The sequence below is a fragment of the Rhinichthys klamathensis genome, unplaced genomic scaffold (genome assembly GCF_029890125.1).
Source record: "Rhinichthys klamathensis goyatoka isolate OS25496 unplaced genomic scaffold, OSU_Roscu_1.1 h1tg000189l_1, whole genome shotgun sequence".
NCBI classification, from domain to species: Eukaryota; Metazoa; Chordata; class Actinopteri; order Cypriniformes; family Leuciscidae; genus Rhinichthys; species Rhinichthys klamathensis.
Genome location: NW_026606716.1, coordinates 27,855 through 172,033, shown reverse-complemented (window position 1 = coordinate 172,033; position 144,179 = coordinate 27,855). Strand labels below are relative to the sequence as shown.

Below are 144,179 nucleotides of genomic sequence, written 5' to 3'. Positions count from 1 at the left end.
GTACAGTAACTTCTAAATTGGGGTCAAAGGTCAAGTTTGAGATCAATATTTTTTTATGTAGATAATTTTCATTACTAAAACATTAAATTGCCAGATTTTCAGATTCCTACCTATAGTGCAAGTTACTTCCAAACTGTAATACATTATATATTACTTGTTACTGTTATTTAAAAGTAATTCATTACCTTACAATATTACTGTCTCAGAATTGTAATGCGTTACATTACTCCTGTATTACTTTTGAGTTACTTTCACCAAAATAACTATACAGAAGTAGAACTTAACATTCTAAATGACTAGGGCTGTAACGATATGCGATATGAAACCGAAATCGCGACACTCAGATCCACGAACCTGCAGAATCGCGACACACCTCTTCCAACTCCCGGAGTTATCCTTCCCGTCCAGATCCAATGCTACCACATCTTTAAATTACTATTAGTATTATTTGAAGTTAACTTAACATTATAAAATACGTAGACCTACACACCACAAAACTAGTTGAGGATAAATTATTTAAAATTTGGGAATTCCAGCGTTATGGACATGAGATTTGCAGTCAAAACTTGAAATATAAATTCTCAGAAAATGCATTAATACCAAAATATTGAAACGTCTGTTTATCCATAGGCTCCTCCCTGAAAGGAGTCCAGACATTAGAAAAATATCAGTCTACCCATGCGTTTTATATTTAATATTAGGGAAATAGACAGTCATGCGTGACAAAAAAAATCTTTAACTTTTAGGAGGCAACGATTTTTTGTTGTTGTAATTCTGTGAATTACACTGCGCAAATCGGATGAAGGGTTGGCTCTCCACAGAACATAAAATATTCATTTTATTTTATTTTCGTGTTCGCATTTATGAGGAAAAAACAATGTTACAGACGTGACACAGTTCTCCATTACGGACGCGACCGCTGAAGCGGCACTAAAAGACTGCTTTAAAACTTCCACAGAGACCTTACACAGAAGACACAAAAGCCTTTCTTTAAAGTGAATTTCGTTTTGTATTAATTGTATCTTAATTGTAATCAATGTTTCATCAACCAATTACTTGGATAAGTTGGCCTATCTATAATTGTCTGCTATATTTAGCCTACTTCTTATTTATCCATCACGACACGGAGGTGAACTGGAGCGCGTCTCATAAATGAACCGAAAATCAGCGTATAAGGTAGCCTATTCACGGACCTGAAAAATATATCTATATTGAAATGTCTAGATGAAGAAGACTATACATTCGCGAGATGGACGTTCATGCCATCTTCACCATTAACCGATTTTCCACTGGCCAGCGCAAGCACGGAGGCTGAAATCATACTTCACGGCACTCCTGTAAAAAATAAATCGCTATACAAATATATCAGACGCTGCCATTTAGTCTTACAGACTTGGACACCACACGCGGCTATTGACTGACCACGAACAGGTAATTTAGCCTACTTGCATTTTTCATTCGTTAATGTCTCGCGGTCTTTTTTTTTTTTTTTTTTTTTTACAATTAAAACTAAAAGTCTGTTGTAACGCAAGCCTTACTGAACATGTACCGAGTAAAATATTACTGAAAATTGATTAGTTATGCCTTACACTACTGCGTTACAGCAAAAAGTAATATGTTACTGTAATGCATTACTTTTGTAACGCGTTACTCCCAACACTGACCATAACAAATAATTGTGTCTGATTCGCCTCAATCGTTACACGTTGTAAACTACAGCACTCTTCAGAGACAGCAAACGATCGGCTCCGAAGCAAAAGGCAACTAGTGCGTGCATCCACTTCTTCATCCACCATTTATACCCGCGCCACGGGGGCGGAGTGTGTGATGCAATTCACGCACGCAAATACCATTGGCTCGTTTCAAAAGTACTCGAAGATGACTGGCTCCCTGGCGTGATCCCATTCAGTCGACGTCGACTACATCGAACGTGAACGACTGAAAAGGAACTTACCAGTTTTGGACATGTTGTTTTGAATTTATTGGACCAGTGTGTAAGACTACGTTGTAAGTGTGTGTGTTTGTGAGGGCTTGTGTTGGATGTCTGAGGGCAAAGTTTGGTTTTTCATCAAGAGTGAATGGTGAGTGTAGACAGTGGCGGATCTAGAAAATTTTACATGGGGGGGCAAAGGGGTGGCAAGAGGTCTTGGCAGGGTGGCAGGGGTAGACGGTGGGAATCCCTTACAAACACAAAAACACAGTAGTTAGTTTAATCATGCCCTTACACACTACAAAGGTTTTTAGGGTAACACTTTACTTGAAGGGGCGTGCATAAGACTAACATGACACTGTAAACCCCAACAAGTTCAGCTAACTCATTTCATTTGAGGAAACTGATTACCTAAAACAATTTAAGTTTAATTAAAACAATAGTTATGAGTGCTCTGAACTTATTTTCATTGAGTCACTAAAACAATAATAATTCTGAATACACAATTAAACTTTACACTGCATTTAAATACTAAATAAAGCTTAAACTTCACTTTATTGAGTAAAAACAGTGAAATGACAAACTTTAAATGAACTTAGAGCACCTGCAGTTACTGCTAGCTCACACCATCACACACAAAGTCAAATCCAATGAGTTAAGCTAACTCATTACATTTGAGGAAACCGATTACATCAATTCATTTAAGTTTATAAAAAAACAAAAGTTATGAGTACTCTGATTTTTTTCAGTTGAGTGATTAATTAGGTGATTAGTTAAGTGATTAGTTAAGTGATTAATTAAGTGATGGTTGAGTATTAGAGATGAACACCTGCTGTTAATCAGCCGAATCACTGAAGGAAAGATGAACACAAGAACTACAACTGACTTCCAACCACAATATTCGATGAAATCAACTGAAGATAATATGTTTAAACCTCTAAACATCTCAGCAGAGGAGAATTGAACAGCTCCACAAACAGCATTACCAGCTTCACTTATTACTAACCAGTTTGACTTTTATCATGCGTCTACAGAAGGTGTTATTGTGAATGTACAGAGGTCTAGATGAAGATGATTTATTGTGTTTTATTTAAAGACACCATGATAGTGGTCAGTGTTTGCTTTAGTTGGGCTCTTGACCCTTGTCTTTATAACACCAGTTGTTCCTCTGGCTGCTGTAACTGAGTGTTTATGACACGCATTTGTTATGGCACAAAAGCCAATGTGAGCATGTGGTTGTGTTTTGACAATGATTTATGAAATTATGAATCATCATTTAGTGTCTTGATTCTCTGATGTCTGTACTAATCTCTGATTAAAAAGGTGATGCATTACTTGTATAACTCTTAATAAGTTACAGTGATTCTGCTTTAAGGCCAAATGTTGTGACAATCAGATTTTAAAAACCTCTATGGTATCATGCTGACTTAGACATCAAGAATCAGTATATGAATCTCAACAGTGGTGACCTTTCAAAAACGATTCATGCTGCAATGAATGCTGGAAGCCGTGTATTCGTTGTGTATTATGGTAGTACCCAGCATGCATTGCAGCATGAATTGTTTTTTCAAATGGTCACCATTCTTGAGATTCATATCCTGATTCTTGATGTCTGTGTTATTCATTGCAATGCAATATATATATATATGGGCGATTCCACAGTTTAGGTCTAACTGCAAGGACAACAGCCTGCTAAATCAATCTTCATGGAGAAAGCCATTCTCCTCAGGTTAACATCCTGAGAAAACCTGGGGTACAGCTGTGTGAAAGGCAGGATAAATCTGGCAATGGTAAACTAGTAAACTTTGATCAAAGTTGAGTTGATGTCAAATTTAACGTATGTAACATGGACGGAAAAACAGTATAAGTTCAAGCAAAAAGTGTACTTAATCTAATTCAGTTTAATAAAATTCTGGTTGAATCCCAGTTCATGTTTTGCTTTGTTCCTAATTTTGTATAGTTATGAGTCATGCGTTGTGTATGGTTCACAAAACTGTTAATAGGACATCCATTGCGGCAGGGTGGCCATCTAATATTATCTGTTCTATAAACTTAAAGGTGCATTTTGAGTCTGGTATGTTCATTAACTGAAAGCCAGCAAAATGACTAACAAATACCACAGGTATATTTTTCAAATTTATTTGCCAAATGTTGAAGACAAAGGAACTCCTACAAGTGTGCTAAGTTATAACGTGTGTAACGTGGACGGAAAAAAATAAACAATCCTGCAAGATTGCCTCTGTAACACAAAATAATACCAGTATAGTAATATTTCAATATCATGAAAACTGGCAAAGAATAGAACAAGTTCATAACACATTAAAATAACCTGTTATCAAACTATCAAATTTAAAGATCCTACAGATTGTGTTAACGCACTATTAACGTGTTAACTTCGTCAGCCTAAGCTATATTCTTACGAACATTGGAGAGAAAAAAAAAATTATCAAAAAAAACAAAAACAGAAAAATGTCATTGACGATGTTGAATTTCATGAACAGCTTATTGAGTCAAAAATACGCCGAAAACAACGCTGGAAGTTGGACAGACTGAAAATTTCCATCTAATTTACGAACAAGATGTGCAGAATCTGTCAAAATGTATAAAACCACCATTCATGCATGCTCTTTCACGGAGAACGCCGCTTTCGGTCCGAAACCACTCGCAATCATCCGACTTGCACACTCTTTTATCCTTTCTCACCACAATGATCCTATTTAATGTTTACTTAACAAAAGTTTACCACGTTCGTAACATTTTAACGTTCGTAAACTTTTGGACAGAATCCACAAACTTACCCACATTCGTCGAAATCCGTGAAATCCTTTTAACTCTTCCTCCCACGCAGCGCGACCGTGACCTAGGCAATCTTATTTCTGACAGGAGAACCGTTGAAACATTAGGAGATGGAAATTCAGCGTCAGAATAAAATGTTCGAGCGTTATGATTTTTTGACAGAAAATCTCGGCCCCTGTTTCGTCCCGATTTATTAACAGTTTATCATGTAGCAGCGCATATGAGAATTTAACCCACACAAGATGTTTTTATCGTTATGCTAATGATAGAATTACATGGAAAATGTATATCTCCGCTTCCTTTAGAATCATATTTTAACGTGCGTAACTGCTTGGACAGAAAGTGTAACGAACGTTAGTAAATGTTTCCATTGCATCGTGGTGGATTAAGGGAATTATACTTTAAGTGTTAGTAGTAGGATTTTGTAGAAGACACACCAAAATAAATGTTATGCGCCAAAATTCAGGATTTTATTAAAGGAAATGAAAGAAATGACTTAGGAAAAATCCAGATGCACTGAATGTCCCACCCTGACATCCACAATTTCTGGGGACAGAAATAAAATAAAGTCTCATTACACGATAATGCCAAGGCTTAGTGGGATAAAAGTAACTTTATTATTTCTTACATCTATCTTTAACAAAATGGTGAACTAAAAATAAAAAATGACAACAACTGGGTATTATTCAATATATATTGTTCATCACACCCCTTGTGGACCGAAACTGTGGAATCGCCCATATATAAAAAAAAAAATTTGTGCACAAACCGTCTGTAAACTCTTCCAAATGATCTATAACATGGTATTCTCTTATGCTATAGCATCACAGTTTAGAATTAAACTAAGAATTTTACCCTTTTAATCAGAGCTTAGACTCTGATTGAGATCAGTCAGTCAAGTCACTAAATGATGATCATCATCATCCCTTAACCAACATCACCTTATCATGCTTTTCCTTGACTTCTCTGCCATAACACATGTGTTTTAAAAAAAATGAATTACAGCAGCCAAAGAAAGGCATATGTGCAAATTTCAAGCGTCAAGAGACCAACTAAAGCAAACGCTGATCTCCATCATGGTGACCTTAAACCTTGTTTCTCTTTCCTTCAGTGATTCTGCTTAATAACAGCAGGTGTTTATCACTAATGCTCAATCATCTCTTAATTAGTAACTTAACTATACAATTATCATTCTGGGATCATGAATGTTCCATAACTCATAACGTTTGAGTTCTGTTTCAGTCTTTGTGTCCACATCATGACATGGCACATGTTGAAGGAAGTTTTATGCATGTTTATAACAACTGTCATTAAGTGTCATTCGCTCAATTATGACATTTTTAATGCAAATATGACATTGTTTGAGATTTCTTTGTTATGACACCTTGACATAAACCTATACATCATAACCTGCACTGTAAAACCCAACAAGGTCAGCTAAAACAATTTAAGTTTTATAAAAACAATAGTTATGAGTGCTCTGAACTTATTTTCATTGAGTCACTAAAACAATAATAATTCTGAATACACAATTAAACTTTACACTGCATTTAAATACTAAATAAAGCTTAAACTTCACTTTGAGTAAAAACTGTGAAATGACAAACTTTAAATTAACTTAGAGCACCTGCAGTTACTGCTAGCTCACACCATCACACACAAAGTCAAATCCAATGAGTTAAGCTAACTCATTACATTTGATGTAACCGATTACATAAATTCATTTAAGTTTATAAAAAAACTAAAGTTATGAGTACTCTGATTTTTTTCAGTTGAGTGATTAATTAGGTGATTAGTTAAGTGATTAGTTAAGTGATTAATTAAGTGATGGTTGAGTATTAGAGATGAACACCTGCTGTTAATCAGCCGAATCACTGAAGGAAAGATGAACACAAGAACTACAACTGACTTGCAACCACAATATTCGATGAAATCAACTGAAGATAATATGTTTAAACCTCTAAACATCTCAGCAGAGGAGAATTGAACAGCTCCACAAACAGCATTACCAGCTTCACTTATTACTAACCAGTTTGACTTTTATCATGCGTCTACAGAAGGTGTTATTGTGAATGTACAGAGGTCTAGATGAAGATGATTTATTGAGTTTTATTTAAAGACACCATGATAGTGGTCAGTATTTGCTTTAGTTGGGCTCTTGACCCTTGTCTTTATAACACCAGTTGTTCCTCTGGCTGCTGTAACTGAGTGTTTATGACACGCATTTGTTATGGCCCAAAAGCCAATGTGAGCATGTGGTTGTGTTTTGACAATGATTTATGAAATTATTAATCATCATTTAGTGTCTTGATGTCTGTACTAATCTCTGATTAAAAAGGTGATGCATTACCTGTATTACTCTTAATTAATAAGTTACAGTGATTCTGCTGTAACCTGTAAGGCCAAATGTTGTGACAATCAGATTTTAAAAACCTCTATGGTATCATGCTGACTTAGACATCAAGAATCAGTATATGAATCCCAACAGTGGTGACCTTTCAAAAACTATTCATGCTGCAATGCATGCTGGAAGCCGTGTATGCGTTGTGTATTATGGTAGTACCCAGCATGCATTGCAGCATGAATTGTTTTTTCAAATGGTCACCATTCTTGAGATTCATATCCTGATTCTTGATGTCTTTGTTATTCATTGCAATGCAATATATATATATATATATATTATTTTTTTTGTGCACAAACCGTCTGTAAAATCCTCCAAATGATCTATAACATGGTTTTATCTTATGCAATAGCATCACAGTTTAGAATTAAACTAAGAATTTTACCCTTTTAATCAGAGCTTAGACTCTGATTGAGATCAGTCAGTCAAGTCACTAAATGATGATAATCATCATCATCATTCCTTAACCAATATCACCTTATCATGCTTTTCCTTGACCTCTCTGCCATAACACATGTTTTAAAAAAAAAAATGAATTAAAGCAGCCAAAGAAACGCATATGTGCAAATGTCAAGCGTCAAGAGACCAACTAAAGCAAAACGCTGATCTCCATCATGGTGACCTTAAACCTTGTTTCTCTTTCCTTCAGTGATTCTGCTTAATAACAGCAGGTGTTCATCACTAATGCTCAATCATCTCTTAATTAGTAACTTAACTATACAATTATCATTCAATTATCATTCTGGGATCAAGAATGTTCCATAACTCATAACGTTTGAGTTCTGTTTCAGTCTTTGTGTCCACATAGCTTTCGGTAATATTTGAGGGCAGTAAACTCAATTTAATTTAGTGCAAACAGCTGTTAGGTTTTACAGTGTGTCAGTGTCTTTGTCATGACAACTTGACATTACTAAGACAACACAACCTGTCATAAACAGGACATAGCAGATTAATTATCAAACTTAAGAAACCACTTTATGGGTTAACATTACATTAAACTGTCAGGTGGTTGGTTTTGACATTGGCTGTCATGAAGCCATTATAACTTTTTAATGACAAATTCAATTTGTACCACTGTAGTTGAGGTCACAAAAAATATTCATGACACAGTTATAATGGCCTCATGACAGCCAATGTCAAAACCAACATGACAGTTTAACTTAATTTAATGTCAAGTTGTCATGACAAAGACACTGACAGGTTATGATGTATGGGTTTATGTCAAGATGTCATTACAAAGACATCTTAAACAATGTCATATTTGCATTCAAAATGTGATAATTGAGCGAAAGACACTTAATGACAGTTGTTATAAACATGCATAAACCCTACTTCACATTCATGCCATGTGTCATGCAAGGCCGTAACCAGGGTTTGAAAATTAGTGAGGTCCGGGGTGTTGTGTAAAGAATTTTGCTATAATAATGGTTTGGCCATTGGAACCACATTTCCCAATGGACATTAAGCTGTGACCCTTTTTTTTTATGGAATTTGGCATATATATATATATATATATATATATATATATATATATATATATATATATATATATATACAGGGGTTAAATTTGGATTTAATTATGTGTGGGGTAGTCTCTCACTAGGGGGGTCCGAGGGTTTGCCCCCCCGGGATTTTTTTTGTGAAAAATAAACCAAAATGGCACTTTCTGGAGAGTTTTGTGCAAAGAAAAAGTAGGTCTAGCAAGTTCAACGCAATCTCACGACCAATTCGTCCGAATTTGACGAGTGATTAAAAGATGGCTAATTCGTACGAATTCGTACGACCTCATTCGTACGAATTTGTACGATTTGTCTAAACCCACGTGATGGGTAGGTTTAGGGGCGGGGTCAGGGTCATTCGTACGAATTCATACGAATTGGGCAACTCGTCAAATATGTACGTTTTAGCAAAAATCGTACTAATTCGTACGAGTGAGGTCGTACGAACTGTTACGAATTAGCCATCTTTTAATCACTCGTCAAATTCGGACGAAATTCACACAGATCAAACACAAATATGCTGACTGAATAGATTGCTAGTTGAGAAACACTGCTTTAATTAATGTTTTTATGATGGCTTTGTGAAAGGTTAACTAAACAGCATGAGCCGTCTTCCAGCTGGCCAGTAAGTTATTTGGCAAATTTCATTCTGTAGGCTAACATACAGATCTGTTTTATGCTATTGTTTTTGATAGTGTTATACATTTCTTACAGATAATCGATTGTCATTGCGTTTGTCTTACCGAATGTGGTAGCTTTATGCAATTACAGTTTGTCTATAAGCTTCTTTTTTTTTAAATGTATTAATGCCGACAGTTAAATGTTGCCAGATATTGCTACGAAAAACAAGCAAAACAAAATAATAATAATAATCCGAAATAAGTTCAAAGCTTGTGTTTTGGAAATAAGGTTAATATATCACTAAACCTTCCCACATTAATAACTTCCTAAAGTGTCACATTAAATCAGAAAAACAGGTGACTACTGCCACCTTTCTATTAGGTGGATCTGGCAACACGGAGGCTGCACCCGCGTTCACAACGCGCTCTCAAGCCCCGTTCAGTTCACTGCGCCAGCTTCTCGCAGCAACATGAATTGCAAACACTCATATGAGGTGGTTTAAACACTGCTAATTAATCATTCAGAGAGCTTGACATTTTATTTTTGAATGTAAAAAAAATGACCGAGGTCCGGACCTCGGTGACCTCATAGCTGGCTACGGCCATGGTGTCATGTCATGATTATGAAGGTGTCATGTCAGTCTTATGCACACCCCTTCAAGTAAAGTGTTACCAAGTATAAAAAGCAAAATGAAAATATAAAAAAGACCAATAATTGTCTCCAAGGACTTTTAATGGTTAGGCTCCAGCTACTTTCTTCAACTACTCTTGCCTGCAAAAGTCAATATGTGAAAACCTCTGGTTATCCTTGTATTACATTACACTGTAGGGCCATGTAGCTAATAAGTAGCCTATATAACAAATATAAAATCAGACAGATTTATCACATACACACAGACCAGTTATGTTTAGAGTACTTAATATAATAATCCTAATTGTATTTGTTATTTCTCCAGTTGTAAGACTGGTTTCATTGCTGTGATACCTGAGAGGAATTGGATTTGCTTAGCTAATCAAATGATCGATCTCCTAACTGGCACTGTATTGTGTGTTGTAACGTAACGTCGGCGTAACGGCGACCATCAGTAAACGTTATGGATACAAACAATTTATATTTTTTATTAAGCTGTTCTTGTCTTTACTAAAATCAAAATTAGGCTAATCAAAGGGAAGAGTGCTCTTACAAATCACGAGGAAGCGATTTGACCGCTGATTTTGGCTAACGTAACAGACTCGCTGTTTTTGCTGATACTGAATCGTCTTTAGCATACAATAAATTCATTACAAATGTAACTTTAAGTTAAACGTGTGTTTAACTACACCTGGGGGAAACTCACTTCACCTTCAGAGGCTCGGGGGCAGCTCAGTCTCTCCAGTCGGGTTGCAGGGCCAGCGCACCGCAACAGACTCGCTGTGTGTGTAAACCAGACTGAGCGCGAACGCCGCTCTGCACTTTTGAATCAGGGACGTACTATTTGAGGGGCATGGGGGAGGGGCTTTAATAAAAATTAAATTTTTCACTTTTGCTAAATGTATCGTTTAGTCACTGTTTTGAGAAGCTTGCGGGTTGTTTTTACAAGTAGCCTATAGTTTTACTAAAGTTAGGGGGGCAGCTGGGGGGGCAAGGCTCTAGAGTGGGGGGGCACCTGCCCCCCCTTGCCCCCCTGTAGATCCGCCCCTGAGTGTAGAGCTTCATTTTGGGGAATTGGGTGAGACGTTTTGAGAATACGAGGCATAGTTTCAAGAAATGTGTTTAAGCAATGGAGAAAAACTGTAACATAACTGTTTTAAAATGTGTGGTTTTGTTATGGGTGTGTGTAATTTACCATGTAGAACAACATGTCAAAGTATACAGAAGTTGTGTTTACCACAGGCTTTAATGTTACACATAAATCAGAAAACCCTTTTTGTAAAACCCCATAGGAAAATCTTGAAGGAACCAGCAGCGAATTAGACTTTACGGTCCGGTCATATCTAAACCACTCTATTCATACTCAAAGCCAGAGGGCGCCCTCGCACAGAAAGTACAAAGTAGACTCATAAAAGGTAGACTCATCATCAGGTATTTTCATAAGAATAAAGTATTTAGCTAATCCGAGCTATATTGCTAATCGAAATAGCTTTTATCACAGTAGAATACTACAAAATAATATATTGTTTGCCTTAATCTGTATAAGAAGCCTAATCAGATCATAAAAATGAAGAAAAAAAAAACTGCATGCTTAGATAATATAAGTAACTATTAGCATGCTTGTCTCCTCTAAACAAAATCACATGGCATGGTCTAAACATTTTTAGAGTTATCCTCAGATTTGAAATAAAACATGATCAGAACAACATTAAGCTATAGTTATTTTATTTTATCATATGCTCATGAATATTCTTGTTGGAACCCAAAACACAGAAAAGTGTGAAAACAGAACTACAAATTTGAACAGAAGCTTTTTTATATATATATTTTATTATGTGTGTTATTCTTAATGAAGAAAAAAAATTATTTGGAAATATTTAAGCTGTTATTGTTGTAGTTTCTTAATCTAAAAAAATGCTTGCACTTAGGACTTTAAAGAATAGCAGCAGCAAAGAAAATAAGGGAATTGTAAGAAAACCTTGTGCATGACTTGTGTTAAACTTGGCCCCTCTCTGTGAAGGCTGCCCGTTGTGTCCATGCTTTTAAAACATTCTAGATCTGCCACTGCAAGGAGTGAAGTGTAATATTGTATTTTTCTGATGAATCAAAGAGCGACACTAACATTTACAGTATAAGAAACAGATAAAACCACACATATTTCACTTACTCACAAAAAAGACTAAAGAAAGAACATGAATGAACAACGTACTCCTGAAAAGTCATTAGTTTAACAGGTGTCAGTTCGAGAACTGATTGTTTCTTAGTGAGTCTGTATTTGTGTCTTTGGTTCTGTACAGCACTCAGTGCTCCCACAGGGAAGAGGCGTCCACGCTTAACCCATCGCCCATCAGCGTGCCTCCCTGGTCTCCACGAAGGTACTTGCCATTCTGACCCTTGATGCCAACCCGTCCATACTCCACAAACTCAAAGAAGAAATCCTCAGGTTTGTCCCCATCTGTGCACACCAGATCACTGCCGGACACATACCAAAACTTTTCATTCCCACCTGTGGTAGAGAAGGAAAAAAAACATGCATCAGGAATTTTGTGAGAAAGTGCCCAACAGAGTCAGTGTTGCTCAGTGAAACTCTCGTCAGTCTCAGCTCACACAATATGACTCACTTTTTATATGGTATGCGCCATCGCTGAAAAGCAATGAGAAGATGTCATAAACAGAGCGACTGGCGTCCAGTGTATTGGAGTTCTTGTGGTGACACACAAAGCCGTTCTCCCCACGCAAGACCAGGATAGGACGATTAATCAGCTTTAGCACAAACTGCTCGTCCTCCCCTGCCGAACACATGAGAGGATTAATCTGACTCGTGTTGTATCCAGTAGTGGCAGTTTAGTGAAAGGTCAGAGAAGAATCGGTGTGCACTCACCCAAAGAATCACTCACAGCTGCAAGCTGTCCATTTTTCTTTGTGCAGACATATTTTCCATTGTTTGCCCTCAAAGCGACTCGTCGGCCCAACCACTCAATGTCGAACATGGTGTTTTCTTCTCTATCAGTTGCACACATATTCAAGATCATTGGTATGCAAATTATATATTTTATTTACATGTTAAAGCAATAGTTCCATAGTTATCTATGGAACACAAAAGTTGGCTTTTTTATGTTTTTGTTTTGTTTTTACATACAATTGAAGTAAATGGTTACCAACAATCTTAATATATATATATATATTATACACAGAAGCAAAAAAAAAAGTCATATTTACATTTATTCATTTAGCTGACGCTTTTATCCAAAGCGACTTACAATTGCTATATATGTCAGAGGTCGCACGCCTCTGGAGCAACTAGGGGTTAAGTGTCTTGCTCAGGGACACATTGGTGTCTCACAGTGGAGACGAACCCGGGTCTCTCACACCAAAGGCATGTGTCTTATCCACTGCGCCATCACCACCCATTCCATATAGGTTTGGAATGGGTGTGAGTAATGATGACATCTGATAACATTGATTTAACAGTTTTTGTTACACATTCATTTTTACACCTATGCAGTTTATAATTAATACTAATTTGAGAGTAAAAACACACTCTATAGCAGACATGCACAAAACGAGATGATCATATTTTCCGGCATGATTTGAGATTGTTCCAAAGAGAACTGTGCTTCAGTGAAAGTCACAACAATTTTTCTTATGTTTGATTATTTACAATTACATAGAAAAAATACAGAATCTTAATTATGTATTCTTCATTTTACATGATAACTTATATTTTATTTATTTTTATTTATATTATTTAAATATAATTTTTATTTCCAAGTTTAAATAGTTTATCATGTTTCTCAAGTTTTACCATACATGTTTTTGTTTGTTTGTTTGTTTGTTTGTTTTACAAACATGTATAGATACATGTATAAAACAACTCCTTACACTTCTGTGGCTGAAGGCAGAATCCCTCCGTGAGTTACGAGTGTCCAGTAATTTCCGCCGCTGGTTCTGAACATGCACTTCTTAGTCTCTTTGTCAATCTCCATCTGAAATGTCTCCATGTCTGTCTCATCATCCTGATTAGCTGAGATGCTAACACCTGGAAAAAAAGACACTTATCATGGCAAGCTTTCTCGATGACTGAGACTTGGTTCCTTTACAAAATTGCAAAGCAAACAAATAGTACAGCAGATATAAACACTCACCTAAAGGATTATTAGGAACACCATACTAATACTGTGTTTTACCCCCTTTTGCCTTCAGAACTGCCTTAATTCTACGTGGCTTGATTCAACAAGGTGCTGAAAGCATTCTTTAGAAATGTTGGCCCATATTGATAGGATAGCATCTTGCAGTTGATGGAGATTTGTGGGATGCACATCCAGGGCACGAAGCTCCCGTTCCACCACATCCCAAAGATGCTCTATTGGGTTGAGATCTGGTGACTGTGGGGGCCATTTTAGTACAGTGAACTCATTGTCATGTTCAAGAAACCAATTTGAAATGATTCGAGCTTTGTGACATGGTGCTTTATCCTGCTGGAAGTAGCCATCAGAGGATGGGTACATGGTGGCCATAAAGGGATGGACATGGTCAGAAACAATGCTCAGGTAGGCCGTGGCATTTAAACAATGCCCAATTGGCACTAAGGGGCCTAAAGTGTGCCAAGAAAACATCCCCCACACAATTACACCACCACCACCAGCCTGCACAGTGGTAACAAGGCATGATGGATCCATGTTCTCATTCTGTTTACGCCAAATTCTGACTCTACCATCTGAATGTCTCAACAGAAATCGAGACTCGTCAGACCAGGCAACATTTTTCCAGTCTTCAACTGTGCAATTTTGGTGAGCTCTTGCAAATTGTAGCCTCTTTTTCCTATTTGTAGTGGAGATGAGTGGTACCCGGTGGGGTCTTCTGCTGTTGTAGCCCATCCGCCTCAAGGTTGTGCGTGTTGTGGCTTTACAAATGCTTTGCTGCATACCTCGGTTGTAACGAGTGGTTATTTCAGTCAAAGTTGCTCTTCTATCAGCTTGAATCAGTCGGCCCATTCTCCTCTGACCTCTAGCATCAACAAGGCATTTTCGCCCACAGGACTGCCGCATATTGGATGTTTTTCCCTTTTCACACCATTCTTTGTAAACCCTAGAAATGGTTGTGCGTGAAAATCTCAGTAACTGAGCAGATTGTGAAATACTCAGACCGGCCCGTCTAGCACCAACAACCATGCCACGGTCAAAATTGCTTAAATCATCTTTCTTTCCCATTCTGACATTCAGTTTGTAGTTAAGGAGATTGTCTTGACCAGGACCACACCCCTAAATGCATTGAAGCAACTGCCATGTGATTGGTTGATTAGATAATGTCACATGCCTGTCCTGTCTTGTGATGCACATGGGTGTTTTGTTATTTTGGGCCATGTGCTCTTGTCATTGTCTGGTCCCTCCCCCTTGTTATCTGATTATTGGTTCATTTGTCCCACCTGCCCTGTTCATTAGCCTTCTGTGTTTGTTCCCTATTTAGTCTCTGTTGTGTTTGCAGTTCAGTGTTGGTTTGTTTGTCCAAGTCTAACTCCACAATTCAGTACTTCACAGTTCACAGTCTTTGTAATATGTTTTAGCAATACATTTCTAACATTTATAATGGGTTTAGAATTTTTTTTTAGAATTGCCTTTACAGGGACTTTAACAACACAGAATCATGATCTGAGGTGGCAGTGGGCTTAAATACACTGGGAATGATCATTAACAAAACAGGGAACCGGTGTCCAACAGAGGCAGGAAAGATGAGGTTCCGGAAGAGGACGAAGACTGGCAAAGGGAAACAGCACAGTGGAGATGATGAAAGAAGAAGCCAGGAGTCCGAATGACAGAAATTAAGTTGTGAAAATTGGAGACCCGGAGGAGCAAAGGAGACAAATAATCAAGGAGATGCTGAAGATCTGGAGGGCCAAAGTGGAGCAGCAGGCATGTGTGACCAAGGTGGAGATATGGGCTTGGGAGACCTGAACAGAGTTGGTAACTGAGGATGATGGTGAAACCAGAGGGAAGGAGGAGCCTGGCAGAGCCAGAGAGGTGGAGATCCAGAAGTCCAAAGCAAAGCCAGAGCGATGATTGACCAAGGTGGAGCCAGAGTGAAAGGGAGTTGGTGGAGCCTGAGGGATGACAGACCGTGGTGGAGAGCCAAGGGAGCATTGACCCAAAATTGAGCCGATGGGTCGGGGGGGGCTCTGAGGCTCGAGGTGAAGCTGAACGATCCTTAGACCATGGAGGAGCTGATGATCCGTAGGTGGAGGTACTGAAGGGAGACAGCAGAGGCGACGCCGAGGAACTGTATGGTTTTGGCAGGGGAGGAGGGAGAGGGATGCATGACTTGGCAGAGCCAATATAATGAAGGCGATTCAATGCTAGACGACGAAGGAGACTTGGTGCTGTGCGATACCAGCAGCGATGAAGAAGACTTGATGCTAAACTGAACCAGTGGTGACGAAGAGGATTTTGGACTGGGCTCATCCAGTGGCGACAAAGACAATTTGCGATTGGACTGAACCAGAGGTGAGGAAGATGTCTTGGGATTAAACTGAACCAGTGGTGAGGAAGACGACTTGGGATTGGACTGAACCAGTGGTGAGGAAGAGGACTTTGGACTGGGCTCATCCAGAGGCGACAAAGACGATTTGGGATTGGAGAGAACCAGTGGTGAGGAGGATGACTAGGGATTGGACTGAACCAGTGGTGAGGAAGACGACTTGGGATTGGACTGAACCAGTGGTGAGCAAGACGACTTGGGATTGGACTGAACCAGTGGTGAGGAAGACGACTTGGGATTGGACTGAACCAGTGGTGAGGAAGACGATTTGGGATTGGACTGAACCAGTGGTGAGGAAGACGACTTGGGATTGGACTGAACCAGTGGTGAGCAAGACAATTTGGGATTGGACTGAACTAGTGGTGAGCAAGACGACTTGGGATTGGACTGAACCAGTGGTGAGGAAGACGACTTGGGATTGGACTGAACCAGTGGTGAGGAAGACGACTTGGGATTGGACTGAACCAGTGTTGAGGAAGACGATTTGGGATTGGACTGAACCAGTGGTGAGGAAGACGACTTGGGATTGGACTGAAGCAGCGATTCTGCAAAGCTCCTTTGAAGACCTTCGACGGGCAGGGGTGCCTTCGACTGCTCATTAAAGGTTGTATCAGTGATTTCTGGCCCAAAAATAAATGTCTAATCTTTCCTAACGATCCGCTAGCTGCCCGCCCCATAAGCATGCCGTCCAAAAACCGCGTCTCTGTAGGCAGCGTAGGCTCTGAGATCTGCACACAAAAACAAATGGGTAGAACCACCACTCAAAACCAAAATAAACAGTGTTCCAACCAATCACTGACAGGGGCGGGTGTTGCTCCGATTTCGCGTCCAGCCGTGCACGAGCGCAAAACCTCACAACACCCGCCCCTGTCAGTGATTGGTTGGAACACTTTATTTTGGTTTTGAGTGGTGGTTGTACACATTTGTTTTTGTGTGCAGATCTCAGAGCCTAGGCTGCCTACAGAGACGCGGTTTTTGGACGGCATGCTTATGGGGCGGGCAGCTAGCGGATCGTTAGGAAAGATTAGACATTTATTTTTGGGCCTGAAATCACTGATACAACCTTTAAGGCAGGTGTTTTAAAAGACTCATTGAAAGCTGCCAGGATAGTGAGTGAGGCACACCAGATCTAAGAAGTCCCTTGTGTTATCCTTGAGGGAGCAATTCCCCTGCTTGAGGAGATCTGGAATTCTTCATTCAATTTCAATTCTACATCTTATTTTACTACCTAAATTCAGGAATTGTTTTTTAAAAACCATTCTAAATTAAATGATAAAATTAATAGTTTCAATCCTTGATTATGATTGGCTAGGCTGCGTTCACTAGCACCTGTGACTCAAAGGGTTTTTGCTAATCCACTGGTAACACCTCAGTACTTTGTGCTCCTGGCTGAGTCCCACTAAACCAGTAATCATGCTGTTTATCTCTGTCACTCTCTCTGAACCTGTGGTTTAAATAACATTACCAGCAAATGTCTATTCCAACTAGTCAAAGCGACCAGATTGTGTAGGTTGAGGTTCAAATTAGATGCTTCAGAAATATCCCTTGACTGTCCATTAGCCTTTTACTGGAGTAATCCTTTACTCTCACCCTAGCAGGGCCTAATAAGCAGTTGGTGCCTTGATCCATCCTATTTCAGTTTAATATGCAGAGACAGAAATGGAAAATTATTTGAAAATTATGCTTTGCAGTGTGTTTGTTCAACTATCGGAAACCGGTCAAAGAAAGCCATCTGTATGGAAGTCAGACTACAGAGATAATTCAGACTACCCAGCTAACAAAAATATGTTCTAAGAAAATTTGTCTGATGGTCCTATCAAGTTATAATAAAATTATTTCGCAATGTTTTTTCTGAATGTTATTTTATTACCATTAGTTCAAAAATTATGGGAACATTCCATTTCATAATTTTGCAAACATTATAGGAATGCTACTTTTGAATGTTTTATAATCAGACGTCTAACTCAAATGAACATTCAGCCGACAAGTTTCTAGGGAAGTTATCCCTGTTCATGGAACATAGCACGCAAGTCATATGCATGTCTCTCTGAAAGGCCTTGTGCAGAATTCTTCAACCCTCCTCCTGGGGACCCACTGTTCTGCTCCAGTTTAGCTCCAACCCTAATCAATCACACCTGAACCAGCTAATCAAGCTTTTAAGGTTTGCTTGAAAACGCAGGCAGGTGTTCTAAAGCAGGTTGGAAATAAACTTTGCAGGACAATGGGTCTCCAGGAGCAGGGTTGATGACTGGGGAGAAGAGGATGGTGACATTTGATACAGAGGGGCAAAGGGCAAGCTTTGAACACAACTGCACTTTTAGCTATGAGCCATTATGTTTAAAGCTGTTCATTGTCATAGTCAAATATTTGCAAACTCTTACCTCTATTATCATATAGTAGAATACATCAGTAAATAGATAAATGTCAGTGTATGTTTTTTTCACTGCTTGGTTATAGAACCAAGAAGATGTCCATGCAATTGGTCTACTACCTATGTAAGGTAAACAACATAATAGGATGTAGCAGGAACTGTTCAAGGCAAGATTGACACTTTTCTTAGTCACCAAAATAAATTTTGAATAATAATTTTGCAATGTTCAACTATCTCAACTATTCAATCAATTTACGGTGGAAAAAAATCAAGTCCTGCCCTAAATTTTTTTCTCGTTCGATAAGGCATTTCACTCGGATAAATGTCACAATAGGAATGACGTTAAAGGAGGGGTCTCAAACCCTGCTCCAGGTGAGCTAGTGTGCTTCTCACTTCTAAATTCTGCCAATTAAGAATTTCTTAAATGGCCAAACTTCAACAACATAAGGGCAGATCCCTTGAGCACAGCTGATGACACTGTGAAGTGACACTCAAATGATAAAGAATATTCCAATATACAAATAAGCTTTCCTTCGTCCTCATTTTCTTTCCCAAGGGGAGGGGTAGCTTTGACGCAAGGAAAGGAAACGGGGATGCACAAATTAGAAGTGAGAAGCACACTAGCTCACCTGGAGCAGGGTTTGAGACCCCTTCTTTAACGACTTTCCTATTGTGACATTTATCCGAGTTAAATGCCTTATCGAACGAGAAAAAAGAATGTAGGGCAGGACTTGATTTTTTTTTCACTGTAAATTGATTGGATAGTTGATTTACTGTTGTTTGCTAATTGCTGCAATCTCATGTTGTAAAGGAAGGACTATAGCCTGCCCACACGTCATCAGAGAAGAGATGTCATTGCGAGGGGCACATGAATTAAAAAAAAATTATGTGCATGGATAAATCATTTATAGTAAACATTGTAATATTCATTAAAAATTCCTTTGGGTGACAAAGAAAAGTGTCAATCTTGCCTTGAACAGTCCCTGCTACATCCTATTATGTTGTTTACCTTACATAGGTAATAGACCAATTGCATCTTCTTGATTCTATAACCAAGCAGTGGACAAAACATACGCTGACATTTATCTATTTATTGATGTATTTTGTTAGCTATTTAATGCATGTATTCTACTATATGATAATAGAGGTAAGAGTTTGCAAATATTTGACTATGACAATGAACAGCATTAAACATAATGGCTCATAGCTAAAAGTAAAGTTGTGTTCAAATTTTGCCCTTTGCCCCACTGTATCAAATGTCACCATCCTCTTCTCCCCACAAAGCCAGAAGTCATCAACCCTGCTCCTGGAGACCCATTGTCCTGCAAAAAAAATTTTCCAACCTGCTTCAGAACACCTGCCTGCGATTTTCAAGCAAACCTGAAAAGCTGGATTCGCTTTACGTTAAGAAATAACATTCAGAAAAAAAACGTTTCGAAATAATTTTATTATAACTTAATAGGAACATTAGAAATATTTTCTTTGAACATATTTTTGTTAGCTGGGTAGTCTGAATTATTTCCGTAGTCTTAGATTTTGTAATGCACATACATGCATCATCCACATTGCAGTCTATGTCTATGTCTAAAAGTCTGTGCATTATGTAGGTTTATGAAATGTCATGTCATTTGTCTGCAAATTTCTATGATTTATACTAGACTCATAATACGAGTTTTAAAAAAGACAATTGAGTTGGCATGTCCAGTGCGCGCGCACACACACGAAAAAATCGAACAACAACTTAGGTCATAGACCTAGTGCTACATCAGCAGAAAACCTTTTATCAGTTTTATGAGGAGCAACCTATATTAGAATATATATAAGCTGGTTCAAGAACCCACTTTTTATTGTTCAGCCATGTTACTGAATACCTACAGATTGTTTTAGACCAGGGGTCAATCCTATGCCTTGATATCTATAGCCTCATTCATAATGTCAGTCTAAATTCGGTGTTTGTGCATATCCGATTGAATTCTGATCAGATTCTGGCAAAAAAAAAATCTCATGAAAAGCGATCTTTAAAAATCCGTTTTGAGCTTCATTCGTATGTGTAATTCTGTAAACTCGTCAAACGTTGTTATAAGAAACATGCTGAAAGTCACTGCAGAATCAAGGTTGTGTTGTTGCAAAGTGCCGAACTAGAAAATTACAATCTAACGAAGAGATGTTTTGAAAAAACTAAATTCCAGAAAACGAAATAGCGGCATGAGACACACAAATCGGATCTAAACAGTTGTGATACACAATGTGGACAGTGAATAATTTTAGATCAGATTCCAACACGTATCCTACGTCCCTGCATAGTTCAGCTCCTACCCTAATCAAACACACCGGAACCAGCTAAATAAGATCTTCATGAGCAAGAATAACTGTGTTTTTGGTTATGGTTGGAACTGAACTCTGCAAGTAGGTATATATCCAGGAACTGGATTGGGCACCCTTGTTTTAAACCAATAATAATGACCATGATATATAAACACAAATGCACAAACATTGGTTACCTTGACGAATAGACACAAATCTCTTGTTGGCTGCCTGGAAAACAACTTGTGGGTGGCTCTCTTCCAGATCAAACAGCTCATCTTTCCCTGGCCTTGAACAGCGGCCAGACTTCAGGGAGCCGGTGGGGCCCGTTGGTGAGAGGTACTTGCCCCCACAGTCCTTAAACGCCAGCTTGCCAGACTTGAGCTCCAGGGTGAAACTGGTGTTAGGCCCGTTCTCCATTACCAGCTTGCCATCGTTGCTGAGAAAGCGGCTGTCACAGGTCTTCAGACTGTACTTCCCATCCAGGTAGACCAAGGTGATCAGGGAGTCCACACCCCAGGGGATGTTGCTGTCCACGGAGAGCTCGTCGTCTGCGATGGACAGGTGAGCGTAGCGCTTGCGGCCAACACTTAGCAGGTTGGCCTGTGGGTGAAGGGCGAGATGCATGGCCCACAGCTCAGAGTCGCCAATGGTCTGGGCAAAACAGGACAGATATTCTGCAGAGCCTCCAAAATAACGCAAGTATGGCTCAGACTGCAAGGCCCAGCGTCCATCTGACTGCATCAAAATCAAGAAGCGGCAGTCTGTATTTGGCACTTCCTCCTCACAGCTTACCTTGCCATCTTTATCTGAGGACAGATAACGTCCGAGGTGACTGCGCAAGAAAACCACCTGGCTGTCCTGGTCTTGCTCCAGGGTCCAGATCTGTTTCTTCTTCATGCTTGTTCCAGATGCATTTACCTTGAAACCAAATGCCTCTGCTGTGAGGTAACAATTTCCGTAATTAATGAGTCCAAACTGGAGCTTTAGAGCCATGCTTATTCCGTTCGTGGACATTCTAAACAAGAGCGATTCCCAAAGGATTGTATTAGATTAGTTTAAAAATGTTGAAAAGAAAACAATATGTCCTTGACAAACAAGAACCTCTCCTTGGATGCTATTAAAAGGTAATTTAAAGCTTCTTTGCTGCTCTGAACCTAGAGTTTCTTACCCGTTTCTTCTTTTTTTTTGTCAACTGTGACTCAACTACAGATCAATGCTGTTGTCTTTGTGAGTTTTCTTGTGTTGAATCCTTTATCGTTAGAGCAGCAGTGCCAGGCTTCACTAGGTTATCTTTAGCTACTTCTCTGCATTCACACAGGTGACTGCTTGCTTCTTCCTAATCAGCCTGGATTAAACTCAGCAGGGCGCAGCACCTCAATCCAACAAGCTGCTGACATCACACAGCAAGTCTCTGACTCCTCCCTCTCTCTCTCTCTCTCTCTCTCTCTCTCTCTATCTCTCTCTCTCTCTCTCTCTCTCTCTCTCTCTCTCTCTCTCTCTCTCTCTCTCTCTCTCTCTCTCTCTCTCTCTCTCTCTCTCTCTCTCTCTCTTTCCTTTTTTCAGCCCCGGTCTAACTTCTCTTGTTGTATCCCTTCTTGAATATTTTATTTTATGGTGACAGATAATACACTACATGTTTTGATATGTTGTGCAAGTTTGTTCTTTAATTCTTGATATGTTGTGCAAGTTTGTTCTTTAAGTCGTGCCTTTATATGGTAGTTTCTGAGGAGTTTTTCAAACTCTGCTTATTTTACCTTCCTTATTTTCCAGTCAAATATGTATTCTTTAGCCTGCAGCTCAGGTACAGATTATCATGACGAATAACCTCTCACACCTACTGATCTTTGTCCTTATAAGGGTATTAGTGACTGTACTACAAGCTTTTTAGAGCCATACAGTAGAAATGGGTGTACTATTACATTTTTTTTCAGCGAGCAATATCAGATATATAAAAAATTTAACAATTCCACAAAATTGGGACACCCAGGATGTAACTTAAAAAGAAAAGTGATCACATGATTTGAGGAAATTTAATAACAAAGCAACATTTAGAGTCAAACTAGCCATCTGTAGGCTAAAAAACAAAAGGTCCAGTCCACATTACTGCTTATTCTTTCCAAATATTGCCCACACAGACAGTAAGAGACTGTCTGGCCTGCATGAGATGTTTAATGGGAAATAAAAAGGTTTACCTGGAATAAAATAAAAAATATGGTAACTCTAGTTAAGGCCTGGTCCAAATCTCAGTATTAACTAGTTGCTTATCATCATGCATATTACTAGGATATTGGCTGTTTATTCGTACTTATAAAGCAAATATTAATGCCTTATTCTGCATGATCATATTCTACATCCCTCAATCCAACCCAATACCTACATTTTTACTAACTATTAATAAGCAGTAATCAGGAGTTTATTGAGGCAAAAGTCGTAGTTAATAGTGATGATTGGACCCTAATCTAAAGTGTGACCATATATATATATATATATATATATATATATATATTTATATTGAAATAATGGTATGGTGATCTATTGAATGAAAATACAGAAAATGTACAGAAAATACAAGGGAAAAAGGAAAAACAAATCGAAAACATGTGAATGTCGAGAGGCAAATGGATCTAATATTCAACCTTAATATACAAATCATACAAAAACACAATGAGCAAATAATCCAAAGAAGGCAAAACAAATGTAACAGTGTGTGCAATACACAACACCAGACAAACAACTGAACATAATCCAGACAAATCCTGTTATTATTACATCTTCACAAGTTCTTGTTATATCAGACTGGTACCTTGGAAACACAACTGATAAATGGACTGCTAAAAATGTGCAGCAGTGTGGTTTTATTTATAAATGACCAAAGTAATACACCTTTGTTAATCCAATTAAGATGCAATGAAAGTGTGCAAACTGCATTTGAAATCTAATTTGAATATAATACAAAGTAATATGTAATTATATGATGTAAATCCACAAAGATTTTGAAATTCTTATGACAGACCACACACACTGCCTCGAACTTAAAACGACTGTCTGCCGTCCAGCATGTTTGCATTTCATTTGCATAAAGCTTCTAAACAATTTGGCACTCATCACTTTCTCCTCTCCACCGTCCGCTCCCTAAGAGAAGGAACTGAAAACACCTGCTCTGCTCCTCTCGCTGCAAAAAACATGTTTCCAGTTTAGTAAATCGAAACATGCTTATCCACACATCATTAACACAAGATTTATACCTGAAGAGCAAAATTACACAGACTTGTTTTCAGAGAAATGTAACAAAATTATGGTTAAAAATACATTTGAACCCATTTTTTTTATTTAACCACCAGAAACTTTGATATTTCATTAATATGCGATGTATAATGTACAGTAAGCTGATCATTATCGCCAAATAAACCTAACCAATCTGATCATGAACCCATTACAATGTGCCTGTACATCATCTTAAATAAATAAATCAACATGCGGTATGTATTAATTTGCGTTTAAATTATTTGATTATGTGAGAAGTAAAGGAATGTGAAGTAAACCTAGAGACATAAATCTAGCACTGTATAGCAAAAATTGTGACTCGTATAAAATGTATATAGATCCTATAGATCCTCAATCCATGCTGGAGCCTATCCCAGCGTAGTAATAATTCATTCATATTTAGAGGAGAACAAACAATATTTTTGATGGTTAAGCTCCTGATTTTACTGAAACTTGGAGAAAGAGAAAACAAGGAATATGTAAATATATGTCATTAAGAGACCAAATCATGACTAATCCACAGGTTATGCAGTGCTACAAACCCACACATACACCATAAATGGGTGAGGACCATTTCTATTAAAAAGAGATTTTATATTAGACATTAGGTGAATATGTAAAAATAAAATAAAAATATTTTTTATTCAGGAGATTGCTTTTATATACATATATATCTCTGTTGACCTATGGAATATGGTTTTTTATTATTATAAGGATTTCTCTGTACAGATGACTCACTTTTCCATGAATGGGGTATACACAATAGTACACTCTTTACCACAATTGGCCACAATTCTGACCAATTAGTAACCTTGATCAATATCTGAAAAATGTATGGTCATTATTGTATTATTGTGTTACTAGGTCTCTAAGATGTTGCTCTCCAAAATTCATACAAAACCTTGAGGGTTTTTTTTTCTGAAATATGAAATCCTATGATAAGACTAGATTGGCACTCTTAGTGATGCAGATAAAAGAGGAATTTAGCTTGTGATATCTTAAAGATTTTGCATATAAATTTGGTTATTGTAGCTCCTCCTTGCGGCTGATTGTTAACCCTGCTTGTATGTTACATCATGATGATGATGATTGTCTCACTTTTTAAATTATTGGCAGCTGAATTTGATTGACGATTGGTGGCATTGTTGTTGTTTTGTCCAAGGGTCAAACAGTTGTCAAAATCAAACAATTTTGGAGTTTATGGTTTTTATTATTACTGAAATATGGCATGCAACCTCAAATTGTCCTTGTCAAGACAGCAAGTTTTGTTAAGGTGGAACTTTGCATTCAGAATATAAAGGTCTATTATTCACTTTAAGCCACACCCAGAAACTTAAAAATTGCAAATATGGAAATTTTTGCATTGTATTTCATTTGGCACCCATGTTATTCAAAGGCTCTGAGGGATTTAGAGGGTTTTCCCCCCAACTTATATGGTTTTGTTATTTTTAGAATGTTTGCTACTTGAACACATAATAAAACAACTGCAAACATGCAAGTTTTCACATCTGATTGTGTGTGTAAAAAAATTAGATGTGATGTTTAAAAGAATGGCATAAATGCTTTGTAGAAAATTACTTTTCTGCTATTGATACGATGTGCAACTTCCAAAAGTGCACATGCACAAAATGTCAAAAGTCTATTTTCATACATTCCCAACATTCAAGTTGTTATGGTTGTACTAATGCTATATTTGCATGGCTCGCAGCTCTACCATGACGTAGCTTTTCTGGTCAAACTTATGGAAATCCAGAAGTGGGTTGGAAATCAAGTGTTTTTGTGCTCTTTTTGAATTTCCCCCTCAGACTGAAACTGAAAAGATTAGGTCACCCTAAAATCTGTATATTACATAAAATATACACTCTTTTTTATTGTATACAAGCTAACAGTTAATAGAAACCATGTTGTAATTTCAATATCCACATTTGATCATGTTCCCAGGTAGCATATGACACACACACAAGAACCAATGACGCTCACCACCATACATGAACAGTGAGTAAACAGCAGCCTGTGTCCTGAATTCATCATCTGGATAATGTGGGAAAGGCAAATCAAAGCTCAAGACTCAAAGATCATTAGATGATTTAGGGAAAAGATAGAAAACCACATGTGGCATTGTGCCTAAAGTCTTCAGTTGGACATTTAAATTATTCCTTTCTAATTCCAAGGATTAGATTATGGAAAACAAATGACTGCAAATGACAATTGTATGTTTTTTTTAAGTCTCTCACCATGGCTGCCCAGTGTTTGCCACTTCTCATTTGCATAAACCCAAAAAAAATCCCCAACTTTTCGGAGCTCTAACAGCTTGCTCAGCATCCCACATGACCGTCACTCATTTTCCTCAGTGAACATCCGCTCATCCCAGCACTGTGAGAGTTTAATGGCTTTGTTTGTTCTAAGGAGGAGCCAGGAAGATGAAATCATTCATTTCTTCATTTACAGTATTTTACATTGTGCTGTGGCTTATTGCAGGTGTTTCACCTCCCAACTAGAGGTACCTGATGGTCAGTAACCCATCCTTGAGCTAAAATAAAACTCTAATTAAAATGTACATCCATTAAGCTAATCATTTAACATTAACCCCTAAAATATTAGGTTATATGTATTATTGTTAGTTATTATTTATAATAACATTATAAGTTATTGTAACATGTATGTTCTGTTCCTATTTTGCCTGTGTTCCCATTGCTAGTTTGTTTCCACGGTTATTCATTGAGTTTGCAATGAATAATCCATCTATTTAAGCCCTGGGTTTCCTCAGTTCCTCGGTCCAGTATTGTTTATATCTTACTAGATGTTTAAAAGTTTATCTCCTGTGTGTTCTTTTTAGATTAATTAAAGACTATTTTTGTTCTTACTCCTTTGTTATGTGTGCTTCTCCACAACACACAACCTGTGTCCCGGGATTCGGCAAAAGTTTATTTCATCAGCTGGCTCCGATGGTCGCTAAGAAGATGGGACGCAATGAAAACCCTGTGGTCGTTGTGGTTTCTCCTTTGGTGGCACTCATTGGAGGACCAAGTAAAAGAAGCAATACTCATTATTTTACTACTTCTTCCAGCGTGCGTGTAGTTGAGTACTGTTGACAATTTGCCTAGCTCAACATACGTCACTTACTGCGTTGCTATGATTGGTTGTAGGTCTATCCAATTGAGTGCAGAGTTTTTTTTTCTTCCTGGTTTGGTTAAGACACGCCTCATAATCAAAGCCCTATGAAGCAGTATCAGACTCACATTCTGACTAGAATATGAGTATGACGAAGTCAGGCTACTGAAACATGGCTGGTGCCCCAAACACCCGAAAGGAAGCGTAACATATTGGTGCAACCTGAACGGCGTTGAGAAGGCTGTTTTTTCTTTGGACAATTTTTAAACTTTGGACAAGTTAAGGGGATCTGCCAATATCCATTCATTTGGTCCAATGTCAAATAAAAGTGAGCCGTGCCTAGCCGATCTAGCAACTCGTCAATCTGAGGCATTGGATATGCGCCGAATTTAGACACAGCATTCACCTTGCGGCAGTCGACACAGAAACGCACCGAGCTTTCCGTTTTTGGCACTAAAACTATCGGGCTCGCCCAGTCACTATGTGACTCTTCTATTACTCCCAGGTCCAGCATTGCTTCCAATTCCGTCTGAACAACCTTTATTTGTGTTCAGGCAAACGGTATGGCCGGGTGCGTACTGTCACGGCCGGCTCCGTCTCAATATGGTGGTGAATCAAATTGGTTCGGCCAGGTAGGGCCGAAAACACGTCAGCAAACTCTGTTTGTAATTTTACTTGATCAGCGATCTACGAAGGCGATAGGTGATCTCCTCTCGGGGCCAGAGCAAGAGATTTTACTTTGTGGCTCGCCTCTGGTCCGAGATCTTCCTCTCCACTCACTTCCGTTGCTAGCATCACTGATTCCCCTTCGCTCCATTTTTAACCCTTGTGTTCTGTTCGATTTCTGTGTACTCCCCTTATGGACCGGGTCAAATTGACCCTAATTGGATTCAATACAATTCCTCAAAAATCACACTATGAAAAACAACAAAGATTTAGATACAAACTGTAAACTTTTAATATCAACATTTGTCAAACATTACAAAAACATTATATCTGAAAATATGATTTATGAAAATGTTTTTAAAACATTTTTTTTAAACAGTTTTGTTTTGACAAAATTGGAAAATAAACAGTATACTGATTTTTTTTTGCATATATTTTTTTTACTTTTTTTTTTTTTTACATTTTATGCTTTGAACATCGTAACTGAACAAAAAATGTGTTTCTGTATAATGAAATTTTTTCATTTTCCTAAATTAACTTTCCCTAGTTTCCTAAGACCTATTTTCCTAGTTTCATTATTCACTCACCGGGAAGTGAGAAACCAAACATAACAAAAACATACATCAAATAAATGTTTTTTATTTATTGTTTTGGCTCTGTGAAGCTGCCTTTGAAAATCCTACATAAAAGTTTTGGGTAAAAGCTAGGTATTTTAGATATTTTGAATATTGAAATGAGAGCTTATTTTACTATCTGTGTCTGACAAAGATTTTCATCTGTAATTTGCAAATAATTCTGAACACTGTAATTTTAGCTTTTTCAAGTGTGTTTGGTTAGGGTTAGAGCACTTTTAGATGCACTTGCACGTTAGAACTGGAGTTTAAGTGCCCTGACATACAGAATATAAATGTTTTTATTTTGTGTCTGTACAGTTGCTTTTGAATGGCTGTCTATGAGGGTCAAATTGACCCGCGAACATCACGAACGTAACAGTAATTTTGTTTGTATATGTCAAAACACATCAGCATGTTGAAACTTTGCATGCATGTTCATCATGATAAATGAGAAAAAGTCACAAAATATCAAGACAAAAAACAAAGGTTAACCAGTATTTCCAACAACTTGAAAATCGAAACGGGTCAAATTGACCCGCAACATAACACAAGGGTTAAGGAGGTTGAGGTGGTTTATCTGGCATGCCCCGCCAGTCTGTTCGAACCACTTCATAATTGAGATCTCCTATTCGCTGTGTGACCTCAAAAGGTCCTTGCCACTTCTCTAATAATTTCGAACTGGATGTTGGGAGCAATACAAGCACTTTCTCTCCCGGTGTAAATTCTCGTAGCTTGGTTCCCCTGTTGTACAGCTGGCTTTGTCTGTTCTGAGCCTGTAGCAAATTCTCCATAGAGAGCCGCCCCAGTGTATGGAGTTTTGCTCGCAGGTGTAGAACATACTAAATTTCGTTACTGCTATCCGAAGGTCCGTCCTCCCAAGTTTCTTTCAGGATGTCTAAAACCCCGTGGGGCTGACATCCGTAAAGAAGCTCGAAGGGGGAAAACCCCGTGGAGGCTTGCGGGACGTCGCGCACAGCGAACAAGAGGGATCAACCATCGATCCCAATTTTTAGCATGTTCGTGAACAAACTTACGAATCATTGTTTTCAACATGCCATTTAGCAGTCTGCCGGATCCAAGCCGTATCCAGATCTGGAAAAAAAAAAGAATAATTCTGTATTATGAATTTTGAAGGCCAGGCAGGAAGTTTGTTGAGGTCAATTTGTAGAGAAAGGCCGAGGTTGTGTCAAGTGGCCAGTGACTTCTGGGGACCAAGATCCTTGCTGATTTCATGAGCAGGAATGTCCCTATATATTTTTTCCACCTGCAGAGCCGATCCAGAGCTCTGTGAGGCCGAGTGTGTTGAAGAAGCGGATGGCTAGCAAGAAAGTAGCCAGACAGCTAGCTAACATTAGCTTGTTGTGACAGGTTGCTAGCTTGTTGTGAGGGACATAAAGCAGGATTTTTATTTTATTTTGCAATTCTCATATTAAGAACAAAACACTTTTAAAAAAAAGTACACCTGGTTACTTACACGAGTAAGGAAGTTGGTAGGAAAGGAAGAAGTTGGCTAAACATTGTTGTTGGTCATCTTCATCTTTCACCGTTCATTAGCACTAAACAGCTGCTCCACCACAGTCCATACAGTCAACTAGTTCTCTCAATATTTGCTCAATATTTCCCAAATCTATGCTGGAATTCTGACTCTCCCCCATATATGCCTGCCCTACATTCTCAATTAGAAAATTGGTGGGAATATTTAGAAAGTATGAATTATCAGGTAGTTGCTTTCTTGTAAATGCAAATGTGGGGTCTAAACATAAGCATTCCCGTGTGTTCGTCATGGTAAACAAATTAAATAGACATTACGTTTTCATCTGTAGCTTATTTGGTTCAAAAGTTATAGTGAAAACCCTTTTTCGGACAGTAGCCAGAACGGATTTGGGGACTTTGAGGGTCCACATATACCCAATCATAAATATAAATATTTTGTTGTGTTTCCCATAGCCAGAAAAGGTGAAATATGAACTTTACATTTGTATTCCATCTGGTTCAAAATATGCAGCCGAAGTGGGGGCCATATTGGATTTGGCAGCCATCTTGGTCTCAGGGAATCACTGGCTTGTGCGCCCTGGCTAAATCATTTCAGTATGCCGTCAGCTGCATCTGTGCCAAATTTGGTGTTGTAGTTAATTGGGGCAAACAATGGGGTGTAAGGCCCCATACTATAGTCAAAACTGCTTTTTTGGACAGAAGCCATATTTGAATTGGAGGATTAAGGGGTCCAGATATACTGGGTCATAAATATAAACATTCTTATGTGTTTCCCATGATCAATTAAGCTGAAAAAGACATCAAGTTGTATTTGTAGCTCATGTGGTTCAAAAGTTATAGACGGAATCCTTTCCGGGCAGCTGCCATATTGGATTTGGCCGCCATCTTGGTCCTAAGGTCCCTGGCTCCGGCTCCCTAGCTAAATAATTTCAGTGTGACCTGAGCTACATCTGTGCCAAATTTGGCGCTTTTAGATGAATTTGCACGAAATTACCTATGTATGTGCTTAAGGCCCCCAACTATACGGAGCTTACAAACGCGTACCACCAGCAAAGTCTCCTGTGTCCCTGCTGGCTCCATCCATCTCGGAATCTCCTTTGTCCCCACTAGTCCCGCCCAGCTCAAAGTCACCTGTGTCTACTGAGCTCCCACCCAGCCTCCCTCTCCCACCTTTTCTTTCAAATTCAGCCAGTCCACCAACCCTGTCTCCGCTGGTTCACTTCAGTCCCTCAGCTCCTCCTCTGACACCACTTCACTGTGTGGATTAGCCTCAAGTCTTCAGTTTTCCAGCGTCACCCAGGCAAGTGGATCCCCCGGCTCCGCCTCCAGCCACTGATGCCTTCACTCCCCCTCGGCCTGTCGAACTATTGGCTCCGCCATGGCCCCTACCTCCCTCCCTCAGCTCCGCCTGATACCATCATCCTTACGGCTCAACCGGGTTCCCTTGTTCACCAGGATCCACCTTGAACAGATGTCGCCCTGCCTGTGCCACGGACTTACAAGACTTACGAGTCTGCTCTGCTAAATCACTCCACCCATTTGCCTCCATCTGGTTCCACCTTCCCTCCAGCTCCCCCTCGGTCCTCAGTCCCACCGGATTCACCTTATTCCTCAGGCACTCTGGCCCCACCTCAGCTCCGCCTTGGCCTCCAGGACCATTGGTGTTGCCTGGTCCCATCTGCTCTCTGTCTGTGCGTTGGGCTCCACCTCCATTGGCCTCGTCTCCATCTGTTATCCCCCGGGTGTCGTCAGCCAAGTCTCCACCCTGGCTCCTCCCTCCATCAATTCTGCCATGGGCTATCGTCCTGGCTGCTATCTGGGTCCATGCCTGGCTTCTCCTGCTCCTGGCTCCTTCCACCATCATCCCACCCTGGTATCTCTTGCTGCCAACCCTTCTGCTTTCCTGTCCTTCGCATGCTCCTCATCCTCCTCCTGAGACCCCACCCACCGTCCCTCCTCAGTTCGACCTTTACAGGGACGTACTGTAACATGTATGTTCTGTTCCTGTTTTGTCTGTTCCCCTTTGCTAGTTTATTTCCATGGTTATTTATTGAGTTTGCACAAGTCAGTAATTCATTTTTAATTAAAGACTATTTTTGTTCTTACTTCGTCGTTGTGCGTGCTTCTCTACAACCTATCGTTAAACTTATTAGTAGAATGTCTGTTGAGGAGCATCAAAAAAAATGTAGAAGACAGTCTACTAATAGTCTAATAAGATTAAGTTGACATGTAGTTGCAGAGTTATCTATAGTTAGTAGAATTTCTAAAGTGGACCATCGAAATAAAGGTTTACCCAAATTTGTCTTCTTTTATAATTTTATAATTAGCAGTCTATCATTTTTACTGTTGCAGATTTTTTTTAATCTAAATAAACATCCTTTCAGCTATTGAAAATATATCAGTTTAACTCAAATGAGCAAAATTATTTGATTAAAGATTCATTGATCAAGTGCAGAACAAGATCATTCGAGAGACTCAGTAAAACGATTTGATCTTCCCCTCACTATTTGGCTCTAAACTGTCTGGGGGTTTCTAGTAATCCTAACAACCTTGATTAGTTGGTTCAGGTGTGTCTTATTAGGCTCTGAGCTAGTCTGCATCTGAAAGATTAGGTAGCACTCTTATCACGCAAAGACTGTGCAAGCAGCGTTTGCGCACGAAGGTACTTCACAAAACTGATTTGAGACAGACTACTGAGACAGCGACAGTTTAATTACCATCATGTATCCTGGCATCGCAGACCACATCTCTACCTGGCTCCACCAACAATGAAAATTTACCAACAAAGTTAGTAATAATAATAAACAGCAGACAACATTAGGGTGAGTTTTCATTTGGTGAGTACTGGCCCTTTAAGGATTTTTTGAGTCTTACATTTCCCTCTGTACCAGCAGGCCAAGTCAAATCCTGTGTTTACACTATGTATGATAAGCCAATCAGCTGATTTCTTAAGCTCCTGTTAGGTGGAAGTGGTTGACACATTTCTGTAAAACTAAGTCTGAAGGATTAAACTTCATGGCTGAGATTCAGCGCTGTGACCTCGCATCATAGACAATGTTACAAGTCCAGGTTATACTTTTTTCAATAGTGCACTTTAGACATTGCTAACTATAAGTAACTTTGCAACTACACATCAATTAACACTCATTAACTTTTATTAGAGTATTAGTAGACTATTAATTAAAGCCACAATATGTAATTTTTCTGCTTTAAAAATGGCAAAAATAACTGTATCTATGTTATATTTTTTTTTAGTTGTGTACTTATATTATCCCGACAGTTGCACCAACTTTCAAATCCGGAGAAATTTATAGTTTATTTATAGTTAATTTATAGTTTAGTTTCTTTATTTCCGTTTCTTCGCCCGTCTATGGCGTCATATAACCTTTGACTCCTCTAGTTTCTCTAACTTCCTGCGGAACCACCAAACACAAAGGGGAACACCCGGACGCCCGCCAATAGAAGCAAAGAAGACGGCGAAGAAGAAAAAGTAGTAGCTATAGCATCATTACGCCACTGCACCGAACTTGACTGAGACTATTATATTTAATATTTATATTTTTTATATTAGTCTGTATACCTCAATCAATAGTTATGGACCATGATTATCATGGGCGTCAGTTTGGTTTGAAATGTGCAGGGGACAGAGGCGCATTCGGAAGTGCATTTTCAAAAGTGCTGGGTACAATGACGCATTCTTTTTTTTTTTTCTCTCTCTTTCGCGCAGGTCATGGTTTGAAAGACAATGTCCTGTAGCTTACTGATGTAAATTAAAAAAAATGTATACAAAGATGTGATGATGTCTGACCAAAAATGTGATGTGTGTGTGTGTGTGTGTGTGTGTGTGTGTGTGTGTGTGTGTGTGTGTGTGTGTGTGTGTGTGTGTGTGTGTGTGTGTGTGTGTGTGTGTGTGTGTGTGTGTGTGTGTGTGTGTGTGTGTGTGTGTGTGTGTGTGTGTGTGTGTGTGTGTGTGTGTGTGTGTGTGTGTGTGTGTGTGTGAAACGATGATGTCATGTGTAAGACGCAGACTCTCATGTATAGTATAATGTAAATTCACATATGTTCTATATATAGCTGGAGAAAGTAGCTTCATATGCAGTTCACTATCTTGTTCGATATCATAGTATAAACGTAATTATAATTACGACAACAACTCCCATGAGCCCACGCTCTTTCCCGACGTCATCAAAGTACGTCTTTTGTTATTATTTTGATTGAGTGACCCCTGGTGGCCAAAAATTACATACTGTACGTTTAAGGTTAGGTGTTAGGTTCCGTGTTAGTAGAATATGTTATGTAGCCTATGTTATAGTTGCAAAGTTATATAGTCAGACAAATGTTTGTTGGGGAGTATCAAAATAAAGTGTTAGTAGATACTGACATGTCTGAAATGAACCCTCTATCGATCTTTTTTCTTAACGAGCCTATACTGCGCATTTGTGGTTTGTTCTCCCGATTTAAAAACGATATATCCCATTAATTATTCACTGGAATGCTCTTAGAATCGAATAGCACATAAAAAGAAAAGAAGCACAGTCTACACAACGATAATGACAGAGAGGAACGATATCGCTGGAATCACAATCAGAATCAATCCTGCTTTAAAGAGCTCAAGCATTTAAAGTGGCAGACGACAAACTGGCAACTTATTAAAAACAACATATCGTCCGCTGGTGTGGACGCTAGTTAACTTTATAGTTATTGCGCTTGGTGTGGATTGGGCTTAAATGTGTCTGTCCTCCGAAACAGCAAATTAAGTTTGAATTCTTGGAAAGTCAAATGTTATGGCTTAAAATGGCACATTGTTTTTTTTTGTTTTTTTCTCAAGGATACACTATTTCAACAATGCAGGTCGTTTTTTTCGTGTGTGTTTGATTGTTTGTTTGATTTTTTGTGTGAAAAATAACATGAAAGAAAATGAAACTGTATGACATATGTAGGCTACACACACAAGTTTACTATCTACATTGGGATATTGCATAGATTTATATTGCTTTTATGTACATTTAGTTATATATACTGTAGCTTAACCCTAACCCACATCACTGGAGAGTGACTAAACTGTGAATGCCCAGTAGAGGGCAGTGTTGTGGTATTTTTGAGTATTTTGGTATTTTAATGATCAGACAGGGGGCAGTGCAGCCTGAACAACCTTCAACATCAGGATCATTCTGTCATCATTTCCTCTCATTCAGCAATGCACTGGATAATTGAGAACAAATGCCATACAAATACACAGAACTCAAATTGTAATTTAAAAAAAAAACGGTAACAAAACCTTCCAGCCTGATTTATTATTGATGATGGGAGATTTAGACCAGGGAGTCTTAAAACAAATTTTTTAACTTTGGTGTACAGCATTTGACAAGGATCACATGGTTCAGTGCAAAATGAAACCGTCCACCCAAAACAATCATTCTTCTGTTCGGTTTTTGATTACATCAAGGAAACAGGACGTCGTCCACTCTTATTCCATTACGACCTCTTCTGCTCTTTATGAACGACTCTTAATCTACAGTCACACAAACAGACTCCTGTGACGGGACACTTGCTTTGAGTTATGCGGTGTTACAGGCCCTTTCTGTAGCAATGCTAGTAAATGTCACTGGAAGATTAAATTACATCAAATGACACTTTTATTTGTTTACTCAGGTGCTAAAAGTCACAACAAACATGTGAGGAATACATTTTATATCTGTTTGCCATTACATTGATATACAGTATGATTGATATAGGCCAACATATGTTCAAGCTTTTCCTTAAAATCTGCTCTTTTACAGTTATGATTGATCTTTAGAGTAACTTCCATAAAAAAAAACATCAATAATTTAGTTTATTTATAACAGTTGAGAGTGTTTTATCATTTGCAACACACACTTTAGCAGGATCGGGACTCTCATACTGATATTTAGACTGTGAGCATTAATACACTGTTCACATATAGGAATTCTGAATGGCATAATTATGCAAATAAATAATTACGTAAGAATCTGATGATATATCAGAATCTCAACAGAATGTGCAGTTTGGTCTAATTCTAGTGTTTCCTTATAGACACCCTATTAGAAGCCATATAGACACGCTCACACACATTTCTATAAACCGAGACAGACACTGAGTGTGTGAGAGAGACTGGAGAGATTTGATCAAGTAGGTTCTCTAAGGTTCTCCCTCTGACCAGGACACAGATAAATGTGTATAACGCAGCCGCTTCATCTAGATCTGTCCTGGACCTTTCAGATAAGGCCATTTTTCAGGCTGCCGTCCATTAGCACCACACACTTGCATCCATCAGGCTGCCAAACTCACAGCAAGCCTCATTTAAAGGGCCAGTGTACACCTTACCTCTGCTAGAGATCAAACTCAGACACACTGTTACATTCATGTTTATGTTTATTCCACATTATTTTATTTATAACAATATATATATTATAAGTGAAAAGGGGAAGATTTGCATTGAACAACTGGATAGCATGAGTCGTATATATTACTATTATAATATTTAAGGTGTGTTTTTGATAGACGTGTTCACAATGAATGCTGGAACATTCTTTAAATTATCCTTTTGCATTTAGAATGACTTCAGGCTGTGTAAATATTGACAGAAATTTTATTTTGGGGTTATTATGGGCAAATGGGGTAATAATAATAAAGCAGATGTGTACTTCAGTTATTGCTACTACAGTAAAATCATAAATAAATAATATATAGGATCTCCTTTAACTTCTCAGTGTGAGAAGTTGTCACTTTAAAAAAAATTTTTATAGATAATACATAAGTTTTACCACAGTTTTATTATACATAATAAAGTGCTGCAGGGATGACGTATACTTTTTAGTCCAAAACCTGGAAATGATTTCCGACACTTATGATTCCATCTTCCTGAAATCAGTGTGTTTTTTTAATGTGTTTTTTTGATTAAATGCTTGAAATAAGGTGTGTGGTGAACACAAGCTCAAGATATTTTTCATTTTTATTCAATGACATAAAATACTTCAGTGTTTTTTAAAGGCTTTTACTTGTCTAGAAGTATCTAAATGGGAAAGAGATTGTCGAGGACAAAGTTGTTTATTTATTGAAGATTATCATGACGAACAAAACGTGTAAGAGTCATAAACTTTTGAGAACTTATATTTGTTACGGTTATGTTCTGATATATTGTCTTTTATTTTGACATCCCTGCTCCGTTTAGTTTCTGTTTCCTTGGTTTCTGATTATATCCTCATTTGTTTCTATAGGCACTCATGATTATCACCTGTGTCTCGTTTAGTTCCTTGTTTGCGCTTATATATACACTGTATAGCCCTGAGTTGTTGACACATAGCATGGTTTCTGGTCCTTGTTTCTAGGTTTTGATTGTAATAAAAGCTGTTTATCGAAGACTCCTTGTCTCTTTTGTGCATGTCTAACGACACTACAGTTTTCTGCAATAATAGAAAAGGCACTGGAAAAACTTATTGGGTTTTAGTCGAGGAAACTTTGGTGGCCTAAATTTAAGGCCTTTAAAATAATGAGTTGAATAATGTATAACTTTTAAAAAAAGTTGAAAATGTCTCAACTTATTTTGATGACTTAAAGCAATGTGTTGTCATAACTTATTGATCATATTTTTTTATTACAGTGTGATGCTCTACAAAAAAACAGTGCTTTATAATAATGATACTCCGCAAGTTGCCATGTCGTCATCGACATTAACATTTGTTATCGCTTTACGTATTTTAGTGATTTTGAGCAAGCCAGTCCTCCACCGATATCAGCTCAAATATAGCCTGGGAAAACCCAAACAACTTCCGGCAAATTTAGATTTGCTCTGAAAGTTAGTCTGGCAAAGAGCTCATTCAAGCCCATTTCCAATCCGTCGAAATCGAGGCACCAATCAGAAGCGTTGGGGCGGGCTTTACACGATGACGACAGCGCTGGGATTTTGAAGCAGATTTTGTAGCCTACATTACAAAGATGGATGCCGCCGTCGAACATCACTCGTTCCAATCAGCTATCGCGTCTGTTTTAAGTGATTTGAACGTTTCCTTTTTGTTAAAAACCGAGCAAAGAACAACACTCGGAGATGTTTCTCCGCCGCTCTGCATACGTCATCTCCTTCATCGCTCTGATTGGGTTTAGGTCTCTCCGCGACGTCCGTTGGTGACGCCCCTCTGGAAATGATTTGTCTATGACGCTTTGCCAGACCATAACTCAGTTACAACTGAGAATGCTCTGGTTTTAACCAGGCTAGCTCATATAGGGAGTAGCTTTTCAAATCAAGCCTTGATTCACATGTGTGAAGCTCCAGCTGTGAGAAGCACAGATCACACAGCTCACAGATGCACTAGAGACTAACACACACATCTATAGTGCAGAGAGACACAGTGTGTATGGACTGAGGCGGATCGCTGTGTCTCTTTCAGACTGGACTGAACCCCTCACATTACTCAGCATGCATAGTGTGCCACCACCATCATAAAGCTGCAGACATCCATGTACTGTATGAGTGTGCTGTGTATCCACACACACACACACACACACACACTGCTAACGTCTGGCTGTTCTGTGTCACACTTCAATTGTTCTAATAGGCGCTTCTGGCAAACAAAGTAATGGCAGTCATTGGAACAAGCCAGTGTAAATGTCACCTGTTCAAAGCTATATAATAATGCCGCCCACAGTCCGCTCCAGTTTCCCTTTTCCTGTTTGTATAAAACAAACTGTTTGGGGTTTGCCAGCTATCGGCGCTTTCGTCCATGTTGACTGGTGAAATTCTTCAATGCTTCCAAAGCAGTTTACAATATGACAAACATAACAAAATATAACAAAGAGTTTCAATAAAAATAAACACTTGAGACAAAACAATTGCCTAAAATAAATGTCAAAGTTGAGTGAGTTGCATGATGGAGAAAAGGAGGAAAGAGAAGGGGAGGCAAAGATACTTTCTTCCCGTCACCCTTCTCAAGGTCTCCGCTGGAGTCGGGTGTCCAAGATCCTTCCCACAATCCAACGGGGCACTATAAATTCCAGTCGACCGCACCGGATCTGTGACGACTTTTACTGCGTTCCCACACACACTGAGGTGGTAAAAAAAGCGATTGATTTACACACTTGATGATAAATATGGCAGGCAAGTCACACTGTGGGCAGTTTTATCCACCATGGCCAGACCGGGATCAGATCTCTGACGGGCATCCCGAAGGAAATTGCAGACAAACGCATGGCCAGTGTTCCTGAACAAGTGCAATGAAGTAAAATTTATGTGCGTGAGTAAAGTGGGGTGAATAGGGAAAGATAAATGTTAAAAAGGTGTTACACACCAGTAAACATCCTGGTTCTGTGTATTGTGTTTGATACTGTTGCATGTCTAGACGTGTCTTAAAGGGATATTTCACCAAAAAAAAATTTAATTCTGCCATAATTTACCCTTTGATATTCCAAGTTGTACTTATTGTGTCCAGTAAACACAGATTGAGATGCGTTGCTGAATGTTTACAATACTCTTTTCCATATTGTGACGAGACAAGCACCAAAAGGTTTAAAAAAAAAAACCCACAAAAGCACCATAAAGTACATAGCTGGTGCACTGTAAGGTGTTAAAGTGGTCACATGATGATTTTCAACATTTTCCATTTCCTTTAATGTGTAATGTATCTGTTTGTGCATAAATAAGATCTGCAAAGTTACAAAGCTCATAGATTTATTCTATCTAACAGAGAACACTGTCCCAGACTTACCTAAATCACCTCGATCCAAGACGAGATATCATTTCCTCAAAGGTCCACATCACAATGTGAAATATTAACATAATGCCAACCAAAGGACCAGCCGTTAATGACCCGACTAAGCCTCTTTATGTTCACTAATGTTTAGTCAACTATTAAGGGGCAGCCCTAGCTTGTTTGATTATTTGTTGACTGTTTAAATGTGCATTTATGGTAAGGGGTGTTGTATTTCCAACACACGCTTGAGGTGTTGGGCCAATCACAACGCACTGGGTCAGCTGGCCAATCAGAGCACTCTGAGCTTTACAGAAGGAGGGGCTTCGTAGAAATCAGCTCGTTTCAGACAGACTGGGAAAAGAGGTGCTGCAGTAATGTACAATAATGTGTTTATTATTAAAAGCCTGTTAGCCTACTCTATTACACCCAATAAACAAAATAATGACCTTTTTAAAATGGCATTTATATGACCCCTTTAAACGAATAATCTATTTAAAAGATTTGCTCATCAAAAATTAAAATTCTCTCATTATTTACTTCGGTGACATGCTTCATGCTGCAATGCATGCTGGGAACCATCATATAATAAAACTCACCAATGGCTCCCAGAATGCATTGCAGCATGAAGGATGTGACCATTGTTGAGATTCATATGCTGATTCTTGACGTTGGTGTTACTGTATGTGCACATACAAATTATTGCCACAATATTGCTGGCTCTCTTGCCACAGTATCACAGTTTTTAAAAGCAGAATTTAAAGTATTTAATGATCTTACACCCATTTGATCTGTAATAATGTGATTTTTAAATTAAGATGCATGATGATGTCATATCTGGTAAATAAGTCACCCCCAACATTCTTCTTGGCTTTCTTTCCAATAGCAAATGTGCCTTTCAATCACACAATAATAGCAGCCAAAGAAAAATAACATACAAATTCAAGTGTCAAGAGAACAACAAAAGCAAACACTGATCACCATAATGGTGACTTCAAACAAAATAGTCTATCATTGTCCCAACACTCCCACTCTCCCACTCAAACGCTCACTCAGTATAATTTTATCAGTATCATAGTTTAACAGCTTAAAAGCTACATGACATTTCTTACTAGTGAGGTAACGGCACTGTTCTGGAAGCAGATAAACTTACAGTTTCGCTATTAGTAGAGACGCTGCTGCTGAACACTGTTGAGAGATGCACAGATTCAGGTAATTCACAAATGCTTAATCTCTTTCTCTCTCTCTCTCTCTCTCTCTCTCTCTCTCTCTCTCTCTCTCTCTCTCTCTCTCTCTCTCTCTAATAAATGCATTAATAACTGCATTATTAGTCTGCTATCAATGGCTGAAGTTTGCTCTAAAATTACATGTGGAATTAGCAATGAAGGCTTGGGATGAGATGCATAAGAAATTAGTCCTACACACAAAAGCGTTTTAAAGGACAAAAACCTGACAAATGTCTTGAAATACATCATCTGAACAATGACTTGAGGTGTGGTAATCATAGTATAAGTGGAATAATTGACTCCCGAGGTTTGTGTTTTTACATATTTATTCCTTAAATATATTTTTCTCAATATATTTAAGCTATATTGATCATAAATATATGGAAATATCTTTTCATTCCGTAAGGGTGAGAATACATAATGACAGATTTTTAATATTTGAGTGATTCCTTTAAATACTGTTAATTACTTTTTAATGCATGTATATAATTTAGACATATGAGGATGATGTATATCCCTGGTATTAAGGTGAATTTATGGCTCCGTTCAGTTAGAGATGGACAGAAACGTTAGCAAAGCGTTTTGTCAATACCGTGCACAGTTGTGGCCATGTCTGATTCGGCTCTCATGTCTCTCTTTAGGGCTGTCGGTCTCTTGGAGGTTTACAAACGTGTTTGGCAGGCTTTCCTTCTGGCAGCTGGGCACAATGGTTTGGCATGTGTCTCAACCAGAATATGCTTCATTCTCCCACAGCCAGTGTAATTCTAATTCATGAGCTCCAGGGATCCATCATCTTTCCAATAAAAGCCGTTTAGCAGATGATTCCAGCTGTCTCTGATTGCATTCAAGTTGGGTCCGAGTCAGGGGACAACATCCATAAAGGTTTCGGTTCAGTACAAGTCAAGTTCCATCATCTGTCATAAAGCATCTGTGACGGCTGCCACCAGTTGCCATCGGAAATAAGATTGACTTGCCCTTTAGTTTAATATGTGTCAACATTCAACGTTAAGGACTTAAATGATAAACTGTGTGTGTTGGGTCACCACTTGAAGTCCAACGTACAATCCAGAAAACCAGTTGAGAACCAGTGTGTTAAAGATTCATTCGGCTAATGGTTGCAGTTTTCCATTTCACATCAACATTGTGTAGCTGAGCATCTGTGAGCTGAGATTAGAAATGACCGATGAAAGGTCAAAGGTTAACAAGGGCACGCTTAATCCCTGAGCTGATTGTTTGTGCAGCTGTGCACAGAGAGAGGAGAGCGACAGTTTGAGGGAATGAAGGACAGAGACAGCGAGAGGATATGAGCGTCGTGAAGGTGCGAACAGAAAGTGTGACCTCTGACCCCTGAGAAAGAGTAACATGCTCCGCTCAGCAAGACATCACGTTTCCTTTGCATTGAGCTTCTGGAGCGGCGACAAGAGCTTCGCCATTCAGCTGTGTGCTTTTGCAATAGATTTTAATAAAATAAACAAACATTTTAAATCATCTTCTTATCTTTGAAATTTCACAGCAATCGTCATTGATCTTTAGAGATAAAAGAGCTTCATGTACAGTGTATTTTCTACCGTAAATATATAAAACATGTGTTTTTGTGAGTGAATGCAGCACAATCGCGAACATGCACAACTTTAAAGAAGATCTTCTCAATGTTTCGATTCTTTTGCACCCTCAGATTCCAGATTTTCAAATAGTTGTATATCATATACATTCAAATATTGTCCTATCATAACAAACCATACATCAATGGAAAGCTTATTTATTCAGCTTTCAGATGCAAAATCTCAAAAAATGTACCTATGTGACTGGTTTTGTGGTCCAAGGTCACATATAATATGTAAACACAAACGTTTATTTTGGATTCCATTAATTGTGATTAATCATTGCCCAGCACTAATATATATATATACACTCACCGGCCACTTTATTAGGTACACCTGTCCAACTGCTCGTTAACACTTAATTTCTAAGCAGCCAATCACATGGCGGCAACTCAGTGCATTTAGGCATGTAGACATGGTCAAGACAATCTCCTGCAGTTCAAACCGAGCATCAGTATGGGGAAGAAAGGTGATTTGAGTGACTTTGAACGTGGCATGATTGTTGGTGCCAGAAGGGCTGGTCTGAGTATTTCAGAAACTGCTAATCTACTGGGATTTTCACGCACAACCATCTCTAGGGTTTACAGAGAATGGTCCGAAAAAGAAAAAACATCCAGTGAGCGGCAGTTCTGTGGGCGGAAATGCCTTGTTGATGCCAGAGGTCAGAGGAGAATGGCCAGACTGGTTCGAGCTGATAGAAGGGCAACAGTGACTGAAATAACCACTCGTTACAACCGAGGTATGCAGCAAAGCATTTGTGAAGCCACAACACACACAACCTTGAGGCGGATGGGCTACAACAGCAGAAGACTCCACCGGGTACCACTCATCTCCACTACAAATAGGAAAAAGAGGCTACAATTTGCAAGAGCTCACCAAAATTGAACAGTTGAAGACTGGAAAAATGTTGCCTGGTCTGATGAGTCTCGATTTCTGTTGAGACATTCAGATGTTAGAGTCAGAATTTGGCGTAAACAGAATGAGAACATGGAACCATCATGCCTTGTTACCACTGTGCAGGCTGGTGGTGGTGGTGTAATGGTGTGGGGGATGTTTTCCTGGCACACTTTAGGCCCCTTAGTGCCAATTGGGCATCGTTTAAATGCCACGGCCTACCTGAGCATTGTTTCTGACCATGTCCATCCCTTTATGGCCACCATGTACCCATCCTCTGATGGCTACTTCCACCATGTCACAAAGCTCTAATCATTTCAAATTGGTTTCTTGAACATGACAATGAGTTCACTGTACTAAAATGGCCTCCACAGTCACCAGATCTCAACCCAATAGAGCATCTTTGGGATGTGGTGGAACGGGAGATTCGCATCATGGATGTGCAGCCGACAAATCTGCGGCAACTGTGTGATGCCATCATGTCAATATGGACCAAACTCCCTGAGGAATGCTTCCAGCACCTTGTTGAATCTATGCCACGAAGAATTGAGGCAGTTCTGAAGGCAAAAGGGGGTCCAACCCGTTACTAGCATGGGGTACCTAATAAAGTGGCCGGTGAGTGTATATATATATATATATATATATATATATATTATTGTATTAATACACAAGTTGGCCCACAAGGCTGGGACAGTTGGAACATAAATATCATCACCCAAAACCAAAACCCAATATTACTTGTGGATATAATATTAATATATACAGTGCCGTTCAAAAGATTGGTGTCGTTACGATTATTCAACAATGCGTTAAATTGATCAAAAAGTGACAGCATCAGATCCTCATATTAGAGTGATTCCTGAAGGATCATGTGACACTGAAGACTAGAGTAATGATGAGGAAAATTCAGCTTTGATCACAGGAATAAATTACATTTTAACATTCATATAGAAAATATGTTATTTTAGATTGTAATATGTCACAATATTACTGTTTTACTGTATATTTGATCAAATAATCGCAGCCTTGGTGAGCAGAAGAGACTTTTAAAAAAAAATAAAAAATCAAAGATATTTAGAAAAAGCATACAATGAATTCAAAATGGTTTGAACCATAATAGACTTTCTAGAGTTCTTCAGAAGAAAGAAATGCATACAGGTTTGGAAGGACATGAGGATGAGTAAACATTACAGTGTGTGTGTGTGTGCATTACAGATGTACATTGTTGCTGAGTTCTTCCATGGTGTGCAGTCAGAGCAGTGGTCAGAGGGGGGCAGTGTGGACGAGAGAGAGGTGAGAGGACCTTCAACGGGCCGACAGTGTACAGGTGGTGCGAGTCAGGCCTCGGTTTAACACATGTGCGTGTGTGTGAGAGCTGGGGAGGGTGTATCACATTACATTATCCTCAGAGTCTCAAAGGGTTAAGAGCTGTCAGCCACTGTAGTCATTAAGTCCTTCAGAAGAACACAGTAAATCAGAGAGGAGACCTCAGCTGCTCTAATCACCCACTCAAACGTGTGTGTGTGTGTGTGTGTGTGTGTGTGTGTGTGTGTGTGTGTGTGTGTGTGTGTGTGTGTGTGTGTGTGTGTGTGTGTGTGTGTGTGTGTGTGTGTGTGTGTGTGATGGGTAGGTTTAGGGGTCGGGTTAGTGTGTGTGTGTGTGTGTGTGATGGGTAGGTTTAGGGGTCGGGTTAGTGTGTGTGTGTGTGTGTGTGTGTGTGTGTGTGTGTGTGTGTGTGTGTGTGTGTGTGTGTGTGTGTGTGTGTGTGTGTGTGTGTGTGTGTGTGTGTGTGTGTGTGTGTGTGTGTGTGTGTGTGTGTGTGTGTGTGTGTGTGTGTGTGTGATGGGTAGGTTTAGGGGTCGGGTTAGTGTGTGTGTGTGTGTGTGTGTGTGTGTGATGGGTAGGTTTAGGGGTCGGGTTAGTGTGTGTGTGTGTGTGTGTGTGTGTGTGTGTGTGTGTGTGTGTGTGTGTGTGTGTGTGTGTGTGTGTGTGTGTGTGTGTGTGTGTGTGTGTGTGTGATGGGTAGGTTTAGGGGTCGGGTTATTGTGTGTGATGGGTAGGTTTAGGGGTCGGGTTAGTGTGTGTGTGTGTGTGTGTGATGGGGATAGGTTTAGGGATCGGGTTAGTGTGTGTGTGTGTATGTGTGTGATGGGTATGTTTAGGTGTCGGGTAAGTGTGTGTGTGTGTGTGATGGGTAGGTTTAGGGGTCGGGTTAGTGTGTGTGTGTGTGTGTGTGTGTGTGTGTGTGATGGGTAGGTTTAGGGGTCGGGTTAGTGTGTGTGTGTGTGTGTGTGTGTGATGGGTAGGTTTAGGGGTCGGGTTAGTGTGTGTGTGTATGTGTGTGTGTATGTGATGGGTAGGTTTAGGGGTCGGGTTAGTGTGTGTGTGTGTGTGTGTGATGGGTAGGTTTAGGGGTCGGGTTAGTGTGTGTGTGTGTGTGTGTGTGTGTGTGTGTGTGTGTGTGTGTGTGTGTGTGTGTGTGTGTGTGTGTGTGTGTGTGATGGGGGTAGGTTTAGGGATCGGGTTAGTGTGTGTGTGTGTGTGTGTGTGTGTGATGGGTAGGTTTAGGGGTCGGGTTAGTGTGTGTGTGTGTGTGTGTGATGGGGGTAGGTTTAGGGATCGGGTTAGTGTGTGTGTGTGTGTGTGTGTGTGATGGGTATGTTTAGGTGTCGGGTTGTGTGTGTGTGTGTGTGTGTGTGTGTGTGTGTGTGTGTGTGTGTGTGTGTGTGTGTGTGTGTGTGTGTGTGTGTGTGTGTGTGTGTGTGTGTGTGTGTGTGTGTGTGTGTGATGGGTAGGTTTAGGGGTCGGGTTAGTGTGTGTGTGTGTGTGTGTGTGTGTGTGATGGGTAGGTTTAGGGGTCGGGTTAGTGTGTGTTTGTGTGTGTGTGTGATGGGTAGGTTTAGGTGTCGGGTGTGTGTGTGTGTGTGTGTGTGATGGGTAGGTTTAGGTGTCGGGTGTGTGTGTGTGTGTGTGTGTGTGTGTGTGTGTGTGTGTGTGTGTGTGTGTGTGTGTGTGTGTGTGTGTGTGTGTGTGTGTGTGTGTGTGTGTGTGTGTGTGTGTGTGTGTGTGTGTGTGTGTGTGTGTGTGTGTGATGGGTACACTGTAAAAAAAATCTGTAGAAATTACAGTTTTACTGGCAGCTGGTTGCCAGTAACTTACTGTAGATTTAAATTGATGTATATTTACTGGCAACAGTTTGTTCAAAGTTAAATGAACATTAAACATTAACAAGTCTTTATCTTTACAGAATAAAACTAAAATAACAGCCTCATGCAAAGCATTCTGGGAACCAAAATCTGAAGGAAAAAAACAGAAAAAGGTTGATGAAGATTTCTGGTTCCCAGAATGCTTTGCATTAGATTGTTATTTTATAATTTTATTCTGTAAAGACAAAGACTTGTTAATGTTTAATGTTCATTTAACTTTGAACAAACTGTTGCCAGTAAATATACATCAATTTAAATCTACAGTAAGTTACTGGCAAACAGCTGCATAACTACAGCAATTTTTTTACAGTGTAGGTTTAGGTATCGGGTGTGTGTGTGTGTGTGTGATGGGTAGGTTTAGGTGTCGGGTTAGTGTGTGTGTGTGTGTGTGTGTGTGTGATGGGTAGGTTTAGGTGTCGGGTTAGTGTGTGTGTGTGTGTGTGTGTGATGGGTAGGTTTAGGTGTCGGGTTAGTGTAAGGGGAGTGAATACACTGTTTGTACAGTATAAAAAATCTGTCTAAAAATGTCTATTGAATGTCCTGATAAAACATGAAAACACAAAATTTTGCTCAGTTTGTGCCTCTGAATAAAAATGTGGCGTTGTTTTCCTCTTTATTCTCATATATCATACTATATGAGCCATAAAAGCCTGATGCATCAAATATGATACTCAACAACAAAACACATATGCAAACTTCTTTGTCTAAAGGTTCAATAAACTGATCCATTTAAAACAAGTCAATTTTTCTGACTATATAGTCAGATTTTACAAGTTTGTATCAAAACTACAAGGTTGTTCTCCAAATAATTTTAATTTCCCAGACAGCAACATAGTGTCGGCCCAGATCCGGCCCACATCTGGTACACATGGATTTCATGGATCTGGGCCGAAACTATGTTGCTGTCTGGGTTGTAACCCCTTCTCTACATTTTATTACTAAAAAATAATTAAAACAAACAAAATCTTTGAATCTTTATTGATCCAAGCTAGTCTGCAATATGGATGCATCCTCAACAGCTCTGTCTGAGTGAGGTCGTGAGTGTTCCTCTGGATCTGCAGAAGACAAACGGTTTGGACGTGTTTGGTGATTTTGGCAGGCGGCGCTCGAGGTTTGGCAACAGCTGACTCTGTGTTACACTACACACTGAGCAGCAGTTTTATAGAAACACAGCGCTCTCCTCTTCACCCCTCCAAACCCAACACACACCGCAGGGACATCGCTCACACTGTGGCTCGTGTGTGAGGGTGAAGCTGCTGCTGCACGGTGTGTGTGTGTGTGTGTGTGTGTGTGTCTTCACCAGCTCTCTCACTCATTACAGCCCAGAATGAGCCAGCTGTGTGTGTGTGTGTGTGTGTGTCCAGCTGTGTGTGTGAGTTGGGCAATAGCCCCATCTGCCACCTCACTAATCTACGACGAATAGGAGAGAGAATATGATAGTGACAGATCATTCATCACAGACAGAGGAGAGCGATATGTGTCCAAAAACTTTTTCATTAAGAGCCAATATTTGCAGCATGGAGTTTTTTTTGTTTTGTTTTTCTTTTATCATCAAAAAAGATGTTTCTTCAACTACAGGCATTTCCACGTGTAAGAGGTTGTTCTTAGTGGCTTTTGTAATTGAATCACAGAAGGCTATATGTATATTTTGATCCTGGAGAAACTTCCATTCTCATCCTTCTTGACCATAGTTTTATACTTCCCAACATTGAAAGAGTTTTTGGTGTGTCAGAGACAGGTTTAAACTGGTTAAATCCTGTTTAGGAACAGTTTTAAACTGGTTGAATCCTGATTAGGAACAGTTTTAAACTGGTTGAATCCTGATTAGGAACAGTTTTAAACTGGTTAAATCCTGTTTTACTGACCATTCCCAGTTTATTTCTATAATTACAGGTCTGACATTGGCTCTGTACTCACTGGTGTTCCTCAGGGCTCGGTTTTAAGCCCTTTTACTTTTCGATATTTATTTATCACCACTTGGGCATCCTCCAGTATCACGTTTATGCTAACGATACCCAAATCTATATACTCTCAAAATCTGCTGCAAATCTTGATGTTAGTTTTCTTTCTTGCTGTATTTCTGAGATAAAAAACATGAATAATCGCTTCCCCTGCCTGAATAGAGGTAAACCCGAAGTTATGCTTATACAAGACAGATCAAATCCTCAAAGCTGGTTAACTGACTCTGTCTGTTTTGGAGACTCAAAGTAAATTGTGCTATGTACTTTTTTTTGTGTGTGTGTACAGCGCTTTGAGAAGCTGCTTTTAAAGGTGCTCTATAAAATAATGTTTATTATTACTATATTTACAGATTATTTGTTGCATTGTCCACCGTCACTGAAAGCGAGAAACCTTTCGCATTTCTGCAAAATACAGTTCATTCTTTCGTCTCTTGAGTAGAAAGACTGCTTTATCAATGCGGTGGGCTACATCTAATATTGTCTGCATTTGGCACAATTACTACAGCGCAAAAGCACACTTTATGGCAAACACTTTGTCGAATACAGGTGTTGATACATAATACATGTTAGAATTAAAATAATTACAGTCCCTTTTGTTTGTGTAGAGTAAACAGCTGTACTACCACAGAAACTCTTGATATAATTGTTGTTTCGAGTTTTGGACTTGTTGGGAGTGTTTGCCTCAGTGTTTCCATTATTTGACAGCTAGCGTAGCACTAAATAAACCCATAAAGGTGCAGGCCAAAGTCAGCGTTGCTTCTCCATCCCTCAAAAGTGTGTCCTCATTGTTCTTTATATCATGCATGTTATTTGTAATGATGTGGTTGAATCATAGGAGGAAGCAGGATCCACGTGCAGCACACTTTACTTAAATAAACAAACTCAAAACTTCTCAAATTCAGACATAGGCTCAGAAACAAGACTCGGGAATGGGAACAGAACAACCAACGTTACAACATCGAGAACTCACAAAGACTGAACTAGATACAAGGCTTAAATACAAAGGCAAACAAGCTAAACAAGACAACAAATGGGCGTGGCTAATCAGAAACACCTGGGAAGACTTAAAACCAGAAAAACTACAAAGGACTACAAAACATGGCACAGAACAGGAAATAACAACAGTCCACACAAGACAAGGGGAACACAAGACAGGATTCACAACAGTTACAGTTGTCCATGTGGGTTTTTACTGTTTTATTTCCTGTTGTTAGAAAGTGGGCCTAGCCTCTAAGTGGTGGGGAAATGCTAATTTTAACCAATTTAGGAAATTTCAGTTGTGCAAATGACTATTTGTTTTTCCTCTTGCCTATATGTTGTATTTATTGATTGTTTTAAACTCTTTGTCTTGACTACAGTATCTGAAATGTAGAGACACAAGTTAGCTTTACAGAAAATATTATGTTCCAATTAACTAAAGGCGGGACAATTCGCCTTTGGCTAAGCCCCGCCCCCCTTAGTTACTGTTGCTACGTCCGACAAACAAACTTCATCTGGGCTCTGGTATCAACATGGCTTATGCTGTGACAGCTCTTCCTGCTGAAATTTGATCAAACTTTTATAAAGCAGCAAATAAAGTATCCGATAGAAGTAGGCAAAAGGGGCTGCAATATACATTCGAAGGCTATATTCACGACATACAGGTGAAACGCAAGGAACAACAAGGCATCCAAATAGAGGCAAAAGCATACCGGTCACAGTCAACAAATGACCCACCGCATATCCTACTAATGGAGACGGAGGCTGGGACTAACAATATCAAGGAGCAACACTGTTCATGCAAGCTGGGTAGGTCTCTATTCACTTCTATAATCGTTATCACAAAGCAAACGGACTTCGCGAGTATAACGTTGTATTTGTTAGCAGCGTGTGCTAGACGACACTTGTCAGGATTTGACTTCGGTTTTGGGAAGGGAAAAAAACGCACACCCCCCTCCAACCTCTCTGGGAAACGCGTATCTGTGTTACAAATGCCCCAGGCACAACGTTTAACCATATTTTTGATAAAACTACGACGCTAATAGCCTGCCGAGACCAAAAATATGAGACGCCTGTGTTAAAGTCAATGGAGCGCTGTGAAAAAGTGTCGGACCTCTGTGGGAGCTCGTTCTTGGCTGCGCTGTGATTGGTCAATCTACATTCTAGGGTGGGGCTTAGCCAAAGGCGAATTGTGCATTTAAGTGTGATCTGGAGTGAAGCAGGGGAACAGAGAGAGGTTTTGGGCTTAATGCTGCTTGAGCATGAGAAACTTCAGTCTCCAGCAGTTGGTGAGAGAAGTTGGTGCTGTTTTTGTAACCTTTGTTTTCATTTTTGCTCTTATTCACTGTTGAATGGACCTTTTGCACTTCCTCGCCTTTACAGTATTAAACTTCCTTTGTAACGACCTTTAAACGGATGCCTGGTGTGATCCTCCATGTGACCGCTCGGCTCTCTATCACTGTAGTGCTGTATCCGATAGATAGGCCTAAATGAGGAATTCGGAGGAATTTTGCTTCCAATTTTTTATATATTTTTTATGGTCATTTGTGCCACTTTCAGTGCCATTTTTGACCCGGGCTCTTGTTAATTTCTGACTCTGGAGAGAACAAATACAGGCAAGAGGGAGAAAAGGACTTAGAAACCAACATGAAACCCCAGGAGAGAGAGAGATCTCGGGAACGGGGGGAGGAGGAACAAGCGAACGGGTTGGCGAAGCATCTCACAATGAGCTATTGAGCAGATCTGAGTGCTCTCGTTGAGCAGATGTGGTGGGTGTGTCTGAGCTGCGTGGCACAATCGCTCGCACTGATCCCGAAGATATGGAATTCATAGGGATAGAGGGAATAATAGCTTGGATGAATTCCAGAACTCCTCCGACGTGATTAGGCCTCTGTGTGCACGCTGAAAGGCCCTTGTGTGGCGACATTTAGCTGCTGTTACCATGACGACCGTGACATCATCAGTCACCACTAATAAGAGGGAATGTGTTAAATGATCAAACAATGCTGCGCTTTTTTTAGACTACACGTGTGATGCAGATATATCACATTAAACGTGGGCGTAATTACTGTAAGTGATTACTGTTACAGAAATAGTTCACCAAAATATGACATTTTTGTCATTATTATTATTTTATTTTTTTAGTTCCGAAGTCATTTGGTAATATTTATACTGTTATACAGTGACTTTTCCAAAGACTTTTTAAGCTGCCTTGGTTGTGGAAGTAATTTTCCATTCATTTCAGAATTTTCTTTTAGCATCATAAAACTAGTGCTGTCAAACGATTAAAATATTTAATCGCGATTAATCGCATTAATGTCATAGTTAACTCGCGATTAATCGCACATTTTTATCTATTCTAAATGTCCCTTGATTTCTTTTTGTCCCATTATTATTATTATTCATTTTAATGCTCTTATCAACATGGAAAGTGGATCGGCTTGCTTTGTGCAAATGTTTTTTTTATTGAAAACAACATTGGCATATACTGTAGTGTTCAATTTCACACTAACATTCTCACTTGGAGCAAATAATCTCTCACACATTTTAATACTGTCCATTAATAAAAGGGTGAAAAATACTTTGTCACAAAAACAGCCCTTTCTAAGGGATCAAAACAGGGCGATACAAAACAAAATTACAACGTGCACATGTAAGGTAAACTAGGACTCGGCCTATAGTGGTGTTGTAGTTTTTCTAACGTTACTAGTTGTTGTAATGGCACGTGAAAAAAACTACAAAGTTTGCTAGGTCAAAAAGAACGTTAAAGTCCCCATGAATTCAAAATTGACCATACTTACTTTGTTTGCCTAAATTGATCGTTTTGTGCTGAATAATTCATCCATGCAAGTCAATCCACACAAAAAATTTTTTTGGCTTCGTAATCTTTAATCAAAATCTGAAATTTCCCCTCCCCTCTGCATTGGAGGACCTTGCCTGATGACGTAGGTTTCACGGTTTGGGCGTCTTCTTAACATCCGTAATCACGCCCCTCCAACTGACAGTAGACAGGCGGAATGACAACACCTACTTTTCTAGATCCAATCAGGTGCTAGTTGGGAAAAAAGCCACGCCCACTATTTTGCCTCATTTAGTATTCCGTTTCTCTCGGAAATACGTCACAACACTGGAGAAAAGTCGTTTGCAACTTCCGGTTCACGGGGACTTTAATCTCGCGATAAAAAAATTGACGCCGTTAAAATGGGTTTGCGTTAATGCCGTTAATAACGCGTTTAACTGACAGCACTAATTATAACCAAGTATATATTGGTTATTGGAGAGAGAGTTCAGTTATGAACCTCTAGAGGGCACTGGCTATTCGGTCCTTAACATGGACTCTGCAAGCAGTCACATCATCACCGCATGGCACAAGCTGATTGGCCCCTGCTGATCCTGGAGCCAATGAGATCGCTTGCTCAACATTTAAACAGTCTGGTTCAGGGTTTGCTGTAGGCTATCACACTTCCTGAACTCCTCCACCTCCCCAGCTCCGCCTGCCTAGATCTGCGTCGGGATATACGTACGTCTATTTATGCAGCAGCAACATTCACTGTAAACCCTGATGCTCAAAATAATGAACTCAAATTCAGTTTGAGTGGGGTGAACTTAAATTAAACAAGTTAGTGCAATCAAATTAACTTTTATGAGTATATAGATTTTTCATTTGAGTTCACAAAACGTAGACATTTTAAGTTATCTGAATTGTTTCATTGTTTTGAGTTTTATGAACTTGTTTCTTTTAATTTAGACAAACTTACATTTAATGGACACTGGGCTGGGATTTCTGTTTCCCAGAATGCTTTGCCATGACACTCGAAAGGGAGAGTAAATGTTACAATTAAGTGTTACGTAAAGTTTTTCGTGCAAGATTAATGTTAAGTGGGATATTTAGTAGCGTTTAATGTTTTGCTATGCTAGTTTAGAAGAGTTTCTGTAATGTTTTTTTTTCTTCAGGGTTTCCATCATGGTGACGAGTGGAGCATGAGATTTGTTTGAGAATAGATAAACATTAAATGTTTTATAATGTTGAAATCATTAAGCAATTGCTATGCTATGCTAATGCTATCAAAGTGTTCTGTTACCAATTATCACATTTGCATTTATTGAATTGGCAAGTTAAAGCTTTCAAAGTTTCCACTTATAAAAATATTTAAGTTGAGATTACATAAGTTTAAGGTTAATGTGTTATTTCGCATATTCAAATAATTCAAGTTATGAGCAATTATAATGCATGAGTACAAAATAAAAATCTGTCATTTCTGCTTACTTAAAGATTTTTAAGGTAAGAAATTCAAAGTTAATGTAAAAAATTATTGCGTCAAACATTTATTTATTTTGCCAGCTTATTCGGGTTTACAGTGTACCTTGCTTGCTCACATAATAGTGTATCTATTAGCAGTAGCAGCTTAGCGGCCAAGACCAAATACATTCATTGCCATATTCAATAACATGCTAAAACTATTCCAAGAGTTGTCATGATTGAAATATATATAGCTAATATTTCAGTACAGTAGATGTTTAATCAGTGCTCTGATTGGTAGACCGGTCTTCATCATTATGGATAGTTCTTCACAGGGATTTGGCAAATAAACATGATTTTTCTAAAATTATGCTAAAATCACACTGACAAGTGTCTGCTATAACAGGAGCCGGATCACAGCTCCACCGTCTGCACGATCCACTGTTCGTCTGCATGAAGTTAAACCGGGTTTATTTTTACTGCATTGCTGACAGCACCATCTCTCTTGTCGTCACCACAAAACCTCAACTCTTGCGGCGTGAACACACTCGCTGCTTCCAGCGACGACGCACACGGACACAGTGTGTTCAGGAGGATGTTGTGTGGAGGAGATTAATGTCCGGTGCTCCGTCTCAGAGGCCTTCTGACCTTCTCTCGGGTTACTCTACTGCTAAATCAGCATGAGCTGCTCACACACACACACACACACACACACACTGACCAAAATAGGCTACTCACACAAACAGAAAAAGTATGAAAACTGCATATATTGTGCTAATTATGTTGTTTCAACTGCTGCTAATAGCAAGAGCAGATGTGTTGCATGGCAGAACAGATGAAGAGTGATATAAGTGTGAATAGCAGTTAATACACACACCTGAGAAGAGGAGCTATAGGAGAGTGTGTGTGTGTGTGTGTGTGTGTGTGTGTGTGTGTGTGTGTGTGTGTGTGTGTGTGTGTGTGTGTGTGTGTGTGTGTGTGTGTGTGTGTGTGTGTGTGTGTGTGTGTGTGTGTGTGTGTGTGTGTGTCTGAGCTGTTTACAGTCCTGCAGTCCTGAGTAAACACTGGCAGAGTGCTGTGCAAATACAGGAGGCATAAACATGACACACACACACACCGTCTCCGATCCACCTCAGCAGCACGAGCGGGCGTATAATAGCTCAAACTATTATAGGCGCCAACATTTGCGCAAAATGTTTGCGAGAGAAAGCAAAAGCCCACTTTGCAAAATTGTTTTTTTCAAAAGTTTTTTTTGCAGCTTTGTAAAAAAAAAAAAAAAAAAAGAATTTAAATAAAAAATGTACCTTTTTAAACAATAAATAATAAAAAAATTATATATTTTTTTAAAATCTTTTTTTTACCAAATGCCTGATTGACTGTATTCAATTGCAAGCGAAATTAAAAAATAAATACATTTTTTCTCAAACCCGATAAAGTTGTGCTGTGAATGCTTATGTATGATCGTAAATCGTTTTAATGGCATGATAAAACAAAAGAGGAAGAAAAAATCTTTCAAACCTATCTTTCAACGAAAGTACAAACAGAACACCAACAAACGTGTAATTCTGAACCTTGTTCAACTCTGCTGTAATTGAGCAATTGGAAAACTGGAGGGACATTCTACTTCCTGTTTCTCAACACTGTCACAGTGACATCACAGTGACATCACAGTGACATCACAGTGGTGTCACATGGTGAGCTCACAGTACGAGTGCACACCCAGATTCTCCAAACATACAACATAAGACTTCAGCCACAGCCTTAGATGAAACAAAAGAAGACATTAAATCTGTGAAGATCTCAGCAGAGGAGGAATAAACAACTCCACAAACAGCATTACCAGCTTCACTTATTACTAACCAGACTCACTTTATCTCTGTCAGACGTCTACAGAAGGTTTATTGAGGATTAATAGAGGTTTAGATGTATGGTTTGAGGTTATCAGAGTGAGCCATGAAAAGCTCGAGTGCTGATGCAGTGCTGTAGGGTTAGTCGCTGGTTATTATGCATAATTTACTGTTATTACTACAGTAAGTACATAACATGTGCAACGAGGACACTGAAATAAAGTGTTACTGGAAAACTTGTATTACTGATGTCCGATGTGTGTTTAGGGAGTCATATTGAGAGAGTGCCGAATGAATGAAACCTCAAGCAATTAAAAACAGATAAAACGCTGCAGTGATAATCAACAGAGCTGTGTAACTCTGCACATGCACATCACGAGTGTTTCAGCACAATGAGGAAAACGAGTCTGTGCTGAAAAAACTGTGTAATTTACATGAAAAAGTTCAGGCAAGAATTTAAAAAACGAAGTAATTTCTATATAAGTACTCAATTCAAGCGTGTAGAAATTACAGAGTAAATATCAACGTTATAAAAGTAAGTTAAATTACTCAACCTTTCTGATGCTGGTGTTCCCATCATGCACTGGGGTTTGAATAATTAACAAGGTTGATTTCTCACTGTTTCCCAGCTGTATTTACACCGTTTATCATCGCTTTTGTTGTTTGGATTAGAAACTTGCCATTTTTGTGACATTTAGAGTTAATTTTCTACTCAAAATGACACATTCAAACACAAAAACTACCATCAAATGTTTCCGTCATTGTGTATCGTCTACCAAGTATTGAGGTCTCTGTGTTCATATGAAGTTTAACTGCGTATATGTAGATCCTAAATGTTTGAAAGTAAAGCATATTATACTTTAAAAGTGTGGTTTAATCCACTGTTATATAGTCTGAGTGAAATGAATTGCAAAGGAAACTTCAACTAAATAATATAGCTGCGAGCAGCGATTACGGGCCCAAGCCGGTGGCACCGCAACCCCGGTGCCTTTAGTTACCTAAAGGCACCGGGGTGGCGGTGCCGCCGGCTTTGGCCCTTCATCGCTGCTCGCAGCTATATTTATATATATATATATATATAAAAAGCCGGTGGCACCGCCACCCTGGTGCCTTTAGGGTTATTGTGCACGACATGACACAAAATATCTGCTCGCTATCTGCCGAACGGCTCTGGTAGTTCCGCTTCAGCACTGATGATGTTGTAGAAATAGTGCGCTCTGGTTGGTCTGGATTATTCTGGATTTTTTATTTTATACAGAAATAAGTTATTTATAATTCAGATGAGAATAAAGTTAGTGTTGATTAAAATGAAGGAAAACAAATATATTGATCTGAAATATAGCACATTAATTTTAAATTTATTTAGGTTCAATTACCAAACATACAATCTTAATTTAATTTAAAGCAAACAATACATTTAAAATATATGGGTTGTATGCAAATTTTTTTTTTAATAAAAAAAAGATATATATCCAAAAAGACAAGGCCTTAAAGGGTTAAACTCTTGTCACTGTAATAGACACAATCTCTCTCTCTCTCTCTCTCTCTCTCTCTCTCTCTCTCTCTCTCTCTCTCTCTCTCTCTCTCTCTCTCTCTCTCTCTCTCTCTCTCTCTCTCTCTCTCTCTCTCTCACACACACACACGTCAAGTCACTTACATTTTAGATGCAATATTGAATAAGCAGAAAAATCGGATTTTCTGCTCTGAAAATAAATAAGCATAAAAATTGAATAAGCACTTTGAATATTCTAAACAGAATAAGCACTAGTCGCTAATGAATAAGTACTAGTACTTAATGGCATAGATACTAGTATCTAAAAAATAAGTACTAGTAGCATGAAAATAGAGACTAGTAGGTTAAAATTATTAAATGTTAAAACGGCTTGCCATATTGGCTCAGAGAGAGAGAGAGAAAATGACCTTTTAGATACTAGTACCTATTAATAGATACTAATATTTATTAAATAAATACTAGTACTAAGTCATTAAATACTAGTACCTATTAAATAGATACCAGTACTTATTCATTAGCTACTAATACGTATTCAAAAGAATATCTAAAGAATAAGCACTAGTATCTAAAGAATAGGCACTAGTACTAAAGAATAAGCACTAGTCGCAAATGAATAAGTACTAGTACTTAATGGAATAGATACTAGTATCTAAAAAATAAGTACTAGTAGCATGAAAATAGAGACTAGTAGGTTAAAATCCGGCCCACATCCGGTACACATGGACTCCACACGGCCCAGATCCGGCCCACATCCGGTACACATGGACTCCACACGGCCCAGATCCGGCCCACATCCGGTACACATGGACTCCACACGGCCCAGATCAGGCCCACATCCGGTACACATGGACTCCGGTACACATGGACTCCAGATCCGGCCCACATCCGGTACACATGGACTCCACACGGCCCAGATCCGGCCCACATCCGGTACACATGGACTCCACACGGCCCAGATCCGGCCCACATCCGGTACACATGGACTCCACACGGCCCAGATCAGGCCCACATCCGGTACACATGGACTCCGGTACACATGGACTCCACTCCGGTACACATGGACTCCACATGGCCCAGATCCGGCCCACATCCGGTACACATGGACTCCACACGGCCCAGATCCGGCCCACATCCGGTACACATGGACTCCACACGGCCCAGATCTGGCCCACATCCGGTACACATGGACTCCACACGGCCCAGATCCGGCCCACATCCGGTACACATGGACTCCACACGGCCCAGATCCGGCCCACATCCGGTACACATGGATCCACACGGCCCAGATCCGGCCCACATCCGGTACACATGGACTCCACACGGCCCAGATCCGGCCCACATCCGGTACACATGGACTCCACACGGCCCAGATCAGGCCCACATCCGGTACACATGGACTCCGGTACACATGGACTCCACTCCGGTACACATGGACTCCGGTACACATGGACTCCACTCCGGTACACATGGACTCCACACGGCCCAGATCCGGCCCACATCCGGTACACATGGACTCAACATGGATCTGGGCCGACACTATGTTGCTGTCTGGGGCTTGTGGTTTTGTGGGTGAACCTTTCGTGACGGGATGCTACGATTAACATCCCCTAAAAGGCATCAAAAGGGCATTAGGGATTATCCCAGATACAACCGTGGCTTTTTGATTTCCCATGATAAACTTCAGAAGATATTCTCTGCTTCCGGTGGAGTTAATGCTCGGAAAACAGGAGCTTTCTAATCAACAACCAGCCAAACAAAAGCTTTATTCAAGACTACTTGTACATCGAGGCAGTTTAACATATATAATGTGTCTCTGGAAATCAGAACAGTTTCATTAACCCTCATCTTTCCCTCGCGGGTCAAAATGACCCGAAGCCCTAAAATTATGCTTTTTTCCCCCCGTCCAGTAGCCTAAGCTTATTTAATGTCACTTTGATAATCTAATTGTTTTTGAGGTTTATTTTTAATTACATTTTTTTTTATCTTTAAAGGCACACCGCGGAACTTTTGGCCACTAGTGGCGCTCGACCTGTAACTTTCACGTCTAGCGTCCCTAGAGGCCACAAGCGCCGCAGCACTGTCGCAAAAGTCAACCAACATTCAACCGGTCAGCCTCCCGTGTCTTTAGATTGTGTGTGCTTGTAGTGTTTGAGGCGGGCAGCCTGGCCGCGCTCGATTCCCTCATAGCAGTCTGCTGAGAGAGAGCGAGCGGGGCGAGCCTTATACTGTCTATGGGCGAGCCCCGTGGGGCTTAGTGCTAACATGTCTGTGAGTGAATGTGGGCGCGGGACGGCGGGCACATTTACTGCACTAAAAACACCGTCGGCCTGAGCTGACTATAACTTATGTGTGTTGGTTTCGTTTTACAGAAACCGTGGGACATGTTGTGTGTAGTGTTTGTGGGCACGTTCACTACATTTAATGTACATTTGACATGAGTCGACTTTATTTGTGCGAGCCCTGCACTGTGGCGGGCTGTGTTTGTGTGTAGAAATGAACAATAGGCTGTGGGCATTTTATTACACTCATAACACCATCGGCTGTGGCCGGAATACCAGAAACTACTACACTGCTTATATGATTTATCTGGGTCACCTTGGAAACGGCATTTGTGTGCAGGCAAGCGTCAGCATCGGTCGGGCACCCATCCTCCTCCTGTAGCTCACGCCAGCGAGCGAACGCTGGACCAATGGTGATCCTCGTCCTGGCTTTTCATTTGTCACTATGCCTTTTTCTTTTTTTTAGTGTCCTCTGACAAAACCTTTGCCTTCTTCCTTGTAGCTGTTGGTTCGGCCATGACGAAAACATACAGACGGCAATCAAACGCGAGTTGAGCACTCACGTCAGAATCTGAGGAAGTTGTGGGTGGTGGGGGAAGTGACGTATGCCGTAAAGCGGTCGAATTTTGTAGTTCTTTTTGTGCTCGGGTTCCTACCCGAAACCCGAAGTTACATAGTGCTAGGAAAAGCGATACAGACACCTTCAGGCTTCGGCAGACGTGTCATTCAACCTATTGTGAGTCGATGTACCATCTCAATGGGTTTTTGTAATATATTATAAAGGTTGAAAAGTTCCACAGTGTGCCTTTAAATTACAAGGATTGGATCAATAAATAATAAATAAATAGTAATGTAAGCACATTCCCCACATTCTTTCAACCTAATTTCAAAATACCTCACAATTTCATGCATAACCCTTTTAATTCAGCTCAAAATATCTTACATTGGGAGTCTTTGCCGACCTCTTGTGGAAAAATAATAATATAACATGATATCTCATAACTCTAGATGGGTTTATAGCTCTATATGGAGCAAATGAGCTGTTCCGCTGGGTCCTAAAGTCGTTTCTCTTCAGATGCATTCAGATGTGGACATTATAAAATACATTTTTTTTTGGTAAAGTTTTAGCATTTTTTTAGTTTGAATTTTGAGCTTTTTTAGGTTTTTCTGTGTCCTGAAGCATTCCTCGCATTACATGTATTCCTAAGGGGGTCAAATTGACCCGTGACCGAATGATTTGTTACTTTCTTTTCTTTCTTTCTTTTTTTACTCCTCAAATCCATTGCATTTTTTTGGTGTGTGTATTCGTGCTTCAAGTGCGACAAAAGTCCTGGGGTCTTGGACCCCTCTGATGAACACTCAATTTAAAAAAAAAAAAATTCTTTTTAAAAATCAAGAGAAGAATTAATACCAGCTCATAAAAGCATTTATGCATGAACACTATAAAAGTTGACTAGTTTTGGAGTATGTCACAGTTATCGCCACAAGGCTTTATGATGTCCAGACGCACTGTAACTGTTGTAAAACACTGTTGTTTATGTGTTCTGAACACTCAGTTCTCTGCGACTTTCAACAACAGATTCTTCACGCGAGCTTTAAATGCAGAGACTACATTTATTGGACTCTCTTAAAACGGTCTCCATCCAGACATAACACATGTAAGTGGCAATAACAGGTGTACATAACGAGAGAGTTGTGGGGTTGATACTTTTGTGTCTCGAGTAAAGCTGAGAGTTTTGCTAACTAGATCAGGGTCCTCTCTCTCTCTCTCTCTCTCACACACACACACACACACACACACACACACACACGTCAAGTCAAGTCATCTTCATTTATATAGCGCTTTTAACAATGGAGATTGTTTCAAAGCAGCTTTACAGAGATAAACAAACAATTTACGGTAACAGAGATTGTTTTGGCTTTATAGCGATTTTGAATAATGTTATTTCCGGCTAAAGTTGGTTTTGATTGATTCACTTCCAGCAAAATTATTATTTGTTATCACACACACACTGTAAGTAACATGCTCAAGTCCTTCAGCACGCGAGATCATTAAACCCTCATTAAAGCTGAGTTAGTGTGTAAGTGTAGCTGCCTGGTCCTGTTCATGTCTTATAGCACCTCATTGAACCGCTCCACACACACACACACACACACACACACACACACACACACACACACACATACACACACACACACACCTGGAGCAGCAGCAGGGTCACGCAGAGAGCGAGACCTTTATGAGCCGGATCACGTTTCTCCACAACACACCTGAAATAAAGAGGGATCAGTTCGCTTTTGGATGCTTTTTACAGAATTAAAAAGATGCTTAAGAAACTCTGGATAAAAAAAAGCCCTGTTTTTTTTAAAAGCTTTTATTAGTTAACTTAAAGTCGGGCTTCTCTGAACCATTCCCATGTGATTCATAAAGTGTTCAGAATGAGGATGAGTAAATGACGACAGTGAACTATTCCTGTCACCCAGGGGCGTCACTAGGATTTTCATTTTAGGGGGGCTAAGCCCCCAATATGATTTAAACAAATATATAAAAAAGGTAACACTTTAGTTTAGGATCTAAAGATCACTATTAACCATTTTCATTACGATGCAAATGCACGGTTTTATAATATTATTATTTAACTGTGGTCCCAAATGTGAGGCAGGGCAAAAAGGGGGCTTCGGGGTCTCCCCGAGAAAATTTTGATTTCTCTAATCTACATGTGTGCATTTTAAGATGTTCTGAAGGCCAAAAAACTTGGATAGTGGGCAGCTGATTATTTTTCTCTCCTCATCAGCATCACAATCTTTTTCTCTTTGTTTTTATCTTGCCCAGCTGAGCTTTGACTGATATAGCCTTTTCATGTTTGTCTGTCAGTGAAGAAAGTAAACATAGGGTCAACTGATAGGTTGATTTTGCCTATGAATCATTTTCTCAGCGTTTATTTACTGAAAGCTACTAAAGGTAATTAAGTTTATTAAATGCATTCACAATATGCTACACATTCATTATTGATCTTATGCCTAATACAGGGCCGTAGCCCAGCCAGCACAGCCATGTGGGGCCCACATGGGTTTGACCTGGGCTATCTAACTGGGACCCAGCCAGTTTTGTCCACGGTTTCCATGTAGGCCCCACATGGGTTTGCCCAGATGAAATGAACACTGCTCAGTGTGCACACTACAGGCTGTTAAATGTAACACATATCAGTGTTGGAGTTAATGAGATAATTAATTGATTAAATAATGATTGAGCATTATTGTTAACAAGCAGAATCATTGAAGGAAAGAGAAACACGTAATGGTTTTTATACTGTACAAACTGCATATTTTACACTAACCCGACCCCTAAACCTGCCCATCACACACAACTTTCTGCATTTAAAACAAAAAAAAACCCCTTTAATTACTTTATTTTTATACAAGATTTACAAATGAGGACGTCCATAAGGGAGGTTTTTGAATATTTTGTTTTGGTCTCTTCTGGGTAAAAATTTGTCCCCAAATATAGTTAAGTCACACACACACACACACACACACACACACACACACACACACACACACACACACACACACACACACACACACACACACACACACACACACTAGGGAAGTGAACTGGCTTTTAAACTCATCTTCAAATATATAACTGAAGGATTTACTTTTAAAAACTGTTTAATAATAATAAATGTTCCTGGTCAGCCAAACTGTACTGAAGGAGAACTTATTGCTCACCAATTAAAAAAGAAAAGAAAAGTAAAACTAAATGAAAGTCCAAAGATTTTTTTAAATGTGATATTTATTCATAAGCCCTCTATAAAAAATTGTAATACTAAACCACGTTTACAGTTGATACTCATAAAGTATTTTTTTTTTGTAAAATGTTTACCCCAAAATCAAACCTTACTTTACACATGTACAATCTTTACAACATTTCAAAGCGGAGAAAAAACAAACAAACAATGGAACAAAATAAACAGATATAAAGATATACATAATTTTCATTTAACAAAGTTAGAACGTCTCGCGTATCAGAGATTCTTGGACGAGCGGAATAGTAAGTACATGCCTTTTGGCATTTAAAGAAAGCTGCTTTATTAGGACAGACGTTCCCGCGTCCTCCTCATCACTTCCTGTTACCCATCAGCCTTTGCTTCGAAATGCTGAGTGCCGTTCAGATATTTCGCCGAAGTAGTATTGCACCTTTGCCATGAACAAGTGACCTGCTCTTGTAACATATCAGACGTGCGGACCTGAATATCCTTGTTGACCTTTGACCTTCACTAATGAAGTTTCTCCCCTGATTTAAGAGGAGATCGTGTCCAACAGCAACTCTGAATCTGTGTGTAGCGACTCGAGCTGTGTGACTTACAGACAGGTCCTCGGATAATGAGCATGCTTGACGTATGCGAAGTACATTCACAACTCAATCCAGTGCCCTCTCGTGTCAAAACAGTCAAACATAAAGGCAGAGTACAAAAAGGCACACACACTTGCGCACACACACAACTGTATATCAACCTTGCTCTGATTACAAGAGTTTTCTAAATAGTCAGATCCTAATACATATCAGTCATATATGATGTCGAACTATTAATAGGGAACGAGTCAAGCACAGGCTATGCTCAGGATGGATAGCTCTTACTAAATACGGTGAAGTGTACACTGTTTACTACCTGTGAAAATAGCAAGTGCTTGTTTAAAGGTAGAGTAGGCAATTTTGGAGCGGCTAGCATTAGCAAGTTAGCTTTGAAAGCATGAGATCCCACCGTGAACGCCGCATAAACTCGTGGTTTTGGACCAGGAGGAACTGATTCGGAAAGGTGAAAGGTTTCGTTTGTGTCTCTCAGTGACTGGTGTCTGTCTACAACTCTGCGTAGCATTAAACGCGCTGATGATGTGTGATTTCTGCGCGGAGGTGTGAAAATACATATGTTAACAGGCAGGAAGGACATCCTATGATTGCATTCGGACCGAAGTGCAATGATCGGACGAACACTTTATGGTCCTACGCCTTCCACAGACGATGATATATCCATATAAATGCATTTAGGCCACTTAATTTAATGATTTCTATCAGGATGTAAAGAGACTTTCAAACAAGCGGGAACCTCCTTTTCTCTCTCTTGAATCCAACACGGAAGTGACTTAAGCTGCACTTCATCGTCTGGCCACTAGAGACCGGCTCCAGAAGAGAGTCAATCCCATTGAGCCCCATGTTAAAATGCCCAACTTTACAGCAGAAAAACACATGTTTACAGCCTGGTGCAAAAAGTGGTTTTGGTCTATAAAGCTAATTTTGCTCTTCCTGACGACTGTGAGAGCGGTGGATTTTTTTATAACTCATCCGTTTAAATTATATTAAGCCTTAAAGTTATGCATAATTAAGGGCGTGGCCACTTGAGTGACAGGTGGATTGCCGCTGATGTCACTGCTAGCCGTTTGTCTGCGGTCTGTTAGCGTCACGTCTCCTCAGCTAATCCGCCTCGCTGCACATTTTCGGTTCTCCAAGATGGCGACGGTCGGCTCCGCCCACTTTGGGCTTCAAAAATGCTCTTCAGAAACATACGGCTGACGTCACGGACACTACGTCCATATTTGCTTACAGTCTATGGTTGCAACCAGCATAACGAAAAAGGTTTCTGGAACAAATCGCCTACCCAGCCTTTAATGCAGCAATTTATCATCTTGACAATAAAAATCCAATGTTGTGTGCAATTTACATTTGGCTTTCTGATCAAATTCGTTCCTCTGGTTCAGACATTACTGGAAACAAAAGTTGAGCGCTTTGCATTGGGGATGGACGATATATCGACCACCATATCGGTATCGGACGATATATGGAAATTTTTTTATGTTATCGTTATCGGCCCAATAAGAAAATTTGGCCGATATATTAAAGTGGATTATTTATTTCAGCTGAGACACTTTTCAGATTGCTTAAAATATGATTGAAATCACTTCAAAAAAGGAAAATACAGTTCAGTGCAACATGTCCAGCGCTTGTCTGTCATTAAAGCTACATCAAATTTAAATGAGAACGTTATAATTGTGTGTTTGGGATGTGGCTTTTGATGGTGAGATTTTTGTTTTTGTAATCAGGCTCTGAAAATTTCAATAAAAATTTGGATTTACATTATCGGCCAATATATCGGTTATCGGCTTTCAAATATAAAGAATTATCGGTTATCGGTATCGGCCAAAATGTCATATTGGTGCATCCCAAGTGAAAATATGCATTCTGTGACCAGTACACACACTTCAGCAGTAAGAGCTATTCTGAACATATATGCTTCCCTTCAAGGCTCTCTGCAATAAACAAATGACAAGGCCAAACGTGACCGTGGGGACTTTCTGCTAGTTCATTTGTAAATCTAAACGGATAGGGTAAACGGTCAGGAAGCGAGGGGTCAGTGAACGGCGTCACTTCCCCTGCAGGGCCGGGGCAGTTGTTAATGGGGTGGCAAGAGGTGAAGGACTGACTGTAACACATTTAGTGCCACACTTCTGGGTCAAATAGATCCCAGCAAATAAGACATTTTCATCATCATCCATTGGTTTTGTAATGAAACAGTAACACTGCCAATAAATAAACACTAATGATAAAAACCGTAAAAAAAAAAATACATACATAATACTTGAACAATACAGTGAAGATTGCATAATCAGAAATGACCATATTTGGCACAAAAGAAGAACGCTGTGATTGTGTGAGCCTTTCTAAACAGTGGATGCTCCTTCATGCATGAATGCGATTGTCCCTCACAGTGAAGAATGAGCGCATGGAGGACAGTCTGACTGGACAACAACGTCTCTATGAGCTCCGACAATCCCTAGGGTAAAGAATCAGGTGGGTTTCACCGTTAGCACTAGCAGAAATACCCCGCTTGATGGGTGCTAAGTTAAAACAAAACAAAAAAATGAGCAAAGAAATATGTAAATACAGTGCAGGATGCATTTGAAAAGTAAAGAAATGCATCGGATACAGTAATAACACATGTCGGAATAGTTTTTCAGGTTCTTCTGGTATTATATACCAGTGTTTTAGGTGAATCTCACAAATCCGATTAAAGAGCAAACAAATCGTTGTGTCCAGGCAGACCTTCTGATTTTCATTAAAGTATTATAGTTATGGGAATAACCATTTTCCCACATTACAGCAATGAGAGTTTAGGGGGGGGGGGGTGTGCTTAATGTCACTATGCATCAGTTTAAAATGGTCCTAAAATCAGGCTCAAAGCACATTTCTTTATGATTTTGAAGTGAATTATGGCCTGGAAGTTACTTTATGAGATTCACCCTTTTTCCTCTCCTTATTTGTAGACTCAAAAACGGATTAAATTCAATCACTCATGTCAAATTACTACTTGTAATACAATTTTAAAGTGTCAATACTTTGTTTCCCTTTGTTTTAGCATTAAAGTGTTGAGTCTGCAAACATAAGCAACAACAAATCAGAGTAAGACATTAGAGGAACAAATGCCCAAAGTGCAGCCGATAAAAGGATGGCGTCCCATCATGTGACCCCTCTCTCTCTCTCGGGGCCGGGACGGTTCCTCTCTCACTGTATCAGCAGGCCGTGTGCAGTGCAATGCATACAACATCAGTTCACCCTCTCACAACTACACTTATACAAAAATAAATCAATCGAAACGTGGCAAGATAAGCCTCTGTACATTACACTTATATAAAATAGCTTTGAATATTTACATATAGACAACAACAAAAACACACACACACACACACACGCACAAAAACACAAGCAACCTGTCCTGTACAATATACACCTGAATAAAAAGACATGTTAAGAGGTACTGAAGTGTATGGCTTGATAGGAGATAAGTCCCTATATATATATATATAATGAAATTAATATATTTATACTTATATGTACTTAAATATCCCTGGAATCATGAAAGTGACGTGCCCAACACAACGCCACGGCCTACAACTCAAGGCTCAAGTCTTCATAGTCATCCGCCATGTTCTCCAAACCAAGAGTTTTGCTTTGGTGATCTAAGATCAGTTCATAGAAAATCAGATCCAGTAGATAACCTCCCAGAAGAGAATTAGGACCATGGATGAACCGCATCGACTCTGAAGGATCGATATCTTCCCAGAGTTTATGGGTATACTTCCAGGTCCTCCGTCAGAGCGTCCAGTGCAGGCCAGCTTCTTATCTCCAATGCATCTCTGACTTTGGCCCAAAGAAACTCAGTAGTATCCCGAAGTCCAGTGCTAACAGAGTAGGGACATGCCGTTTGCAGTGAGCAGTTGTCCACTGGTGGGGTCGTAGGTGCCGGCCAGGTAGTACAGGTCGTGAAAGCTCCCGTCAGGCCTCCTGTTGCGGGTCAATCGCTCGTACTCCTCGCGTGTGACCACCTGGCACTTATGAGAGATTGTCTGGACGTCGTTCTCATCCTCATGGCAGGACTGGTACAAGGCATGCTAGGGAGAAGGAAAAATTAATCATTTCCTTCAACAATACCTGTTAGCATACTTGGGCTGCCCTCTATAGTCGATTAAACCTTAGTCGACCAAAATTGTATTCGTTTGTTAGTCGCAAAAAAAAAAAAAAACCTCACATGAGTAACGTACGCAGTCCGTGAGGGACAGATCAGGTCCTTCATCGACCTAAAATATGGCTTATCGTTTGAAACATGCTAGTAGTAGCAACTTTACTTGGCCGCTCGCTCGAACGTTACCCTAGATAAATGTGCGCTATTATTAGGGACATATCCAGGTGTTTTAGCGGAGAGAGGAAGCTAAAGGATTAGCACGCTTACTGAATGACATTGGAGGGACCGGCTTGATCACGTGCATTTTTTCCTGATAAACAACTCAAAATGTAATTTCTGGTTATTAGACAAGAGTAATACATCATTTGAAGCTGTAAAAGGTCTACTTTTATGTGTGTAGACAAAAATGAACCCGAAACACAGTGTATACTTGCCTCACACTCATTAGAAATATATCTATAGAAAGCTTGAAATGTATACTTTTAAATTAAATATAAAAAACGAATACTCTTTATGTAATCCGTATGAAAGATGCATTTCTTTCTAAAGGCTCGTCAGCTTCATCTTTGCAGCCGACGCTGACTCAGAAAACACTAGTTTATTAATAAATAAAAATGTCTCCTTACTATTTTTTCAGACACATTCCTAATCATTACTTTTGCAGGTGATTTGTACAAGCTTTATGTGTGCGCTTGAGCACGGAATAGGCTATATATATACATTAAAGGCTCATTATGGTTTAGCATTCCCCCAATATATAAGTAAATGAATTAATATAAACGCACAAATAGTCGACTAATGGCTTAAGTGACCGACTACTAATCGACTCAAGGGCAGCCCTAAATACCAATGTTTCAGTACTCACTGTCAAAACTTAGTTCAAATATTTATAGCATAAGTCCATCATGACTGACAGGCTTCCAGATATCTGAAACTTACTTTGCCATCACGATGTCTCTTGTCTAGCTTGGTCTCTTCAGGGTGATAGAACCACTTGACCTTCACGACCATGCTGTTCTGCCACGACTCCCAGAAGCTCTCGATGCAGCCGATCAACGGCAGGTGAGGCTGGCCGGTGGAAAGAAACACAGCACAGTCTCCGACCCGAACCACGTCCTTGCCACGCACTATGGCCTTGTAGAAAAGCTTCCGTGCCTTTCCCTTACGTCCACGCCGCTAATGTAATTAAGAGAGCTTCAGAGTTTTGCATATGTAAAGCACAATTATTTATTGATTTTTTACCTTTAAAATACTAGATTTGATCAAGAAATAGTAATGTAAGCACATTCCTCACATTCCTTCAACTTAAATTCAAAATAACTCACAATTTCATGCATAATCCTTTTAATTCAGCTCAAAATATCTTACATACTGTCTTTGCCAACCTCTTGTGGAAAAAATAATAATATAACATGATATTTCATGGCTCTAGCCACTAGATGGGCTTATAGATCTATATGGAGCAAATGAGCTGTTCCCCTGGGTCCTAAAGTCAATATTTTCTTCAGTATGCATTCAGATACATATGTAGACATTATAAAATAATTTTCAGGTCGAAATGACCCAAGGGAAGGATGAGGGTGAAGTTTACAGGAATGAGATGGCAAAAAAAAAATGATTGTTTCCAACTAGGCCCATCTGCTATTGTTAACCACTCACTAAACAGCTTATTAAATATAGTCACTGGCTAGAAACTCACACCATTGGTTGAGCCTAGGGATGCACCATATTGGCATCGGTAACTATAATGGTAAGTACCAAACCACAAGCCTCTATATTTGGACTATGTTAGGACTTAGAGCAATGTTTTGAAAGCCCCTCAAGAGTTTAGCTCCAACCCTAATTAAACACACCTGAACCAGCCAATCGAGGTTGGAGCCAAACTCTGCAGGACAGCGGCACTCCAGGACTGGAGTTTGACACATGCTTTAGGATGTAAATCTGCTAATGTAGTTGACTCATTAACCTGGAATAGGTTAAAGCAGGGGTAGAAGCTATTATCATTTCAACAAGGACTCACTTGTGTGGGGTTTCCTGACCACCTCCACAGCTGTCTAGATGGCAGGATTGGTGACACTCTGGGCTTGATCTGCTCTGCTAGAAGCCGTTGCCTCTTAACCAGATCTTTGGAGGTTTTCGAGTGTGAACCGGGACAGTCTTTCCTCTTCGGTGGCTTGCCGCTAGCACTGTGGTTGCTATGCCCTTCTTTGGCAGCGGACACGGCCACAGCTTTGGCCACAAAGGAGTGTCGTACGGGTCCCACGGGGGGTTCAGGGGTCTGGAGCAATGAATGATGGGGAGTCAGGCAACTCTGGAGGAGCAACGTTGAGCTTTCCTCATCCTCCGAGCTGTAAGAAGAGTCGTTTTCAGAAGAGCACAGACTGGAGCTCGAAAGAGAGCCTGAGCTGGAGGAGCTGGAGGATCCTGAGGAAGACGAGGAGACCGAGATGCGAGAGAGAAATTGGCCAGCTGTTCTCAAACCTCCAGAGGCAGAAGCAAGTCCTGCCCTAGTCTTCACATCTTCTTCTTCCTCGTCCATGTCCGAGTAGGAGCTTTGGCAGTCTCTGTGGCAGCCAATGTTCAAGTCTCCATACTCAATGGGTATTGATGGCGAAGGCTTCCTCTGGACTGATGTCCCTTTCAACAGGAGCTCTGCTCGTGAGCCGTCACCTTTCCTATTGTCTTTGACCAGCAGAACTGGGTGTGAATACGCCTCTGCCCTGGGAAGACCACCTACACCATTGGAGCCAAATCCTGAGGCTCCCAACAACAGGAGAGCCTTACCGTTCTTGGTCTTTGGAGATGTTACTCCCTCATGGTCCAGTTTGACTAGAAACTCTGTTTTCTTGCCCCGAGGTGGTGCTGGCTCCTCAATCCTCTTCTTTTGACCATAAGAGGTGTTCCTGCCCTCTAGTGAAATCCCGGATATCTGACTACCAAAGGATGAATAACCGTTAGCTATGCTGCTGAAGGAGTCTACCTCGAAAGAGCTACTGCTAAAGAGGCCTTTGGTTGGGGTCATCATGGATAACGAAGGTCGGGAGGATGTTTCCATCACCCTGCCTTTCAAGGACTTCTTCGAAGAGGAGCCGTTGAGCTGGAAAATGTTAACAGGGATTCTCTTCCTGGGTGCAGCCATTGATGGCCATGAAATAGCAGATGTTGAGCTCTTGGCTACACTGTCCGAGAGAGACTTCTTTAGCCCTGAACCTTTAGGCCTCCCTGTAAAGAAATAAAGGTTACAGTAAACCCTAGGTTGATCAAGATTCAGAGTCTTAAGGCCCCGTTCACACCAAGAACGATAACGATAACTATATTTGCGTCAACACCAACGAACGATAACGGTCTTTATATTTTAAGCAAAATGGTTGACCTGTTGCTGCTTTTACGCTACACAAAAACATCAAAAGAAAAACAGGCGCTTTTGGGTACATGATATCCTTAAAAGACGGGTGTAGTTGGGAGTATCCGTCACTCTGATTAGAGAGTTGTCGTCTTTTGAAGACAAATGTTATTCATACTTTCGAATGAATCAATATCAGTTTGTTGTATTTACACGTGTTTTACCAGCAGATGTCCTCAGTATGCTACGTTTCGAGTTCATCTAAACAGATTAGATCGATTACACTTGACTAGCTAGATTCACTAACAGTGAATTTATCTGACGAAGTCAATAGTGGATTAAAAACAACACTAGCCTGCATAATGACCTCATCGTTAATACTTCTCTCCATTTATTCCAAGGGTACGACCGATTACTTTCCATATATCCATTTTTTTTAAACGTATCATTGAAAAGGGGGTTGGACTTGTCAAACAGTGGTGGATTTTTGGCGAATAACTTCTCCACAATGTCGTCTGCCATTTTAAATGCGCGAACCCTTTAAATTCGAGTGGATTCTGATTGGCTGTCAGTGTTTTATCGTTCGACAGCTGGAAAAAAAACTCGTTCTGAAAGTTACCAACGATATCGTTCCTCATATCTTTATCATTATAGTTGTGGTGTGAACTCTGCTATTCTTTAATATGGAGAACTATATCTTTATCGTTATCAATATCGTTCTTGGTGTGAACGGGGCTTTAGACAGCATTCTAAGGGCATTATTGGCACATTTGGAAAGCTGTCCATAGATAGGCGGATCACTAGGTTTTGAGGCAAAGCGATAGTGAAATATGTTCTCTGGTGGTTTATTGTAAAGAGAACAGGCTGAGAGTCATACCTGGTCTTCTGACTGGCTTATCCTGAGCTTTGAATCTGTCTGTTCTTGCCATCCTGCTTCCTTGCATGGAGATATTTTTGCCAAGCCGTCCCTCAGGGACAAGCACAGGACTCGACTCAGTGCCTGAAAGAGCAAAGGAGGTGTCATTTTTTTATTTTTGAAGCTTGTTACAATGCCATGTTAAATATATCTGAATTCAACGATAAAAGCTCTGTTTTAAATCCAAGTTTCCGAGCTAGACAGCATTTTAAGGGACCACAGGTGAAAGTAGGCAGCTTCTAAGATACCACGTTTGGGCCCAAACCTAAGGCAACATGTATTCATTAATGCCACACTTTTTTGGAATCAAATGTGAGTTTTAGTCATATCTCTTGTGCAATTTATACGAGAAGTGTTATTTTTGTGACTGGCCGTTAACAAGGTCGCTGACTAAATAGTTTTTAATCAATTACTTGTTCAATGTTTGCAACTTAGAAGTGGTTTGGTGCTGTTCAACTGGTGACAGAATGGTTGTGAGGAGCATGAAGAATCATTTTCACGCATGAAGTCCAGACATTAACGTCATTGAGAGCCTTTGGGATGTGCTGGAGGAGACTTTACAGAGTGCTGGACTCTTGCATCGTCAATGGAAGATATTGACCAAAAATGTATGCACCTTTTGATGGAAATAACATTTTCGTTAAGGTTTGGACTCAAAGGGGCCAATTGATTTGTGAAAATGATTCTTTATGCTCTCTTCCATCCATTCTTTCTCAATCTGAGCCTGACGAATCTTGACATCATCATCCTGAAATATGGCCATGATGTTTTTGCTACATGTTTGTTTAAGAAATAAAAAGCTACACACTCCATCAATTAGGCTTAGAAGAACTGTTGCCAAACATATAACATGCTAGAAACATTATAATCACTACAATAATTATCCAAACAAGACTTTTTTTGGGGTCCGGGAAGTGTATCTACAAAGGAAAGCATGGTCTCTTTGATGGAGCTGGTTGACTTTGCTGATTAATATTTTTTAATCACCCAAAACAACATATGGTAAGTTGTCCTTTGTGCAGGATGTTGCCTGTGTAGACAGAGCTAGCTCACTAGGTTTTAGAAAAGGGTTTTAAAACAGAGCAAATGACCGATTAGTGGGACTTACTTTGGATTTGATATCCGGGAGGAAGAAAGCGAATATTAGAGAGAGAGATCCATCCTCTGTCTCCATCATCAAACTCCACCATAACCCCACCGGGTTTACCTTCATCACCACCTAGAGGACCAGCAGAACCAGTTAATGTATGTTCAATCGCTCTACAGTAGTTTCTTTAACCTTTGTTTGAATGGGTATGTGTTATCAGGAAACAAAATAATATGTGACCCTGGACCACAAAACCAGTCACATGGGTCTTTTTTTTTTTTAATTGAGCTGAATAAATAAGCTTTCCACTGATGTTATGATAGGATAATATTCGGCTGAGATACAACTATTTGAAAATCTGGAATCTGAGGGTGCAAAATAATCTAATCATTGAGAAGATCCCTTTTAAAGTTGTCCATGTTTCGCGATATTGCCGCATCCACTCACAAAAATAATGTTTTGATACATTTACAGTAGGAACTTTACAAAATATCTTCATGGAACATGATCTTTACTTAATATCCTCCTGATTTTTGACATAAAAGAAAAATCTCTAATTCTATTGCCACAAATACACCTGTGCGACTTGCGACTGGTTTTGTGGTCCAGGGTCACATATATAAATTTGAAATGATTATAAGGACAGGGAAGAATAGTATGTGTGTCTCACCCCTGCGCACATATCCCGGGTAAAGACAACGTGAGCGCTCACTCCAGTAAGCACACACTCTAGTCCCTTCTGTTAGCACAGTCTCGGTGTCAGGGCGTACGTCCAGTACCTAACACACACACACACACACAGGAACAAACTTCTGTCAGGCAATGCCAGTGAAAGTGGTTTTGGACTCCCAAGATGATAAATGACACACACACACACAGAAGTCAATCAGTGAAGCCCTTATGAAAGCGGCACTTATCTCATGCCAGCGTGTTCGGGCTGAAAGCCACGGAAGCGGAGGTGCGGTAAACACTAAACTTGCTGAGTAATAATGAGGAGTGTGTGAATGGTGCGACTGTGATTGCAGGTTTGCAGCGTTTCTCTGCGCCCAGATCCCTCCATTCAGCTCAAACCCCCTTTCAGGTTTCTTTAATTTACTGTTGCTATGGTAACAGGCTCTCTCTGAGTGATGGGATGTGAAGCTGGAGGGGTGTGTGTGTGTGTGAGTGTGAGATTGGTGTCAAAGGTACATGGAGGATTGGAGCGCTCTGGAAAGTGGAAGTTCAGTGTAATTAGAGACAGCTGCTGTAGACCGTTTACACAATCAAACAGCTGGATGACACAAGTGTGTGTGTGTGTGTGTGTGTGTGTGTATAGAGTAGAAAATAGAAATATGAACAATTTAGATGGAAGCCGTAACAATAGGAAATGTTTGAGTGGAGTTGATACAGCACACTACTGACGAGGAGATCAATGTAGAGTAACATGGCTGAATAATTAAACATTTTCAGTTTAAAAAATCTAGTGCTTTTTGTGTAAATACAAAAAATTAGAATTTTTTTGTTTGTCTAATTTTCTAACAAACTTTATTCAGGGTTCATACAGACACTGTTAAATGAAATTCCAGGCCTATTAGGGACTTTTAAAGCACCACTTTTTTGGTTTTCACGGACTACAATCAGAGATTGCACTTATAAAACAATATCTTTATTTTTAAGGATTTATTTTAAAGCAAGGCATCCAAAATGCATCTTATTATATTACTTATAATTAATCTATATTAAATACAGTTTATAATGGCTATTATTGTTCATTGTCGTTACTTCACATCCAGAAACGGTCTATCCAGGGCAGCAGTGTTAACTTTGCGTGAAAAGATTACATTTGTTTTTTTTTTTAAAATTGAACTCTATTTCCTTTTGTATTTAAATAAGTAAATCACTTTTCAAGTACCTCTTCATAAATATAGCTGTTTTCAAGGGTTTTCCAGGACTTAAATTTAAAAAAGTAAAATTCAAGTACTTTAAGCACCTTTTACGAACCGTTTATTGCATTATACAGTATATATATATATATATATATATATATCATGCATGATTGCTAAAGGATGTTGAGCATAAATTCAATAAGTGCCAATACTATATTGTGCATTTTAACTGTATTGACTAATCAGGTTTCAGGACAGTCACTATCCATTTTATCATAGCATATCTAGTAAATGAAGACGTGTACTAAGTCAATGTTTTGTGTCAGTGCCACTGATCCTTGTGCAAGATTAGATTAGAAATGTGGAAAACAAGCGAGTCAACACCACTGATCTCTACCAACACAAACACACGAGCCAGAAGGAAAGAAGTTACAAGCTAAGCTGAACAGACGCCAAGAATGCACTGCGGTTTACACTATATAATTACACTCCATTGGCTCAGATTAGACACAATGTTGTTATAACCTGTGAAACTAACATTGAGGGAGAACACCAATGCCTTCGGAAACATCTAGATGGAGCAAAGCTGAATGAGACAGAACCCAGTTTTTAACACTCAGCCTTATCGCCAGTCATCCAATAAATAGGCTATGACTGTTTTCAAACAGGTTTCCTTCCTAAGTGATGACTGAATTTTCACTTTTGAGGGACTATAACTTTTAGTGGCAGATTTACTAATAGCTTGCGTCAGTGCAAACCCTCTTTTGGCGTAAAACATTTTTTTGTAAGGATTTACTAAAGACACACAGTGGAAAATTCGCACTGAAAAGGCGTGAACACAGTTATTTTTGCGGCTGATCTTATTGCATATGCATTTGTAGGAGTTTCCCTTTCAGGCACAAAATGTCTGGCAGGAGAGTATTTAAATTAATCACACAAGATTTACCAAGGTTTGTCAATTTACTGGTGTTTACCCCATTATTTACCGCCCAAAAAAGCACGTCGCTAAATGGTAGATTGTGTCGGCACTTTTTTTAAATTGCGTTCTCGCGCTAATTTGCCCTGTTTAGTAAATCAGGCCCTTAAAGTGTTCAAATGCAATGCTCACGGCGCAAAATGCTGAAGACAGTTTAACTATCAGTTTTCTGTATGTGCATATTCCCCAACAATTATAACATATGGCATTTGAAGTGCACTGAGAGCGCAGCCACTTATACTGGCGGCTGTTGAGGGGAAAGTCAATTTGCCCTCCTGGCATTTTATCGAGGCTTTCTGTGGGATTTCATGTGTTGTGATAAAAAGATATGAAGGTGCTGGAAAGACCCAGTGCTCGCTCGTGTGTGTGTGTGTGTGTGTCTGGAGGAGGTGGATGGGACTGTGTTTTGGCGGCTAAATAGTGACAGATGCTCCTCACCCATTTGTAACAGGATGTACTTTCCATTAACAGGCTAAAAGAACAAGTGGTCAGTAAAAGGAGACTCTTAAACATCTCTAAACATTGATCTCACCCTCTCAAATGTATTTCATGTTAATGTTATATGAGGTTAGCAATAGTTGCAGTCCTGTTACTAAATTTTATTTGTGTGATTGTCTAGAAATAAATATACAAGTAAAGATAACATGTAATGATAATAATGTAAAACTCTATACCAGAATGGGTAACAAGTAACTGTTTCAATATAAAAAAATAATAATAGTTTCAATTTTAGGTTTAGTCAACTCAAATATCCCAGTTGTATGGAAGCTTGTTTCCGCCACAGAATAAAAAATAAAAAAGGTAATTGCGACTTTTTATTTCACAATTCTGACTTTTTTCTCTCTCACAATAGCGAGTTTATATCTCGCAATTCTGACTTTACATCTTGCATTTCTAAAAAATAAAGTCACAATTGCGAGATGTAAACTCGCAATTGTGAGATAAAAAGTCGCAATTATCTTTCACGATGTTTTATTCTGTGGCGGAAACAAGCTTCCATAAAGTCACTTAGTACAACTTCACATTTCAAGTTGACTAAAATTAAAATTAAGGCATTATGAACACTTACTTTAAGTTGATTTTTTTTTTTTTACAGTGTTGTGAATGTAGTTTAAATTAAATTAATATAGGCTTTGGTTAGTAATGAATGTTTTCAAAGATATTTTTTTTTAAATATTTCTTTTTCTAACAATAAATAAGCAGCAGTAAAGTAAAAATAAACATAAGTAAAGATAATATGTAATATCTAAAGTAACCGTTTCACTGTAAAAGTAACTTGTTGTTTCAACTTAAAAAGTAAGAGTTCGTGCTGCCTTAAAATTTCAAGTTTAGTCAACTTGAAATGTGAAGTTGTATTAAGTGACAACTTGGATATTTGAGTTGTGAATGTAGTTTAAATTAAATTAGCAGGGGCTTTCGTTAGTAATACATTTTCTCAAAGATAATTTTTTATCTTTTAATAATATTCTTACAATAAATAAGCAGCAAGAGTGATTGAGATTGAGGAATGTAGTTACTTGTAAAAGTTAAGAACAAATGGAATGAGTTTATTTAGACTTATTTATAAATGAATTTATTATCAGTCGGACATTATTTGGGGCATCATTTTAAGTATTTAAAACTAGCTACTTTTCATGCTAGATTAATTTCATAATAATAATCCATACATCCTCAAAAACATGGCATTTGTCCCTATAAAGCTATTAAGAAAAAGAAAAAAGTAATGGTGACCAAAGCGTCCCGTATTTGTGTAAAGTGTGTTGTCCATGTGTGTACATGTACATGCTGTCATGTCTGTGGAGAAGGTGTGACGGGCAGAGCCTGATGTGGTGTGAGGAAAACTGAAGCAGAAGGTGTGCTGGAAACGGGACTTCAGGAAATTGTGTTGTGTATAGGGATCTCAGGAAAGAGGAGATTGTTCTGTGTTGCTCTTTAATGGAATAGGGGATTTTGGAGGATGTGGTGTGTGTGTGTGTGTGTCCTGAGAGGCCAAAGCTCAAAGCGTAGGCAGGTTTGTTTGCTGTAAGTGGGAAACTCACGGCTTCCTGCAAGAGCTGCTCCAGGGAGTAGATTCTGGGTCGGTTTCCTCGCTCCCTGTCGATAACAATACTGTAGCTGGAGAGAGAGAGAGAGAGAGAGAGTTATTTTCAATGCTGTGTGTAATGCTTGGCCGTCCGTGTCGAACTCCTACGGAGAGCTCACTTTCATTGGCTGTGACTGATTCTCTACAGCAACACTTCTGCTGCTGAACTCAGGGATTAAGGGAAGTGATGTTGACTTGTGCAAGCAACTAAGGACTGTGGGAAACTAGTGGGAGATGGTCTCTGCTCATTTGACTGTGGTAGTGAGCATAATCCTATCGAAGTAACGTTAATCAAAACAAAAGCAGGCACACACAGAATTATTCACAAAGTAACTTACTACACATCCCCCACCCCTCGCATGTCCCTTGGTTACATATGGTACTTTATCTTGAATACTTGATTCTGATTGGTCAATAGCACCATCCATCTGTATGTTACAATATTAAAACTCAGTCGAATCAATATTTTGTGTACAGTTATTTAATTATGCCATCCAGTATCGTGGACTCCCTCTCGTTTCATACAAACGCAGCGGCGGCCATTTTGTACACTATTTGTTTTGAACACTGTTGGATTATAAGATCCTCATATCAATATTTGGTGTCGAATTATTTACTTATGTGGCAAGTAGCGTGTAATAAGCGGGATGATGTACATCCAGCCGGTTGTTATCTCAGAATAAACCCCTTCAGGGGCGGATGAAGAGCTGATCCTGATCACCCTGTCGGGGGTTATTCTGAGATAACAACCGGCCGGATGGACATCATCCCGCTTAATACACAGAGTTGACGGGACCCTCACTTGTTGACGCTTCAGAAACCACACAAAGTGAACACAACAGTAATCCATACGACCCCAGTTGATGAATCAATGTCTTCTGGAGTGAAACGCTAATGCTACGTTCACACCGGACGCGAATAGCGCGTCAAATTCGCGTCTACCGCGTCTAGTTTGACGCTTGACCACTTTGTGTTAATTCGCGTGTCAATGGCGAAATTGACGCGCGTAAAACAAAAGTTTGAAGCGAAATTTACGCGCGTCAGAGGCGAAAGTTTCGAAACCCGTCGGCGGCCATCTTTTTAGATGTTTATCGAGCATTAGCATTAGCATTATTCGAGAGAGTCACCGCTCGTATATGCTCTGGAGAGCAGAAACAGCTGCGTAGGGGACATCGTCGCTGTACTCGGGTCCACCAGACCCTCCGGAGGGTTTCAGGAGTTTCACCATTTGTTCCAGGAGCTAGGTTTGGTGGACCTAACGGTGAGGACGCTGATGAGGACACCGTAGGCCGTGTAAACCCTCGGCCTCGAGTGGTCGCTGCCTGACGAGCCTGCGCTCTACAGCCCGGCGCAAGGTTCACCCTCGCCCGCACATTTATTTGATAATAAATGGAGCCAGCCTCCAAAAGTGAAACCTGTCCTGTGATTTTTTTTATTTATTATACACTATGTGTTTGTTGTTTTTACATTAAAATAATAATGTTTCATATAATCTAAAATAGATATGGAATAAATAGCATTCAATACAAAATGAGTACTATCTCTCATATATTAAAATCGAGTTTTTATGTGAAAGATTTGCTTTGTTGTGCATTAGAACCACACCAGACATTTTAGTAATATTACAAAATAATTTATTAAAATAACAAACTTTCACTTCACCACGTGACAGCAGCAAGCTGGCTCCTGATTGGTTAACGCGGCGCGAATTGACACAGAAGTTCAGATTTTTCAACTCGGGCGGCAGACGCGAATTCGCGTCAAACGCGTGAATGCACAAATAGCACTAACTAAATCATTCGCGCGTAACGCGCTTCCGCGCCAGACGCTTCAATTCGCGCCATTCGCGCGAACTTGACGCGCGAATGAGGCGTATTCGCGTCTACCGCGCCGCGCTCTCCGCCTCATTCGCGCCGCAGGAATTTTTTACGCGCGTAACGCGTCTTTGCATTGACTTAACATTGAAATCACTCGCGCCTGACGCGCTATTCGCGTCCGGTGTGAACGTAGCATAAGAAAAATATGAATATATCGCTTCTGGCTAACTGTCCAACGCAAGTTCGTGAGTTCTCGCTTGACGTTGTGAAACGTACAAGAAGTGACGGTCCTCTGTGTTTCGACATTACTTTTTGCGTGAATTCCAACGCTCTTCTTACATCACGCCTAACAATGCTCTCATGAAGCCATGCATGACAGTTGGCTGGAAGTGATGGTTCATGGGTTAAAAAGTATCAAATGTTAGTATTTTTCTCATGCACATCGTTTCATTTAAGAAGACAGTGTAGTTTTTGAAGCGTCAACTTTAGAGGACTCTTAAACTAGCATAAAATGGACTCACAGAGACGGAGTCATTTCCAAAATATCTTTGTTTCTGTTCATCTTAAGAAAGTCATGTTCATCTGGGATGGCATGGGGTAAATTATGAGCTAATTTTCATTTATTTTATTTTATTTGATGTAGGGCTACTCAATTATGGCAAAAATCATAATCACTATTATTTTTGGTCTATATATAATGATTATTTAACAATTATTGGTGGGCGATACGATCAAAGTCTTATTTCATGATATCCGTACAGTTTCACAATTATCGATACTTCAGGAAAAAATAACTACAATAAGAATAAAGAAACTGATTACAAACAAAGGACAAAAAATACAAAAATGAAAATAAAAATTAAATAAGCAGATTTAAGTTTTTCAGGAAGATGTACTAACAGTGGTTTTCAGATATGTATTAGCCTACAAAAACAAAATTAATAATCAAATGTAAAATAACACTGCATAGTCTTACTAAACACATGAAATATAGATTAATCCTTATTAAAGCAACTTAAGTTATTCAGTCAAGATCAGTGATTGATTTTCCTTTGTCATTTGTTATTTGATTATGATTTATGACAGACTGAAGCCGGTTTATTAGGCTGATGTCACTTTAAGAGCTAATGCACGGATCCAATATACTGTTACACGCGTTAAATAAAATAAGTCCATTTATTTATTTGATAAGTAGCTGTTTAATAAGCAAGATAATGTGCAGTCATTAATGCAAAATAAATTCATATAGGATCATTCAAGACCCCTCTGCTTTGTCCTGATCCGCCTGGGGTTTATTTTTTTATGGAATTGTGCCATTTAATCATAGTTAAAACAATTGCGCCGAATATCACAGATTTCCTTCCAAAATCCGAATATGAAAAAAGTCTGAAAACAGCCAAACCAGCTCAACAACAGTAAATATGGCGTATGGGTGTGAGGCTCTACACGTACACATCGGGCGACTCCAGAGGCTGCACACGGGCGGCGTACAGTAGCTCATCTTCTTTGGTGATCAGAACCTTGAGTCCGACGGTCAGAAGCTCTTTGGTCAGAACACAGTTCGGAGGAGCTGAAAGATGAAAAGCATCAACTCAAAACACAGTTTCACAGAGCAGACGAGGACTTCATGTCATGGCAAACACCACCTGTCACCCGTTATGATAAAGCGACTGTAGCGCAGTCTGTAGTCTGTAAGACTGTAGTCTTAGTTTTAGGATTAATTCACTTCAGAATTTAAATTTCCTGAGAATTTACTCTCCCCAACGTCATCCAAGATGTTCTTGTCTTTCTTTCTTCAGTCGAAAAGAAATTGAGGTTTTTGAGGGAAACATTCCAGGATTTTCTTTCCAAATAGTGACTTCAATGAGGTCCAAACAGTATTTTTTATTAAAAAAATGTATGGCGTTTGACTTAGTCTTTGCACGTTTTCTTTGTAAACACTGGGTCGGTTCTTCCGCCTACATCCCGCTTGACCTTTGAACATGATTACGTAATGTGTGGCGCATCACAGCTAGTGCAAGACGAGCATTTGTGGTTAAAAAGTATATAAATGTTTTTTTTTTTTTTTATAAAATGGCGGATGGTTTGTCTAGATCAGACTCTTATTCCTCGGCTGGGATCGTTATTGAACACAACTAACTATCCATTTCCTGAGTATTTACTCTCCCCATCGTCATCCAATATGTTCTTGTCTTTCTTTCTTCAGTAGAAAAGAAATGAAGGTTTTTTGAAGGAAACATCCCAGGATTTTTCTCCATATAGTGACTTCAATGGGGTCCAACTGGTCGAAGGTCCAAAGAGTTATTTATTTTGTAAATGGCGTTTGACTCTTTGTAAACACTCGGTCGGTTCTTCCGCCTACATCCCGCTTGACCTTTCAACATGATTACGTAATGTGTGGCGCATCACAGCTAGTGCAAGACCAGCATTAGTGGTTTAAAAGTATATAAATGTTATTTTATATATATAAAATGGCGGATGGTTTGTCTAGATAAGACTCTTATTCCTTGGCTGGGATCGTGTCGAGACTTGCACTGAAAGCTGCACTGAAACTCAGATCTGGACCTTCGACCCATTGGACCCCATTGAAGTCACTATATGGAGAAACATCATGAAACGTCATTTCTGTTCGGCTGAAGAAAGAAAGACATGAACATTTTTTATGACGTGGGGGAGAGTAAATTATCAGGACATTACTAATCCTTTAAGTTGAACACAACTATCCATTCCTTAATGTAAGTTTTGTTAAACAGTTGTTCACACCCGGAGCAAATCTGCCATTTTTATATGGTGTTTGTGTATAAATGTGTCTTTGCAGTGTGTGGACACAACCACCAAACAATGAAAAAAATCCATTCACTCCTTTTTTTTTATTATCCTCAAAACACCTAAAAACTGTCAATAATCAAGCCACAACCATTGAGGAATTTTAATCAAAGTATGTTACAAACTTTACATGAAGCCCCTAAAAGCCTTTAATGTAAGTTTTGTAAAACATGTGTTCACACCTGGAGCAAATCTGCCATTTGACGAGCCGTTTCTCTCCTCATCCTCCTCAGAGAAGCTACTGTCCTCCCCCAGGTGGAAGCCCTCGTCCGCTGCAAAACTCTCCATGAGACGGCTGACCGCTCGACCCTTCGACTGCAACACACACACACACACACAGAAAACTCACGGTCAGCTAAAACTGCTCTCGCGTGTCAGAGTGTTTGAACATCACCTTTACATGAGTTACTTCTTACTCCGCAAGAGAAGACAAGTGTTAAATGCACCGACCATCGCCTGCATGTTTACCTCTCGAAGCCTGGTTCTGCGAGTGCCGCTGTTATCATCGCTGTCCGCAGACTGGGCCTCGGCCGACACGTAACTTCTCCTCTGCCATAACCAAAACGCCAAAGATTAGTTGCAGAGTCCAATTGTATGCAACCGGTCAGTAAGTCTGAAAACACCTACTTGTTTGTAATCAGTATTTTCCCCAGAACAAGTCAAGTCTTTAAAACTATGACATTACTGGAAGTACTGGTGAAACTATAATTTTGATGATTATGGCTTATGAAAACCCCAAATTCAAAATCTCCGAAAATTTGAATATTACACGAAATCAACTTAAAAAAAAGGTTTTAAATACAGAAATGTCGACCCTCTGAAAGGTATAATCATGCATATGTATATAGTTATATATACTAAATATATTAGTTGCACCTTTTAATTTGAATTACTGAAATACACAAACTTTTGCACGATATTCTAATTTTTTTGAGTTTCACCTGTATATGAAATATGCAGCAAACAAAATATGTTGAAACTAAAGATGTCCTGATTAAGTCTATTGTGCCCCTGAACTGGATCCAAATCACTTAAGTTTGATAATCTGACCTATTACTGGTGTGATACATTTCCTAGAGACAGGCACATAATTTCAAGTGCCTTAAATTATTAAAATCAATTGAATGTATATGCTTGACAACTGAATAGCTCTGCAATACATTAAGAAATAAAATGCCTTAATCTAAACTGTTATTTATATAATTGCATAATTACACGCAACTAACTCTCAACCAAACCCTAATCCTACTCTAACCCTATAGTAAGTACATGTAGTTGATTAATATTACTTGGTACTTAAATATATAATTACACTGTATCATTGACACTTTAAAATAAAGTGTAACCCTTTATTTTAAGGTGTCCGACCCGTGTTACAGTGTAATTATATATTTAAGTACCGAGTAATGTTATTTAACTACATGTACTTTTGGTTTAGGCTTAGTTGCATGTAATTATGCATAATGTATAGTTATTACTACGGTTACTAAATGTGGCGTGTAACAAGGACACTGTAAAATAAAATGTTAATGTTTTTTAAATCATTACAAAATAAAGTAAACAAACTAAACATGTCTCCTATCAATTAAGAACCATAGGTCTTATCTTAACAACTTCACAGAAGTTTGCATTGGTTTTAAAAACAAAAACAAAAAAACTAGAAATTAGAATCAATTCCATTTAGTGCAGTACTATAGAAGTAAAACTAGACCACTCAAAATGAGTAATATAATCGCAATTCAACTTCTGAGTGGTGTACCGTCTTGGCATTTCTTCGTAATGCAAAACCACAAATTATTAAAGGGATAGTTCACCCAAAAATGAAAATGATCCCATGATTTACTCGCCCTCAAGCCATCCGAGGTGTATATGACATTCTTCTTTCAGACGAACACAATCGGAGATACAGTGCATTTAAACTATCCTGGCTATTGTGTTCGTCTGTAAGAAGAATGTCATATACACCTCGGATGGCTTGAGGGCGAGTAAATCATGGGATCATTTTCATTTTTGGGTGAACTATGCCTTTAAGTTATTGAAGGTCAAACCGTTACATGCAAACGTGTGTATCTCTGTATACAAATATTCTCTACTACTCAACATTAGGGGTGTAGCGATACCTTCATGTCACGATTCGATACATATCACGATACTGAACTCACGATACGATATTATTACGATACTCCAAGACATGTGATAAAAGGTTAACAAAAAATGTATTGTGTTACATTGTGTGTGTGAATGAATCGGCTTGGACTTGCTGCTGAAACCCAAAGCACAGGACAATGGAGACACCAGAATAAACATATTCATGATTCTGAAGCTGAAAACACAGGATTATTGTAGACGAATATGCTTGAACTCTTTCACTGACTAGATATATTTAAAATAATGTAGGACACTTTTTACTGGTAACATTTGGCATTATCAGTATTCCCCCATTGCATTATTATACACCAGGGGTCTCCAACCTTTTTTCATTTGAGAGCTACTTTTTAAAAATGAAAGTGGCCGAGAGCTACTCATGTAATACAATACTTAAATCTCCTAAATAATGTCTCATAACTCATATTAACAGCTATCCAAACTGTTTTAGACCTAAAATATTTTTTAGGCCTATATATGTCACCCTTAAATGTCAGAGAAAAGAACAGAATCAGAGATTTATTTATTTTTTATAGAAAATTGTACTTTGCATATTATACTTTGCACTTATAATTTCCTTTCATGATTATAGTGACCAAAATGATCACGGTTATCACAGAATTCTGTTAAAAAAATACTACTAAATAAAATCAATTCACCAAGTTATATGTCGAAAACCAGCAAATAACAAAAAAATAGCATCAATATGCTCTATTTGTTTAAATAAACATTAAAATAATAACATTAAAAATGATGGCCAGATTTTAAAGGAGTGTCTTGCAACATGTTATCTACTAACATGTACAAGTTCAAATAAAGTTTTGACAAAAAAGGTTTTATAAAAAGATAAACCTCACATATTTCAGCCTTTAAATCATTTTTATAAAAAGAATGAGTAAAAAAAGATAAATTACGGACATTTACAATGCACATTAGCTTATCTTTTATTATTAATAGTAAAATTCATGTTGACTGAGCTTTCAATGTTGTTACGGAAAGGGTGAAGCTGATTGGTTGGATCTTGTCACATGACCTGCGGTGCGCTCGCGGCATTTGAGGTGTTTTCATCTCGCTGCGCCTGGAAAAAATGAGCGCGTCGCTTCAATTATGAGCGCGCTTGCCCACGCGCCTACATTTGAAATGACGAACTTGAGCGCGCAAAAGACGCGATATGTGAACGGCCCCTTGGCGAGCAACTTCCAATCAGGCCACGAGCTACTGGTAGCTCGCGAGCGACGTGTTGGAGACCCCTGTTATACACTATATTCAACATTATATATAGTAGTTTAATGTAGTACTGACACTAAAACTCTGTAAACTTGATTTTTTTTTCCCTCACACAGTAATTTTTATTTTGGGTGAACTATCCACACTACATATTCTCACTATCCACATTGTTGTATTTTGTATGGCAATATATTGTGACACCCGTAATTACCATCCACCCCTGTGGAGAGAGCGGCATGATGTTTGTTTAACCGAGCTGAAGATCTGCGAGACGCGTAAGTGTGCACACATCTAGTGGCCGCTGCTCACCGTGGCTCTGAGCATGGAGCTCTTCCTCGTGGCTCTCTTCAGCCTCTCGCTGCCGCTGCTGGGGAACGAGAGGAGGCTGCTGGTCTTCCTGTAGTGACCCGGCCAGTGCTTGTCCTGCAGTCTGGGCCGGCCTGGCCTCCTCCTGACCCCGAGAGGCTTGGGCACGGGCACGGGTCTACAGGGGGCCCGTCGCTTCACCTTCACGTCCCCTTCTGTTACGGCACGAAACTGAGATCCTGAACGGGTTTCACCAGATAGAAATAGAGTTAGAATAAATACATACATACACGGCAACACTTTATTTTGATGGTCCCTTTTGAACATTCTGTCGACTGGAAGTAAAGCCACGTTTCCACCGCAGGAACTAGGGGGTTTGGGCTGGTACCCGGTGTGTTTAGGGTCTAAATTAAGTTCTGGGTAACTATCTGGAGGTAGTACTTTTCAGTTCAGGAACTTTCAGCGGCGGGACTTGCTGATTGGTCGAGCTCATGCCGCATTTTGATTGGTTGACTCAACACAGCATTTTATTTCAACCACCATTTTTTTAAATCTGTTGCGGTGCGTGCAGTAAGAGTTGCTATTCGAATCAACAATGGAGTTTAAAAAATACGACAGACGACGAGGTTCAGGCTTTATTAAGCTTAAATTAAGAGGATGAAATCCAGCGGGGACTAATTTGCCAGGTCTGGTGGAAAAAAAGTGACAAATTGTTCCTGGTAATTTCGGTGGAAACGCAGCTTAACTTTGCAACTACATGTCAACTATCTCTCATTAGAGTATTAGTAGACTCTCTGCTTAATATCTGCTAACTCTTTATTGTTAAGCTCCCCTAAAAGACATTATATTGACTATAAGCAACTTTTCAAGTACATGTCTTAACTTATTCTAACCCTAACCCTACCAGTCTACTAATACTCTACTAATACTCTACTAATACTCTACTAATACTCTACTAATACTCTACTAATACTCTACTAATACTCTACTAAAACTCTCTACTAATACTCTTCTAATACTCATCTAATACTCTTTTAATACTCTTCTAATACTCTCTACTAATACTCTTCTAATACTCTTCTAATACTCTCTACTAATACTCTTCTAATACTTTACTAAAACTCTCTACCAATACTCTCTTTTAATACTCTACTAATACTCTACTAATACTCTTCTAATACTCGACTAATACTCGACTAATACTCTTCTAATCCTCTACTAATACTCTTCTAATACTTTACTAATACTCTCTACTAATACTCTTCTAATACTTTACTAATACTCTCTTCTAATACTCTACTAATACTCTCTTCTAATACTCTACTAATACTCTCTTCTAATACTTTACTAATACTCTCTACTAATACTCTTCTAATACTTTACTAATACTCTCTTCTAATACTTTACTAATACTCTCTTCTAATACTCTACTAATACTCTACTAATACTCTACTAATACTCTCTACTTATACTCTACTAATAATCTACTAATACTCTACTAATACTCTACTAATACTCTCTACTAATACTCTTCTAATACTTTACTAAAACTCTCTACCAATACTCTCTTTTAATACTCTACTAATACTCTACTAATACTCGACTAACACTCGACTAATACTCTTCTAATCCTCTACTAATACTCTTCTAATACTTTACTAATACTCTCTACTAATACTCTTCTAATACTTTACTAATACTCTCTTCTAATACTCTTCTAATACTCTTCTAATACTCTACTAATACTCTACTTATACTCTACTTATACTCTACTTATACTCTCTACTAATACTCTTCTAACACTCTCTTCTAATACTCTACTAATACTCTCTTCTAATACTCTACTAATACTCTCTTCTAATTACTCTTATAATACTCTTATAATACTCTTATAATACTCTTATAATACTCTTATAATACTCTACTTATAATACTCTTATAATACTCTTATAATACTCTACTAATACTCTACTAATACTCTACTAATACTCTACTAATACTCTACTAATACTCTCTTCTAAAACCCTTCTAATACTCTATACTAATACTCTCATATTCTTCTAATACTATTTTAATACTCTTCTAATACTCTACTAATACTCTTCTAATACTCTACTGATACCCTTCTAATACTCTTCTAAAACTCTCTACTAATACTCTTTTAATACTCTAACACTCGACTAATACTCTACTAATACTCGACTAATACTTTACTAATATTCTTCTAATACTTTACTAAAACTCTCTACTAATACTCTTCTAATACTCTTTTAATACTCTCTACTAATACTTTACTAAAACTCTCTACCAATACTCTCTTTTAATACTCTTCTAATACTCTTCTAATACTCTACTAATACTCTCTTCTAATACTCTTCTAATACTCTTCTAATACTCTCTTCTAATACTCTTCTAATACTCTAATAATACTCTCTTCTAAAACCCTTCTAATACTCTATACTAATACTCTCATATTCTTCTAATACTATTTTAATACTCTTCTAATACTCTACTAATATTCTTCTAATACTCTTTTAATACTCTTCTAATACTCTACTAATACTATCTTTTAATACTCTTCTAATACTCTACTGATACCCTTCTAATACTCTTCTAATACTCTACTAATACTCTTCTAAAACTCTCTACTAATACTCTTTTAATACTCTCTACTAATACTCTCTTCTAATACTCTAACACTCGACTAATACTCTTCTAATACTCGACTAATACTCTTCTAATCCTCTACTAATACTCTTCTAATACTCTTCTAATACTCTCTACTAATACTCTTTTAATACTCTCTACTAATACTCTTCTAATACTCTCTACTAATACTCTTCTAATACTCTCTACTAATACTCTTCTAATACTCTCTACTAATACTCTTTTAATACTCTCTACTAATACTCTCTTCTATTACTCTAATACTCGACTAATACTCTACTAATACTCGACTAATACTCTAATGAGAGTTAGTAGACATGTAGATGCAACGTTACTTATAGTACTGGTACACTATAGTTATATAATGTGTTAAAGGGACCATCAAAATAAAGTGAAAGCAGAAACACAGCTGAGGTGTGTCTACCACTGGACTTTTTGATGGCCTTTACCATAAAGTTCTTGTCGTTCCCGCTTAATCTTCGCCTTCTGATTGGCTTCCAGTTTGACCACAGAGAAAGGGGACGGGCCGGTGACCGAGAGATCCCTCAGCGCCGAGACCTTGATCTCGCGGCCCTCCTCGCTGGCGTAACTGCCTTCCTCTTCATCTTCCTCTTCCTCTGTTTCGTGAAAAAGCATTTCAGTGTGGCTGTTCACATATGACTTTAATATTTATGAATATCCAAACATAATATATTGGAATCACTAGAAAGAAATGGTTGCAGTACAACTACATCTTGATCTGATTTGGAAATATTCCTGTGCAAACATTTGTACACCATATGAAATAAGGAGTTGTGGTGTTGCTGTCAGGGTTTCTGAGGCGTTTAAGTAGCAAGGAAACTAGACATCATGCGAACAACTTCATATTCTGCTGGATTTCCATCAGCCAAGTTATTGATATTTAAAACGTTTACTGACAGATATTGTTAAACACAAAAGTCTGCACACATTTTCCTGCAATTTCAGTACATTTTTGTAACTGTTCGCAAATCTATTTTTTCCCAGGCTTGTCTATTATTGTGTTATTAACTATTTCATATAAATCACACATTAAGATTTATTTGTTGTTATGTTGGTTCAGGACAATCTCTTCCTGGACCAAACAAAAAGTACGAGAATAACACACACATAAATGTACACACACACACTGCTCTCTCGCAAACTACAAACTTTTCTCACTGCCGCTAAGGGCACATGCACGCAATTAAGAAATATGCAAGAGATCAACACAAGTGGACGATGCTAAATACAGGTGTAAACTGAGCTCTGAAGTGTTTTGAGCTCGTCAACTTTCAAACACTTCCAGAGGGAGTTGAAAACATATTCGACTGGATTGCTTTCGTAGTGTAAACGCTCATGTGATCGAATGTGTTCAAAGATCGTCTTCTCTCCGTCTACTGACCTCATGAGTGAACATCATGAGAAGAGCTCTAGCCAGACGGGGTTAAACTTTGACAGATGAAGACCCAAGTTTGGTTTAAAGATGAAAACATACCAAACACAATGTTCTCTCACCATTCCTGATTTCTAACACACACACTCAGCGTTCGGCTGGTCTTGCGGTTTTAGAGCAGAAACTAAAGCTGATGCTCTCCGTGTGTTTTTCCGTCGTCTCTGAACAAGCAATCGGACTAGCTTATTTTGTCCATTAGATCAAAGATCTGAAAAAAACATACATTTACCCGCCCATAGACCCTCCCCTCGAAGAAATCAGGACAGAAGTGTTTGAAAGTGGACAGAAGAGACGGATTAAAACAATAGGTGTGAACGGGAATGTTTCCCTCGTCCACTTGTGATCCGATCCACCAAAACGCATCTTAACACCAGGTGTAAACAGAGCCGAAGCTTTTCTTACTCTTCCGAGACGAGACTCTCACCTTGCTCAGAGGACTCGCTCTCCAGAGGAGACGTCTCTCCGTCCTCGTCCACTCCCGCGCCCCTGGCCTGCGGGATCCTGGACCCTGGCAAACCAGCTGCTGATCCGGGACTTTTCTTCCTTTCCCTTTTCACCGCCACTGGCTCGTGCCTCTTCCAGCACTCCTGTGTCCCGCTGTCCCCACTCGTGGCTGGGAGAGAGCGCAAGACACAATCACTTCCATGAATACACAACTTTATACTATATCTGAAAACAAAGCATGTCATTGGTTGCATTTGCAATTCGCAAAAGTCCATAATTTAGGTTTCAATACTAAGACTGTGCATTTTGGTTATTCTGACTACTCAAGTACCCGACAGATAGACTTCAGCACTTTTGGCATCTTGTGGTGTGATGTTGCATTTTTAAGATGATTACAAGTCGGAATGCATTTTATATCGGTCACCATATCGGTATCGGCCGATATATGTTTATTTTTAATGTTATCGTTATCGGCCCGATAAGAAAATGTGCCCGATATATTAAAGCCGATAAATAATGTGTTATTTCCTTCAGCTGAGACACTTTAGATGCACACTGTTCAACATGATGGTTTTGAATTCCTTGAAATATGATTGGAAACACTTCAACAAATAAAAATACGGTTCAGTGCAACAGTCATATCATATCGGCTACATAAAATTAACATATAATTAATTATAGAACATCATAATTGTTTGATTGGGACATGGCTTTTAATTGTGAGACTTTTGTTTTTGTAATCAGGCTCTCAAAAATTATATAAAAATTTGGACTTATATATCAATATATCGGTTATCGGCTTTCAAATATAAAGAATTATCGGTTATCGGTATCGGCCAAATTTTTTATATTTGCATTGCTAAAAAAGCTGTAGGGATGCATACCGATATATCGAAATATATATCGGTTATCGGCTTTCAAATATAAAGAATTATCGGTTATCGGTATCGGCCAAATTTTTCATATTTGCATCGCTAAAAAAGCTGTAAATTCTAAATGACAAAAAAAAAAAAAGTACAATTATATTGTAGATTGTACTGACTTCTATTTTTGAAATGTTATCCTGCCATTCTGGGATGGTGATGTTTAGTTCTTCATTGTTACATAATCTTAGCTTTGTCTGTTAAAGCCATATGACCCAGGGCCACCACTGAAGATGAGTTTTACCTGTATCGCTCAGGCTCTCGGACTCGTTGGCTCCGCTGAGCCGTGAGGAATCCCTCTTAGAGTTACTGTGGCCCGAGTACAGGCTCTTAGAGGACAAGGAGAACTCGGGGTCCCTGGAAGCAGGAGTGTGTCGTCCACCGGACGCCTTCTGCTTGAGGTGAGTTATCTGTTGATCAAGGGTGCTATTCTTCCTATAACACTGTGACTTCATCTGAGAGAGAGCAATAGACATTATGAGGCCAACATCAAGACTTGTTCTGGGCTACTTTCTGAACCCTACAAATCACACTGTTCACATCAGGGTTTGAAATTAACTTTTTCACTCACCGGCCAATTTGGCTACTAAATTTCTTATTCAAACTAAATCCTGTCATCCATCTCTTCCTCTTTCATCCTTTTCATCAAAAATTTATTTTAAGTGGAAAGATCAATACAGTACAAAGAACATCATGAAAATGTAGGATGTTGGAAAATAAAGTCTTTCCTGTTAACCACATGCTTTTTAATCTTCACTATTGCTTCAATGCAAATGAACAAGCGTGCCGTTATTTGCTGCGCAGTGACGTGTGTGTTCAAGTAAGCAGATATGAGCAGATTCTGCGCAATACACTGTGTTTAACCCTCTGGGGACCAGAGTGTTTTTGGGGCCCTTGGGATGTTTTGACATGCACTGACATTTGTGCTTTTTTCAGTTATTTATAAACATGTTAATGGCAAAGGTGTAAATTCACTCTATATAGCACAAACGGGGCTACCATGATATCTGAGCAACATGTATGTACATGTTTGTAATTTTAAGAGAATAATGTTTATGCGTGGTTATTGAATAAAATAAAAATGAAAGTTGCTGAAATAAGGCCACAAAACACATATTGATTATTTCTTCACAAGACTTTTGAAAATTGTATCACATAGTCTAGAATATCATGAGGACTCACGAGTATTTCCACTAAATCTGGGAGATTTGGCTTACCGTACACAAACTTCTCCAGCAAAGTGAGTAAACATAATAAGTAACCCGTCAAATTGGCTAGTGATTTGACAGCACAGTTGATTTTTACCCGCATTTGGCGGGTGTTCATTTCAAACCCTGGTTCACATCTCCAAATCAATCCTATGGGAGCAAGAGAAGAAAGGACAAAGACACTGACCTGTGAAGAGCTGAGACGGCCAAACCCTCGATTGGACAGTTTCTTCTTCTTCTTCTGAGAGTCTCCAGCTCCCCGGTGCTCCTCTAGTGGACTTAGCCCCGCCCCCACCAACCTGTCAATCAAACAGCAGACGAGGCTGTTACAGACAGTGCCGCTCAGCAGTGCTGGATATTTGCATTCTTCCCGTAATCCATTTATGCATATCCGTTACGTCATTAACCCCTGCGTCTTTTTGTGCCATTGAATCATTCACTCAGTATATTAGTTCAAAAGTGTTTTGTGACCAAATCAAGTCTTATTATCATTTAATAAAACTGATTTCTGCACTAATGACAACAAAACAACCTATTGTTTATTTTATTTTGAAGCTTTTGAGCTTGAATTTTAACATTAGCATACACAAATTAGGATAACTCTTCAGCCATTTTCTTTCTGTGTTAAACTGAGGCTACGTTCACACTGTCAGTCCAAATCCGATTGTTTGTGTGTCCGATTGGAAATCTGATCTTTTCTGCTCGTCCGGCACTTTGAAACAACACGGCTTCGTTTCAACAAAGTTTCGGCAGCGACTTTCCTATAACGACGTTTGACGTTTACTAGGGGTGTGACGAGATCTCGTGCCACGAGATCTCGCGAGACTAAATATGACGAGATTTCTCGTCGAGTGAAAAAGCTGTCTCGCGATATCCCCATTAATTAGTCATTGCCGTTGCAATCAGTGCAGCACGAATCACAGTTCACTGATCGCGTGATGATGGCGGAGGATTCGTTGCGCAACAGACTAAACGTCTGGTAAATGTCTTATCTTGTAGAATGCGCGCTCAGCACCGCTGCTCCCTATACGCGCGGTCACGAATTTGTAAGTGAAAGTAAAACACAAGCTCCCTGATGTGCATTGCGCACAAATTAGGCTGCATACATAAAATAATCCGTCTCCCAATACCCATCTCTGGACTGTTTATTTGCGGCTCTGGTCTCTGTTGGCACTGCGAATATTGAGAGAGCACTGTAACGTACAAAGGACAACAGACAAGGGAGGCTGCGTTTCTGAACTTATAATCGGAACGCAAGAACAACTGTAGAGACAAACAGCCTCGTTTCTCTCGGCCTTTTCCGAACTCACCGCATTAACCCTATAACTGCCGGTGCAAAATAAAACCGCAATTTCACAACAATTATAAAGAGTCTGTGTGCTAACTTTGATTATGGTTGCACTCGCACTTATTGTTTGCACTTAATAAGACTAAGAGAAAACAGTTATTTATTTTTGTTATTTATACGGTTTTTATTTCTCTGTTAAATGTGTGTTAAAAGGAGTTCAGTTAGGAGGTCACACACAGCCTCAATCAGAAGTTCTGAAAGCTCTTAAATCTACAGTAAGGTCTGAAGAGACTAATGTGAAATTATACAGGAGAAAAGCCAGTCAATAAAAACCTATTACATTGCTTGAATATTGTTTTCTTTCAATGCATTTGATAATTCATACTCATAAAGTAGACCTGAAATGACATGCATTAGAAGATTATTAGTTAAAACATTGAAAAATGCACCTGCATACTATTTTTCCAGCCATGAATTTTGTCATTGAGGATTTCTGAAAAATTGTGCAAAAATCTCGTCTCGTCTCGTTCTCGTGAGCCCAATCTCGTGTCTAGTCTCGTCTTGTGAGATAAGCGTCTCGTCACACCCCTAACGTTTACATTTTACGTGGCGTGAGAAAGCCACATAAATCAGAGCGGTCAGACAGAAACGGGTTTACAGAAATGTGATTTGAATAGGATTTCAAACCACATATGGATGTAAAAAACGCATTTCATGTGATTTTTTTGCTGTTCACAATAGCTAATTCTGATCGGATTTCAATCGGAAATGCACAAAAATCGGATTTGGACTCACAGTCTGGTGGTTGATTATGATTTCACTTTTCTAGCTTTAGTTAGTGTGTAATGTTGCTGTTGGAGCATAAACAACATCTGCAAAGTTACAGCGCTCAAAGTTCAAAGCAAAGGGAGATATTTGCTTTTACAGAAATGGCTTTTTTAGGGCTACAACAAACGGCTGGTAGGAACTACAATGAGCTTCTTCACGGGTTAGTGACATCACACACCCTAACATTTACATAAACCCCGCCCCCGGTACACGATTTATAGATTATCATGACAGAATATGCTAATCAATGACTAAGATAACACATCAGCTTCATAAATTTATCAACTAGCCATTCAGAAATGTTGTCTACATGTTGTCACTTCTTCTTGAGTCTCTTCATCTTTGTCCGACTCCGGTTTGAACATAAAAGGCTAAAAGTTTTTGAGATTTTCAGGACACGAGCTCTTGAAGCTCCGCCCCCTGTGCCGGGAGCAGCCGCTCATTTGCATTTAAAGGGACACACACAGAAACGGCGTGTTTTTGCTCACCCTCAAAAAGTGACAATTTTAACATGCTATGTAAAAATATCTGTGGGGTATTTTGAGCTAAAACTTCACACACACTCTCTGGGGACATCAAAGACTCATTTGAAATCTTGTGAAAAGGGCATTATAGGACACCTTTAAAACAGTCTTTTTCAGTGATGAGTGTATTTGCTCAGCAGGTCCAACCAATTAAATTCTCCTTCAGAAAGCACATTATATTCCTGTGTGCGTGTGCAATAATCAGTCTTGAAGTCAGGTGCTTCACAGGAGACTTAAAAAAAAAAATACAAGCGATTTGTTCACTTAAAAGTTGCTCAGGGAGTGTCGGTATATATGAGTAAACAAGAAGAGATCAGAACAAACCGCCGCCTGCTCTTCCTCTGATGAGTATTGAAACAGTGAAGAAGAAAAACGCATGTTCTCCACACCCCACGCTTGAGGAACTGTGATCAGACAGCCGTCCCGCCACTGTTCACGGGCATAAAAAAAGCCCAGTGTGAATTATCAGGGGAGATTTCTGCTACAAAAAGGGGCCGGTTGCTTTGAAAAGACAGAGCGAGGCATTTGAGGGCACTGCCTGTTTGACGCTATTGTTCTTGGTGAATATCAGAGCCCTTGCAGTCGTGTTTCCATATCAGCAAGGCTCTGAACGCAGGCTCGGAGCGAATGCCCTTGAATTTCCCTGGAAACCTGCCCGACAGACCGAACGCAAGACCGACGGCACACAGGACAAAAGACCCCCTTCCGTCCTCCAGCAAAAGAGCCGAGCGCTAGTGTGCCGTCACTCACACGGGCCGTCTAATCGCCGTCAGACATCTCTGGAGAGGCTGTCTTTGTGGAAACCTAATTGAGATTTTGTTTGCTGTAATGTGCTTCTGCTTATGTAATCCCAGGGGGAAATGCTGGTTTGCTCTGAGGTTGCTTTTTTAAAAGCTCAGGAGACATAATGGAGATCTCAGTTGTGTTTCATTTAAGCATCAACTCTGCCTCACACCAAGAACGGTTACTATAAAGATAACTACATTAGCATCCATATACCAATGTTCTGTTTATTATAAGAGCGCTATTATAAGTCGTCGGCCGTTTTAAAAGCTTGAGCTCTTTTAATTCGAGTGGATTCAGATTGGCTGTAAAAATCGTTCTGAAAGCGATTCCAAGAATATCATTCCTCGTTATCGCCATAGCAAGTGGTTTGGACTTTCCTATTTTTACAGAATTATGACGATCATCAAAACTAGTTATCGTTATTGTTACTGTCCTTGGTGTGAACATGTACGGCATTGGTGTAAAATCTTGCGAGTGCAAACAAACGACGTAATCTCGTCAATGGAAACTTGGACACACGATTGAACATACTAGGACACGGTGTAAAGGTCCGCATGTTAAAAAATAAACACGACCTCACGTTGTGTCAATCACATTTACATACTAGTGTCTACGAAACTTTCTTCCGTCATAAAAAAATTCGATTTTCTGCATTTTCGCATTCGTTTTGAGAGGTGTTTTGACCATTCGGAGCCACCGTACAAGCGAACGCCAAAATCCAGAACTCTTCAGGATCAAATGGTTCATGGGAATTGGTGGTCTTGGCTTATTATGTGGCTATAGTATCGCTAGCAAAGCATCAAACTGAGCCAATGACATCCTGATGTAAACTCTGGATCGCTCGGGATAGGCCCTCAGTGAACTCTCCTTCCTCTCTACGCAATCTCAGGATTGGATGGACTGACCCAATATTTCCTCTTCCCTTTTCTCTTTTTAAATAAGAGAGAGAACAACAAAATCATCCTCACTGCTTGAAGACTCCATTTTGTATTGTTTTACGATTTTCTTCCGCAACGGATTAATCAATACGCATCGGACTCAGTGTGCGAGGTTTCAGTGCGTGACGAATTTTTAGGATAACGCAAATTTCGGACTCAGTGTGCGAGGACCTTAAGAGTGAGAGTGTCACTAATCATTGCTGAGATCTCTACAGAATCTGATGAGAAATTATTAAGTTCATGTTGAGATTTCCGATGCTGAACTTGACAAATCTGAACTCACTTTGGGACATCATTTAGATCTCTTCTCAAACTCAAAAGAAATTACCGGGGTCTTTTTCCCAGGAAAAGTCAATGTCTCCATTTGATCTTCATTTAAACTCATCGGTGTCTAGGGAAATTAAAGAGATCTCTTGCGATTCTTCTTTCCTTGCGGGACAAAGTCAGATCAGCTGGGTTTTGTGCTGGGAATGCATCAGTGGCTATTGACGCTAATATACTAGTGTGTATATGTGCACACAAGAATGGAGTGTGTATATGTTGCTGTTTGGTGATTGACAGGCAAGGGGACAGAGGCAGCAATGGAGTGTGTGTTGTTTCCCCGTGAGGTAGACCGCACCGCGCAACGAACTGACAAACACAACGTGACACGGACCCTCCCCTTGGTGCGCGCTCAAGGCGGCTAATTAAACAGCTCTCTCGAACACACACACACACACACTGTAAGGGATTTGAAGCACAGACACAGTGTCAGACACACACACAGGATGTGAGCTAGAGTTATACTGACCCACTGCCCTCAATCACAAGAGGCTAAATGAAAAGCAGCAAGTGACAATGTCTTTGCATGGCGTCACCTTCACCAGAGAAAACACTGAACGCCTGCTAATAGTGTCACACTGTAATACCCAGAGTCAGTGACAACAAACACTATCATACAACAAACCAAAACAGCAAATTAGCTATGAGGATTAAAAGGATTTTAAGGATTCAGGTTCTGAATCTGATTCCACTTAACCAGCGATTCCCAACAGAGGTTTGTGTACAACGGAGGCAAAATGGAGATTTAAGGCCCATTCACACCAAGGACGATAAATATAACGATAAAGATAACGATAAAGATAACGATATAGTTCTAAAAATCATTCTCCATATTAAAGAAAGGCAAAGTTCACACCACAGCTGTAACAATAACGATATAGAGAAACGATATCGTTGGGATCACATTCAGAACGATTATATTTTCCAGCTGTCGAACGATAAAACACTGACAGCCAATCAGAACCCACTCGAATTTCAGGGCTCGCGCATTTAAAATGGCAGACGACATTGTGGGGAAGTTAATCGCCGAGGTCCAGAAACATCCAGCAGTGTTGGACAAGTCAAGCCCCTTTTCATGAAAATGGATATGGAAGACAATCGTTCATTCCCTCTGAATAAACGGTGAGAAGTATTAACGTTACCTCAGGGATCCACAACATGCTTCCTTTGAAGTTGCGGTGAAAAAGACTAGGTGTTGTTTCAACCCGAAAAACGTAACCATCCCGACAACCATATCAGCCAGCCATCCCGACCAACGTAATTAATAAATGATATTTTATAACATTATAATATCACGGTGGATAAGCTCAAAAGCAGAAAATCTAGTGTGATGTTTAACACAATGAAGATCAGAGACTGCCAGCCTGTTAAACGCTGCTAGACACACACACACACACACACACACACAGTGCCCTGGGTGTCGCTGTCATGTGGACTCGCATCGAAGCGGCTGGTTGGCACGAGGGCAGAGCCAGGCGAGCGGAAACAGACACGAGGTGACATGACAGAGAACACAACGAGAAAGAGGTTTTAGGGGGTGTTTGGAGTGTCAATAACCCTCTTCAAACCTCTAAACACTGACAGATCCTCCGCAGGCATCGAGGAACACACTGCATTCACTCATCCTGACTACATCCATACAAACCCCACAGTTCTGCTACCAAAATACACATAGGCAGCGCACCAGCTCCCGTAGAAGCTCATGAGTGACTGCTTTGGAAAGCTTAGCGCTGGAAACAACTCTCAAGAAACACACATGGAGACTCAACTCATGATCGATTCCAGTGGAGTCCATGTTAGCACCATGCTAAGCTAAAACCGTGAAACTGGTGTGAGAAAACTGCATAGTGCACGTATATTAAACATGCAGTCGTTTTTGAATTAGATTAAACTATTATTATTGATAAGGTTTGGTATTAAATGAGTTTCTCAACTCATTTTTTCACTGAGCTTGTCTATCAAACACAATTCTGCCTGAATATGGTAATCATTTAGAGCCACTATGTATTAAATTACTGCGGCGAAAGTATTTTTTGCAAGGGTTATTATAGAAACAACAATTGTTGGTTACACTTTATTCCGTAACACTTTATTTTACAGTGTCGTTTGTTGTTACATGTACTTACCATTATAATAACAGTAAATTATGCATAATTACATGCAACTAACTCTCAACCCTAACCCTATAGTAAGTGCATGTAGTTGTAATATATAGTACTTCAATATATAATTACACTGTAACAATGACACCTTAAAATAAAGTGTAATATTTTTTTTTAACCCTTTACTAAAGGATTAGGGTTTGGTTTATGGTTAGTTGCATGTAATTATGAATAATTAATAGTTATTACTATAGAAACTACACGTAACAAAGTGTTACCCGATTGTTTTACAGATTTATGGTAATCTGATCTAACTATGGTTACCATGGTACATCTTTGGGGAATGCTGCTTATTACATGTTCATTAAGTTAATTACAATAGTAGTAACTAATCCTAAACAGCTCCACAAAATAATACACGTATATTATGTGGTGTTCATTAATAGCATTTCCATATGTAATAACACATTAAATTGAAAAATGCCTAAGACAGAAAGCAGCTGCCAGCTTATATTCATAAACACACATTAGCACACCCAGACACACATGAATTAATTGCAGTGTAAGTGTGCGAGTCGTGGTGAACCGGCCCGCGCTGACCCGAGTGCTAAACGACAGGGATCTGTCACATTCCTGGCAGAGAAATAGATCAGGGGAGAATCCACACACACACACACACACACACTGTGCTCTCATTACATCCACCCCCTTCCCCAACAGTCCGCCATTGACATTGCCATTGGCACCCATACAACAAGTTTATTCACACACACACACACAGAGATTTAAAGGTGCAGTGTGTAATGTTTAGTGGTGAGGTTGTGAACTGCACCCAACAGAAGTTACGGTGGCCGACAGGAAGTGATGACGCCAGTTAAGCAATGAGGTTTCTTTACAAAGATGAATTAAGAAATTAGGTTTACTTAATTATTCAGTAAAACGATATGTTATTGTGAATATTATTGTCACCTGTTCATCATTGTGTCAGTGTTTTATTCGCTGACTTTAACTCGCTTCTTTCCACGAAGAACAACATAGTGACGAAACGAGTTTGTCCGTTCAGGGCCACTGTAGAAACATGTCGATATAAGGAGACCCGCGGTGTGTGTAGACAGAAACGGCTCATAAGGTAATAAAAACATGACGGTTCATTAAGTAAGGTCTTTATACACCACTGAAAACATAGTTATGAATATGATATTGCATTTCTGTCAACAGATCCTCCTAAATATTACACACTGCACCTTTAAGATAGTGTCTAAAAGCCTGAATCATGCAAACATACAGTGAAACCTTGGAAAGGAGACACAGCACACCGCTATACGCATGTAATGCAGTTCAGGCCCAGTCCTGATTAGGAGCGTAACTGGACTCGCTCATGAGGTCAGATGAGCTCTCCGGTTCCTGATATGGTCTGAGTCGAGGCCTGCTGGGTCGTGTTGATGCGGTGGGGTTTATCTGCTGTGTGTGAGAGGCATGCTCAGGGGACAGAAGAACAGCAGTGACTTACTTTACTCGTTTCTGAGGGTCGTTGAGGGTCCCGGAGCCGAGACCAGGGACTGATTTACGTTTGCGTGGTCTACCAGGGCCTCGACGTGCTGGGCTGCGAGGAGTCTCCTCTTTCCTGGAGGAAAACATAATGAACTTTTGCCACTCGTGTCAAAATGTTATTGTGCAAATGATGACCCTTTGAATATTTTCAGCATGAAATGGTCTTAGGGTTATTGAGTTTCATAACTATGACTAGGGCAACCACAACATAATGGTTAAACTGATAATCACGATTATTTTGCTCAAAATTATAATCGCGATAATTAATCAGACATGAGACGGTTAGCATTATATATAAGGCATAACGACCATTTAGCGCGTTTTAACCAAGCTACACTTCCCCCAAACGGTTCATTTAACCAACTATGATAACTTCATCAGCCAAGTCAACACAAAATGCATGGTTTTGATAAGCGCTTTTCTTCACATTAGATCTTCTAAGCGACACAATGCGATTGCAAATTAGACCAATTACACATCCAGATCGCTCTGCAAATTCGCACTGCAAAGAACGACGGCCTACTTGTTGATATGGACTGAAAACTGGCTGTCGTTTTCAACTGATTCACATCAGGAAAAGTGGTAAAACCTTAAACTTCAAAAGATAGAACAGTGAAACTCCTCGTGATTTCCAAATTACTGTTCATTTAATTCTGCAAACATAATCCCAAACAATAAGGTAAACATCTAAGTTTAAATATTTTCCAAATAAATCGCTGAGGGTTTGATTGGAAAGCACAGTTTGGGGGATTTCAGCTCTTTACATCTGGCAACCACAAACATCAACGCTAGTGGGGACTTGTTACCAATGCAAGATAACGCAAATATCAATTAAATGAAAAAACGCGTTTTGTGGGCAAATATCGCGATGATTATTAAAAATAAATAATCGAGAGAGGCAAATATCGGTATCGTGATTAATACACAGTTAATCGTGCAGCCCTACGCCTGTCGCCTAGGAGTGTTTGCATTTAAACTGGGATCCGACAATTTGGTAACACTTTACAATACGGTTAATTAGTTAACGACCTTAGTTAACATGAAATAAGAATGACCAATACTTCTACAGCATTCATTAACCTTAGTTAATATAAATTTCAACTAGGGCTGGGCGATATGGCTGAAAACTGTATCACGATATCAGTGTTTCATATCGGTCGATATCAATAATTATTGATTTTTTTATGACCCATTTAAAATAAGGACCAGGAGAAAAAATATATTACATTTAAACATTTTTATTTTAAACTTACCCTTCCTCTGATTACAATCCCAAGACAGAAATGTCAACACAACCATGGAAAACTCAAATAATTAGAATGTAAACATAAGTCTAAATTCACAATCAGACCTGCAAACTCCTCAGAGTAAAAAAGGTGACAGTGGTGCGGCGGGACAGGGGTGGTGGGGGGTTGTGATCGTACGTGCCCCCTGCTTGATTTCTTTTTTTAGACATCACGGTTCGGTACGATTTCGGTACAATGGAGTAAAAAGCAAAACAGAAATATATTAGGCATTTTTATAAATGTCTTAAGCCTTGTATTTTTTAAATAAGTTTTATTAATAAAGGCATAGAACCAGTTTATTTATAGTGCACTGATAATAGTTTTATATAATTGGTTTATTAATTAAACTAATAAAAAGATAGATATGAGATATGTTTGGTAATTGTACCTGAATGAATTTAAAATTAATTTGCTATATTTCAGATCAATATATTTGTTTTCCTTAATTTTAATTAACCCTAACTTTATTCTCACCAGAATTATAAATAATTGATTTCCGTATAAAATAATCTACCAACATATTTCACTTTCTTTTTTAATCAATGTGTAACTTAAATAAAAAATAAACAGATTAGTGCTCTGTTTTGAGGACAAGAAATGAAAACCAATGCGATATGATGAATGTCCAAAAGATGGAACACACAGACTGTTTTAAAAAGGGTTGGATAAATATGTTTTGCTTTTAAAACGGTGTGTGACAGTTGTAGGTTACAGTTTGACAAGAAATACAGTGTGACAAAAGCACAATGTTGTGTTTTATTGCGAGTATAGGCCTACACAAATATAAGTAAACACTTTGCAGACTGAATGATGTCCTATTAACAAAATGACGGAGTATGTTTTTATGTTTCCACTGTTCGATCGCGCCCGCGTGTCTCTCTCTCTCTCTCTCTCTCTCGCGCGCGGAGTCGGACACACACACACACACACACTCCAGCATTGAAATCTTGACATCGCAGCCTGTTCATTATGATGTGTTCACATCAAACGCGAATAGAGCGAATTATCCAATAATATTTCGCAATTCTAGCCTGCATGGCATGCAGATGAAGGGCACTCATTTTCTGCTTATCAATCGCCGGTTACTGAAGAGGAACCCAGCAGCACGAGACAACGATATGGCGCAACAAAACTGACACGTTACATGATTGCCTGAGCGTGTCACTCCCTACGTTGCTAGGTTACCAGAGAGCGCGTGCCTTTGATAATGCAACCAAACTTGCTTCGCAACCTGTGGTTTCTTCCGACGAAGAAAAAAAATATCGAACGTTTTATCGAACACATTTTTTATTGATATCGATCACGTGTCTATCGCGATACATATCGTTATCGTTTTATCGCCCAGCCCTAATTTCAACATTTACCAATACGTTATTAAAATCAAAGGTTGTATTTGTTAGCATTAGTTAATGCACTGTGAACTAACATGGACAAACTTTGAACAGATTAACTAACATTAACAAAAATGATTAAATACTGTAACAAATGTATTCCTCATGTTAGTTAATACATCCACTATGAACCTTATTGTAGAGTGTTACCGACAAAAATGTACGATATAATTGAAAAGTGACACAGATCCCCTAAAGCAAGGTCAATATTTTGAGTTTTGAGTTCAGGCTTACTGGTGGTCATGCTTTCTCTGGAGTTTGGCCAGCTCTTTCTGCTTCTCTTTGTAGCGCTGTTGCAGCTCTGCCAGCCTCACACGCATCTCCAACTCCTGCCCATCCATACTGTCCACACCTTTCACTGGACACACCTACAGGAACACAAGCACACACTTCCCTTAGTCGCTGGTTAGCGGCTCCAACCTCGGATGACTTCTGGACAGACTTTTGCTTCTAGCCCTGAGTTAAAACTAGGGATGCTCGATATATCGGCCACCATATCGGTAAACCGAAATTGCCCCTGACAGTGGACAACATGCGCTTTTCGGCAATATACGGCTTATTATGGTAATTCCGTCAGCAAATGACAGCAGCTTTCTGGCAGAGCGGGAGGGAAGGATTTGAACAGAGAGATACGAAGCGCGGCAGGTTAGAGTGTTTTGGATTGCATAAAATAGTAAAAGAAACTAACAAATACATTGCGAAAGAAGTGGTAGACAGCAGAAGAAGGGATTGGGATGATTTTTAATTAAACTTGGGAGGCGGATGGCCGTTACTCTTTCACGTATCTTTACATGTGGTGTACGCATGTGTATGTGTGTGTGTATGAAAAAAAGTGTCCTAAATGAAAACTGTGCAACCCAATGTCACAAAAAAGACTTGTATCTGATGTATTATACTTCATTTTTCAACTTTAAAGTGTTAGTTCCTTTCGTTTGTGATTTTTCTGTTTTTTAAAAATCAGAAAATGTATTCTCGTTTTTTTAATTTTTTGTCTATTTAAATTCTATTTACAAACTCACCACACACAATAATGGTCAATAACTGTAATTTGTTGAAAGCTAATCTTTTTCTGAAAAAGATGACACCTTGCACATGAAGATAGCACATTACTTTAGAATTTTACAGTCAAAAAATCAAAATGTGTGAAAAACACCTATTTTAGCTTCAGGTTCTAAAGGGTTAATGGTGAGACTTGTTTTTGTAATCAGGCTCTCAAAAATTATATAAAAATTTGGATTTAGATTTATCGGCCAATATATCGGTTATCGGCTTTCAAATAAAGAATTATCGGTTATCGGTATAGCCCAAAATCTTCATATCGGTGCATCCCTAGTTAAAACTTTTCTGAAATTTTAGTTTGTTACAGTCCTTGTGACACAAAAAAGTACTAAAGAGAAAGAACGCAAGTAAAGTAGGATGAAGAAAACATATTTGTTAGATACAGTATATAAAAAAACTGAGCATATGTAACACATTATGAACAACATGAAAAACATGTACACGAGAGAACAAAACAAGGGTGTGTTACCGGCTCATGGCGAGGTGTCCAGCTGCATTTTCTGCGCAAGTTGAGAGATCTTCTAGCCGGAAACTGCATCTCCACATCTGTGGCGCCGCCGTCCTGAGAGCCCAACTCAAGAGCGCGAGCGGCTGCCAGCGTGGCCAGACTCTGCAGGTCGAAAATCCACTGATCTTCTCCTTTTGGTGGAGAAAAGGAAACGCAACAAAAATAAGTCAAACCAAAGATGATTCAGACACCAGATATCATTTTTTACTAGTGTGTGCAGGACACTATAGTTCATTTATGTAAGTGAGGAGAGCAAAATAAAGTAAACTGTGACATATTATACCCAGAAACTCTTCATACAGTGACTACCAGTAACATTTATACAAATTTAGGAGCAATAATTATTCCGACACTTTGAGCTGATCGTGTTTTGCTGAAGTGTTTTTTCTTTAATTGCTAATGCTCTTTTTACACACAGACTGAACAACATGAAGCATTGCTTGGTAATCGGTTGAGCTAAACTGGTATTATCTAATTGTGTAGTTAAATTTAACAGCTGACAGATATTCAACATAATTCATCTGTGAGAGTCTAACAGAAGGACGGACAAAACCACTGACATATCAACTGATCTGATAACTCTGAGTTCTGCTCATATTTCATTATCATTTTCTAAACTATAGCAAATAAACTGTGTGAGAAATGTTGAAGGTGTCTGAATAAGCTTTGGTTTGACTGGTAATTTCTAAACTGGTTCTCTCACAGCAAACATACCTGGAGTTTTACTGCAGCTCTGGTGATAGCGCTGCAGTTCGAGATCCGCCAGCTCACTGAGCAGCTCCATGCCGTGACAGGACGAGTTCAGCGGGACGCAGGATCCCGGGGATTGGTAGGAGACGGGAGGAGAGGGAGGAGGACAGTCTCCACAGAAAGCTGCCGCAATCAGGAGCTCCAGACTCCAGTAACTCGACGTGGGACTCTGGGAGCAAGTTGGAGACTCAACCGTGGCACAGATTTCCTTGTGATCCTCCTCATCAACCACAGCAACCTCTGCTTGGACGATGGCGTTTGGTGAACAATCAGAGACGCATGGTTGTTGTGGTAATGGTTCCGGTTCCTTTAGTGTCTCTAGACTGGAAGACTGAAGAATATCTTCACCCACTCCTTCCTCAAAGGTAACAGTTGGCTCCTCTTGATGGATTTCCTCCTCAGATAACAGGGTAGGTCCTACTTCACAGTCTGAAGCTTCAACAGGTGTGCAAATGATCTCGACGCGCTCCTTTTCCTGATTAGCCTGTACGGGTTCACAGCATCTCGTCTCCACATCGTCCCCTTGCTCAAACACACCCTCGGGCTGGTCCTCGGCCGGGCGTGTGGCGTCGACCTGCATCGTTGGCTCTTGGAGAGGCCTCACCATTGCTTGGCAGTCTAGGCCCTCTCCCAAGCTGGAAAGAGCTGGAGGAGTGTGTTCAACGGGTCGGGTCTGAACGTCCTCGAGATCCGCGGGCTCTGCGAGCTGTACATCTTGAGCGCTGGGGCCGTTCCTGTATCCCATGGTGATTTCTGGATAGGTATATCCAGGTGGCAAATCTGTGACAGGGAACATAAATGAAGCTCAGATGCGTCAAGAACAAAGCCTTTAAAAATATCAGCGCAAAAACTTGTTTTACACTTTTGACAACCTGTTTAATCTTCATCCTTCGGATTTTGTAACACATCTTTCCCTCGCGGGTCAAAATGACACTTTTTTTTTTGTCCAGAAAGCTTATTTTATATCATTTTGATAATATTTTTCTATATTTTATAAAGCATTTTTTTTTACCTTTAATTTACTCGATTTGATCAATAAATAATACATAGTAATTTAAGCACATTCAACTTGAATTCAAAATATCTCATACAATTTCATGCATAACCCTTTTAATTCAGCTCATAATATCTTACATTGGGAGTCTTTCCCGACGTCTCGTGGAAAAATAATAATACAACATGATATTTCATGACTCAAGATGGCCTTATATCTCTATATGGAGCAAATGAGCTGTTCCTCTGGGTCCTAAAGTCAGTTCGCTTCAGATGCATTCAGATACACATGTAGACATTATAAAATAAAATATATTTTTTGGTAAAGTTTTAGCATTTTTAGTTTGATTTTTGAGCATTTTTAGGTTTTTCTATGTGTCCTGAAGCATTTCTCGCATCCCATTCATTCCTAAGGGGGTCAAATTGACCCGCGAGCGAAGGATTTGTTACTTTTTTACATTTCAACCACAAAACTCCTCGAATCCTTTAAAAATGTTTTGTTGTGTATTCGTGGTTCAAGTGCGACAAAAGTCCAAGGCTCTTGTCCCCATTGATGAACACTCAATTTTTTTTTATTTTTTTTTCAGTTTTTACTGGTTTGTTTTACAATTTTGACAACCTTATAAGGATGACTTGTTTGTTTAACAAGCTTTGCGCCAGAGGTCTGAACAAAAACGCATTGTATTCCACATGACAGTGCCACTCTGCCTTGATCTTAGCTCTTTGTTAAGAAGTGCAGCTGTTAAAGGGGTAATTCTGAGGTAAAGCAGGGCTCTCTCTCTGACACGGCGAGATCCTTGGCATGCTGCGGCAGTGAGGTGTTAATGATGATCAAGAAGGTGTAGGCTGGGGGATGGGGTGAGTCTGGACGAGGTGTTTCTCCATCTTTACTGATGTGATGGCGCTGGCGGACATTTTCTGCATTTATCAGCAGCTTTAGTCAATCGTGCTCTTGCCTATATAGCCGCCCACACAGAGCCACAGAGTCTAAAAAAAGCCCTGATTGTTTCTGCATGAGGGGCTCAGCATGAATAACAACCAACATGTGGCTCGTATGTTTTTGAGGCATGATGACTTGAAGCAGGACGACGCTAAATACAGGTGTAAACTGAGGTCTGAAGCGTTTTGAGCTTGTCCACTTTCAGCCACTTCCGGAGGGAGTTGAAAACACATTCGACCGGATTGCTTTCGTAGTGTAAACGCTCATGTGATCGAATGTGTTCAAAGATCGTCTTCTCTCCGTCTACTGACCTCATGAGTGAACATCATGAGAAGAGCTCTAGCCAGACGGGGTTAAACTTTGACAGATGAAGACCCAAGTTTGTTTTGAAGATGAAAACATACCAAACACAATGTTCTCTCACCATTCCTGATTTCTAACACACACTCACAAAGTTCGACTGGTCTCGAGTCTGTCAGAGCAGAAACTGAAGCTGATGCTCTCCGTGTGTTATTTCGTCATCTCTGGACGCGTTCATATGTAAATTGCGCAAGTTTATTTTGTCCATTAGATCAAAGATCTGAAAAAAAAAAATACATTTACCCGCCCATAGACCCTCCCCTCGACGAAATCAGGCAGAAGTGTTTGAAAGTGGACAGAAGAGACGGATTAAAACACCAAGTGTGAACGGGAATGTTTCCCTCGTCCACTTGTGATCCGATCCACCAAAACGCATCTTAACACCAGGTGTAGACAGAGCTTTAGCTTCAAAACAGCGACAGAAGACACACAAGACTGTTACAAGTCATTATCACACGGCTCTGTGGAATACTTGATTCTGATTGGTCAATAGTGCCATCCAGCGATATGTTATTCCCTGATAACGACCTCTGAAAACAGAAACACAGGCTCATCCGGGTCGCCTGCTAGGAACGGTAATTCTTCGTGAAAGATTTGCTGTTTGTGAGCTAATAAAATATTAAAAATCAATATTTTGTGTACAGTTATTTAATTATGCCATCCAGTATCGTGGATTCACTCTCTCTTGTTTCACACAAACGCAGCGGCGGCCATTTTGTGACTATTGTTTTGTACACTGTTGGATTATAGGATAACTCACAGGTACGATTTTAAAACAGTTTAATCTGAAATCAATATCTCTTATCCCCATAATTATTTATGTGGTGAAATCCTGTGTGATTATAAGTGGTGTGACTGTATACCGTATCTCTTAAATGTCCGTCTAGTTTGAACGGCACAATATTTGGTGTCGAATTATTTACTTATGTGGCAAATAAGCGGGAATGATGTACATCCAGCCGGTTGTTATCTCAGAATAAACCCCTTCAGGGGCGGATGAAGACCTGATCCTGATCACCCTGTCGGGGGTTATTCTGAGATAACAACCGGCCGGATGGACATCATCCCGCTTATACACACAAGTAAAAGCATTGCATTTTATAGAGTCTTATATTACTATGTAAGGAAGCATATCTGCTCACCAGGCTCCATGGACTGAGGATAGTCCTGGGGCGGCTGGCCTTCCACCCTCTTCTCCTGGGACTCCACAGCTTTGGGCAGCTGTGATGGGGAAGGGCTGATGGCCGGGGAGCGCGGCGTCACAGCGACCGGACTCGGGGCGGGACAGGGAGTAGAGGGGGTGCTTTTAGGGTGAGGTCGCATACAAGGGGACCGGCAGCAAGGGGACAGGTGTGCAGTGGATCCCCTGGGAGGAGACGAGGCCCGGTTGGACGGGCCGTAGGAATAGCATTTAGCAGGTTTGGGAGTCCTTGGATCTGATAGGATGTCTTCTAGATCCATGCTCTGCTCTTCTGGTTTCTTTTGCACCTATGCATTAAAGAAGTCAAGTCACATTTATTTATATAGCGCTCTTTACACTACAGAGTGTTTCAAAGCAGCTTTACAGAGATAACAGGAAAATAAATGCAACTAAGTTTGTTTCCAGAAGAAAAGGAATGACGGAAAGTCAGAAAGGAAAGAGAATTCAAGCCTCGTAATGAGATCTGGACAATTTGGTTAATTAAAGGAAACTGACATATATTCTCAAGACTGCCAGGTCATGCAATCTACACATCAATGTAATTGCAATTTGACACCCCTGTATTGCTGAATCAGGTTTCAATCTAGACCCTAATGGCTCAGATCTATTGATTTTGACCTGCAATTAAAAAGAGTAGTGCTTGGTCCGATCACGCCACAGTTCATGGCAGACTGCATTTAGTTGTGTATGTGTAGAATGAAACTGGTTCTTGGAGGAAGTTATGGATCCTAGGGAGCAGTTGTGGGATTTTTTTAAAATAAAACTCATGATTTATTGGCTCCAAATGTTGTTTACTCCCCTGCACACAAAAACAACTGTGTAGTTTCATGGAAAAGAGCACATCCTCTCTCAGTATCAGGTGTCAAACATTAGCTCATTTGAAAGCCCAGCTGTTTCTAAACCACTGCATTTTGTACAGTCTGATATAAAACGGCTATTTGGGAATCAAAACTTGACGTCAGGAATCGGATACTTGTTATAACATTTTAATTTCGATTTCTCTTATCGATTCCTTTGTGAGCATTTCGATATGACTTTAAACAAGGCGACTCTATAAGTGTATTGGGCAACTCTTAAAGTGACAGGCGCAGCCGTCTATAATAACACTATTCAAACAACAAAAGACAAAGAGAAAATTCACTCGTTCTTGACTGAATAACTTTTGTAACTACATTTGTAATGTGAATTTTATTTATAAAGTGCAGTGTTATTTTACATTTGATTGCAGTTTCTGTGCCTGAATACCTGAAAATCTTACAACACTGATTATTTCAATCGTATCTTTGTTCAATTTGTTGCTATTGCTATTTTTTTATTTGTTCTTTTTTAATTACTGAGTGTTTACTTGTCTTTAATAATGCTTGACATGTATACTGTATTAGTTAGGCTAATTGTTTTTCTATAGTACTTTTAAACCACAGGCACACGCTCCTTGTGTAAGTGTTCTTCTGCCTGTTGATTTTTGTTCATGATATTCAGCTGCAATTAAATGTTTTGGAATAAGACTAAATGTGAACAATATCTAAGGTTTGTTTTTAACCTTATTGGAATCTAAATTATTAGGAATCGATAAGAATCGATAACCAGAATTGAAATTGGAATCGTTAAAGGTGCAGTGTGTAATGTTTAGCGGCATCTAGTGGTGAGGTTGTGAAATGCACCCAACAGAAGTTACGGTGGGTGACAGGAAGTGATGTCGAGACAGCAGAGAGTAGCCAGTTAAGCAATGAGGTTTCTTTACAATGATGAATTAAGAAATTAGGTTTACTTTATTATTCAGTAAAACGATATGTTATTGTGAATATTATTGTCACCTGTTCATCATTGTGTCAGTGTTTTATTCACTGACTTTAACTCGCTTCTTTGCACGAAGAACAACATAGTGACGAAACGCATTTGTCCATTTAGGGCCACTGTAGAAACATGTCGATATAAGGAGACCCGCGGTGTGTGTAGACAGAAATGGCTCATAAGGTAATAAAAACATGACGGTTCATTATGTAAGGTCTTTATACACCACTGGAAACATAGTTATGAAAGTGATATTGTATTTCTGGCAACAGATCCTCCTAAATATTACACAATGCACCTTTAAAATTCAATATGATACCCAACCCTAGCTATACGAGGGGTTGTGTGAGGAGCTATACGACTCTGGCTCTCTAATTAAATGTTTTGCAATAAGACTAAATGTGAATGATATACGTTTTTTGTTTAACCTTATTGGAATTGAAATTAGGAATCGATAAGCAGAATCGAAATTGGAATCATAATAGTTCAAATTCAAACGATCCCCAACCCTAGCTCTACGAGGGGTTGTGTGTGTGTGTACCTGGCTGTGGTCGACTCTGGCTCTCTGCTGTAGCTCTGTGGTGTTTGCAGCTCTGTGTGATGGAGGTGGTGGCGTGTGATGGCTCGGGTGTTGCTGATGCTGAAGCTGCTGGTGTTGTTGGAGAGCGTAAAGCTCCTGTTGGCGTAGAAACTGCGAGCGAGGATACACAGCGGGATGCTGCATGTGGGAATGGGCCCCTCGGGCCCTGTAGACTGGGGGCCACAGGCCAGACTGCTCCATCACATCTAAGCAGAGAAACACAAGTGTTAGTCTTATCATGTGGAAGGCCATGTTAGAGATCAGGGGGAGTGTTACAGAAACTTTCTATCTTAAGTTCTTCATTCGTATTAGAGAAGCAAATCTTAAGTTGATTTAGGATTCTTATCCTATCTTATAAAACCTCATCTTATCTGTAGTTAGGAAATCTTAAACCCCTCCATCAACTCTCAGGTCTGTTACCAAGCAACCAACAACACGCAAACAGCTGCTGTGAAGTAAAATGGAAAAAACTCAAGAGATTAAAATGAAGAAACAAAGTGGTGGTTTTCATTAAGTGAAGTTTTGATAAGCTTGGTAGAAAGGGCAAAGCCTAATCCTTTTAATTTCATATTAGTCTGTAATTATTTGTCAGAGTTTTGTCGTCAAAGTGCAGCACATCATTTGGGTGTTCACAAAGTCTTTCCCCCTTCAAACATCGCTGTTCTTCATCTTGTATCATTAAATAAATGTGACGTCATTCTCAGACAGGGCTATTATTATGTGATTTTTATAGTTGGCTTTTAAATACTTGGGGTTGGACACCATTAGGGTTGTCCTAAAGTTAAGGATTTTTTTTGTGGAGTTAAGATGCTTCTGTAATACCCTTTTCCTATCTGTAGTTGAGATAAGATTTTGCACTTAAGAAAGGTAATTTTGTAAAAAAAAAAAAAAAAACCTAAATGAGGTCCTAACTGAAATTGCCATGGTTACCAAACAGAGAAGATAGGATTATTAAAGTTAGGATCTTTCTGTAATGCGCCCCCAGAATGTTAATATATGGGTCTCACTTAGTTTTTAAACGGGTACAGGATAGTTTTAATAGTATTTCAAGAAGCTTTTAATGATTTAAATCTAGTCTTGAATAGCACAAAAACAAAAGGTAATGTGGTTTGGAAAGAACCATCTGTTTAATAAAGATATTACATCCTTGGATGGAGCAAAACTTGGTGTGGTATCTTCATACAAATGACTGCTCCATCAAATCTAATCAGAGAAACACAAGTGTTTGCCTCGCACACTGAGTCTGAAATTTTCGTATTAATGTTAATATATGGGTCTCACTTAGAGATCATGCAATTAACCAGCCATCCAACCAACCAACCAATTAACCAGCCAACCAGCCATCCAACCAACCAATTAACCAGCCAACCAGCCATCCAACCAACCAACCAATTAACCAGCCATCCAACCAACCAACCAATTAACCAGCCATCCAACCAACCAACCAATTAACCAGCCAACCAGCCATCCAACCAACCAATTAACCAGCCAACCAGCCATCCAACCAACCAACCAACCAATTAACCAGCCATCCAACCAACCAACCAAGTAACCAGCCATCCAACCAACCAACCAATTAACCAGCCATCCAACCAACCAATTAACCAGCCATCCAACCAACCAACCAGCCATCATACCAATTAACCAGCCAACCAGCCATCCAACCAACCAACCAATTAACCAGCCAACCAGCCATCCAACCAACCAATTAACCAGCCAACCAGCCATCCAACCAACCAACCAATTAACCAGCCATCCAACCAACCAACCAATTAACCAGCCATCCAACCAACCAACCAATTAACCAGCCAACCAGCCATCCAACCAACCAATTAACCAGCCAACCAGCCATCCAACCAACCAACCAACCAATTAACCAGCCATCCAACCAACCAACCAAGTAACCAGCCATCCAACCAACCAACCAACCAGCCATCCAACCAACCAATTAACCAGCCATCCAACCAACCAACCAATTAACCAGCCATCCAACCAACCAACCAACCAGCCATCCAACCAACCAATTAACCAGCCATCCAACCAACCAACCAATTAACCAGCCAACCAGCCATCATACCAATTAACCAGCCATCCAACCAACCAACCAATTAACCAGCCAACCAGCCAGCCAACCAACCAACACACCAATTAACCAGCCATCCAACCAACCAACCAAACAACCAATTAACCAGCCAACCAGCCATCCAACCAACCAACCAATTAACCAGCCAACCAGCTATCCAACCAACCAATTAACCAGCCAGCCATCCAACCAACCAACCAACCAACCAACCAATTAACCAGCCATCCAACCAACCAACCAACCAACCAACCAACCAATTAACCAGCCATCCAACCAACCAACCAATTAACCAGCCATCCAACCAACCAACCAATTAACCAGCCATCCAACCAACCAACCAATTAACCAGCCATCCAACCAACCAACCAACCAACCAACCAATTAACCAGCCATCCAACCAACCAACCAATTAACCAGCCATCCAACCAACCAACCAATTAACCAGCCAGCCAACCAACCAACCAACCAACCAATTAACCAGCCATCCAACCAACCAACCAACCAATTAACCAGCCATCCAACCAACCAACCAACCAACCAATTAACCAGCCATCCAACCAACCAACCAATTAACCAGCCATCCAACCAACCAACCAATTAACCAGCCAGCCAACCAACCAACCAACCAATTAACCAGCCAGCCAACCAACCAACCAATTAACCAGCCATCCAACCAACCAACCAATTAACCAGCCATCCAACCAACCAACCAATTAACCAGCCATCCAACCAACCAACCAATTAACCAGCCATCCAACCAACCAACCAACCAACCAACCAACCAATTAACCAGCCATCCAACCAACCAACCAATTAACCAGCCATCCAACCAACCAACCAATTAACCAGCCATCCAACCAACCAACCAACCAACCAACCAACCAACCAACCAACCAATTAACCAGCCATCCAACCAACCAACCAACCAATTAACCAGCCATCCAACCAACCAACCAATTAACCAGCCAACCATCCATCCAACCAACCAACCAATTAACCAGCCAACCAGCCATCCAAACAACCAACCAATTAACCAGCCAACAAACGAAAAAAATCACAAGATATTTTTTGAAGATTGTTACATTTTTTAAATAATGTTGATTACTAAACAGTTTTGGTTACCATTGACTTCCACTGTATGAAAAAAAAAAACATTTTTCAAAATATCTTATGTTCCACGAAAGAGAGAAATTCATACAGGTTTGGAACAAACATGAGGGTGAGTAAATGATGCCAGAATTTTTTGGGTGAATTATCGCTTCATTTATATTTCAAAAATTCAATGTCAGTCCAAGTATTTAAACTAACTTAAATAAATAAATAAATAAATAAAAGTAACTCTGAGTTCCAGAGAGACCCGTCAACCAGCAATCCCACGCTCTTTTTGGAGTCTTGCTCCCTGTTCACCACTTTCGTTTTCTCACACTTAACTGCATTCCTCCCTCAATTTTTCTCACACTAGATGTCTCCAACCCAAATGTGCAGCCTTGCGAGCACAGCATGATATATGCTTACACCAATAAAAATTTGGTTAAAATTAAAGTCAACATAATGGAAGCAGTTCCCATTAGAATAAATATTACACAATCATTTGACAAACTATATTCACTCCCTTTCCCTTGAAAAATCCCCTTCCCTGAAAACCACAATGGGCCAATACTCTAACATGTAGTCTAGGCGACTTCTTAGTTCCCATGTCATGGATAAACTCCTGCCATTCCCCTGGCAGGAACAAAAAAAAAAGAAAGCCATCCGTGCACATCCACAGTGACACATCTTCAGCCTCCGGAAGTCAAATATGTTTTTCTACTTTTCCCATTTCACATAGTTTCATTAATGTGCATGTTCAGCTTGATCCCTCTCTCACCCACCCCTGTCCTTGCCTTGACACGTCTCGGACCTTTGCTCTGGGACATTAACCCAGCTTAACTAATGTTTCCCGGGGGAAGGCTTTTGTGGATGCACTTCCCCTTTGAGCTGATATTTCTGTGGAGAACAGAAGGAAAGTGTGCCTTCTAAGGGGCTGTTTACACCACACCGTTTTTTAACAAAAAAAGTATGCGTTTTGGCCGTTCGTTTACATGACAACGGTGAAAAGAGTGCCTGGAAACGCAAACTTTTGAAAACTGTTTCAAAGTGTATGTTTTTGAAAACGATCTCCATGTAAACAGCAAAAACGTGAATCTCTGCATATCTCACATGCGTATTACGTGTTCAGTCTATAGGGTTTCATCGCCATCTACTGGGCTGGAGCAGAATTCAGGGTTTTTAGCCGTTTTCGCGGATCCATGTAAATGGGGATCGTTTTGACAATGGTGTTGTCTGTACGCGGCAAACTCAAAGGAAAAATGTCTCTGCTTTAAGCACATCGTTGACGTGTAAACGTACCCTCAGACATTAAAATAATTCGATTTCACAGCCTGTTTGCGGAGCAGAGGCCTGTGTAGACTTAAAAGACTTATGTTACTTCAGCTTATTTTGAGCACATATGGCAATAGCTTTGAGGGGGATGGTGAGAGCATCCCGACCCGGACCATGTGGGAGTGGAGCAGGTGGTCGACCGGAAACTGTTTGTGCGATTCAGTGCATCACTTGCACGCTTTCGCTCTTCTTAGCAATCTCATAGGCCGTTATTCATAGCAGCTCTTTATCTTTATCTTAAAAAAGATATGGACATTTTAATATCCCAGGTAAAGATCTCAGTTCTTTACTACTCTGTAAAAAATCACATCCGTATCATCTAGTTTACAGGACTTTTTTGAGTCACAAATACACTAAGATGTTTAAAGAAACAGAATTCTCCAAAATGTTGTTCCAACTAGTCAGTTGTCAGTTGTCTGGAGAAAAGTCGCCTAGACTTTAAAGACCCACTGAAGTGCCTTTGTTTGATGCGTTGACATTATTTCCACTGAAACAGGAAACTGAGGCGGGACATATTGAATGGCTCCTCCCACTTTTCAAACAGCCAATAGCGTTTAGTTTCCCTCTCAGACTGCAGTCGTACTTGACGGCACCATGGAAGCGAATCCGAGCGCTGATGATAAGCTGGATTCAACAGTAGAAGTGAATAAAGTCTAGCCATTTCATTCTTAACCAACTTAACCGAGTAAAACTCGAGCGTTTGAGCAACCGAACACACACTCCAACCCATATTGCTCTGTGTGTCAACGCTCGCTTCGGCCAGGGGGTGTTTATAGCAGAGGGAGCGGAGCTTCAGATTCTAGAGAGCATTTGATTGGAGAGAAGATGTGATGAGAAGCTGAAGTCATAAAAATCCCTGATCCATTTTAGCGGAAGTGAGAGACTAAGTTTTGAATGCTTATTTCTCCTAAATGCAAATTTTGTCACTCTTTTGGAGCACACCAGCTTATTAACAACCTTAAGGCTAACATATTCATACTAAAAGCTAAAAAACTTGAATTTTGATTTCAGGGGGCCTTTAAACAAGTCAATGTCTGCCTGTGACTAGTCAAAGCATGTTTTAGAAGTGTGCACACTGCAAGAGCGTCAGTGATAAGCTTGAGTCGTGTAGTATGCACTAGGTATAAGTAAACACTTGAAATGGACATATAACCTTGAAACCTGAGTGGAAACACTGTTATAGAGCATAATTTTTCAGGCTCGGCAACCTGACAGTAAAATCTTCAGGAGGGAACCCATGAGAGCCTCACAAAAAGAATCAATGCTAAATCTGACAAATGGGTCATTCGCAGCAGGTCAAATAAATTGAGCATATGGAGGGGAAGGAGAATACACTGCAAAAATAGTATTTTTGTCTTGTTTCCAGTCCAAATATCAAAAAACTCATAAATCAAGATGCATTTACTAGATGAGTAAAATGACATAAGATTTTATGTCTTGTTTTCCGGGGGAATTAATCCAAATTAAGTACGTTTTTGTTTAAAAAGAGCAAAATGATCTGCCAATGGGGTAAGAAAAATAATCTTAATTCAAACAGAAACAAGATTATTTTTCTTACCCCATTGGCAGATCATTTAAAACTCACTTAATTTGTATTTATTTCCCCTAGAAAACAAGACTTAATATCTTATGGCATTTTACTACTTAAGTAAATGCATCTTGATTTAAGATATTTGGACTGGAAACAAGACAAAAATACTAAGTAAGAAAAGCATTTTTTGCAGTGAGGTAGAAAACATGGTACGTACCGAGATGTGAGGCTGGGTGTGTGGCAGGCTCACTGGGCAGCACCACCAGTTGGGCAGAGGGGTCCTGGGGCAGGGGCAGGACTGGCTGAAGAGGGGCAGGCATGGCCGCCGAAAACCCAGGGGGGAGATTCTGATGGAGAGCTGTGTGGCCAATACCTACAGAAACACAAGACAACTTTAAGGATACAACAAAAGCCCTGTTCGGACGGCAACTGTTTCTCATGTGGACGTCTGTAAAAAAAAAAACGTTTGCATGGCACCTCAGTGCTAAACTCAGGCCATTTATTGACGGTGGAGGAGCGAGTTTTGTAATCCCACAAACGTGGTCTTTTGGATGATTGTTTGCTGTAAATAAAATGTCATATGGAATAATACGCATAAATTCGTATTTAATTTAATAATAGGAAAATAATGTTCTATTTATTATTTCATTATTTAAATCTCATTTTTAAAAATAGGAAGCTAGATGCGAGTATGCACTATATTTGAAATCTTGCATTTTATCTCAAAAGGATGTTATTTTAAATAAATATGGAAATTAGTGGAAACAAGTTAATGCAGCCTCTTATTTGCATGAGGTAAAAATAAAGCTGCTTAGTTTGTATTTTTAATGGTGTGTATAATAGCAATAAAATGTTATCATATATTGCTGCCACAATAACACCCCTATTTCAAATGTTTACATGTTTTTTACCTCTTTCTCCTTTTTGTTCGCTGAGGTGGAGCCGTGTGGAAATATTGTTCTTGTAAATACTTTCCAGCATTTCAGTAATAAAAGTATACATTTTATAATGCATGCAAATTACAATGAAACAGTTATTATACAGTGCTCGGCAGTGATCAAAAAGGATTTAAACCGTGAATTTTGAAGTGATCTGTTTTAGTAAACTCAGAGATGTGGATTCGGACGGCAATTAATTCACCAACTGAACTTGGTGTTTGGCAAAAACAGTAGGTCATTTGGCCAGGGATTATTACGCAGGTGGAGGGAGAAAAACACTGACATTCTGGATTCAAACGGCCATAAAATCACAGACTAATCCTGTAAATGTTGAAAATACCTTACGACCCCATGAGAAACAATTACAGTCCGAATAGGGCTAAAGTTGATTTGTTTTGTTTTTTTGTTTTAAACATAAAAGTATGTCAAATATATCAGTAAAGCAGAAATAAACAGTGCAAAATAAGGGGAAAAGTATGTATTTTCCCCATTTCAACGCTCTCATTCTATTCTCAACATTACTGACCATAGGAGTGACTAACTTAACTTACTTAAGCTGGACTGTGACGCTATTTTCTTCTAGAAACAAACTTTGTTGTATTACTTTCCTGTTATCACTGTAAAGCTGCTTTGAAATCTGTATTGTAAAAAGCGCAATGAACGTAACTTGCCTTGACTTGAATTAGAGCACCAGATAAAGCAAAATAAGTGAAAAAGACGACTAAAATGTATTTTTCCCACTTCATTGTGTTCTCAACATTACTGACCATAGGAGTGACCGGTCATCCAGAGGGAGGGACTGCCTGTGCGTGGCATCCAGTGGTGGTGCGCAGAGTGTGTGTGAGCAGCCGGGTCTCCTAATTGGCTTGACTGCATTGAAGTGCCACCTGGCACCATGATATGAGAAGTGAGGTCCCCATGGCAACTGTTAGAGGGATGGATGTGTGCAAATTCCACTCTTTCCTTGTTATCCCTGCAAAGCCAGATTGGAGACAGGTAAAAGGTCAGGGGTTGAGCAAATGTGACAAGTGACAAAAGAAGTGTGTTTGGGGGGGGGGGGGGGGTTGGATCATTCACCTGATAAACACGTCTCGTTCTCTCTCTAGGCACCGGTGGCCCATGTGCTCTACACTTGTCCTTTTCCTCTCCTCCTCTCCTGGTGAATCTGAAGGATACATGGAGCGTGGAGTGCCTACAAAATGGTTAATACATTGACATCAATGGCTACGTTTACATGCACAGCTTTTGTTTCAATCGGACTGAATTCATTCCTATTGATGAATCTGAATGTAGTGTTTACATGAACATTAAACATGTAATCGGGTTGATGTGCGCATTTTTATGTGTCACAAGCTTCAAATCGGAATAGATATTTTACATGCACACACTGCAAGAATATACAGAGTTTCCCGTTGTTTGCATTGCATTACATTGGTTCTTTATTTGTTTTAAACAGCAGACTTAATATTTATCCATTTCTGGTCATAATTTGGAGACAATGAGTATATGAATAGTTGTGCCTTGCTGCTTATATTTATCACGCAGTAAAAATGCCCAGTCATCTGTGGATGAGAATCCAAAAAAAGGACTGGTGGGACGTTGTCCTGCTTCAGGATACCTACGCTATTTCAACGTCACTGCCCATGCGCAGTCCTTTCAGTTTCGGTTTTAAATCCGATCAAGCATTTACATGTTCTCTCGATCGGATTAGAAAAGGAATAAACCACCCCTTTCAATTGGATCGAAATTTCATTCAGGACGAGCTCAATCGGATCGATAAAGGTGTTTACATGAAGGCTTTTCAGTCCGATTGAGCCGTCAATCTGATTACTAACAGATTATTTGGTTGCATGTAAACGTAGCCAGTGATTTTCTCTCATCTGCAACTCTCACTGTCATTGGCTCTCTTGCATGCAAACAGCTGTCGAGCAGCCTTTCTCTACAGTGGCATGTGTGCTCTCTCTCTTTCAGGAGTAAGAGAGGGAAAAGCTGTTTCCACTTTGGGTCTTGGCGAGTTCTGCTATTTATTTTTAATCAGTGAAGTCTTCCAGAGATCATGAATAAACAAACTGCTCTGTTTCCCTGCCTGCTGTTTGTTTAGGAAGACCCTGACAGATCAAGAAAGGTCAAGCTTACCTTTCATGGTGGAGTGGACCCGCCCCTGTCGAGCGCTGGGATGGGTGCCCGATGCTTGGCATGGGGGGTCTCTCTGTCTTGCAACAGCAACTGCAATCCCAACCGGAGGCTGTCGCACCTCGCCCTCAACATGTGGGGCTTCTCCTATCTCTCGCCCACGTCCTCCGCAATCAGCTCGCTCGTTTTCATGGCTTTGGGCTTTCCTCGAGGGTAGGGTCTGCTTGCCTCCTTGAAGAGAGCAACTGGTGCCATTTGGCCCAGTTTTGAGGCTCCCGAGCCCTCCAAACGGGCTCTTCTGGGACAGCAGGAGAGGCTGCTGGTTGCTGTACTTCAGAAGGTTCTTCATAGCACTAGTCTCTCCCTGTGAGCTTGCGACCTCCTGCTGGTTTTGAGGAGGAGCTGGATGAACGGGCGGAGGAGGAGGGGGGCCCATTCCTGCTGTCTGGTGCTGCTGTTGTGTAGGCGGTCTGTTGTTGGTAGCTCCACTGTTAGGCTCCATGTACGCTTTGTGCTGGTTCTCTTCAGAGTGGATGTGATGAGGTTGCATGTCCCAATGCAGCACTGATGGTTGCTGATGTGGGTGATGGTGTGAACTGTTGTTGTAGCCGTAAGGTATTTCCATTTTCTGCTTCATCTCCTGGTTTCCATTAGCCTGGGCCATGTCAGTGCCAGGGGTATCCGGACCAGCCCTATTGTGCTGTTGGTGACGAATGCGGGCAACTTTTTGTCCATCTCGATGCATGGAGCAGCTTCCATGTCCTCCTCCACCACCCATGTGCTGGGCCATGTTCTTCCCAGCAAGAGGTGAGGGAATGGTTGGAGGCCCCGAGTGTGAGCAATCCCTGTAGGGCTGGGAACTGGTGTTGGATTGATTGGGTAAAGGATGGACAGCCTTTGTCTCTTGAGTCAGTGCCGATCTGTAGATGTCCGTTTCCATACTGTTGATGCAGTCAGCACTGCGGGAGCGCACAGTCTGGTGTTGCTGGGAATGGCTCTGCTGTTGTTGTTGTTGTTGCTGTTGCTGCTGCTGTAGATGATGGTGGTGGTTGTGGTTATGCATCCAGTCAGGGGCTTTTTCAGCTTTTCTGTAAGAATGCTGTTGCTGGGTTGGAGGTTGTTGCTGTTGCTGTTGTTTCCTCGGCCAGTTACCATGATGCCCCCCATTGCCAGCCTTTTCCATTGCCTTGTCCTTGACACCGTTCCCTCCGCCGCCAACCCCCTGGCACTCAGAGCCGCCCATCTGGAAGGGGCCTCCGGTTTTCTCCCCGAGGTGGCTAACAGATGGTACAAACGTGGCTCCAGTCACTTTGGGGTCTCTGCAACCACCACTATTGATCCCTTTATCATGTAAGGAAGTATTTCCCATGGGGGCTGGCGGTGGAGGGCAGAAAAAGTCAGGGTGATGGTGTGAGTGGCGGTTGTGGTGTGCATGATGGGGGTGGCCAGGATGGAGCTGTAGACAATGGAAACCACCAGGATGCCCCCCTCCAGCAGCTGAAGCCATGGGTAGCGGAGGAGGCACTGAGTAGGACAAAGAATGGTGCAGTGTTTGACCTCGCTCAAGACAGTCCGTGGGAGTCTGTTCACTGATCCGCATCTCCCCACTTATTGCCTCTTTACCACAGCGGCCGTTAGTGCCACCACCCAAATGTCTGTTTTGGACATTATTGGACCCTACATTACCTCTACCCACCCCATCCCCAATGCAAGAAGTCATGGAGCCCTTTGCCCCAGTCCCATGGTCCCCATTTTGCATCTTTCCATTGAGCAGACAGGCACTAAGAGGCTTTCCCATGCTTTGTGGATGCTCCTTGTACTCCATAGGTAGAGTGGCTTTGTGTCCCCTGGCATTCATCTCTTCCATAGTGACTGGATGTTGTGGGTGGAGCTGGGGTTGATGGGAGTGATGATGGGGTAGTTGGTGGTGATGGCGGTCTTTAGAATCATGTTTACTACTAGACCTGTCTTTATCCTTTGCAGCTGAAACCACACCTCTGTCTAAGCTAGGATCTTTAAGGCCCTTGTGTAGGATCACCCCACTCCCCGCATCCCTGTCCCTGCTGCAGGAGCCCTGGGGTTGTCCTGATCCTGCCCTTGACATTGGCTGGATGTTGTGATTGGCTGATATGAGTGGGGGCTGGGACGGGAGGCTTCGTAAATAGAAGTTCTCTGTGAAACAGATTGGATATGGCTGTTAATAATTTAAATTAGTCCTCTTAAGCTTTCCTTTAGGGTTAATTTATGGAACTATGTTGGAACTATCATATTTGGAGACTAAACAAAGAGAAGTTTGAGTTGCAGAAAGGTAGGATGGAAAGGTAGAAGTAGAAAGGTTTTATGTAATTGTTTTAAAAAATTACTTTTGCCCACCTTTTTGTGTATCATAAAAACGGTGCTGTCCATAGAGGACCCCGCTGTTGGCATGGTGATCCAAATGGCTTATGGGAAGAAAGGTGTGGGCTAGACTCCCTGAGAAGCGAGGATACCCTGGGACTGCTGTAGGGAAAGAAAAAAATAGGGTGTGAACATCAGTGGAAAGGTCCAGAGATAAAATGAGAGAAATAAAGGCTGAGAGAATTGTAGACATAGCAAAAGAAGAAGTGAAAGTAAGAGAGTGAGAGTGATATGGAGAGAGAGCAATAAGGGAAGGAAATCTCTGATAACAAGACAATCATCACTGAGCCACATTTCTTTTTGGCCGTAAGCATTTTGGTCCAGATCTAATCCCCCAGTTCCAATGCAGCTGGTGTTCCATATTCACCAATAACCACAGGCTTTGGATGTCATATTTGCCATTCCTATTTGGGTTTCCAATGCAAACAAGACGACGAGTTCTGTCTAGGGAAGTGAAGTAATGGATGAATTTTGTCTCCTGAACATATGGTTCACACTGTGCAAATCTCACCAAGTTCCCAGTGCTGAGTTAAGAGATAACACAGTAAAACAATAAGCAAAGAGTCCTCACAGCAGAACATGTGGAGATTTAAGAAAGAGGCCAAAGATCAACTTTACTTCAGCTGTCTCAACTCTCCAAAATCTGCCACTAGCATAACAAAGCCATGAGGACAGAATTTACAGGAAAACCAAATACCTTTTAAGCATAAGCCTTTGAAGCTTAGTAAAGGCAAGAAGACAACCCTGTAACCTTTAAATATATGATAAATGTTAGCCTTGTGACTTTCTAAGACAATTACAGTGCTCTGATTTATTATGACTTTTAAACTACTTATAATATGTATGAGTACATTACTGAGAAACAGAAAATATTTTCTTTTGCACCAAAAACAGTTAATCAGTTAACCTGCTGCAACCTTTTTTTCATTTGTGTTTATATCTGAACTATAAACTTTCATCCCAGTCCATCTGTGATAATTTGAATTATTGTAACAGAAATGATACTGTGTGGTTGAAATTACTGTTTAATATTTCAAAGGTTTGATGGATATAGCCGAATCGGTGTCTTTTAGGAGCAAGATCGCGTGGGTGTTTGAATTGAGATCGTGATCTTTTAAACATTAATCGTGCAGCTCTATCTTGCAGGTTTGGAACGATATGAGTAAACGATTACAGAATAAAAAAAAATTCGTGAACTATCCCTATTATACAATTCTGACTAAAGATTATAAAAACCCTTCCAATCATATGGAGGCTTGTTTTTCTTTAGACGCAAAGAGGAAGGTGATAATTGCAAGCTCGTTTTTTTATTCTCACTGCCCGTCAGCATTAATAAACAGACTCATTTATGCCAATTCATTTGAGAATGGAAAAAATAAGGCCCCCTTTAAACAATACATTTCTTCTGTGGGTTATGCAAAAGTGTGATACAAGCTTGCGTTATGCAAATCAGTCTTCAGCTGTTTCTGTGTTTTCTTTGTGTTTCTATGTGTGACACTTGGCAGCGTAATCCCGTTTCACAGTGACGTCTGGCTGGGCCCGATAGTGGCTGGTTGCCTCTCAGGGCACGTGAGCGGCACCGCTGGGCATTGCACTGCACATTCAGCCGTTAATCTGGGCAGGACAAGGGAAGGTGCTGTGCCAGCGGGCTAGACGAAGAAGGTTTTACTGCTTAGTGCTGACATTAATGCTGCTAACACTATTGCACTCACAGAAACGGCAGCTGTCTGAAGTGATTGACACCAGCTCACTCAGCACACGGAGAACTGTTATTATCTGAGCGAGATGCTACTGCAGCTCACTGTAGGATATTCACAGGCAAAACCTGACACTTTCCTCCAAATCAGCGAAAAAGAAGAGGCTCACTGCACATAAACAGCACACAAAGAACTTACCAGGACCATAATACATTTGGAAAACCATATCATTGGTTTTGCCATAGAACGGTGCCTTGAATTTATGACAGGTTCAGTCCCCTTGCAGCAACCTGAGATTAAATGCCTTGCTCACGGATCCAATGGTGGCCAAATGGTGATAGCTTAAGGCTGTTGACTTGAATTAAAGATGTCAAATTAAAAATGGAATCTGAGGAAGTAGAGAGTTATAAGATTGAATTTAGGCTTTTATTTACATATAAACGTCAGCATAAACATACACAGAAGCTCAACATACTTGTTTGATGCACGAGAACAATGATAATGAACCTCATTGGTTCTCGCTGAAGCTCAAACGTGCTGCGTAACACGAGAATGAACCTCATTGGTTCTTGCTGAAGCTCAAACGTGCTGCGTAACACGAGAATGAACCTCATTGGTTCTTGCTGAAGCTCAAACGTGCTGCGTAACACGAGAATGAACCTCATTGGTTTTGCTGAAGCTCAAACGTGCTGCGTAACATGAGAATGAACCTCATTGGTTCTCGCTGAAGCTCAAACGTGCTGCGTAACATGAGAATGAACCTCATTGGTTCTTGCTGAAGCTCAAACGTGCTGCGTAACATGAGAATGAACCTCATTGGTTCTCGCTGAAGCTCAAACGTGCTGCGTAACACGAGAATGAACCTCATTGGTTCTTGCTGAAGCTCAAACGTGCTGCGTAACATGAGAATGAACCTCATTGGTTCTCGCTGAAGCTCAAACGTGCTGCGTAACATGAGAATGAACCTCATTGGTTCTTGCTGAAGCTCAAACGTGCTGCGTAACATGAGAATGAACCTCATTGGTTCTTGCTGAAGCTCAAACGTGCTGCGTAACATGAGAATGAACCTCATTGGTTCTTGCTGAAGCTCAAACGTGCTGCGTAACACGAGAATGAACCTCATTGGTTCTCGCTGAAGCTCAAACGTGCTGCGTAACACGAGAATGAACCTCATTGGTTCTTGCAGAAGCTCAAACGTGCTGCGTAACACGAGAATGAACCTCATTGGTTCTCGCTGAAGCTCAAACGTGCTGCGTAACACGAGAATGAACCTCATTGGTTCTCGCTGAAGCTCAAACGTGCTGCGTAACACGAGAATGAACCTCATTGGTTCTTGCTGAAGCTCAAACGTGCTGCGTAACATGAGAATGAACCTCATTGGTTCTTGCTGAAGCTCAAACGTGCTGCGTAACACGAGAATGAACCTCATTGGTTCTCGCTGAAGCTCAAACGTGCTGCGTAACACGAGAATGAACCTCATTGGTTCTCGCTGAAGCTCAAACGTGCTGCGTAACATGAGAATGAACCTCATTGGTTCTTGCTGAAGCTCAAACGTGCTGCGTAACATGAGAATGAACCTCATTGGTTCTTGCTGAAGCTCAAACGTGCTGCGTAACACGAGAATGAACCTCATTGGTTCTTGCTGAAGCTCAAACGTGCTGCGTAACACGAGAATGAACCTCATTGGTTCTTGCAGAAGCTCAAACGTGCTGCGTAACACGAGAATGAACCTCATTGGTTCTCGCTGAAGCTCAAACGTGCTGCGTAACACGAGAATGAACCTCATTGGTTCTTGCTGAAGCTCAAACGTGCTGCGTAACACGAGAATGAACCTCATTGGTTCTTGCAGAAGCTCAAACGTGCTGCGTAACACGAGAATGAACCTCATTGGTTCTTGCAGAAGCTCAAACGTGCTGCGTAACATGAGAATGAACCTCATTGGTTCTTGCAGAAGCTCAAACGTGCTGCGTAACATGAGAATGAACCTCATTGGTTCTTGCTGAAGCTCAAACGTGCTGCGTAACATGAGAATGAACCTCATTGGTTCTTGCAGAAGCTCAAACGTGCTGCGTAACATGAGAATGAACCTCATTGGTTCTTGCTGAAGCTCAAACGTGATGCATAACAACATTGGTTCCTTTGATAAAAACCTAAATTCAATCTGTTCATCACATAAAGTGATCTTGTCTCTTCAGAAAACGTGGACTAAACCGCTCAATTCATATGGATTAATTGTATGATCCCTTTATGAACTTTTTGAAGCGACAAAGTGGTAGTTTGTCATTGGAGGGACGGAAATCTTTCAAATTTAATTACAAATATCTTCATTTGTGTTTAGAAGATTAACGAAAGTCTTAAAGTCTTGGAACAACATGATTGACAGAATTTTCATTTTTGGGTGAACAAACCATTTCATTATTTTGAGTGTTGAACTTTGTGATTGTGCTGAATTTCTTCAAGTTACAATTCAGTAAATCCTGTCGTTTCCAATTCAAATTCCACCTTAACAGCCTGTGGGTTGTGGCCAATACCAATTCAAACCAGTTAAAAGATCACTATCATATGAGCTAATTCCCAGGCAAATAAAGCTGACTTTAAAGAGAGCTGGAACTTCTGCAAATGCTAATGGTACACAATTCGCACATTCCTGTTAATCCTATCTCTCAATCTACTTGTTCACACGGACAGCCGATCGTTCTCCCGGCGTCTGCACATGACAGCGCATACAAGCGTATGCATCTGTAAATAGCCCAGGGTAAATTGTTTAAGGAGAGACAGAGAGGGGCAGATAAAGCTGCCTGTCGAGATTGCAAATTGAGAAGAAGTGACAGAGTAGTACAGAAATGGAAGACAGGAGGATGGGAGGAGGTGAACGTATTTGTCAGGACTGCTAATTGAAAGGAAGTGATGGAGCCTGACAACAATGGAGGAGGGGGAGGAGAGGGTCTTCAACAGACAGAGAAAAGACATGATTGGATTGAGAGAGATGAAACAAGTGAAGCATGAGGGCTATAAAGAGACAGCCATCACCAAGGGTGCCTGAACATGGGCTTCCCCGATGGAAATTGCTTCATCCTGGGTCCAAAAGAGTCGCTAACATTAGACAACATCAGCAACCATCACTTTATAAATCAACACGTGCTAAACGTTTGCTAATGTGGCAATACAACTCATGTCAAATGATGAATGATGGAGAATTGTCTAGAATTATTAAGATAAATGATGTGTGTGAGAAGTGATTGTTATTAGGGGTGTAGCGATACCCTCATGTCACGATTCGATACATCTCACGATACTGAACTCACGATACCATATTATTGCGATACTTCAAGACATGTGATAAAAGGTTAACAAATAATGTACTGTTGATTAAAATGCTAAATTTGGTTATACATTGAGTGTGTGTGAATGAATAGGCTTGGACTTGGTGCTGAAACCCAAAGCACAGGACAATAGAGACACCAGAATAACAATATTCATGATTCTGAAGCTGAAAACACAGGATTATTTTAGATGAATATGCTTGCACTCTTTCACTGACTAGATATATTTAAAATAATGTCGGCCACTTTTACTGGTAACATCAGACATTTGGCATTATCCCCCATTGCATTATTATACATTATATTCAAGATTAAATATAGTAGTTTAATGAGGTACTGACACCAAAACTCTGATTTTTCTTTTTTGGCATCAAACGCATTTTGTGATGGCATAACAACACTGAACCAAATGACATTGGATGTTAAAATATCCCAATTTGAAAGACTCTCCAACAAAGATGGGATTGTTATGTCACTATTTGGCTCTTGAGCCAGTAGAAAAAAGAAGAAAAAAAGCTGTTAGAGAAATATTTGAGAGATGTTTGCAGATTCCCCACCCAAGCCCCGGCTCTGGCACAAGAACCAGCAGCGTTTCAGAGAGCAGAGATGCTGTAGGAAAGAGAAAGCAGGACAGCAGAGGATGGCAGCCTCTGTTTGGCACAGTTAAAGCTGTCATTTGGACACAGCCCAGCTGGCAATGGGCCCGTTAGGCTTCCCCTATGTTTTTTGTATTTCAGTTCCCCCCTCCAACAAAATAAATGTTCATGAGCTGGAGTTATCAGAATGTGTGCTGTTGAATTAATAAGCACAGTTATGGCATTATGTGCTCCTGCATAAAGAGATTAATATAGTCCTTTGAGAGTCAAGTCCAAAAGCAACCCAGGGTAAAGATAGTGTTTTAGACGGGAGCTTTTGCAGACTTTAAAGTAAGACTTTAAGTTCTGGATGTAGAGCGGTGTACTTGAGGATTTTTTCCTCAGTACTAAAATATGATTTTGTGTAATTGAGTAATTTGGAAAATCAGTTGTTTTTCTAAGGAATAAAATACATTTCACTCCTTAAAATCTCATTTATGCCGTCAGATTGTGTATTTTGCTACGTATTGTTACGGTGTTATTGTATTTTTATGTCATACACAAAGTAGAAATATATTTTTTCTGTTCTTACTGAGCTAATAACAAGCTAATCTGATGTTTACTACTAAATTAACTTTACTGTAATTGCTTGTTTTAAATAAAAGTTTAGTGATTTGTTCTTGTGGTATTTGAACTAAAGGTTGAATTTCTCTTGTTATAATATGATGTGCCCTTGAGCATTACAGTAATCAGGAGATTAATACAACTTATTAAAGACTTGCTGTAAATTGGCAAATATTTTTTTGTAGTTCTAAGCTTGATCACATTTACATTTTTTTTTAATTTATGTTTATCCCTATTTGCCTGTGGGGTAAAAAAAAAATCCTTTATTTAAGATATATGCTTGAATAAACTTAATTCAAGATATATCCTATGAAAAAAAATCGTACAAAATTTGCTTGTCAAGTAAATTACTTTAAGTATGTTTTGATATACTTACAACTAAGAAAAAAAAAAGCTGATTTAGAAAATGTTTTAGCATAATAACACGCCACAGTGTTTATTCCTATTTGCCTGTGGGGTTAAAAAAAAAATCCTTTATTCAATATATATCCTATGAAAACAAATCATACAAAATTTGCTTGCCAAGTGAATTACTCTTGTTTTAAGTATGTTTTGATATACTAACTATACTATACAAAGAAAAAAAAATACTGATTTAGAAAATATTTTAGGATAATTCCAGCATGCGTATAAAATACGGGTAAGTTATGTGGTGAAAACCATAAAACAGAAATAAAATATTGCTATTTTTCCATAAATTATAATATCAGTTGTCACAATGAATCAGATTTGACTTTCTTTCTTTTTTTTTTTTATATATATATATTAAAAAAACAATATATTCGGAAATAAATGATGTCATATAAGCAGTTGACACAAAGCACAAGGTATAGGCCGTGTCGAAGTGCTCTTGTAGACACTCTTATGCTGTTCTGGCGGGAGACTCGGCCCCACAGGGTGCGGAGGATAGGCTGGGTAATTGTGCTTCTCATTTTGATCACTTGCTTTTTTTAATGCAAACTGGAGAAAAGACAATTTGCAATTATCTTAAAGAGGAAAGAGCTGAGTGATGCTGATGACAAGCCAGGATTCAATCATTTTCACACTGCGTTCTGCACAATTAAACTGCAATACAGATAATGGCTTGCTATCATAATCCCACTCATAATCAGCCTTATTACTTAGTAACGTAACCATTATCATCATCCGTATTAAAACTGTCCAGCTTCTTTGAGAGAATGATCGATGTGATCACAGGAGCAGACCACGAACGGACGTCTCTGGGTTCGCGTCTCTTCTCGTTTTGTATCATTGCGTATATAATGCATGGGCAACTTCTGTGAGATAGTCCTCTACCAGATGGGACACCTATGTTTATGTGCATGGTGTCATGGTGCACAGGTTTTTATTGGCCAGTGATAGTTTACCAGGCTTCTGTATAAAGACAAAAAAGGATTGCCGTGATTTTTGACGTTTGTGGGATCATTTTAGGGCCGCACGATATTGGAAAAAACTTATTTAAGATATTTAGTTTTTCTGCGATATATAAAAACAATTTCACCAGATGATTTGAATAGCTCTATTTGTTTAATTTTACAATAATTGGGGTGATCATTTATTTATTTATTTTTAAAGGGGAGTGAATCTGCATAGAAAATAATAAGCAAATTATAAGCATAGATAAATACAATAGAAGAAAGATTCAGGCAAAAAAAAAAAAATTGGAATAATCAAATGTAAAATAACAGTCTTCACTGTCTAAATGAAATATAACAAGTATAATTCATTTATTAATACAATTTATTTATCTTTTTTAAAGCTACAAAAGTCTTTTGTAGTTTGATCACCATTGCTATCACAAACAGCTGCGGGTACATTAGGCTGCTGTCACTTTAAGACGAATGCGCAGTCCTAATATAAATGACACGCATCCGTTTACGAACACATAACCAACCGCGTTAACGAGGAGACTTCGCCGAGACGGGTATTTTGACTTATTTTTGCGTGCACGTGTCCGTTTAAGCTTTAAAAAAGAGAGAAAGGGAACTAAATTCAGCACAGAAACCACTTAAAACACATACAAATGATAAACTCTCACTCTATGATGGTTAAACTTATTAAAAATAATCTGTGAATCACATGCGTTCTGAAACGGGGAGCAGCTGGACCGCACTGATCTCGGATCAATCCCTATACTTGACAGCGCACATCGCGATAACGATGCTGAAACGATACGTCGTTCAGTCCTAGATCATTAATATGTCCCTAAATCTCAAAACTGAGCTTTACTAAAGTCAGACAGCCTCCACTTTGTACAGTCGGTGGTTCTCGGCCAGAAAAACGCTTCAAAAGTGGACCTGATTTTATGCCGATAGATAAGCTCAAAAAGAAAAGTGTGAACTTCAAACGGATCAGGGATGTATTCAGCCGTACCAGAGGGAGAGGAAATAGACTGGGGTGTAGTGATAACTAGCATGGGGAAAGTGCAGGCTGAGTTAGCGGATCACACAAACAGTACACGGATGAACTCCTAATGGTTTATGACCGTTTGGCACATTTGGACGTGGCCCGGGGGGGTTTGTGTGTGAATAAGTGCAGACTGGCATTGGGCATGCCTGGGCATCTCTTACTCTTGCAGTCTCTCTCTATATTCCTCTCTCTGTGGAGTTGTGCTAGTCTGTCATCTGTAGGGATCTGGAGAGTCGCTAGCTCTTGATTCGGCTGGGTGTGGCTCGAGCTCGGGCCAAGCTAGTATAAGGTGCGGTGGGAAAACCCACGATGCTGTTGACCGTTCTTGTTCTTTCTCGAATGTTTTGTGCGCGCATAAATTCTTGTTGATGCACATCACAGACCACAAGATTCTTTGGCTGAACTTTTGTCCCCTTTCTGCACTGTCGAAAAAAACAACTGGGACGGGACATTTCACAGAGCAGAGAAACAGAGAGAGCTGTTCCTTTTGATGAGAAAGTCCAGAGACACAAATACATAGATTGACACATATTATGACACACCATTAATCACAATTAACATGAAATCGCGCTTATTGGGATCATTTTTTATGTGCAGCTTGTCAGAGACATACAGCTCTGAAAGCACTGCGAGTCGCTTATGTGCATTTGAAAAAGCAAAACGCGTCAAACATCTTTCCGAACATGAGAAGCATTTATAAACATCTTGTCCAATAAGACAACATTTAAAAAAATCAAGCATTTCGATCTTCTGTTTATTCAACTACAGCGATAGTATGATGCCCTTGGGGATTTCCTGGAATGATGTGTGTTATCGTACTTCTGCGGGGGATATTTGGTGTGTGTGTGTGTGTGTGTGAGACGCCCTCTGGCGTTCAGATGAAGCAACGTGGCGTGATCGGACCAAGCACTACTCTTTTTTATTGCAGGTCAAAATGAATAGATCTGAGCCATTAGGGTCTAGATCGAAACATGATCCAGCAATACAGGGGTGTCAAATGTGTCGATTGCATGACCTGGCAGTCTTGACAAATACAGTCAAACCAAAATGTATTCAGACACCTTCAACATTTCTCACATTATCCCGTTTTTGAAGTTTACACGGAGATGATAACGAAATTTGTCGAAATTTTCCAAAACTTGCACCTTGTACTGTGCATAAAATAAATCGCAGCCTTTGCCAAATCGCGTGCGGTTAATCGATTAATCGCGCAGCCCTTACACATATTGATTGATTGATTTCTTTATTTTGAACATGTAAATACAATTTTAAAAAAATCTGAGACAAAAAAACAGATACTTTCCAATACTTAAAAAAAAAAAAAACTCTAACATGTACAAAAAGGAGTAGGAAGAAGTAAAACTTATGTACTCCTACCCCTTTATACCCTTACTACAATAAGACAGACAGATAGACAAGCAGGTGAGAGCAACTGAGCCATCTTACCTTCATGCGAGTGGGGGAACCAGATCTGCGAGGCGCTGGAGTGAGGACCCCCACGATAAGAAGGAGAGGCGGGAGAAGACGGAGGTCTGGAGGGGTGTGGGGGGTGTGAGGGGGGGGAGCCGAGACTGCTGGCCAGGAACGTCCCCATGAAGGAGGCCGAGGAGTTGCCCATGAGTCCACTGCCTGTTTTAAGAGAGGAGAAGGAGAGTGGAGAAGTTAGGGTGTGTTGACTGGCGTGTGAACACTGGGTTTTGGCATGATGGTGACCAGTTGGATTCAAAGACTTTGTTTTAGCTGACTAGTTCACCCAAAAAATTAAAATTAGCCCATGATTTACGCACCCTCAAGCCATCCTAGGTGTATATGACATTCTTCTTTCAGACGAATACAATCAGAGTTATATTAATAAATGTCCTGGCTCTTACAAACTTTATAATGGCAGTGAATGGCTGTTTCTGTTTTGAAGTCCATAAAAGTGCATCTATCCATCATAAAAGTGCATCTATCCATCATAAAAGTGCATCTGTCCAACATAAAAGTGCATCTATCCATCATAAAAGTGCATCTGTCCATCATAAAAGTGCATCTATCCATCATAAAAGTGCATCTATCCATCATAAAAGTGCATCTATCCGTGATAAAAGTGCATCTATCCATCATAAAAGTGCATCTATCCGTGATAAAAGTGCATCTATCATCATAAAAGTGCATCTATCCATCATAAAAGTGCATCTATCCATCATAAAAATGCATCTATCCATCATAGAAGTGCATCTATCCATCATAAAAGTGCATCTATCCATCATAAAAGTGCATCTATCCATCATTAAAGTGCATCTATCCATCATAAAAGTGCATCTATCCATCATAAAAGTGCATCTATCCATCATAAAAGTGCCTCTATTCATCATAAAAGTGCATCTATCCATCATAAAAGTGCATCTATCCATCATAAAAGTGCATCTATCCATCATAAAAGTGCCTCTATTCATCATAAAAGTGCATCTAACCATCATAAAAGTGCATCTATCCATCATAAAAGTGCATCTATCCATCATAAAAGTGCATCTATCCATCATAAAAATGCATCTATCCATCATAGAAGTGCATCTATCCATCATAAAAGTGCATCTATCCATCATAAAAGTGCCTCTATTGCATCATAAAAGTGCATCTATCCATCATAAAAGTGCATCTATCCATCATAAAAGTGCCTCTATTCATCATAAAAGTGCATCTATCCATCATAAAAGTGCCTCTATTCATCATAAAAGTGCATCTATCCATCATAAAAGTGCATCTATCCATCATAAAAGTGCATCTATCCATCATAAAAGTGCCTCTATTCATCATAAAAGTGCATCTAACCATCATAAAAGTGCATCTAACCATCATAAAAGTGCATCTATCCATCTATCTATACAGAATTTGATTATCAGGATAAAGTCCCAACCCTGTTCCTGGAGGCACCATCACTGCACGTTTTTGAACTCTTCCTAATCAAACACACTTGATTCAACTCATGAGCTCACCAGCAGAGACTTCAAGACCTGAAACGGATGTGTCAGGTAAGTGAGACATCCAAAATGTACCGTTGGTGTGGCTCCAAGACCAGGGTAAGGAAAGACTGGTGTGTATTCTGGCCAAGAACCAGCAACTTAGACAGGAAAGCGCCATCAGTCCAACATATTCATTAACCAACAACTGTTCACTATTTTACTTTCGCTTTAGTGGCACATAAATCTCAAAAAGCACTCAAAGATATCTTCTTTACTTGTTCGAAAGTTGAGGCACTTTCTAACAAGTAAAGAAGATATCTTTAAATGTAACAAAGATATCTTAAAGGTCTGTAATATAATATGCCACAAATGGTGTGTGTGTGTCTGAAGCTGAGACTAGTTATTGAGTAACTTTCTAAGCAACAAATATCACACAAACTCCCCTGTGTCCTGGAGGCATATGGTTAGCTCAGAGGTTAGCTGTTAATGCCTGCCAGATTCATTCACTTTCCAAGACCATGAGTGGACACCACCCATCCAGCATACACACATTCATAATCTAGTTTAACCCCGAGACATCAAAGTCCGAGCCGGGATACGTCAAGCCATCACTCGACAGATACCTCATCTCACAGATGAATGCACAGCCTTTCTTTTTCTCTCTCCTGTGAATTCCCATCCCAATTTTCCTCCCTCTTTCTCCATTACCCTTTTTTTGTCATTCACTCTCGTGCCCTTAGTCTTGCCCTGAACCCTGCTCTTTTTCTCTTCGTTTCAATCACCAGCCTTCTCCACTGTTGTACCTTCTTCTGTCCTGTGTTATTTTCCACCATCCTGCAGCTGCATTTCGACCTCAGGATTACAGCATCATTTTGACACCCTCCAGAAAGTCTCCATGTTTCTTTCTTTTTCTTGTCTGTGGGTCCAAAGAATGTGGAAAAACACATTCTCAACCACTGATATGGTGAGAATATCAGCATGATGATGTGCTTGCAAAGCTAACACTTTACAGCCTTAGTAAATCAGCATTTTAACCTTTGACTCTACATCTTCAGTCTGACATCGTAAATCCTAACGTCTTGGCCTTAGACATCATCATAATTACACAAGAAAATTTTACAAATGGTGACTACAAATGTAGTGAGTACTTTCTGAGCTCTCACTGTTTGTCTCCCTTCATAAATAGCTGCTAGAAGTAGCCTATATCAACCGTTGCATTTGCCTGTACTTAGCTAGACAAATATGAGTAATTGATTAGTCAGAGCAATGCCCCTGTAACTGATTGATGGGCTATTATTCATTACAGATAAAGATAGAAAAAGACACACTGATTAACCATGATTTTAATTGAGCTCCCAGTTTGATGGTCTGAGGTCTTTACTCCTATAAATTCATCCACAGTATCAGACACATGCTTGAGTGTGAATGGCAGACACGCGTCCTACTGGTCATTGTGTAAAATTACATTTCTCAGTCAATTTTAGTTTGACACAGGATTGGCAAGGCTGGGAGTACTGATTAAAATAGTCAAAGGCTCACACAGGACACCCACAAACTGCTCACTGAGGCTGCTATATTGAGAGCATACATGTACACGAAGAACAAAATACTGGGTTTTCCTCAAACCTACATTGGCCTGAGATGCTGATAGGCTCCAGCATCCCCACGACCCTAAGGCAGGAAAACACCCTGGCCTGAATGGATGGAAATTCATGTCTTTGATCAGAATAATCTACAAATTGGACCAGACTTTTTGCCAATAGTGAAATGTATCACTCTGCAATATAATAGTTTCATTATAACATTCATTCAGTGATGAAATAATGTACAATTCACTACGGAAATATTGAGCGCCAGTGTCAACTACAAATATTTGCAGGCTTACTTAAACATTCACGAGTGTTTGATCCCACAAATACACCAAGTTTATGTGCTAATAATTTACTCATACAGCCAAACCCAAAATTGAACAGGCAAGGCTCCAAACAAAACACATGGGACAGTGCAAGTCTGATGTTACCAGACACCTCCCTCTGAGAGCATGCCATCCATGTGACAGAGCAAAACACGACCACTCTGATGTCAGAGGCAAGAAACTGTGATCACAAGGAGAAAAGACCAAAACACTAATGTAACAACTTTCCAATATGCAGTTCATCCCGTGACAGATAAGCGCCCAGGAAGCTGTAGGTGGAGGGAAATGGAAGTGGCCTTCTTGGGAACTAGGAGGAGGAGTATGGTAATTACAAACTTTGGACATCCACCCACTCATGGGGCAGATGAAAGACAGGACAGAGATGATGGGTAGAGGTGTAAACAAGTGACCAGGGGTGGCTGCCAACCAACCAAACTGGGCGCTAGAGTGGATCTAGGGCGTGAGAGTGTTTGTTTAGCAGGTCATTAAAGGGAAAACCAGGGCTCTTCTCAGCTAAGCCAGCCTCGTAATGTTCTGTTTTCCCTGACCTAATAATGTTTACATCTTAGGTAATGCCAGTCTGGTGCTTCCATGAAGGCTTAAGAAAAATCAGATCATGTGCATCCTAATCTGTGCCGATCCCTTACAGCAATGGAGATTAATCCTATTATATCATTTTTTTTTTTAAAAGAGCATGGTCGGGCTGCCTAGATTAATGCACACATTAATACACACATCCACAAATCCTTGGGATCCACACATACACCCACAGGCATGTCGTAGCCGGCGGGGTCCTGGCACAACCGGTTGTAAACACTGGATCTCATGTGCCGCCACAGCGGATGCCATGGCATTGCCACCCGTTAACGGAGGCGGGAAGATTCATTCAGATCCCAGTCAGCTCCCAGTCGGCTCAGTGGGAGGCGTTTAATGGTGCCGTTGTCATAGGAATGGTAAGAAGTGAAGAGATGAGTGAGAACAGCATGGCCTCATCCAAACCAGACGCTCTGTGGGCTGAGCCGGTCTGGGGTGTTGGTAACTTGCTGTTTTACACTGATCTGATGAAAGTTGAGCAGTTTATCTTCAATTGGTGGAGCGAAGCCTTCAAGGGCAATAACTGATCGCAGGCCTGTGTTAAAGCCAGTAAGTAACACTTAGACATGACATCGTCAGTTTGGACTCGCTGCTTGGATTGCTCATATTAACTATGCAATCGTCCCACATCACTGTTGAACGCAGAGACACACACATTGTTCAAACTTGAATTACTGCTTATTCCTCTGTAGAGTCTAAAAGAGTCTAGAAGTGGTTAACACAATAATTCAGTAATTCAGAGTAATTCAGGACAGCATGCTGACTGACATCAAACAGAGCAACTGTGTCACCTACAATGATCCAAACAGCTCCAAATTATGGAATAATCAAAAATTAGAGCGTAAATATAAATCACTTAACCATCCCTCCGGTAATACATGGAAGTGCCTAGTGAGAAGTAAGAGTCCTAAAGAAAAAGCTGCCCTGGTTCAGTAACCACTGCATTTCCATGTAAACCACACACTACAGTCACAGTTATCAGAAAAAGCATGTCGGCAGTGAGGAAAGAGTCTCATTTTGACTTACCAAGTAAAAACATCCTGTTAAGGGTCACTTGAGTCCTCTGTTCTTTATCTTTTATAGAAAACAGATGTTAGAAGTGGAGTTCAAGAAAGCAGAACCTCAGACTCTCTTAAGAGCCTCAACACCTTATACAATCCTCACGTACTGACGGCTAACACGGCAATCGCTCCTTCAAACTCCCAAGCCTCAGACAGACTGGGGCGCACAACTGGCTCTCGCCCCGTGACTCAGAAAACACTTCCTCGCTGTAAAAAAGGAGCAGGAATTTCAAATGGCTACTAAACTGGGGGGATTTCCTTATAAGAGTCAAAGCCATCTTGAAAACATTAGAAGAATTGGTAGCCAAACATTCCTATTGGTTTGTAGACAACTGGGATGGCGCTCCTGTTTCACAGCGCTGGAGGGACGTGTAGAGCGGGAAGTGGAGGGACCCTCAGGGACCAAGTTGGATGAGTGTGTGTGTGAGACTTGGTGAGTGGGTGAGCATGTAAATTGGAGGGGGTTGGCCAGACAGCGGTCCTACTTTGACCAGCACCAAAGTGAGTCAAACTGAAGTGATTCCAGGACTCATGTGGGAAGAGGACGAAATAAGCACTGGAAAAGACAGAGGGGGATTGGTTGCACATGCTTCTAACTCTCCGTGGGTGTTTGCAAAGGAGAAAAAAAGAGAGCAAGAGGGGTGTATACTTAGAGAAGAGTAGGATAAAGTTAAAAAAAAATGTGTCAAAAACGATAAGGACACAGGAAGTGGTGTGTCTGTGTGTGTGCAGTGGCAGCCAGTGTTTGTACAGTGGCTTGGTGGTTAGCCACAAAACTCAAAATCAAAGAGGGTTACAATTATTTCTTGTCCAAGATTTCTAGTCTAATGTAAACAGAACTGACACGTAGCTTTAACCAAAACAAATGAGACTTTTTAACCCTAATTGTTTGCTTTCATTGAGCCAACAAGATGGGAATAAATCCAACTAAACCTCAGTGAGTCAACACAAGTCTCTGTGTTGAAATCTCTTCAAATAGCAAGTGTATTTGGTAAATATTATTAAACATTCAGAAACATGGTGCATCAGGATAGGTAATGGCAGGTTTGACTTCAATGATGCCCAACACAACAGGTTCTCACGTTCACAGTTTTAATATGCTGAAGAATAAATAAGATTGAAGAGTTATAGTGGTGGGGAGGAAGATTTCTAATAAATATTAATTTTGATGCTTGATGGTGCTTTTGCTTTCATTGTATGGAAAATAGCTCTGTAAACATTCTATCAAATGTCCCTGTTGTGTTTCATGGAAAAAAGAAAGTCATAAAACATTAGGGTGAGTAAATGATGACACAACTTTCTTTTTTTTTGAGGTAACTAAACTTTAAATTACGTTGTCAAACTCACTCCCTGAGGGCCATTGTCCTGAAGAGTGTAGATCCAACCAGTTCCAACACACCTGCCTGAAAGTTTCCAGTAATCCTGTAGACCTTGATTAACTGGTCCAGGTGTGTTTAATTAGGGTTGGAGCTGAACTCTGCATGACAGTTGCCCTCCAGGAACTGAGTTTGACACCCCTGCTTTAGGCCTTGTCCACACTAATACGTTTTCGTTTGAAAACGCATCTTTTTCTCTGTGTTTTGGCCTTCCGTACACACTGAGACGGCGTTTTTATTAATGAAAACGAACCTTTTGAAAATGTCCTCCAAAGTGGATAAATTTAGTTAGTAAGGCATAAGTTTAGTCATGTGACGCATATTGTACCAATAGATATTCATGTTTACGGTATTGTGCCTGTTATGTGCTATTCACTTTCACACAGTTGCTAAAATATGTCTCTTCATATCACAGTCCTGCAAAGATCAGTCCAGAAGAATTGTAAAATAACTATTATTTATTTTTCCGTCTATATCATCTCAGTGAGCTTTTGTGAGGTTTTACGCATGCGCTGTAAGGTGAATTTAACGTTTTCAGGCGTTTTCCGAAAGTTTCTCATCCACACTGAAACGCCAAAAAATGCTAGTGTGGACGTATTGAACTGTGTAGTGGGGTGTAACGTATTGAACTGTTCGGTACGAGGCTTTCGGTTCGGTACGCATTACAAACCGAACGTTTTGTTGGACTATTTTTCCTAGCAGACCACCACAACGTTGCTCAACATCAAATGGCAAACGTAATGAAAGCGGAACGAAACTGCACTACTCATTATTTTGTGCTTCACGGACCGTTTATCAGTTTGGACCATCAATATCAGTGCAGCCCGAGACGATCTTTATCAAGCGACAGCGACACCGCTACTACACAGCACTAAGAGATCCAGTAAAGAAAGCATTTGAAATCGCCACAGAAGTAATAACGTCGCTGCGAGATCTAGTGAGAATTTCTCCGTTATTAACGGATCAAACAGCGCTTGTGAAATTGCAGAAATTGTGAAGCAGCAGAAATTGTGCCATGAATGATCTAGTTATAGGCTATAAGTCCACAAATCAGCAACATTCCCCATGGATTTACTGTAGTAACACTCACTGTAACCATGGAAGTTTGCTAGGAATAGTAAAATACTTTCAAGTACGTCACACATCTTTTTCCAGCACTTCAAAACTCAAATATTATCATATCAAATGTTATTTTTAAATGTGATGACCAAAACTTTATTTGTTCATCCTTCAAAGATTACCCCCATTTGTAAAACTAAAAGTTTCAAGATGTGGGAAAACTCAAGGAAATTTCTCTGGCATTAAATTCTTTTAGCTGTATCGAAAACGTACCGAACCGTGACACCACTGTGTCGTATCGAACCGAACCGTGAATTGTGTGAACCGTTACACCCCCAGTGGACGGAGAGTGTTTTTAAACGAAAACGTTTGTATCCGGATTAATGTAGACGTAGCCTTAAATAACCAGGGATGGTTTGAGCTTGATAAAGGCATTGAAAAGCGAGGGAAGGAGGGAGACCAAACAGCCACCAGCTAAACTCGTTTAAACCGAGTGTGACAGAAATGAAATCATATTAAGAAACAGCTGTCAGTCTGATAAAGGCATTGTGGGAGCATGTGTGTTCATACCTGCTTGGTCAGCCTCACCCTAGGGGTGTACCTCAACCTCAAAACTATCCATCATTTCTAAACGTCTGTTTGCACATGGATCGCTCACTGATAGGGGCTCGAAACTCAGACAAACAGGCTAATGGATGGCTGCCTGAATTGCAAGCTCCACAGCGGACGTGTTTCATGGGAACGGTAAATAACGGGTGAGCCGTGGCAGCAAGTCTAGCCTCTCTCAAACAATGATAGCTTTCAAGAAGAGCACAGGATTCGTGGACTGGGATCGTTTGTGTACGTTGAGTCTATTTGGATCATTCCACACAACTGAAGTGGCATTTCCATCTGAAACTATTTGTAAAATGAAGCGTAGTAGTATATCCGTGGCTCATTTAGCCATAGCAAGAGGCTGAGCTGATGCTACTAGTACTTTAACAATATGTTTTCACGACAGTTCTGTAAACAAGAAGTTTTCATGTTTCAAGTTCATTTGTATATTTTCGTTCTCCGCCAATGCAAATATATAAATATTTTTTTTTAAGATTAATTTAACATGTTGCTTATTTCAGATTTATTTAAGAATATGCCAAATATACTTTATTTTATGGGAAACAATCTTTTGTGCATGTGTTTCTGTGTGAGTATTGAAAGTGGGTAATAATAGACTGGAAAAAAGTGGAGAGAGTATGAGAACATCTAAATGGAAATGCTGTGTGTGTGTGACTGTGTGTGTGTGTGTGTGGGGTGGGGGGTGCTGAGTCACGCCTTGTTACCATGGTGACTAAGGTGCTCCAAATTTGGAAATTCATCAACAGAATAGAAGATGAAGTTAATCCTGGTCGATTTCTTTCTCCCACATCCAAAAATAACATTGTAAGAGCATAAGATTTAAATGACTAAGTGTGAATGAGACTTGAAAGCTAGATCAGAAGTCAACATTTTATGTGATTAACTTATCGGAACATTTAGGAATATTTGCATAATAAGAAAAATCAATACTACTGAATTTAGGGATGCACAATATATCGGTCACAATATCGGTATACGGCCGATATATGTTCATTTTTAATGTTATCGTTATCGGCCCGATAAGAAAATGTGGCCGATATATTAAAGCCGATAAATAATGTGTTATTTCCTTCAGCTGAGACACTTCAGATGCACTGTTCAACATGATGGATTTAAATTGCTTGAAATCTGATTAGAATCACTTCGAAAAGGATATCGGCTACATACAATTATAATGAGAAAATCATTATAATTGTGTGTTTGGCACATGGATTTTAATGGTGAATCAGCCAATCAGCCAATATAAAAAATTTGATTTAGATTTATCGGCCAATATATCGGTTATCGGCTTTCAAATATAAAGAATTATCGGTTATCGGTATCGGGCAAAATTTTCATATCGGTGCATCCCTAACTGTATTTAAATTATGTAAAAGAAAAACAACTCTTTTGTTAATTATCCACTCAGTGACTATTATTTACAATCACACCTGAAAACCGCTTTTTATTAGATTTGTTTACATGCAGTGTATTCTTAACCCCCATATACATGCGACTCTATCAGTAAGCACCAATCTCCACACCTTTCAGTTACTTTAGTTATCCCACTTTTCAAAAACATGCATTTACATGATCACTTAAGCCAAATTCTCCATCAGAAACCCAGATGTTTCAAATGGTGTACGGAAAACGACATTTAATGTTTACATGATGTCTCAGAACGCCTTAAGTGCATGCAAATATAACTAGTGTCAGTGAGTTGACGTTAATTTCATAACCGCTTTGATAGATTCAGAGAATGATTTGTAAGAACGATTCTGAGTCTGAAGCTTTTTTGACAATCATTCTTTGATCAGACCATTT

The 144,179-nt window shown here is 39.8% G+C and overlaps 2 protein-coding genes across 2 annotated transcripts; both read right to left on the bottom strand.

Annotated features, from left to right (window-relative positions):
* Positions 1-11,941: 11,941 nt before the first annotated feature.
* On the bottom strand, positions 11,942-22,442 carry fscn2a (fascin actin-bundling protein 2a, retinal). Its single transcript, XM_056261924.1, has 5 exons — positions 21,281-22,442; positions 13,760-13,916; positions 12,759-12,880; positions 12,499-12,666; positions 11,942-12,383 (listed from the first exon to the last, which is right to left on the bottom strand). The coding sequence occupies exons 1-5, from the start codon at positions 22,098-22,100 to the stop codon at positions 12,178-12,180; spliced, it is 1,473 nt and encodes a 490-aa protein (XP_056117899.1). The 5' UTR covers positions 22,101-22,442; the 3' UTR covers positions 11,942-12,177.
* A 45,347-nt stretch (positions 22,443-67,789) lies between these two features.
* Positions 67,790-139,511, bottom strand: LOC130095236 (BAH and coiled-coil domain-containing protein 1). Its single transcript, XM_056261923.1, has 29 exons — positions 139,434-139,511; positions 139,292-139,339; positions 134,258-134,440; positions 124,160-124,285; positions 121,790-123,958; positions 120,731-120,845; positions 120,421-120,626; positions 118,933-119,088; positions 112,642-112,886; positions 110,251-110,596; positions 106,780-107,595; positions 106,027-106,196; positions 104,733-104,866; positions 101,781-101,894; positions 93,671-93,782; positions 92,520-92,730; positions 91,333-91,521; positions 89,905-90,066; positions 86,792-87,027; positions 83,579-83,659; positions 83,293-83,425; positions 81,737-81,854; positions 78,424-78,499; positions 74,214-74,322; positions 73,565-73,675; positions 72,418-72,540; positions 70,218-71,419; positions 69,137-69,373; positions 67,790-68,126 (listed from the first exon to the last, which is right to left on the bottom strand). Exons 2-29 carry the CDS (start codon positions 139,302-139,304, stop codon positions 67,917-67,919), a joined length of 8,103 nt encoding a protein of 2,700 aa, XP_056117898.1. The 5' UTR covers positions 139,305-139,339; positions 139,434-139,511; the 3' UTR covers positions 67,790-67,916.
* Between the last annotated feature and the right edge of the window lie 4,668 nt (positions 139,512-144,179).

Excerpts from the sequence above, each read along its gene's own strand:
- LOC130095236 (XM_056261923.1), bottom strand. Across the intron at positions 83,426-83,578 it reads GCAGAACCAGGCTTCGAGAG|TCGAAGGGTCGAGCGGTCAG; the intron begins GTAAACATGCAG and ends TGTGTGTTGCAG. Across the intron at positions 71,420-72,417 it reads TAAGCCAGTCAGAAGACCAG|GGAGGCCTAAAGGTTCAGGG; the intron begins GTATGACTCTCA and ends ATTTCTTTACAG.
- fscn2a (XM_056261924.1), bottom strand. The coding sequence starts at position 22,100 with ATGTCCACGAACGGAATAAGCATGGCTCTAAAGCTCCAGTTTGGACTC. Across the intron at positions 12,881-13,759 it reads CTGCCTTCAGCCACAGAAGT|AGAAGAAAACACCATGTTCG; the intron begins GTAAGGAGTTGT and ends TGCAACTGATAG. Across the intron at positions 12,384-12,498 it reads TGGCGCATACCATATAAAAA|GTGGGAATGAAAAGTTTTGG; the intron begins GTGAGTCATATT and ends TCTCTACCACAG.